This window comes from Chelonia mydas, chromosome 4 (assembly GCF_015237465.2).
Source record: "Chelonia mydas isolate rCheMyd1 chromosome 4, rCheMyd1.pri.v2, whole genome shotgun sequence".
NCBI classification, from domain to species: Eukaryota; Metazoa; Chordata; order Testudines; family Cheloniidae; genus Chelonia; species Chelonia mydas.
Genome location: NC_057852.1, coordinates 100363089 through 100507267, shown reverse-complemented (window position 1 = coordinate 100507267; position 144179 = coordinate 100363089). Strand labels below are relative to the sequence as shown.

At 40.1% G+C, this 144179-nt stretch overlaps 1 long non-coding RNA gene across 1 annotated transcript; it reads left to right on the top strand.

Annotated features, from left to right (window-relative positions):
- The first annotated feature begins 41364 nt into the window (after window positions 1–41364).
- Window positions 41365–87884, top strand: LOC122465542. Its single transcript, XR_006290469.1, has 3 exons — window positions 41365–41432; window positions 43862–43917; window positions 87842–87884. It is a non-coding gene; the product is annotated as an uncharacterized LOC122465542 (long non-coding RNA).
- The last annotated feature ends 56295 nt before the right edge of the window (window positions 87885–144179 follow it).

Genomic DNA, 144179 nt, shown 5'->3' with positions numbered 1-144179 from the left:
TGTTAATGTGATGTGTTATGACACACAAAGTTAGTTTATTTTTTTATAAATATAAATTCCCTTATTTGGTGTGATTGATATTTCTTCAAGACAATTGTTGAGGTATGCAAAAATTTTATGATGCAGCCACGAATACCTTGTTGAATAAATAGGTCAAATTCTGCTCTCATTGGAGCAGTTCTATTGACTTCAAAGGGGTTGAACTGGTGTACCAGAACAGAATTTGGTCATGTGTCCACTGAGTGCAGTAGAATCATGCCACATTGTGCTCTAAGTCTGATGCACTCCTGGAAGACTTGTACATGGCTGATTACATATACCACTATTTTTTAGCCTGGTTTCGTTTATTATTATTTTTGTAGTTAACTCTTTACTTATATAAACTTTTCCCAAGGAAAATATATATAAATCAGATATTTTGGATGTTTTAAACTACTGGTTAAGAAAAACAACATATTTTGCAGGAGTGACCTTCCAAGTGATATATTAAATCTTTACATTTGTCAATATCTGTACAAGGTTTACTTTGATGTCAACCTGCTATGCCATGTTTCCTAATGCAATATATGAAAACGCCACTGAATTTATTTTCAATTGTTTTATATGCACATGGTTTTACTCACAGATCTGATGATTACATTGCTTTCTAAAAACCCCAGTTTCTGAAGTATTTTGTTAAATAAATTAGAAAATAAACAAGAAAATGTAATAAAAAGAAAACTTACTTGTCATAGCTGAGATTTTCCAGGCTGTGTAAGCAATGATCCTCACACTGACAGATCATTTCAGAAGACTTCATCCAATACAGAAAATCAATAATTGTGGAACAACCCTTCAGGGGGGAAAAAAAGAAAAGAAAAGCTTTTTTTTTTAAACGTAAAATTTAGTTTACAAAACTTTACTAGGTATATGTAATAAAATAATTTCTATTACTATAATTTTATCTTTTTACTGAGCCAGATCCTTTCTCACTAATGGAAGTAAACTCTTACGTCTGCAATGGGATTGTATGTTATGGAAGGGAGAATCTGGTTTGCTGTGCTCATTTTATTCTACTGTAAGAAATATCTACTCTATAGTCACACTTAATTATTTGTGTGATAGTGTGAATAAATATGAAATGTAGCTCTAGTGTCTCTCTGCTGCTTGATCATGCTGTTATTACACATCAAAATAAATTATGGTTTATTCTACATTTGTATAGTAAACTGCTTCTGGCAGATGATAATTAGGTATAACTGCTAAGTAAATATTTAAAAGAGTTTCCAGTGGAGATTATGGATTGTCATTACTCGGTTATAGGGTATGATACACATTAATGTACAGCTAATATTAGAATTATGCCAATATGACAGTTCCATTAGCGTCAGTATTACAATTTTTACATACATTAAAGAAAAATATTTTTACTTATTTTTTTTTTTACTTTTGTTTTAATTAAAGAGAAGGGCTACCACCCAAATAACTATGCTAACTACTCAAAACTGTTCATGTTTTTAAGAATAGTGAGCCTCAATTTTGTGATGTCATTATGGACTTTAACATCCAAGAAAAGTAGTAGTAATCCTGAGAACAAGATCAAAAGCTTCAGTGTTTCTGGCACTGTAATTTCATTATACAACTGTCACTTTGAGCAAAGGCAATTCCAGGAATCACATGACAAATGATGCTCTCTCTCTAGGATATAAGGGGCATGAAGAACAAATTATCAATGCTCGGCTCTGACTGAGAACCTTTATTTGGCAATTCCAGAGTCTTTGAGAGCCTGATTCTTCCACCTTTGCTTATACTATATGTTACCACTCAACAGGAGCAAGTATGGCAGAACTGGTCCCTAAAAGGGCACCCGCCCCCTTTTTTAGTTTGTAAACTATGGAATTTAACAGTGATGGACTGAGTGCCTCCTGTGAGGCAGTACTGATTCCATCAGGAGGAAATTATGGTGGCGAAAAAGCAGTGACAGCTGGAGGCAAATTCAGCTGTAGGAAAAGCAACAGGACTGTGGTCATTAGGGTTCCTATATTTCCTAGGTTCATCATGGGAAAGGAAAATAATAATCCTGGAGCTGTATTCATGGCCATACTACAGCCATTTGGGGTCGCTCTGCTAGCACAAAGCAGCCAAATTCCCCATACATGCATAAGGTGGAGAATTTCCTCACTGATCTCATGAATAGATGTTGGGACTCAGCACTTTGGATGATCTGGCAACTGTTTAAATATGGACACGGGGGCCTAACCTGAACCTCCAGTTTTCAAAACGCTCCTTGTAATAAATTGTTGCTGGCCAAAAGATGCAGTTGCTGTCATAATGATATTCAAGTTATGAGCAGTTGAAATAATTTCAGAAACAAAAACTTCATTTCACATAGCAGTTATAGTTCTTAAGTGATAACAAAGCACTTGTTATATTCACATCCCCCAAGCAATTAAAGGCAAGGAAATTAATCTTACATTGTTGACATGACATGACATAAATATAACACTCTAAAAAGCAATTCCTTAAGTACTCTGCTGAATTGGGGCCCAACTGTGCTCCTGTTGAAGTCAATGGCAAAGAACTCTTAGACCAAGACAAGAAAAGAAAAACAAATTAATGTTTTCCTGATTAAAACTTATTATCTATAGCTCATATATATCTGGTGCTTGAGGCTTTAGGGAGATTATATGGAAGATATGAAAAGATAGTACTGGGCCTTTTTTTTTAACGTTAAGTGCCCCTTCCCCCTGCAAAAAACAAAACAAAAACAAACAACATACAATTCAACTGTTTATTTTAGGCTAATGTATTTTTTTAAAAAAAACAACGTGTGAATCAAACACAGTCTGACCAGTTTTCTTCAAACTTTACAGAAACAATCACCCATACCTTCAGGGTAAATCTGTCAGTTTTGAGGCCATTTCCCGCCCCCCCCCCCCAAATACATAGTTTTAGAGAGCTAAAAATAAGGCTTTATAATGGAATCTAGTTTCCACCGCCTCTCCATGATGATCGTATGTATCCAGGGTAAAGTAGGAAAGGAGAGGAATTTTTTACACACACTCACACACACACACACACACCTTTTAAGAAAAAAATCAGCACAACTAATGTTTTCTCTCTAGCCAAAACCACAGTTTGCCAAGAACTCACATGACTCAGCATTACAATAAACCGACTGCCTTGAAATCCATATGGTTATTAATAAAGTTCATGCTTTATTTTCTTACACATTTTAACTTTTGGGTGTAACTTATATCATTTTGTGTTAAACGTTTTATGAGGAACAACAACTTTTGGCCCAGAATGGTCACAGTCAGTTATGTTTGATTTTAAACAAAACAAAACAAAATAAACAAAGATCAGAAACAGCAAAATGTTTGTTTCAATCATTTTAAAACTTTTAATTATGTTTTGGCCTTTTTGAACCAGAACGAGAACTCCACTAATGGTCATACTGTGTGCAATTTCAGTGCCTCGTTTTGTCAGGGAATGGAAGAGGAGGGTTGGAGAGTGGGAAGAAGTAGGACATTGACACTGACTTAAAAATATGGCCAGTATGATTGATGAGAGGGGAGGGGTCAAGGAGGAGTGATGGAGGGATGTGGAGGGGATAGTAGTAATAGGAGAAAGGAGCCTCCCATTGCTCCAGATAGTGTCTCTATTTCAGTAATTGGGAGTACTTTTCAGTGATGGCAGGTAGCCACATTTGTCTGCCTCACTTTCACTGTAAAAGGGGCTTCCATTCCCAGCATACTCGGGGCGGGGGGGGGGGGGGGGGAGGGGGAAGCACATCAGGTCCCAGCTGAGGGCACCCATAGGCACTGAGGTATCCCAAGGGACATCTTCCATAGCCACCAGCTCCATATCCACCTATCACCAAGTGGAGCCCACAACACTTCACCTGGGAGACCCATCATTGCTCAGTGGTACCAGGCATAACTGCTCAAATAGTGTGACAGTGAGTAAGCCCTTAAGGTGCTCTCCTATGTGCGGTGCTAGAGAAGAGACTGTGTGTGGTTGCAGCCTGAAAAAGTACAGTTGTGGTGACCAAGGAATGCCATCATGCCTCATTACTGGAGGAGTGGGAATAGCTCCTTCAGAGGAGGGGTGAGGCTAAGGACAATGTAGGAAGTGCAATTCCAACATAAACTCTGTATTGCTCTAAAGAGCCTCATGTTAAAGATCAAAACACAGACAAACAAAGGGTATAGAAGCACAAGAGATGTCAAAGTAGATCACAGTTATCCCTTCTGACCTTAGAATCTCTTAATGTTCCGGGTGGTAACTGGTCACATTAGGCAATATGTTATCGACATATAAAGTCTTGTTGAAAGTATATTTAGTTTCAGGACCTATTTAGTTTCCCCTTTCATGGAGTTGCAGTTATCTTAATAAAAAATAAATACTTATCACCATGGCACCTCTATATTACAGATAAATGTAATCAAAATTCCTTGAACCACAGCTGTCTGCAGTGAAAGAGTTGTACGTCTTTCACACATTGCAAAATTAATCAGATACTATGGCAACTGATCAGTGGCTTGCATCTTGTATGAACCTATGGTATGCTGCAGTGCTGAGTGGTAATCATGCCAACAAAAGCTTTTCTTGAACAGCAATAATAGAAACACTTCTAAATTGTCAAAGGAATATTTCTGAATGCCCTGTCAAGAATTTAAGATGCTAGAAGTTCACTGTGGTGACAATGGCTTTATTGATTAGTTTCTGGATTACTGCACCAGTTTATGTTTTGTGAATGATAATCTAGTGGTTAATTATGATATGGTAATGATAGAAATGCAACCCACATGCAGTGTGTGGTCCATATAAACAAATGTAGGCCCCCAAAGCTTAGACACCTGCTTAACTGTACACACTGCAAAAGCTTAGACACCTGCTTAACTGTACACACTGCAAGTAACCCTACTGACTTCAGTGGGATTACTCACAGAGTGCAAATAGTTGCCTACTCTGCAGGATTGGGGCCCTGGTATGTTACTTCTTACCACAAAAAACAAGATTAAAACATCCCTTCAGTTAGAGAAGAAAGTATAATGTGTTAATAGCTGTCTTTTATTAGAAAGAAAAGGAAACACTCACAAAATCGAAAGGACACAAACCAAGAAGAAGAATAAAGATAAGACTGTTGTTGCTTGACCTCAGAAATGTGACCTGCTCTGGAAGTGTACTTTATATTCTGTATAGCAATTGAAACTTGTCAATGAGTTTAAACATAACAAATAATAATAAGCTATACTTTCATTCAAAAGATTATTTGCATTGAGCTTTGTTTGAATGGTAATGAATAAGATGACCCAACCAATGAGGACAGCTGTTCAAACTATTGGTTTATTATTTGTTAAGAATTTACTCTTTTTTATTGATTTATTTGTTTTGAATTGTTCATTTTTTGATTATTTTCATTCTATGGTTTATTTCCAAACTGTATGCTTATGCTTGATTCATTGTGTGATGAGTTAGTTAAGCCACATGGTGTTGCTTCTGCTCTCTGAACGACTGACTGAAATGTTTTAAACAAAAGCAATACATAATACACTTTACATACAATGCACATCTTTAGATATTATCACAAATTCTTGCCCAAAAGCTCATAAATAATATTGAACTAAACTTGGTGCCTGCTTTGAAATATATTTATAAATCGGTGTGTGTGTGTGTGTGTTTTAATTCTACAATCACATGGTTCCAGAGAACTATGTGTATGGCATTGCATTTTGCTGCTGTGCTTTTAGAAGTCTTTCAACCTTTCCAGGCCTTCAAAATAGCCAAGACTCATTTAGCTGAATTCTCATCTCATAAAATATGACACAACAGAATTCAAAATTTGTCTTACTGAGTTAAGTAAAAGACTAGACGAGAGATTCAGTAAACAGAAACTGATAAAGAAGTCTATGTCGAGTACAATTCCTCATTTCATCCTGAAGATAGAGCAGAAGAGACAGGGTTACAATTGTGGTGATAATTATCTCGATCAAACAGCAATCTATTTCCACTTCTAATAAGGCAACCCAAGATTCATAACCCAAGATTATTAAAAAAAATAATCACTGATTTCACGAGGACAGGTGAGTCAGATCTCCTTTCTTAATAAGCAGACAGACAATCATTACAATGGGATCCTGCAGACAGCATGGAACTCTAGCCAGTGAACAAAATGGACAAGTAGTGCCATGGAATTATCTACTTAAAGAGACAGCAACATCATGAGATTCCCCCAATAACTTAGAATGTAGTCTCTTTGGGATCAGGACCCCAAAGTGTACATATTTATTTTAGTGTACATAGCATTTAGCACAATGGAGTCCTGGTCTTTGACCCAGGCTCATAGGCACTATGGAAATATACTACAAATAATAATGCTGAGACTATTGTTTAAGTCAATACTTGAGGTAACACAGCCAGATACTAAATCACCAGTGTCATTTTCTGGAGAACTTAGGTATATGTACTTTTTATTAATTATTATTAATAAAGAGATTTTCCTTACAAGTTAACTCATTCTGATTAGCTTGGCAAATACGATAAGATCACACATTATTTTATGTTATTGCATTTGTGTGAGGACAATTTGATATGCTTGTTTCTTGAGAAAAAAAACATTTTTTAAATCTTACTTGCTATTTTTCCCCCTCAGAGAAAGTATTTTTAAGCAAACTGGTTTAACTCTTCTTTCACTCAAATAGAACTACATTTTTATGAGCTCTCATTTAAAGTATTTCCTATCTAACAAGAGTCTTTGGATACATTCAAGCTCTTGGATGTGTATTTGCTGCTAAAGGCATTCTTTATTAGAAGTGTTCACAACTTTGGAATGGAACAATCTCATGCCATTGGAGGGTTGTCCTTATGGCTCTTGTGACTGAAAGCTATTATCCTCCTTTGCAACCATGCAAGGAAGATACAGCCCTTTGGTTAAGATTGCTGAAAGGTGGTCAGGATTGCTCTGAAAAAAAAATAAGTTAGCAGAAACAAGGATTATTTTTTGGACAACTTATTTTTGGACTCAGTACAACTACAGATTAATATACAGTGCACAATAGCACAATATAGATCTACTCTCTGGTAAACTTTAGGAAACAGTCACCATGTAAATAATCACAACTGAGAAGCATACCAATCAACTATTGCTCCCAGGTTTATGGAAATTACTGACAAAAATTACAATTTTACATTACAAACTGTCCTGATAGCTTACACAGTAATGTTTGAGTTTATCATTTTAGTCAGGGACTAATGTGGAGAGAAATGCTTATTTTGTTGTTGAACCAACATGAGCATCAGGATATGAAATGGGGAGGGAATACAGGAAAGGAAGGAGCTACCAATTCTATGTTTGCAGTAAAGATCTGACAGCTTTTCTGTGTGTAGTATCTCTTTGGCTGAAAAGTGGGTCTAATTTTTTCCCTGGTTAATGGAATGCATCAAGTTCAGACACAGAAACTTTCATAACAGTGGATGGCATGGTGGATTAGATGCAGAATGATTCTTTGCTGTATGGAGGAATTTCAGTTCATGATCTTGCTAACTTGTTCCCAAGGCTGGGAGTACTATGAAAGGGGTACGCTCAGAGCCAATAGAAGGGGAGTGTGACAGGTTGGATCACAGAAACCCCCTGGGAGCTGCCACCTGATGTGCCAAGACTACTTCTGCTCCTGCTTTCCTGCCCTGTCAGCTTAGAACTTCAGTGCCCTGCCTGGTTTGAGCAAGACCCGCTAGCTTGCTGCAAACCCAGACCCAGGTCTGAACCACATCCCCTAACAGCTGTAGGCTTGACTGAAAGCAGCTTACAGAAGTGTGCCTGCCTTTAACAGTCAGATGCCCAACTCCCAATGGGGTCCAAACCCTAAATAAATCTGTTTTACCCTGTATAAAGCTTATACAGGGTAAACTCATAAATTGTTCACCCCCATAACACTGATAGAGAGATATGCACAGCTTCCCCCCTCCGTAGTAATACATACTCTGGGTTAATTAATAAGTAAAAAAGTTATTTTATTAAATACAGAAAGTAGGATTTAAGTGGTTCCAAGTAGTAACAGCCTGAACAAAGTGAATTACCAAGCAAAATAAAATAAAACACCCAAGTCTACGTCTAATAAAACTGAATACAGACAAATCCAGTAAGCTTCCTTTTACAGACTAATCTCGTTCTAGTCCAGGTCCAGCAATCACTCACACCCCCTGTAGTTACTGTCCTTTGTTCCAGTTTCTTTCCTGGGGGTGGAAAGGCTCTCCCTTTAGCCAGCTAAAGACAAAATGGAGGGGTCTCCCACGGACTTAAATAGACTTTCTTTTGTGGGTGAAGACCCCCTCCTCTCTCCTATGCAAATTCCAGTTCCAAGGTGGAGTTCTGAAGTCACCTGGGCAAGTCACATGTACATGCATGACTCTCAGTTTCTTACCAGGTAGCAGCCATGGGTCACATGCTACCTTGAACGTCCTCAAGTAGACTTCTTATGTGGATTGGAGCATTCCAAGATCCATTGTACTTTAAGTGCTTCTTGATTTGCACATTCCTTTCTCAAGAAGCTGGCCAAATGCTTTACAAAGGTTACTTAAAAATCAAGCCAGTACACAGCCAATACTCATAACTTCAAATACAAAAATGACACATGCATACAAATAGGATTAATAGATTCAGTAGATCATAACCTCTACAGAAATATGTTACATGGCATATGTAGCATAAAACATATTATAGTTATGTCATATATACATTTATAAGCATATCTCCATAAAGCCTTATGGGGACACTGTCACAGGGAGGTAGCAGCTTGAAAGATACATGAGTAGCACTGACAGAAAGATTCTAGAGACAATCATGTCCCAGCCCCTCCTTCTCACAATGAGGGAAAGTTTGGTACAATATGAAAGAAAATGAGGGGAAAAGTGAAGGATCCCTGAACACACCTTTATTTCCCAATACAGCAAAACTCTAAAGCACAAGCTTAGTTTAATTATGTGAGTAGTCTATTGCACCATAAGTGCTTTTCTGGATCCGGGCTTACCTGAACAAGTCCAAACCTTACATTCAAAAAAAAAAAAAAAGTTTTGTTTAAGTGTTTGGCTGAGACTACGCATAGCACTTATAAAACTAGTTTATCTACCTCTAATGAAAACTTTTCACTATGCATCTTGGTTTTGAAGGGAAGAGTAGTTCATTGCCTTAATTTGTTAATGGAGTGAGACTCAGAGAGCTAACTAAATAGTGTTTTGATAAAGGAAGGTAGCATTTTCTCAAGATAGAAAAGGGATATTTCATTTGTTTCTAACCCCTATCTCAAGCATCCATTGCAGCATTTGAACTTTCTACAAAATGCGTCTTTCTTGGGTGACTATCAGCTCTGTACTACTACTTGATTTCATTTCAAAGTGTGCCTCCTCTGGGTTGTTACAGAATGCATCTCCATGTCTCCTTAGTATCTACTGACAAACTGTGCTGAATACTTCTGTCTCTCCATTAACGTATCTTTCTTGAGTGAGCTGAATCTTCTGAAACACATAATGTGAAAATGCTTTGAAAATGCAGATAATGAGTAACATTAGCCTTGATGTGGACAGACCATAATATCATGTGCAAGCAGCTTGCTGTCACACCATCACGCAGCAGTATAATTTGGCCATCTCCATATCAACCAACAAAAACACATCCAGGTTTTAAATGCCTTTTGAACTCCTCTTGCACTAGAGCAGAAGGCAAGTATTGAGAAAACTGCTAATTGCAGATAACATGCTGTAGTAAGTGTTGACAAATGCTGACTTTTTAATTGACAATCTCAGTATGGCAAAACAGCTCTATAGCACACATATAAATTAAAATTATAAGCACCTCAAGGAAGTGATCTACTGGAAAAGTTTATCTACTGTACAGCACTGTGTACACTAGGGGACAGATTTTAAAGAAAGCTCAACATCCAGAAGTTCCCATTATGACACTTATGGCCACATTTTCCAAACAGCCCAATACCAATGTTTTGAGTTCTTTTGAAAATCTGGCCTCACATTTTGGTGCCACAGTGGAAGCAGAGCTCTTTTGGGAAATCTGACAGTAAGGGAGCAACATAAACAATACAAGGCCCAGTTGCCTCCTTCCTACAGTCCAACCTGCAGGAGAGGTGAAAGGCAACTCAATACCAGCACTATATCCAGGGAGACGCTCAGTTCCAGCAATGAGCAATGAACAGTGAGGGTTTCCCTAGACAGAGATAATTCATGGGACATCTCTTAAGAGAGGTTCCCACATCAGATGGAAGATGGCTGACGAAGGGCAGCAACTCAGAAGTGTAACAGTTCCAACACATTGTATTCTGCCCCAAACTGTACGGGGAGGCAGGGGAACACTGTCCACTCCCTGGCTTACCTTCTCCCTTTAGGGGGATTCACTGACCACTGAAGACCCCTCTGTGGAATCTGTAGCAAGGGGGATGCTGGTGGTGGCAGAGCCCCCTTTCTGGATAGGGGTGGAAGATCTACACGCCACAGGTCCCCTGTATGCAGATGTCAGGGAATCATTTGAACACATAGTAACAATGACTCTGTCTCCTCTGCTGATTTACTCAAGTACTTTCCCAGCAGCTGAGTCAATATCTTTGGAAAGGAGAAACTTCTTTCCTGAATAATATCTGGGACAGAGTTTAAATGCTCCCCACCACCAAGCACTGGGCAAGATTCTCATCTCAGACTTTAAGGCCAGAGGGGACCATCATGATCAGTCTAGTCTGAGCTCCCGCACATTGATGCACACCTTGCCTCTCAGAGTGTGGCCACAGACCAGGCCTATGACTACATCTCCTCACTCTTGGGGGTAAGCAGGGGGAAGATCATCTATAATCAGATGCAGTCAGCCTCTTACTTTATTTTAATTAATACACGAGATAGGGAGGAGTTTGCTTCAACTGACACCTTCTTTGTTGCCTTTCCCACTACCACTCTCTTCAACCACCTCAGCTTGTAACTCGCCCTTATTTTATAACCTCCTGAATGCTTAATTGGTGAAAGTTATACAGCTTAGTACAACAGGCACTAAGGCCCACATCCTCAGTAGGAATTAGGCCCAAATGCATTTGAGGATCTGGGCCTAAGTTTCCACTTCCTCAGGGCCAGTTACTACTTACTGAGGCATCAGATCCTCAACAGAATTTAGGCACATAACTCCCATTGGGAGTTACTACTTTGCAGTACTATGCTTCCATTGGGAATTGATACATTTGAGGATCTGGGCCTAAGATACCACTTACTCCTATTTTCTGACCACATCCAAATGACCATATTCAGATGCAGTTAGATGGATTTATGCTGGTGTAACAGAGCAGAATTTGGCCCAACATTGATAATTTCATCACTGTATACTTTGGCCCAGATATCTGCAGAGGAATTGTATTCTCTTACTCCAACTTGTCAGGCTGAGCTCAAAATCAAAATTCCCAACCAATTTACATAAACAAAACTTTTATTTATACTGAGGTTAAATACCCAAATGAATAAAAGTTATCTACATAACTGAGTAAACTTCAGTTGTATACAGATAACTGAAAAAATCACTCTATAAACACTTAAGATTGAAAATATGGGCCTCAGGTGTTTTATTATTACTATTACTACATTATTGTCAGCATTATCTTTAAGTACTATGTCTGCTGGGTCTTTCTAGAAATATTATGATGATTTAGTATGCCACATTAGGCCAAAAATACACCTGTAATGATCTGTCAGGATTATAATTGGTTGCAACAGACTGTAATAACTCTCCTATTTCTGTAGGCAAATTTTCTCTCTATCAAATATTTCTTTTTATTATATCTGATATAATGTCATAACAACAAAGGTTGCTAAAAAACTGTTCTCTTTAGTTTCTGGGAGTAAAGCAAATGGCATAGAAAGCTGATATAAAGAAAATATATTTGATGAGATTTCATAAATTTGAGTTAAGACAAAGTAATCATACTTAGCACACTAAGCCTTCAACAGTATTAACAGCTGCTGTAGGCTAGGATTAGGATATGGTTAATTACAAGTAAAACTCTGCAAAATCTCTTCATGGGTTTTTTTTTGGGGGGGGGAGGGGGGAAGTATTCTGGACTTATTGGAAAACATACCCCACAAAAATTTCATCCCATTTTCAAGTAACTTCCATTTTTAGACCTAAAAATTATGAAATAGTCAAAGGATTCCCACTCCCCTCCCCACCCCCCACCCCAACACATACACATTATAATTTGATCCTTAGCTAATGTGAAGATAATCTCCAAAAACTGATCTTTGCCTTGGCAGACATTTGTTGTTTTCTCCCTTTGCTGAACTGCTGTTGTAGTCTAACCATCAGAGGAGTGAAGTTCTGGAACAGCCTTGTAAGAGGAGCAGTAGGGGCAAAAGACATATCTGGCTTCAAGACTAAGCTTGATAAGTTTATGGAGGAGATGGTATGATGGGATAGCCTAATTTTGGCAATTAATTGATCTTTGACTATTAGCAGTAAATATGCCTAATGGCCTGTGATGGGGTGTTAGATGGGATGGAATCTGAGTTACTACATAGAATTCCTTCCTGGGTATCTGGCTGGTGAATCTTTCCCATATGCTCAGGGTTCAGCTGATCGCCATATTTGGGGTCGGGAAGGAATTTTCCTCCAGGGCAGATTGGAAGAGGCCCTGGGGGTTTTTCGCCTTCTCTGTAGCATAGGGCACGGGTCACTTGCTGGAGGATTCTCTGCTCCTTGAAGTCTTGAAAGCACGATTTGAGGACTTCAATACCTCAGACATAGGTGAGAGGTTTATCGCAGGAGTGGGTGGGTGAGATTCTGTGGCCTGCATTGTGCAGGAGGTCAGACTAGATGATCATAATGGTGCCTTCTGACCTTAATATCTATGAATCTATGAATCTATAGGAATGCCATGGTGAATGTCGCTGTGCCTACTACCATGCACTTTGTTTTGGTTCAGGCCTCTAGGCACTACTGTAATAGATAACAGACAACAACAACAGATAGAAAGGGAGAAAACAGTCAATGTCTTCCAAGGCAATTTCCCCCACCCCTTTTTTGATACAAGTGCTTTCTTTTCCACAGATCAAAAAGGTTGTTTAATTTTCACTTGAAGAATGGACTGATGTATTTCATCAACTGAAAGTTCCCCCCACTTTTCTACCTAGTCATGAAACATAAAAATAGCCACACTACACTACTTTTTCTACCTCTGTGGAACTTTCTGCACAACTCTGTTCTGAAGACCTTAGATGCAGAAAAGATTTTCATAAGTCAGTAAGTAAATATTCCAAATATTATACTTAAAATTGACCTAAATTCCTTCTCTAATTAATATACACCCTCTGCAAGTTACTTTGAGTTCATCATAGCACTTGCTTTTCTTTGGAAACTCATTTCCATTTTTTTTAATTGGAAAAAGAATAACCTTGGTATTTTCAGACCAAAAAAACCCAACACTTTAAAAAACAGATCTGACTGAACTAGCCCGATAAAAGCCTGTGCATTTTGCCCTGGGACAGACCTAAGATTGCAAACAGTGGATAGCTCAGAGCTGGAAGAGGATTGATATGTTATAAATTTGATGAGTTTAGCCATACTGAGATGAATTGAGAGGATACAATGAAAGCAACTCCTTGGCAAGTAGTCTGGAGGCAAAAAAGAAGGGCTGCGGGGATGGACAGGAGCAATGTAGACTAAATGATCCCCAAAGTCTGAAAATGTTTGTCTGTAAGAGAAGCCCAAAGCTGCATGGGTCAGAATAACATCACCAGGAACAACTGATGAGTTATTAAGGGGCTTGGAGAGAGGAGAGCAAGATTTTATAAGAAGAGTTTATAATAGACCCACAAACGTATAACCTTACTGAAATAACTATAGGGGGAAAAAAACAGAATTTTGACTGATGGATTTTCTTTGTTCCTTATGTTTTAATTCTTACTCTACAGTATATCAGCTGTGAACAATAGGAGGTCTACTTACATATTTTTACCTCTTTCTTTGTCGCAGACAAAAAGTATATGACAGCAGATCAGGTGCTCTGCTGTACCTTTAAGAGCTTTCCCACCAGAAAAAAAGAGAGTAGCAATGAAGTAATTCATCTCTTGTTCTTTTTGTTCCAGTAAATTAATCAACTAAATCACTTGTCAATTAACTGGCTCACTACAGGAACTCAAAACAGACCAATTAGATGCCTAGAACCTATTTTCTTGTAGGTTTATTGTAACAGAACGCTGCACTTAAAATGAGAAATTATGGTTTAATCAGACTAACGTCAGTTGACTTTATAATGCGGAACAAATCCCTGGAAACACAAAGCTTCTGTCAGAGAAAAATCATCTGTATGTGAGATGCTTTTTAATGTATTAAATAGTTTCTACTTAAATCACTTTCCCGCACCCCCATCCCTCCTCACTTTTTTATTATTTAATTTTCAGGATGCTGTATTCTACAAACCAAGTGCTGAAATTCCCCTCTCTCATCCACACTTTGTATACCTCATCCATATGGTGCATCTCTGTTGTGCATATTCTGTAACTCAGTCCTTTATTAAAATTCCAAATGACATTAATGAACATTATATATGAGTTGCATCCTCAATCAAAAAGGTGAATCAAGTATAGTTGTATTGACTTCCATGAAGTTACACCATCTGAGGATTTGGGCCTATTAGTCTGTACAACATGTGCAGAATATTCAATACATGGGTTCAATTCAGCTGAGTGATCTGTACCTCAGAGGACAAAAGAGAATTTTACCAAAAGAAAAAAAGCTGGTCATGCCCTCTTTCATAAACTGTAAATACACTAATACCTACAAATTACAATTATTGCTATACACTATTTATCATAATATCTGAGCACCTCACACATTAATGGAATTTTCTCTATGACATCCCAGTTAAATAGCACAAGTAGTATCTCTCCTTTATAGGCAAGCAAAATGGCATAGATAGGTTATGTGGACATAGCAAAGGTCAGAATCTCTAGCTCGTTTAGGGCCACAGTGTTCTAAAAGGGACATAATTAGGCTACAGATGTCCTGTACCATAGTCCCCTGCGAGAGGGGAACTTCCTGCTGGCGCATCTGTACCACAGCTGGGCTCTTGCCTCTGTCTCCATCGCTCTCCTAGAGCAGAGGTGTATCAAGGGCTGGAAGTGAGTGTGTCAGAACTACTACCTCTTAGCTGCTTTAAGCTGTGTCAGGGTTTGGACTGGCTTGAAGAATCAGGGATCCAGAACTAACTCCTGGAAATGTGTCACTGTCTCCCCGCTATCCCTTACTGATAATCTAGCTCTCACCCTGTAGCAGAGCTGGGAGTAGAATGCAAATCTCCAGAGTACCAGCCTTGCATTTTAACCACAAGGCTATCTTTCCTTTCCCTGCTAGATGTTAACATCTAGAATTAGAAAATGGTCGATCCAGGTACTCAGCCAACTTGCACACTATAGTTATAGAATTAGCTTTTTCTGTAATATGCCTTTGGTTAATGTTCAACATACATCAAAACAGAGTAATAATCTCCACTTCAGATTAAGACCCCCTATCCTGTATCAGTCTTCATGAGAGTTTTTATTAAGTGAAGTAATCCAAATTGGTTCAGACTGTGTCCAAATTCATTTTGACATTTGATCTGTTGCTGTATTTTTGTGTTTTCACACAGCTGTTTAAATGTAAATCATGTATAGCCCCTGAATATCATGAACAGTTTGGAGAACTGCCTGTCTTTTTATACTGTATGTTGAGTATTCTGCAATTTAAAAATATAGTGAGATAATTGGTATTTTCATTAAAATATATGTATTTTTCTCTCCTCCTGGTATTTTAGGGTCATAATTTTATATACCTTAAACCAGAACTAGCAGATTTTAATATAAGAGAAGTAGGAGACATGAGTAAAGCAATCAATCAATGGTTTCCTAATTTGGAAAGTGCTTATTTAGGGCCAAATTTTGAGTTGGCTTCTATAAATATACCTATAATGTTTGCTGGCTCCTCCTTTATGCAGATAAAATGTGTACTGGTTTATGCAAATATAACACCTGCCATCTTGATCATCCCTGAGGACTAAACTGGGGACTACCAAAGCATGAGCCCCTACAGCTTTAGTTAAAAGACTAAGAGTAAAACCCTGACCCCACTGAAATCAATATGAATTATTACCATAAATCCCCTAGCTGGCAGATATAGAGACTGGTATCCTTTATGGATCTGGATCATTGCAGAATGAATGTGCGTGTGCGCACACACACACACACACACACACACACAGTGGGATAGAAAAAACACCAATTCAAAACAAACTCATTTAGCATAGGCAGAAGAGGTGCATCCACAAATTCTGCATACAAACGTGTGAAGGACTAGCAAAAATGTGGGCCTGAGTGAGTAATCTAGGTGCCCATTTTAAGTGAGACAACCTCAAGTTGAGTCATCAGGGGAATTTTAGGAACAGGAATTATTTATGCTATCGATTGTGAACAACTCACTTTTTTTCCTGTTTGAAATATTTTTATTTTGCTATGAAAGTTCAGTGGGGAGTAAAGAGAGCAGCATTTTGTCCTTTCAGAAGATCACCCTTTCTATATAAGGAGCCCAAAGTGCTTTTAAAAAGGTAGGCATTAATCGCCCCATTTTAAGATGGGGAATTGAGGCACAGAGCTGTTAACAGGTTTGTCCAGCATAATATACTGAGGCCACAATAATTGGGACTAGAATCCCAGTTGACTGATTCCAAGTCTCCTCAAATAACATATTTCCCATTGCCTATCCACATAACGGAATAGGGTGTGCATACTAACAGTCTTTGCAGTGCAACAAACAAAACAGTATTTTGTAATCGAGAGAACAGAACACTTCTGATCCTTTAATTTCAGAAACAGGGAGAAGGAGCTCATCAAAACCCATTTTATGGTTTGATAGATAATATGAAATCTTATTAACTTCACCAGTGCACTAATCCCATTCAGAAAGGGTGAAATTAGGTATATGTTTCCAGATTTAAAAAACAAAAACTTTATTAAAATGAAGTTAAGGTTGAGAGTACCTTTCAGTAATTTAAGGGCTCAATATTGCAGTTGGCAAATAAAGTAAAAATATAAAAAAACCCTGCACCACACATCTAGAAATTGAGCAAGTCACTACACTACCACTGCCCAAAGAGAGGGCACCCTCCCTGAGCTCCCAGTGCACCACAGGATAGAACAATCTAAGGTATTTCCCTCAGCAAAGCCCAGCCTAATCTGCAGAGGGGAATGACTACCTGCCCCTCTGCAAGCCCCTAGTTTTGAAGCGATGTGAGCCCCTATCAGTGCCTACAATGGGGGAATGCCTCAGAATTCTTCTTTTGTTACTTGAAAATCTACAGATGTCTCTGCAGGAAGATGACCACAGAATTCCCTCTCTCCAGGCACAGAAATTTGGGGGATTAAATTTGATGATACAGCTTAACCATACTGAAGCAGTAAACAGATGCTGCTAGTAGCTCAGCTGGACATTGTGTGTAGGGTCATGTTAGAAAATGAATTTTAGATTCAGGTATTAAACATCTGACTCACAAACTTCACTATTTGTTACCACAAACCATAGCTAATTATTTTGATGTTTGTGTGTAGAAATAACTATGATATTAAGGCACAAATCTGTTGAGATTATTCTTTTTAATGTGTTACATTTTAAAAGCAGAAATCAATCACATGCCCACCCTTCAACTTGCAGTCATTTGCAGCAATAAGTTGAACATCCATGGCTATCGGAAATGACTGTGTGAAGGCTACTAGTTTCCTACTTTGAGAAAAACTAGACTAAAACTCTACCATTAGATAAAGATGATTATTTTTCCTACCATAAGCCACTAAGCCCTACAGAGCTTTCAAAACCTGAAGTATTTTACACTTTGTGGGTTTAAAAAAAATACTGATAACGTCTTCTGATACAAAAGAAAATCTTGTATTTGTGTATGGCAATTTTAACTCATATCTCTTTATTTTTAAGGAAAAGCATTTTGTTTGTATGTACATAAAAAAGGCAAAAGCCACCAATATGTTTGAAGGGTTATCCCTTATAATTTGCTTAATTCCTCTTCTACTATCCCTGTATCCCAAATGAATTTAGTTTGTTAAGTTTGGCAATTGAACCAGTAAGAATAAACGAGGAAAATGATTGGAATTGATTGATGCAAGTGCCTTTAACAATGCAGAGTTTTGTAATCTGTCAGTCAGTCAGAATGAAGTGTTTAACTTATGTTATGGGGTCATTCTAGGAAAAGTTAACACCACATATTTGTACTTTACTGTCAGTCATGGCATATATTCTGATAGAATTGGGAGGGTTAATGCATAAAATTAAACTATGCTCATAGTGAAAAGCCAACTGGCATTTTGATATTTACCAAGAGAAGACCAGGAACTAGATTGTGATTGCCTTTCTTGTGCTTGTATTCCTATTGTCGTCAGTTGGACTACTCAGACAGTGCAATCATATTTCTGTCCCTTGTGTATAAAAGTTACTTTACAAGAGTTTTGTCTGCTCCATAGAAATCATAACTATCTAATAGCTGATTCTGTGCCTTACAGCAATATTATGTGATGATGTTAGATACAAGAGGTTTTTGGTGAAACATATTTAAAACTGTACCAATCTTCACAAGTCTTCAGTTTAAGTTACAACGTTATGCATTTTCTCCAAAACAATAAATATTATCGGTCACTGAGTCAAGCCAAGAAATCAAGGTAGTTTAAAGATGTTTTGCTTTGATACAGTAATTTCATTTATATGAACCAATTCCACATTTTGCTTTATTCCTATAGGCCATAGATAACTTCTTTGCCTGATTTGCATAAATCACTGAAATGACTAGTGCTCTACTTTATCATCCTTGATTCACAGAGTAGTACCTTATTCCACAATTGCTCCCATTCAAACCAATAGGTATTATCACAGAGTAACACCTCAATCCAACAAAGACTAACACATAATTAACTTCATGCATTATGAGCATTCCTGTTGATATCAAGGACTTTTTTTTACAAGGGCAGGAGCAAAAGGTACTAGTCAACATGACAAAGGATGACAGAATTGGGCCATGAATAAGCAAGTGAGGTGAGTTATTTCCAGTAGAGATAGGGAAGTATTATTACCATAATTCAAGACACCGGTGAGAACTCATTTGGAATACGGTGTGCAGTTCTGGTCTCCCATGTTTAAGAAAGGTGAATTCAAACTGGAACAGATGCAGAGAAGGGCTACTGGATTGTCAGAAGAACGTAGAACCTACTTTATGAGTGGAGACTTAAGGAACTTGTCTTGTTTAGCCACATCAGAGAGATAAACATGGAGAGGAGTTATTTAAGTTAAAAGCCAATGTTGGCACAAGAACAAGTGAATATAAAATTGCTCATCAACAACTTTAGATTTGAAATTAGACAAAGGTTTCTAATCACGAGAGGAGTGAAATTCTGGAACAACCTTCTGAAGGGAGGGGGGCAAAAAACCTAACTTGTTTTAAGACTGAACTTGAGAAGTTTATTGAGGTGATACGACAAGATTGTCTATAATGGCGTGCCGCCCATCTATGACTGCTGGTAACAAATATTTCCAATGGTTGGAGATGGGGAGTGTTACTACAGTGGATTCTTTCCCATGTATCTGGCTGGTGAGTCTTGCCAACAGTCAGATTGGCAGAGTCCCTAGGTTTTTGTTGTTGTTTTTTTTCTTCCTCTACAGCATGGGGCATGGGTCACTTGCTGGTTTGAACTAAAGAAGATGGGGATTCTGCATAACTTGAAATCTTTAAATCAAGATTTCAGGACTTCAATAACTCTGCCAGAGTTTAGGGGTCTATTACAGGAGTGGGCGGGTTAGGTTCTGTGGCCAGTAATGTGCAGAAGGTAAGATTAGATGATCATGAAGGTCTGTTCTGGCTTTAAAGTCAGACTCCCAGTCAATTAATACTAAATAGCAACATTATTGCTTTTTTCCTCCTGCTATAATTAGTTGTAACAGTGCTTACATTTATAAGCAAAAAGGAACGAATATGTCTTAAAAGTTGTTTCCTAACTGTGCAATAATAAAGTATGTCAAGAAAGAAATAGAAAAAAATGATCAGGTTTTTTTAATTTAAAATGTCTGTTGTTGTAACAATTTTCTCAATGCTACTTTTCCAGTCAGCTAAAGCAGCAACTATTACACTCTGAGAGAGAAAAGAAAAATTGATAAATATCAATAAGCCTTGAAACATTTAAAGACTCACTATATAGAAGCCAATTATGGTATTTTTAAAGTTAATATTTGACCCGCCTGTCGATTTCCCCTGCAAAACATTCACAGAAAAAAAAGTTTGTGGGTTTTTTGTTTTTTTACCTCTTTTTGCCTTCCTTCAGTAGAACACCTGGCCTATAAAACTCAGTGACAGAACCTTCCCCAGGGTGCCATTCTTGTAAGAAAAAAAACAAAAGTAAAAGAAAGATTTATTTATTTTTTTGCCTCAGTGGAGCTTACACAGCTTTATTTCAACACTTTTTGCCATCTGTTTGTTTGGCTCAATTATGGGCACAATTGTGTTTAAAGCAAGTTATAGTGTTTGTCCAACAGAAGTCTGCAGTTAGCACCCTCCTTTCTGTCTAGCAGAAGAGGCCAGAAAGTTTCCACACAAAGATGAAAAAGAAAAAAAGAAAAGTCTCTCTCTTATCTTCTCATCTTACTACAAATAATAAAACTTGTAAAGATTGGATCCAAAGATTATATGTGGATTAGTGGAAAGAAGAGAGACTGATTAATTTCCAGAGAGGAGAAACTGAATTAATTATTATTGAAGCTAATACTTAAGAATAATTATGAAACCTTTTATTTATGCTCTACTGTAGTTTTCCAGGCCTGATGACAGCTGGCCCTGGATTCTATTCTTTGTCTGCTAACTCCACCAACTTCATCCCGTTTCACAGCCAGGAAAAGTTGTTCTTAAAAACAAATAAACTCCTTCTAGGAGAATTTTTGATTAAATCTACATCCTTCTAAAATAGATTTGCATGCCAAATAGTTTAATAAACACGCTTTTTAAATTTCTGCATTATTTTAAGCTACTAGGATTTTAAGAAATATGGTTAAATTAAACACACATATACCTCAGGGCATATCAGTTCAAAGACAATCAGCAACCCAGTAATTTAAACTTTAAATTTAAAAAATCCTGGGAATTTAGAGCTCATGAAAGAGGACCCTGAAAAGGCAACAGTCGATTCCTTTTCAGATAAAAGTGGGTGGAGGGTGGGGGGAGTATAGAGCAAGGAAGAAGTCAAATTTGCAATCAAGAACTAGTCAGAGATAGAAAGGGTCAGGCTGGCTGCTCTGGACACAGATGCTTATCAGAATTTCAGCAGCAGTAGAAGTTTACTCATACTGGCCTGTCCATGTGCCTGAATGCTAACGTAGAGAGTAACCTCCTCTAGGTGTGAGAGGTTCTCTTTTATTCTGTAGCGGTGCTTATCCCAGCATCCGCACTGCGGTATCTGAGCACCTTTTGAGATTGCATTATGTAACCTGTCCTGTATTATTTGTTTCCTCTTTTTCATCCTTTTGGTGAGTGAGGTGAAATGTTTTTTTTTTTTTAAATTAGGGTTTTGTTTTTTAAATACATATATGTTGCTCTGTATTCATGTTAGAGAACGCAAAGTTAAAGAGGTGTGCCTTCACTTGGAGAAGAAGGCGGTAAGTTATGTACTGGTCTTTATTTTCTTTGGAAGTTTGTCCTGTAATCTCAGACTGGCCCTACAGAATGCTCCATCTCCTTCATAGATGAGCTTCATAGACAGGTTTCAGTCTCCATATTTGTTCAATTCATTACTTCTTTACCAAAAGTTTTACCAGAAGCACCAGCTGTAATGGTAGGATATGGGTTGATATGAACGAGACAAAAACAAAAATTCGCAAAGGTAACCTGGAGAAAAGAAGCTTTATATTTCCCCTCTCCATGCCCCCTTTGTTAATTGAATAAGCCAGCCAGTCCTGCTAAATCTGTTCAGTATATCAGGACAGAAATATCAGCAGGGTAACATATATGGCACATATTTAAAATTGTGTAAATATTCATGGGAATCTTTTTGGAAAGCAGTCGACGAAAGATTTTTCCTTTAGTTGGGTTGCAAGGGTGATACAGGAGCAAGACAATATTTCATCTATCTACAGAAAAAACAAGTATTGTTTAGTCAACATCTGAAAATGCAACAGACGTGTAGATTGTTCTCACACTGGTCATAAGACTAAAGAAAAATAAATATGTTTTTAGGGTTAATTCTATTGTCGATATAAACTTACACCTGCAAGTTCAGTAAAGGGAAAACATAATGAAGTAAACTCAGTGTACTAAATTTGGCCTATTCCCTGGAACACACACTGCTGTACAGTGACACCCAAGGCATAGATGAAGATGCCAGTTTGTCTCCATTATGTTAGTGTGTCTGTATATACAAGGAAGTTTAATTTAAAATTGATTCAGAAAAAGGCTAAAAATGTGTCAGCTTGAAAGCTGGATACTGAAACCCATGATAGAAGCACCTAAATTAGGCATCTCTAATTTTCAAACATGAGGTACGTGTATACATGACAGCCCTTAAAATTAGGCCACTTATTTAAGTACCAAAAGATCAGTTGGCATGCCTAACTTTAGGCATTCATGTTTAAAATGTTGATTGAAGTAAATGCTAAAACATCTGCATTATTTGGATATCAATGGTGTATTTTACAGGTGCCAGAGTTACTAGCTTTTCTTATGATAATTGAGAGACCTAGAATTTTGTAAAGTATGCCAGTGGGAGTGGGATGCTCACAGGAAATATAACATTCCAATAAATTGTCTATAATCTAGATGGAGGGATAGTCCAGTGACTAGGATCTAGCCTAGGACTAGGGAAATTTGGGTTCTTTCCCTGCCCCACTACAGACTTCCTGTGTGACCCTGGGCAAGTGACTTAGCATCTTTATTTCTCGGATGTCCCTCTGTAAAATAGGGATAACTAAACTTCTCTACTTCATGTGTTGCTCTGTGGATAATCACATTAAAGATTATGAGGTTCTGGATTCTACAATCTACACTTGTAAAACACCAAGTGAATGGACAGAGTGAAAGAAAGTTTTAGGAGACACTACCAGAACTGTGGTCCACATTTTGTTTTCTGGATCAGTGTGCACAGGACACATCAAATGCCTGATTTATTGATATTGAATATCATCTTTGCCATGCTATTAAGGTTGCTAATATAAAGTATTTTTTATTTATTTTATTCTGCCATTTGGCTTGGCTGATGAATGTTCAAAGTAGAGGTGGTATAATGTTACTTATCAGAATACAGAAGCTTCTTAACAGAGATGCACAAAATGTTAAATACCATGAAATCTGCATTTAATTTATTCAAGCCATATTGTTAACAGCATGCATTCAGAAAAGCAACATACAAAAGACTGCAAATTAGAAAAAGGAGATCGCTGTTAGGGCTGTTCATGTTAGCTCAGGACACTTTCAAATTGCTCTTCACAGATATTACAGTGATATCTATTGGAATTACTTAAAACACAAAACGGAGAAAATATGTTTTTCCAGGGCGTTGGGGAGTCAATTCTAGCACAAGAACATTTTCAATATGTACCATGGTTCCACCACCTGTGTAGAACAAGAATAATGAATATACAGATTTTTGGATGCATAGTACTCTACCCTACATGTCATGATATTCTGCTTATTTAAATCACTGCACATTTAGAAGTTTAGCTTTTGAATGGCTTGGGAGAATTTAAGAGGCAGGCTACTTTCTGGCATTACATAATTGCCCACCAGATTCCCCAATCAGGCTCGGAGCCTGCAGCCAGATCCTAAAGTGTAGATTCTAGATGAACGTGTCCACCCTAGTAGATATGATTGCAGAATCAACAACTTTAATCTCTAAAGGTCAAATTCTACCTCTTGATAAGACAAGGTACATCTTTTTTGACAGAACAATCTCTAAATCTGGGCCCATAGTTTTATACATGCAATCATTAGCGGATGTTTAATGAAATCTGATGCGTATGGCTTCTTATGACATTCTTATAAGAAAATTAGTGAAGTGTGGTCTAAATGAAGTTACTGTAAGGTGGGTGCATAATTGGTTGAAAGACTGTACTCAAAGAATAGTTATCAGTAGTTTGCTGTCAGACATGTCAATGGTTTGCTGGGAGGATGTATCTAGTTGGGTCCTGCAATGGTCTTTCCTGGGTCCAGTACTATTCAACATATTCATTAATGATTTGGATAATGGAGTGGAGAGTATGATTATAAAATTTATGGATGTCACCAGTCTGGGAGGGGTTGTAAGCCATTTGGAAGACAGGATTAGCAAAAAAACTTGCTGATCTTAAACACAAAAAAGAGGCTTACAAGAAGTGGAAGATTGGACAAATGACCAGGGATGAGTATAAAAATATTGCTCGGGCATGTAGGAGTGAAATCAGGAAGGCTAAATCACACCTGGAGTTGCAGCTAGTGAGAGATGTTAAAAGAGTAACAAGAAGGGTTTCTTCAGGTATGTTGGCAACAAAAAGAAAGCCAAGGAAAGTGTGGGCCCCTTACTGAATGAGGGAGGCAACCTAGTGACAGAGGATGTGGAAAAAGCTAATGTACTCAATGCTTTTTTTGCCTCTGTCTTCACGAACAAGGTCAGCTCCCAGACTACTGCACTGGGCAGCACAGCATGGGGAGGAGGTGGCCAGCTCTCTGTGAAGAAAGAAGTGGTTCGGGACTATTTAGAAAAGCTGGACGTGCACAAGTCCAGGGGGCCGGATGCGCTGCATCCGATAGTGCTAAAGGAATTGGCGGATGTGATTGCAGAGCCATTGGCCATTATCTTTGAAATGGCGATCAGGGGAAGTCCCGGAAGACTGGAAAAAGGCTAACGTAGTGCCAATCTTTAAAAAAAGGGAAGAAGGAGGATCCTGGGAACTACAGGCCAGTCAGCCTTACCTCAGTCCCCAGAAAAATCATGGAGCATGTCCTAAAGGAATCAATTCTGAAGCACTTAGACGAGAGGAAAGTGATCAGGAACAGACAGCATGGATTCACCAAGGGCAAGTCACGCCTGACTAATCTAATTGCCTTCTATGACGAGGTAGCTGGCTCTGTGTATGAAGGGAAAGCCGTGGACATGTTGTTCCTTGACTTTAGCAAAGCTTTTGATACGGGCTCCCACAGTATTCTTGCCAGCAAGTTAAAGAAGTATGGGCTGGATGAATGGACTATAAGGTGGATAGAAAACTGACTAGATTGTTGGGCTCAACAGGTAGTGATCAATGGCTCCATGTCTAGTTGGCAGCCGGTATCAAGTGGAGTGCCCCAGGGGTTGGTCCTGGGGCCAGTTTTGTTCAATATCTTCATAAATGATCTGGAGGATGGTGTGGATTGCACCCTCAGCAAGTTTGCGGATGACACTAAACTGGGAGGAGTGGTAGATACGCTGGAGGATAGGGATAGCATACAGAGGGACCTAGACAAATTGGAGGATTGGGCCACCTAAAGAAATCTGATGAGGTTCAACAAGGACAAGTGCAGAGTCCTGCACTTAGGACGGAAGAATCCAATGCACCACTACAGACTAGGGACCGAATGGCTAGGCAGCAGTTCTGCAGAGAAGGACCTAGGGGTGACAGTGGACGAGAAGCTGGATATGAGTCAACAGTGTGCCCTTGTTGCCAAGAAGGCCAATGGCATTTTGGGGTGTATAAGTAGGGACATTGCCAGCAGATCGAGGGATGTGATCGTTCCCCTCTATTCGACATTGGTGAGGCCTCATCTGGAGTACTGTGTCCAGTTTTGGGCCCCACACTACAAGAAGGATGTGGGGATGTGGAAAAATGTTATACCAATAAAATAAAAACCAGCAGGATCTTATTAAAGGGAAAAAGGCAAAATACCACATTTATTGTGAATACAGAAAGAATCATAGTAAGCAGTTAGTTATAGCTATAACATTCCATTCAATCTCGTATTTATTCACACATTCATTCATACAAACACACACACACAGGTTCTGCAAGGTTGTTATCATAGTTACCAGCCTTAGAGTTGCTCATGCCAAGCCATTGGCCAGGTGGCCTGGACATGAGGAGGAAGCAGGGCCTTGTCAGATGCTCATCTGATGCTCCTGGAAGTTGGTTTGCAGAATCAGACCCCCCCAAAGTTCTCACTTTCTAGAGTCCATTTTTATAGGAATTTCTTCCTATGCCAGTCTATGGGAATTGCTTCATCATGCTGTTGCTGATGAATACAGAATCAATCAGCAGATGTCACATTCCTGACGGCTCCATGCTGCTAGATGTTATCTTGTTCTTTGGTTCTCCCATTCTTGAGGCTGTTGGGTGGATTCCAGTCTGCCCTCCGGGGGTCCTCTGGTTATTTCCACTTGATGCCTTCTTCAGCCAATGGACACTGGATTCTTAGGCTGGCACCTGCCTGATCATTCAGTTATTATCCACACCAAGCATCCATCCACATACATCCTCTATCTCTATTTTAATCACAATTGTTAACAAAGTGAGAGGAGTACAACAAAAGGGCGGGGAGCCTCTGGGTGCTGTTTCTGTTGTTACAGAGTATTGCTTTGAGTCTCTCTCTGTGTGAGTGGTTGTTGTTACAAAGAATTGCTTTGAGAACAGACTGTGTCTTCGAATCTACTAACACAATTAGCAGTTTGCAAGTTTCATACATAGAGGGGGAGAAACAGTACCAAAAACCAAGAGACCTCTTAATTAGTAATACCCTGGAATTTAAACTATGGGGAATCAAACTCATTTGTGATTTTAATACAGAACTTCTTTAATATGATCCAACAAAAATTGGAGAGAGTCCAGCGAAGGGCAACAGAAATGATTAGGGTCTGGAACACATGACTTATGAGGAGAGGCTGAGGGAACTGGGATTGTTTAGTCTGCAGAAGAGAAGAATGAGGGGGGATTTGATAGCTGCTTTTAACTACCTGAAAGGTGGATCCAAAGAGGATGGATCTAGACTATTCTCAGTGATAGCAGATAACAGGATAAGGAGTAATGGTCTCAAGTTGCAGTGGGAGAGATTTAGGTTGGATATTAGGAAAAACTTTTTCACTAGGAGGGTGGTGAAACACTGGAATGCGTTACCTAGGGAGGTGGTGGAATCCCCTTCCTTAGAAGTTTTTTAAGGTCAGGCTTGACAAAGCCCTGGCTGGGATGATTTAGTTGGGGATTGGTCCTGCTCTGGGCAGGGGGTTGGACTAGATGACCTCCAGAGGTCCCTTCCAACTCTGATATTCTATGGTTCTATGATTAGAATTCAGAATTATTCTCCTTTTCCCAGCTACACTGGGTCAGGTCACCAGATCAGTCTTTTCTAGGCTTCCTGATCCAATGCTCACTCCATATCCATTCTGTCCTTTCGTATACAATTAACCTGCCATTTACTTGTCTGTCATCTTGTTCTTCACTCATGGAAATCTATTCTCAAATGCCTCCCTATTAGCATTCCCTCCTCCATGCGCAAACCATGTCAGCCTCTTCTCTTGCAGCTGCTCTAATATTGCAGACCTTGGTCTCACTCCTGATAACATCATTCTGCATGTAGTCCAATGATGTCACCTCTCTTACTGCCCTCAAATATCTCATTTCAATAGCTTCAGGTTTTCTCAAGTGTCTCAATGACTGCACATTTCTCTGATCGGTACAGAAGAGCTGGTCATATACAAAACCTGAGAGCTAATTGTCCCACTCTATTCAGCATTGGTGAGGCCTGAGCTGGAATATTGTGTCTAGTTTTGGTTGCCACATTTTTAGAAAGATATGGACAAACAGAAAACCTGACCTATGAGGAATGATGAAAAAAAGATTGGACATGTTTAGCCTTGAGAAATGAAGACTGAAAGGAGACCTACTGATAATCTTCAAATATGTTAAGGGTCGTTATAAAGAGGATGGTGATCAGTTGTTCTGTGTGCCTGCTGAAGGTAGGACAAGAAGTTATAAGCTTAATCTGCAGCAAGGGAGATTTGAGTTAAATATTAGCAAAAAAACTTTCTAAATATAAGAATAGTTAGGTACTACAATAGGTTTCTGTTATAACCATACAGCTAAGGGTAGCCTAGAATTCCTCCTTACCTGTAAGGGGTTAAGAAGCTCAAATAGCCTGGTTGGCACCTGACCAACAGGACCAATGGAGAAAGAAGATACTTTCAAATCTTGGGAGGGGGGAAGATTTTGTTTGTGCTCTTTTTTTTCTTTTTTGGCGGGGCGGGGGGTTCTCTCTTGGGACTGAGAGTGGCCAGACAGAAATCCATCTTCTCCAACCCATCCCAATCCAAGTCTCCAGTATTGCAACCAGTATAGGTAAGCCAGGAAAGGCGGATTAGTTTATCTTTTGTTTTTTCTGTGAATTTTCCCTGTGCTAAGAGGGATGTTTATTCCTGTTTTCTGTAACTTTAAGGTTTTGCTCAGAGGGGAATCCTCGGTGTTTTGTATCTGAATACCCTGTAAAGTATTTTCCATCCTGATTTTACAGAGATGATTTTTACCTTTCTTTTAAGAACCTGATTGATTTTTCCATTGTTCCAAGACCCAGGGGTTTGGGTCTTTGATCATTTTGTAACCAATCGGTTAGGAAATTATTCTCAAGCCTCCCCAGGAAAGGGGGTGTAGGGGCTTGGGAGGAATGCCAAGTGGTCCTTTTCCCTGGTTCTTTTTAAATCACTTGGTGATGGCAGCGTTACTTAAACCCAAGGTACAAGGGAAAATTTGTGCCTGGGGAGTTTTTAACCTAAGCTGGTAGAAATAAGCTTAGGGGGTCTTTCATGCAGGTCTCCATGTCTGTACCCTAGAGTTCAAAGTGGGGAGGGAACCCTGACTGTTTCTAAGGGAGGTTGTAGAATCTCCATCACATGAGTATTTTAAGAACAGGTTAGACAAACAGCTCTCAGGGCTGGTCTAGTTATACTTGGTCCTGGCTCAGCACGGGGCAGGATGGACTCAAGGTCCCTACCAGCCCTATTTTTCTGTGATTCTTGGTAAGTAACCAATTCTTTCCTTAGTTTAGCAGCATTACATTTTTGAGAGCTCTCTTATTTAATTTCATCCATCTATATTGGCAGTTATTTCATTCTACAGATTCTTGAATACATAAAATAAATTGTATTACATGCCTAATGGACTTTTAGAGAAACAGGTGGGTGAGGTAATATCTTTTATTGGACCATCTTCTGTTGGTGAGAGACATGCTTTAAAGCTTGCACAGAGCTCCCCTTCAGCTCTTAAGCTCTTGAGCTTACCTCTCATCAAATACCAACAGAGGTTGGTTAATTAAAAAATAATATTACCACCTTGTCTTTCTAATATCCTGGGACCAACACAGCAACAACAACAATGCAAACAACAGTGGGCTTTTATAAATTCTGGAATCAAGACTATCTAGCTACTCGTAGAGACCCCATCTCTGTAGAACATGAGCAACTCAAAGATTAATGAGTTTTGTACCTCATACTGATGTAGTGTGAGGACAAAGTATTATCATCCCCACTTTACATATGGGGAAATTGAGGCACAGTGAGTTTAAGTGACATGCCTATGCATGCAAGAAGGTTATGCAAGAAGTCTGTGGCAGAGCCAGGAACTGAACTTGTATACACACAGAGTCCAATTACTGTTTGTTCCACTATCCTAATACACAACTTTCAATTTTGTCATCTATTCCTCCCACCCATTCAAAGGTTTTTCATAAATATATGAAGTTTAAAATAGGCATGATGAAGTACTCCCTGCAAACCAAGGCTGCAGCAAACATGAATGAAAGTAAAACAGTTCAGCAGCAATAGCTCAGGCACACCCTTGTGTTCTGGAATTTGTTTCATGGAGAGAAAGTATATTTGAGAAAGCATTGATGCTCTCCTTCTGGAGTTATAAGAAGAAGGGATTTCTCTTTAATATCTCAGCAGGATCTCAGCTAATACAATGCTCCTCTTAATACATTATGGAAGTAGGTAGGGCCACATGTTCTGGGGTCAGACTTGAACCTTTGCTACTCAGTAAGCCATACTCTTATTCCTTTCCGCATATTACTGGTCAAAAGTTAATAGACAAAAATGCAGCAAGAACAATAAGGCAGGTCCTGACAGTTCAAAGCATGTTCTTATTTATATCTGATCACCTGTTCTCTAAATTTAAGGCTCTTATGGAACCACAGTATCCACTACCACATAGAACGTATTTCTCATGAAAGAGTAATATTTCCCACATTTTTCCAGGGCTCTCAGCTTATGATTTATTTGAATCATGAAGAGGGCAAAATGCAAAATATATACTGTAGCATTAGTATTGCTACCTACATGAATCAGATTATTAATAATGGTAATAATATATTTTTGTGTGTATTTATGTAAAGGTTCTCCTTTCATTTTGATTCATTCTCCCTTAGCAAGAAATCATTGGGACTGCAAGAATGAACAGCAATTCACAAGAGTGAAAGGAAAGAGGATTCTCTTAGGCACCATATAAGGATTAGCATAGGAAGGATGTGTTTAAAGAACTGGGCTGAGATTAAATCTATCCGGGTTCTGATTTTTGCTGTCACACAGACTTCCTGTGTGATCCAGGATAATGTACTTAACCTTTCTGTGCCCCAGTTTCCCATTTATAAAACAGGGATGCTTTCATACCTCACAGGGTTGTTGGAAGGATTCATTCCAGTTCTTCAGGCACTTGGATACATGATGAGGGGGCCACATAATTATACTTAATTTTCATCCATAAGATCTTAAAAGCACTTCACAAAGGAAATCAGTATCCCCATTTTACAGAAACTGAGGTACAGCAGAAAGGCAACAAGGTCACCAAGAAGACCAGCAGTAGAAGCCACGTCTTTTGAGTCCCAACCCTGTGTCCTGTCCACTGGGATTCAAATGGCCATAAACTGGCCCTTTTCATAATCATGATTCCTTCTTTCCCAGCCTCACACCCCAACAAAACAGTTATAACTTCTATTCCACTTTTGTGTCAATAGAATTTTTATACTAAATAACATCATGACTATTCCACCTCTCTCTCTCATTATGAATGTATCTGTTACTTCAGCCTTAAAGGTGTAGACTTGATACATTCGTATAAACCAGAACTCGTTAAAAAACAAAAAACACCCACTCAAAAAATCGCTGGAATAGTAAATATCCTGTGCGTGCAGTGACTGTAATAACACACCATGAACAGTTACATTGTTAGTGTGATAGTGCTCACAAGTGTGCTATGTTATTCACCTGAACCATAGCAATATGGCTGTTTGGCTTAACGTTCTTTATTTTGTATCAGGAATTACCACAGTACCAAAAACACCCCATGTTTAAGAAGCTTCCTACCTAGACCTCCTCTTATTACTTCACTGGCACACAGCTCACTACGGTACTTCTGCTGAGTGCATCTGTCTCCCCACGGAAATCTCACTGTCACAGCACAGTTACGTTTGATGCAGCATAAACACACTGCAGAGACAAGGTAGATAAGCTCTCAGTTGCTTTATTAAAGACACATGGGCTTGACCTAACCAAGGAAACATCAGACTCAGCTACAAACTAAAATGACTTTGCTAGATTTATCATGGGGATACATTTGAGTAGATTAAAGGAGGTCATGCAGTTTACTGTAGCTCAAATTATATTGACAGGACACATTCTATAGAGTGCCAAACTGAGCTTTCATGTTAATTTGACTGCACATTATACATTTCACAGAGCTTCCTCCGAGCTTACAAAAGGTGTTAAAATAATAATTCTTCTAAACCAGTTAGCGCTGGGTTATAGGATCAAAGCTTTTATTTTAATAAACAATGACACAAAACCTCTTTTTAAACCCTGAATCAGTCTAGTGCAGTTACTCACCTAAGAAGAGGAGGACAGCAGGCCGAGCTGAGTCCTTGTGAGTGCAGCTTAGCCAACACGAGCAACCCAACTGAAATGAAATTTTAAACCTAACAATTAAAGCTGCAACCAATTAACAACTTTAATTGTGACATAAAATAAGCATTTTAAGTTTGTAAAGAAGGGTGCATCTAGCTATCAAACTTGTATTATTATGCTTGTTAAAGAGACACAGGTCAAAAATAGCCTAATTTTGGATACCAACAGAATTGAATATGAGAGAAAACAGATAATGGAGTGCAAAGTTTTATCCAAAACACAGATCTGCTCCATTCCTCGCCTCTAACTGTACATATAGACTGAATTTTTCTCTGTAGTATGTAAACTTCCAGAATATAGCAATTGCCATACCCAATCAGAACAGTAGTCCATTTTCTCCAGTTTCCAATACCAAACTATACCAGATGCTTCAATGAAAGACATAATAAAGTCTGAATAGACAGCTAGTTACATGGGAATTTTATTCTTAGCCTCAGGCAGTGAGAGGTTGACATATCCCCTGAAGTATGAGGGTTTATATCGCTTACACAAAACAGGATAAAAATGTGTAACTTTGGATGTTTTTATTATACCTACACAGGTTTAATACTCTTTTGCGGACATAGCATTATATAATGGTTTAACTGGTATGAGTTTAGGATAGCTACATTAATCACAACACAATACGGTCTACTGGAGATCTGTATTCCCTGACTTTCCTAGAGCACCCTTAGGATTAGAACACTCTAGAAAAATCCAGATCTGGAAATTTGAGGATTAAATAATTACTGTAAAATTCAGGTTAATAAAACACAAGCATCTGTATGTTTTGGAAAAAAAACGTGACTGTTTATTTCCTCTGTATTTACTTTAATTAGCACAGTTTGCATTTTTTAATTTACTTGTTTCTGCTGCATATTTCTTTGTCATATAGTGTCTGTGCCTTTCGTATGTTGTGTAAATACAGCTGTCCTTTGGGGTGTTCATTTAATTGAGGGCATAGACAAGCTCTCAGCCTAATTTCTTTCATTTCAAGCCACTTTCCAGTAAAAGAACTACATGCTTCAAAAGTTATAAAAATAAACTTTGTGATGTCAGCCACACAGAAACCATGGTGGGCTAGATTGTCCCTTTGTCTTAATTGGTCAAGCAGAGCAATAAGTGGTAATAAGCCCTCTCCCCTCTGTGCTGGTCCAGGTAAATCCTCCACACACCTTGGATCTGAGGCGCAGCATAGTCCGTGCTCTCCTATGATGCCTCCGATGAGCAGAGGGCGAGCTCAAAAAAGTGGAGAGTGAGTGGAGTCTTGGCTCCACCCACTCACTGGCTAGAGTAGCTTACCAGGCACAAAGAGGGAGTAAACTGCACCTCTCACTTACTTCACAAGAGCAGAGAAGGAGCTGTGCCTTTTGCTCAGTGCTCAAGCCAGCATAACTCAATCCTCTCAAAGCCTCTTGGTCACAAGTCGATGTCATATTTATGGGAGATATCAACAACAATGAACAAAAAAAATGTCAACATTAGTTTAGTATCCAGTAACATTACCAAGGCCTATTTTATTACTCATGGAAATCTCTCCCAATACATACCTTATTTTTTAAATGGTAAGGTGCTTCAATGGACATTTTTACCATTTCTTTCAAGGTGACTTACAAAAAAATATTTCTTCCCTCTTTTGTCTTTCTTATGATGCAGAAAAGCAACCTGAACAGATTTTCTTTCTTAAAGATTTTATTCTACTTTAAAAAATCCAAGCCATGTCTACCCAGAAAAATCTTAATATATTTTCCCCCTCTAACTTAAGTCACCTGTAACAAAAGAATTGACATTAAAATGATTGTAAATAAAATAAGTAGCAGCAGCTGGATGCACACGGCTGTGAGTTTTGTGTATGTCCAGTACAATAGCCTGTCAAACACACACACACAAAAACCCTATACCCAGTGACACCTGTATTACAGGTTTGTATTTTTAATATTTTTAAATGCCTTAGTCTAGATTAAAAGAATCATTTAAACAAACAATTTCATGATTATTATGACCAGTAATAGATTCACTTTCAGGCTTTCCTCATTTCCAGTCTCCAACCCTCTGTGCCCTGACTACAATATTTTAGTTTATGTACATAACAAACCTGCCAGAAAGCTTTTGCTGCTGTGAATTAAACCATTTGTTTTGTGTGAGCTTCTGCACTTGGTTTTTCAAAGTGTCAAATAGCGAATATAGCCAGCGATAGCATTTCTCAACTCATTTGCACAGTGATGCTTCTCCTCCATAGTTCTTCTCTAAAGTGGCTCCAAGCAGGCTGAGAGTATGGTTAGCCATCTGTCTTCTCACTTTTTGACTCACCCCAAACGGTGCACTCAGGCATATAGCACGTTTGCCTAAATGACATGTAGTTAACCTCAATATTTCATTCCTTCTGCACGTTACCTGGGTGCCAACAAAGGAAGGGGGGGGCACTGAAAACACAGGAGAGACAAGGTATCTGCTCTCATTCATGGTACCCAGCCCCACCCTGACCCCTAGCAGTGAGGAGCTGAAGCCTTGGAAAGGAGCCTGTTCAGCTGTTTTGTTGGGATGATTCATGTGCAGTCTGGTCAGCACTAGAAGCTGTGAAAGTATGGAGCATGCTCACTGAGGTTAGAACTTTGCAGATTTTAGCTAAACAGTAGCACATCTCTACTGAGCACGTGCAAACTGAGGTTTTTCCAAAGGCTTATAACTTGGCCAAATTTAGACAGATTTACACAAGAGCGGCAAAAAGCACATCCCAGTCACAAAGGCCACTGACAAATTTCAAGACCCTGCTCCAAAGCATGGGGATGCTAGTGCTTCTCAAATAAAAGGTCAACAGCAGACTTAAAGTGGCAAAACAATGTATTTTACCAAGTCTTGTTCTCAGAAACAGCTGAACCATTTTGGCTGAAAGTTTCCACAAAAATTCAGCCTGAGGCAGACACCTGGCATTGAAAGTTTAAACCCAAACAGCTGAACTTTGGCTTCTTAAGGGTGCTCGATACTATAATAGTCAATGCTACAAGCTATACTATATGAATATATATACACATATAAAAATTCATTCCGCTATTTTTGACATCTATGGCATGAACACAAAAAATAGGAGGGCGATAAAAGTCTCCAGACATGAGGTTGAGAATATACAGGCCTCTGTAGATGAGTAGAAATATTACAATTTGAAAAGGAAAAGTTCAGTGGAGATTCTAAATTTGTCTCAATTTTTCCAACTACTTCCCACCTACAGCCCAAAGATTCCCAACCCCTTAATCCTAAATATGATACTCCATCTATATGTCCAGTATGGGACAAATCAATACTAACCCCACCTACAATCCACATACCAACTGTTGACTCACTCAATCTATTTTACCACACTGCATGTTGAAAACCACAATTAAAGCTAGAAAACCTGACCTGAATGTAACCTATGCAATTTCATATGCCTAAATCTAGAGAACAACAGCCCTGAGGATGTAAACTTCCTGTCACATCTCTATAGGACAATTTTGGTAAACCTGAGTTTCAATAACCATATTTTTGATAATTTAAGTAACACACACATACAGAGAAAGTTTCGGTCACCTTGAACTGAACACAAATTTAACATTTTAATGTGGGACAACTTCTCGTTTTTTTTTTCCCCTAGCAGCTCTAATCCCAACATTTCCAAGTTTTAACCAACCTGTTACAATCAGACACGAATTATTCCAAGGCCAAACTAAATATAAGCATATTTTAAAAAAGAATATAGTGTTGGCATTTCTATGCTCTGGTTGCCTGTCCGATAAACAAAACAAAAAAGTGTGTGCTGAGATTTTGCTAAATAGCCTTAGATTCTTATTTCTAATGTTTTCCTTTTTAAAATATACAACTGTAAAATATTGTGTTATATGGATCAAAAAAAAAGCCATGATAATATTATCATGATGAAATGATAATTTACATAGGACAGGATCCTATAAAAACTCTCACGTGATCAGTCACACTGAACACTGATGGCACTGCTCATGTTAAAAAGAGTCTTTTGAGTCATTTCCCCAAGTTAGGCAAAACGTTTGGGTTTTGGAAACTTTTTTCGGGTATGTGGAAGGAGATCGTTATAATATTTGTTTCAATTCTAGATATCCACTTCCCTTTTCATTTCTTGGGATACCCTATAGCAATTTCTGTATCGCTCGATACTTCTACTCCAGTTCATCTTCATGGTTTAAACTTGTATATTAAAATTATTCACAGATTCATTATTAAGTGGTACATACAGAGTGTCATTTGTAAGCTTTGACTAGAGGAATCTCTTAAAACTGGAAGCCTCATACATTTTTAATTGTGCAGAAAGTCATTTTGCTAGTATTCTACCCATCAGGTGGATTATATTTTGATTGGACCCTTTTTTCTTTTATTACTGTGCACTGATTCTTTACTCCCTTTCTTCTTCTTTGAACCATGTTAATCTAACATTTCATCAATTTTGGGAAAGAAAAAGGATTTATATGCTGAAATATAAATCATAATACTGGACTAGTAAAAAGGATGTATAAATCAGCTGGATTTGTCAAATGTTGAGTTAGACATTCAAACAATTAACAAGAAAGCAAACAAGAACAAAAGAGATCCCACTATAAATTATGTAAATTAATGTAAATCAGCTAAAGTAAAAAAAGTAATTCTGTAAATATGACAGACAAGTTATTATAAAACAATTATGTTGCTATGTAATCCTTAGTAAAAATGGGGCATTGGATAATTAGAAATGCAAATGTTGAGAAAGTTTAGTTTTTACTCACATTTTTAACCACTAACTGCTGCAATTAAAACTGAGGAATTCATTTAAAGTTTTGTAACTTCAGAACTATAATGTACCTTGAAGCTGCCATCTTTCAGTCTTCTGCAAATACACACTGAATCACAAGTTTGGATTTGTGATTTTTCTTTATAAATACTTTAAAAAGTTGTCTTTATTATAATCAATGTGTTATTGAGGAAAAATGTGAGTTCAAATGTGTTTCTGGGGTTCTCCTTACTTTGTATGAAGATATAAATCTAAGTGAGCAAGAAAGTGTGTGATCTAGTAATATTCACAAAGGACTTCTGTTAGATTTGCATGCATGATTCCAAAGTAGGAATTAACTCATTTTGGTTTAAAATGAAATGCTCATAGCACAGCAGAGCTATTGCAGTTGGCCCAATGTAATCAGCCATCCTTGGAATTTTATGGAAACTGGGAGAAAAATCCCCATTTTTGTAAAGTGTGAGATGTGGAACAGCTTTGCAAAACTAGTCCAATTCCAGTAAAGCACCTTGCACTTCCTTCTTCTATAACTGTATATAATACAAAAAATAAAGTACTCTTTGCCAACTTCAGTTTTCTTTTTCAGATGTGACCTTCAGCAAGTGGGCCTTGCAAATATGTTTTCAAGTTGTTACTACTAGAACAAACTAGTTGTTAAACTAGCTTAGCACCATGTTATTAATTAAAAATCATGCAGACAAGTTCATCTTAATTAGCTAACATTTTTGCAGATGTTAAACCCAGTCTACACTTAGTGGTAAACTGTGTTTAAAACACAGTTAAAACCTATTGAACAACAGATTTCATTAAAAAAAAAATCAAACCACACCAACTTATTTTTCTTGTCTAGACAGGGGATATTTGAGACAAAACAGTAGTTTACTTTAGCACCGCCAGCTGCCACCAAGTTAAAAATAATTTATTTCACTTTTTATAAATTTCTTAAGTGTCCAGTGTAGTATGGATTGGAATTGAGATGTCCCAGTGAGTGCCTAGCCATTGGGGTAGAGTCATTCCCTCCCTGGCTCAATGACTGTTTAAGTATTTCATACAAAGTGAACTAGCTTCAACAGGAGAGACTGAGAGAAACCCACCCTACAGCCCAATGGTCAGGGCACTCACCTGGGAATTAGGAGGGCTGGGTAACCGTCTCTGCTGTAAATCAGGCAGAGTAAAGACCTGAGCCTGCATCTCCCACACCCTCGGTGCATGGTCTGACCAATGGGCTTTTGGGTAGTACTGGTCAGAAAATGGAAATCCCTTCCCATGAAAAAATTCTCATTTTTGAATAGTTTGTCATCCCAAACTAGGACACAGAGCCCAAACGACAACATTTATTTACAGTAGGAGATTTTTTAAAAAAATCCATTTCAGGAGCTGTAACATTGAATTTTTCAGCTACCCATCTGGAAGGCTCATGTCAGTTTAAAGTTTCTGTTGGGAAAAATCAAAATGACATCACCCAGGTTGATTTTCCCCAATGGAATTTTTTTTAAAAGATTTTTTCATCAGAAAAATTCCAGAGCAGCTCTACTCTGCATATAAGAGGGATGGAAAAGGAGGGAACCTTCTCCTGCTCCTCAATTATTCATGAGGAATGGCTGACCTAGTTTAGGTGCTTAACTCTAGGAGACGATTCAGGGCTGTGAATCCCAAGCAGAGATAAGTGCCTCCCTCTGTCTCAGAGTAGGGTATCTAGATCCCTTTGAGGGATGGGAACAAGCACATCCCCTTTCCTTGGCATTTCTTACTGGCTAGTTTAGGCAGCTGCCTACTCAGCTAGCGGGCTTCTTTGAATCCCATTCTTAGGTGCTTAGCTCTCCTCAAGCACTGTATAGGGAACCTGGGCACCTGACTCAGGGCTGTGAATTGACTTTCAATGAGGCACTTTTGAAAATGTGACAAAAGATCTTTTAAAAATTTTACCCTAAGTGGCAAATCATTTTAAAGAATTTATAATTCCATCATTAATAATCTCCAAACATAAAAATCATGCTGATCATATCTTAGCCCAACTCCATAAAATATCCAGATTTATGGAGAAACTAACAGATTATCTTAAAAACAGTTATAACAGAAAATAATTTGTAGAAGAAGCCCAAATGCAATATTGAAGAGCAGAATTTAAGATTAAAAATGTCATTGTAATTCAATAATTGCAAAGTCTACTTTTTTTATGTCTAGAGAGAGTTTTGTTGGCTATGACAAGTATAAATAAAAGAGCTTCAGAAAACACTTTATAATGCTGCTAAATAGAGCTGTCTGGAATATTTGTAGTGAAACTGAAAATGCTCCAACTTTGTCCTTTTAGATTTCACAATGCCAGGAACTGTTACACACACACACACCAACCTGAAGCGGAGCTTGTCATGGTGCCTTGCTGTGTTTTAAACGTGGTTTTGAGAGAGAACAGTCACATAGTTTAGGTCAGGTGTACTTGGTCTGATTTACTGATTATCTGAACCAAGGGAGTAGGCAGAAGTCATTTTGACTCTGTTTAGAGAGAGATTTAGAAAGAAGTTACAGAAAGTGACTCATCAGGAATTCATGGTATCAGTAACTTCTTTTCTAATTCCCAAGTCTACAAGTACAATAGTCTGTAAACAGCTTGTTTTTTTTTTTTTTGCTTGGGAACTGGTCTTGTAGATCCTGTCTCCTGAGAGTAAGCTATACTCCTGTGAGTAAAGTTTGGCAGGATTGGGCCCTTAGAATCTTACTGCAGTATCTATGTACAACCCTGACTTTTGATAAACAGCCTAGCCCAAGATTTGGATTAATTTTGTAGAATGATCATTTCTGGAGTCTGACTTCTCAAGTGCTAGGCCTTCTATCTTTAGTTGTTTCTGTAAGTAGTTTTACAAACATGCTTTCATTGTCTTAAGATTCTTATTTTCACTTTTGATCTTCCTTTTTGGTTCCTCCTAAAATATTTCTGTTTGGGGATAGTGATTCCAGCAGTCTACATCCTTCTTTTAATTTATATGATCAGAGATCCATACAGAAACTAATTAAAGGGGATTGTAATAGTCTGACTCATAGGTACAGCTGCAGTGAGCTGAGTGGGAGGCTGGCTTGGATAATAGTTTGCTAACACTTTAATTTGCTTTTAAAATATAAAGTGAACGTTTCATTTAATATACATATGTTTTTACTCAATTATTTATAGTCCTGAGTTTTTTGCATTTAATCTAAACTGTGTAACGTGATATGTGATTTAGTTCTACACCATTAATGGTAACTACTACTTTGAATCTCATTTGTGAATGCAGCCTGAGATATACCACAACTTAAGAGTTTCCAGAGATAGTATGACCACAGCTGGCATTCAACAGTACTATTTCTCATTCAAATGACTGTCACAAGAATAGATTCATATGATCTTGCAATCATTTTTCCCCTTAGAATATTTTTGAGAGAGTTTGAACTCTCATTTGAGAGCCAGGGAAGGTTCCTATAAAAGCCTCTCTTTATTAAAAATATATTAAAGGAGAGATCAAACCAACCACCACTAGCCAGTCTGAGTACTGTGAAGCACATCACAAATGAAACCCTAAGAAAGCAGAAAAGAAAGCAGCCAGCTCTGTGATCCCAAGGCACTACTCCCCCACTAGGAGACACAGAGGGGTGGAACAAGTCCATGGGGAGGAGTGACTATGAAGAAATGCTAAGGTTCATCAGGGATCATTGGCCCTCCGTGCAGGAACATTCTGCCACTACAGGTCTCCATGGTATTGCTAGTTGTTGCACCCCATTACCCCACTTCAGAGTCTTGGGACAATTGTCAAGAGAAATGAACATACTTGCAATAAATGCAGCTTCTCCCAGTGAAGTGTACGTTGCCCAGGATTGCCCTATCACAAGACAAACAACCTATAATCTTTGAGATTTAGAAGGACAGACTTCCCAGGTGTTTGAGGATGACTTTGGCTTTTTCATCTCTCATCACAAGCTCTGCTGCTCTTGCTCCCTTATTTGTGTCCTCATTTTAGAATAAAAATTCAGCAAACAAACAAAATACACATACAATTCCCACTTACTACACTGACAGAGGTTGCATTTACCTTTTTGTAGCTTGTGGTATAACCTCTTTTTCCTATCAGCATTCTTACTCCCTCTTGTCCCCTCCAGCATGTGTTTTCTTTTCTTTTTTTCTTCCAGTCAGCAACCCCCCTTTTTACCAGTAAGGGCCCAGGTAAATTTCCTGTGCTCTTGCCCTCCCAGCAGACAGGATCCATCTCGCAGAGGAAGGTGTTTTTTCCACTGCTAAAAGAAAGTGGATACCTTTTTACTGGGGATACCCCACTTCCTGGGGGCTTACCTGGTGTATCTTCCTCATCTCAGTGCACTGCAATGGTAGAATCCATTCCTTCTCAAGTACTAACTGAACCACAGAGACTACCAATTATGTAACATGGTTAAATATTCACTAAAGACTATTTTGGGAGCCTCAAATCAATGAAAATGATAACACATAGCACTTCTTTAAGAGATGACTTTTTATGTATAGATACTTGAATCTGACCCAAGTCCTGCAGCCTTACTTCAGACAAAGCTGGTGCTGAAGTCTACATTAGTTGATTGAAATAAATGAAAACTTTGCTTGAGTCAGAATTGCAAGACCAGGTCTCATGTGATTAAGAAGTTAATGATACAGCTTTCACCAGCTGAGCTCTCAGATGAACCTAAAAAGAATTTCCTGCTGGAGTAGGAAAACCAGCAAGTAGGTAACTCATGTGGTTCTGTAATGCTTCTGAACTGTGAATAATAAATTTATCTGTCCAGTTATTCTTATCAACACACTACATTGTTTATACTGTATATCTCTAAATTACTTTTTCACACAGACTTATGTATAGAAAAACAAATGCACCTTGAATTGAATGAATTATGGATGCAAATGTTTTGTTACATTTCATATAGTCTGTGTGTGTTCTTTGGCTCCTGACCCTTTTCAGGGCATTTGGGTAAAATATGCTGGTGATATAAGCATAAAGAAACATGCTGTGTAGCCATTAGAAGAAAAAGGAGGCAGGAAAAAGGACATAGGTACCAGGTCATAATGTGGTTGGTCTTGAGAATTTGCCACAAGGCAACCAAGCATTTTTCCAGAAAGTAAAACAAATGGGAGTGATGACACTTGCAACTTTTCCAGATGAATTCTCGGGAATGTTTGTGTGAATCTGTTTTGTTTGTTTTGACTTAATCTAAATAAATGATTTAATATCAGAAAGTGTAGGAAAGCTGGTTGAAAATTTTGTAATTGTCTGAGATGGGGAGGGGCCCTTTTGCGTTTTACTTGCTCTAAATCTAGGTGACATTCACCTCCTGAAGCCTGTTAAGCTTCTTGGTTTTCAAGAACCAAGGCAGAATTTGGACCAGTTTTAAACCTGAATCTAATACAAAATGCACTCAGAATTAGTCCCGTTTTAGATAAGGAGTCTGTTGCTCTTCCTCCTTGTACACTACTGGGACAATTTCACCATAGCTGTGAGCAGGTTATTGGGGCTGTTCCTTTTACTGGTGAAGTGAATTTAGTTTGCTTTATTGAGAAGAAATCTCTCCACTGCACTTGCTCATTATTTGAAGATGTGATGCAGAATGCCCTGCCGCCTCTGAGGAGGGAGACTTTATCTGTGCCAGCAGAGGAAGAAAAAAACATGCCCCCTCTCTGGAATGTTTCCCCTTCTCTGTGGGCTTCAGGAAGGGAAGGGGGCTGATTGGATGGACTGAAGGTTGCATTGTAAGTTTATTGGCTCATGTGCACCCAAAGGGAGGGCTTATAAGATCCCCAAACCCCAGCCCAGGGAACCATTCTGTACTCTGAGGAAAAGCTCCTCCTTGGGATCAGAGTAGGACTGAGTTTTGGTGCCTTGCTGTGGGCATCATGCTAGTTACCTTCTGGGGGCTGAGAAGGATGTTTTGCCTTCTGCCAGATTGGCCAGAGCAAGTTGTTGTTGTTTTTATCTTCCTCTCAGCATCCCAGGGACCTGCTGGGTAGGTTACATTGTAAAAATTGTGGGTGTAACTTGGTAAGTGCCCAATACAGATAATCTATCAATAGGGGGTTTGGTTACCTGAAAAAATGGAATTGGATTAGGAGAAGGAATTTCTTAAAGAAGGTGGAGAATGTGGTTGGGTCTCTTAATGTCTGGTACAATGAAGAGACAATCCCTTCTTTCTCCATCCCCCATTAATTCTCATATGAGGGAAAGGAAGTGGGGTCCCAGCAATGGTTTTGGGACCAGAGCAATGTGGTATGTGTAGTAATGGTTCTGGCTGGCTGAAGTCCTTTCCCAGATGGTATAGTTTACAAAGGAAGGACTACCTGCTCTCGATGAGTTATTGCTAGATAGTTCCCAGGTGTGCTACTTAATAAACGTGCACCCCAGTTAAACCACATTTCCTCGGGTCTTGTCTGTCTCTGTGCAGTGTCCAGAACAAATCACTCTTCTGTCTTTATTATAAAAACTGGAGCTATTTAGACTCCTGTAATATAAAAAAATTCTAATGTTAATTGTCAGAAGAGAGTGGAGACTAAATACAGTGCAAAATTAAGGGGAAGGGATAAAAGTTTCCTAGAACTTGAGAAAATAAATTCAACTGCTGAAAGCAAAATTCTCCTCTTGGATCCCCATAGATGTACTAAACTTTCATTTCTGCTCTTCTCCAAGATGAATAGATTTCAGGACCAGAAAGGGACATTGTGATCATCTAGTGTGACCTCTTGTATAACACAGGACATGGACCTTCCCCAAAATAATTCTTAGAGCAATCTTTAAGAAAAACATCCAATCTTGATTTAAAAATATTCAATGTTGGAGACTCCATCACCACCCTTGATAAATTTATTCCAATGGTTAATTATGCTCACTGTTCAAAATTTACACCTAGTTTCCCTCTGAATTTGTTCAGCTTCAACTTCCAGCCAGTGGGTTATATTACACCTTTTTCTGCTAGATTGAACAGCCCATAATCAAATAGTTATCTCCTTGTAAATACTTATGGACTGTCACCCCTTAATCTGCTCTTAAGCTAAATAGATTGGGCTCTTTAACTATCACTAGAAGCTATGTTTTCTAATCCTTTAATCATTCTTGTGGTTCTTCTCTGAACCCTCTCAAATTAATTAATATCCTTCTTGAATTGTAGGCACCAGAACGGGACAGAGTCTTCCAGCAGCAGTTGCCCTACTGCCAAATACACAGGTAAAATAACCTCTACTCCTACTCCAGATTCCCCTGTTTATGCATCCCAGGGTCACATTAGTCCTTTTGCCCACAGGGCGGGAGTTTATGTTCAGATGATTATCCACGATAGCCCCCAAATCATTATCACTGCTGCCCATGACAGAGTCCCTTATCGTGCAAGTATGGCCTACATTCTTAAAATGTGTATTGTTTGCCTGCACTCATTTTACCAAGCAATCAATATTGCTCTGTATCACTTCATTACTTACCAGTCGCCCAATTTTTGTGTCATCAGCAAGCTTTATTGGTGATTATTTGATGTTTTCTTCCAGCTCATTAATAAAAATGTTAAATATCATAGGCTTAAATATTCAAGACCCCATTGCAAACAGACTCATTTGCTGATGACTTCCTGTTTACATCTACATTTGAGACCTATCAGTTAGCCAGTTTTTAATCCATTTAATATCTGCCATGTTACTTTTATATTCTACTTTTCTAAACAAAATGTCACATAGGTAACAAGTCAAATTCTGTACAGATTCAAAGTCTATAACAACACTATTACCATTATCAACCATGCTTGTGATCTCATAAAAAGAATCAAGTTAATTTGATAGGATCTATTTTACATAAACCCATGGTGATTGGCATTAATTATATTCTCCTCATCTAATTCTTTATTAATGGAGTCTCTCATCAGCCACTGTAATACCTAAGGGCTGAGGCAGGTTAGGGGCAGTCCCGGGCAGTAGTTACGTGCACATGAGTGGTCAGATAGCTGGCAGGTCAATTGGTATCAGAGGAAGTCCAGGTCAATGGTTGAATTTCTCACAGGTGTCAGTGGTCAGAAGATACAATCCAATGGGTCATATTAGTTACATGGGGAGGCTAAGGAAGTCTAAGCAGCACCCAACAGGCACTGGTCTATTACTCAGATAGCTTCTTCTTCCTGTTGGGGCTTTTATATAATCCAAACCCCCAATAAGAGGGCAGCCTGTCCATTCAATCAGGGCCCAAGGTGCTGTAGGCCTTTAGCACTAAGGCTGTTGGTTAGGGGTGCTGGTTCAGCGGATTGCTATGGAATAGCGGTGAAGGTGGCTATCTAAGGAGCTGGCAGGCCTGGGTTCCATACCAGCATCCTGACAGCTTTTCCATTATGTTGCCTTGGCCAGTGTGAGACTGACAGGCCTATAAATAACCGAATCATCCAATTTACACTTTTAAAAATTGGCACAGCATTAGCTTTCTTCCAGTCTTTTGATTTTCACTGGGGAAATTCCAGCTTACTGAAAATCAGCATTAACAGTCCAGTGAGCTCCTCAGACATCTCTTTTAAGACTCTTGGATGCAAGTTTTCTAGACCTGCTGATGTAAAAATGTCTGACTTTAGTGGCTGCTGTTTAATATCCTCCTGACATAGTAGTGGAATGAAGAGTGTTATCATATGACATCATCTCCTTTTCCTCCCCAAATACAGAACTGAAAAATGTATTGAACATTTTTGCATTATTATTGATAATGTCATTCTACCATTTCCCAAATGCAGATCTCCCATTCATCTATCTGTACTTAGGCAGATTCAACTGTTGCATTCAGTGCCTGTTGATGATAGTGGTAGATCTGTATGTGAAGGAGAATATTAGTTTGTGTGTCTAACTTAAAGAGTCATCTATATCAGTGGTTCTCAAAGCCGGTCCGCCGCTTGTTCAGGGAAAGCCCCTGCCGGGCCAGACTGGTTTGTTTACCTGACGCATCCACAGGTTCTGCCAATCACGGCTCCCACTGGCCGCGGTTCACTGCTCCAGGCCAATGGGGGCAGCAGGAAGGGTGGCCAGCACATCCCTTGGCCCGCGCTGCTTCCAGCAGCTCCTATTGGCCTGGAGCAGCGAACCGCGGCCAGTGGGAGCCGCAATCAGCTGAACGTGAGGATGCAGCAGGTGAACAAACTGGTCAGGCCCGGCAGGGGCTTTCCCTGAACAAGCGGTGGACCGGCTTTGAGAACCATAGGCCTACATGGCCCTGCAGTTCAGATTGCTGGGGTGTGAACTGCAGTCAACACTAGCATGCAGTGCTGTAAATGCCCTGTGTGGATGCTGCTGTTGCAAACTAAAAGACTCCTTGTTCACATTAACTTAGTCCTCTTTAAACAGGACTAAATTAATATGAATTAGGTACTTTTAGTTCACACCTGCAGTGTCCACATGGGGGAGTTACTATGCAGCACACCAGTGCACATTGGAACTTTCATTCTTGTAATCCGAACTATGGGGGCATGTAGACAAATGATTTAGAACTTGATTGCTCTGTGTCAGTGTATTAATCTACAGGGAGTAAGAAAAGTGATAAAAATGCTAAATTTCATACCAATGAAATGACAAAGCCATAACTTGGCAAATGAGTATGTAGTCAGGTTAGAGACAATATTCGCACTATACTAGTATGCATTTTAAACTACCCCAATGTTCGCTGAAGTAATGAGACTGAAATTCAGATTAAAAGTTTTAGTCAATAACGAGAGTTTACCCACCTGCAGAGGTCATCTGAAGCAAAAACTAGATTCTTTAATGCCTGCCTTTCAGCTCAGATTCAGTTCAACTACAGTGTAAGGCCTTAACCCTGCAAGGAGCTCTTTGTGGGCACAGCCATGTAGCTGCATGGAGCTCCAATGGGACTCTGGAGGTGCCAAAGGAATCTTCAAAGGAATTACTCATGATTTATACTGGTGAAATTTGTATCCCAAAAGAAGATCTGAACAGAACTTGAGTTTGCTATTAGACCTACTCTGTTTCATGGTATGCTCAATCCTGTTTCTGCAATTTACAATTGAACCTGTGGGAAAATCTCACAATTTGCTTTAGAATGTTTACAAATATTACTCTGATTCCCCCTCTTCCTCCCTCCCTCTCCCCGCCGAAGTTATAGTCACATTATAACATGGGAGCCATATATTACACCTGCTTCTGTACTCAAATATTGGTAAACTCCACTGGCTTCATTGAGTTACTCTTGATCTATACCAGAAAAAGGCCCACTTACTGTGATTATTACTGATGGAAAGGATAGAGTAGCTTAATTTACAGGGTAGGACAATGATGTACAACCAGCCATTAGGCTTTCTCCTGTGAATACTTTATTTCATCCATTTAGAAAAAAATCAATGCAATTACAAATAGGGACAATTGATTTTTTTAAAAATAAAGCATGCTATCTATAGAAAATAATCCTTGATATTTCTGCAACATAAAACAAAGTACAAGATGAGATCCAATAACTGGGAAAGCTGAGAGGTGGGATGGAAAACTGAATTTCTTTCCTCCCCATAGTTATATTAGTGGGATTTGAATGCCTCTGCAGACTTCCATATAAGAATCTAATTTGTCTTGTAGTAGTTTCCTGGTGACATCTTTTGGAAACTAATGTTGCATAGGGAACACTTAGCCATTTTTAAAAATGCAGATTTTTGGGTAAATATTTTTTCTAAGCAGAGTCAATTTCTGTGTTTTTGTGCAAGCAATAGCTTTGCCAGCTGCAGGATTAGATCGGAAAATAATGTGATGTCCTCAGTTGCTTTTCTTTATCTGTTCTGCTGCTGTGGAGTATTTTGCTGTTCTCACCAAGCTATATATGACATGTTGGTGTCCCTTTGAAGTCCGTGAAATATGTGTGTGAATAGTGTTGCTCAGAGGCATTAGTGTTTTCAGGGCTGGGTGCTTAAAACTGTAACACTTGCAATTCAAAGATTTATACCATTTAAAACTGTATCTACTGCACATATGTTAGAGGCATCTAAGTTACAGCATCTGTGCATGAAATCTGAGTGACAAGGGAGCATTATGAATGCTTGTGTGAATTAGAAGATGGTAGAGTGGACAAAGTTATTAACATGTATCTCGTTTTCAAGCTCTGCATGTCACATGCCACTTAGTAACTGAAATAATTCAGGTTAGGAACTCCCATGTTATTTGTATAGGATTTCACTTCGCTGAGCTCCTGAAAGTTACCCCAGAACTTGGACCCGGGCTGGGAGGCTTGCCCTCAGAGGCAGTGTAGACATGCCCTATGATACAATCATCTCAATGACATATAGTCCATGGGGATTGACAGGAACCTCAGAGGTACAGCAATACAAGAAATACAAATGTCCTATACTGGTATATAGCTGTTTGTAGGACCTGAAATTCACTATACTTCTCAGAAGATGGAATAGAGCATTCTCTACTCTGTTCATTTTAAAAAAAAAAGAAAAGAAAAAAAACTGGTTTAAGTTACTGATTGTTAGCAGGTTTCAGAGTAACAGCCGTGTTAGTCTGTATTCACAAAAAGAAAAGGAGTACTTGTGGCACCTTAGAGACTAACCAATTTATTTGAGCATGAGCTTTCGTGAGCTACAGCTCCGATGAAGTGAGCTGTAGCTCACGAAAGCTCATGCTCAAATAAATTGGTTAGTCTCTAAGGTGCCACAAGTACTCCTTTTCTGATTGTTAGCAAAGTCTTAATTGAGTTACTTGCTTTCCACAGACAAATTATCCAGATTTGAAATCTTCCATTAGTGATAGATTAAGCCTTTTTGTTTGCCCTGCACTGAGAATAAAAATGTTATCCCCTGGTTCATTCCAATTAGTAGTGGAAAGAAAAAAAAACTTGTGATATGGTTCTCAGACAGCAGGTGCCTCAGTCCTTAAGGAGGTGTGGTAAGGGTACCCAATCCCTCCCTCTCTTCTGAGTCCCAGATCTCTGTCCTGTGTAAAGCAACACCAGCAGGACCCTCCCATCTGAGACCTGTTACCTCTACTTCCTACCTCTGTTTCTTCAGTCTGGATATGGGCCCTATAGTCCAAAGAAGTCTGTAGTAGCTTGAATCAAGTAGTGCCCCCTTTGTGGACCTTTTGTGGTATCCTGCTCCAGCCTCAGGGCCCTCTGGGCAGAGTGGACATAAGTTTGGAGGTATCTAAACCCACAATGTCTCTCTAGTTAAATCACACAGTTCTCACTGCTGGCTATTCCTTGATCCAGTGTTTTTTTCCCTGGTGGCTATCCCTACTACCAGGCTCCTAGTGATGGCCCTCTCATGTAGGAAAGGACTAGCTCCTGAACTGAGCCAGGTTGTCTCATTTTATTCCCCCTCAAGGCTTGGCATTGGCTGAAAGTATAGCAGGGTGAGGGTAGCTGGGCCCATAGGCTCTCTTTAACCCTTTTTGTGCTGGCATGAGGTTTATCAGTCTAATCTCACCCCTGTATGTTTTATTGGTGGGATGATGTTTACACCACATCAGTAGGTGGCATAACTCATTCATATCAGAATGTTAACAGGGGCATGTGCATCTTTGTCCCAGAACTCAGCTTATGCTCACCACCATGACATCAGATGTGATAAATGTAGAGCACTTCAACTACATGCTAGAATGCACTGGGCCCGTTTGGTTTTGTTGGTGGAAATAACATACGACAAATAATTTGAAACAAAGTTGGAAACGTTTGGGAAAAATCCTTGCCTAGTCTCTCTTTCTCTGTCTCTGTCTCTGTCTCTCAAAGTAACAGGGTTTTTTCCCTGACCCATGCAGCCACTACATAAACAAGGCACTAGGTTTCTCAACATTGTAGTCTGTTGTACATCCACCCACACTGAGAGTCATGGCAAAGAATCAATGTGAAATTGTGACATGAATATGATCATTAGTGTTTCAACAGGACTGAACTTGACTGAAAATCTGGAATACTGCACTGATGTTGAAGTGTATGTGGTTGTGTATATACCCCATCACTTGAACAGTCAGAGCCCCCATATGTGAATTTATGATCCCCATTAGGGAAGCCCACCCTCACCCTAATTTTGTCTTGCTATGTCTGACTTTTTACCTGACTAACCTTTTCCTATGGTGCTGCCCAGTAGAAAGGCTACATCTTTATGTGGCTGAAATGGTTTCGTTTAGTTGGTTTGCTTATTTGCCCCTAACCATTTTTTCTCTCTTAGGAGACCTATGCGAGGAAGTTTGCTTTCTTTGTTAAGAGGATAACTTAATTATTTAATTCTCTAAAATGGACTCTTTCACATTTCAGTATCAACAAATGGAAATAGGCATATTGTGAAGTCCAGATTTTTAAAAGAAACAGCCTTCATTTTTTCATCCTCTCCCTACAGGCAGTAGTGACCGAATATTGAACAAAATTCATTTTAAATTTAGCTGTTTATGCGTGGTTTTCACTCCATTCTATGTCTTTGAATAATCCTAATCAATTAATGTAAAAATAGAAATGAATTTACAAGTACAGTCCGTTCCCAGTTCACAAAAACATTATGTATGGGAAAACTTAAAGGGCAGAAAAATCAAGGAACAGATGCAGCATTAGCTTTGAAAAAATGAGTTTCCAACATTGCAGTTGAATGCATTCTCAGCAAACTAGAAGTACACAATCTGGCCCAGATTTTGAAATGAGAGCCATATGGTTAGACCCCTGAATGGGCATGATCTGGTCCTATGTGAGCAATTTGATTTTGGTGAATGTGATAAATTCATTTAAAGTTGGAACTGTATAAGAGTGGTAAATAATGAAGAACACGGGTCACTGATACAGAGCGATCTGGATCACTTGGTAAACTGTATCCAAGGAAACAATGTGTTTTTTAAGATGGCTAAATGTAAATGTATACATCTAGGAACAAAGAATGCAGTCCATACTTATAGGAGAGGGTACCCTTTCCTGTGCAGCAGTGACTCTGAAAAAGATTTGGGGGTTGTGGTGGATAATCAGCTGAACATAAGTTCCTGGTGCATTGCTGTAGCCAGAAGACCTAATGTGACCCTGAGATGTATAAACAGGAGAATCTCAAGTAGAACTAGAGAGATTATTTTACCTCTGTATTTGACACTGGTGTGACCACTGCTGGAAGTCTACATCTAGTTCTGGTGCCCACAATTCAAGCAGGATGCTAATAAATTGAAGAGAGTTCAGAGAAGAGCCACAAGAATGATTAAAGGATTAGAAAATATGCTTTCTACTGATCGAGTCAAAGACCTCAGCCTATTTAACTTAACAAAGAGAAGGTGAAGGGGTGACTTGATTTACAGTCTGCAAGTGTCTACATGAGGAACAAATGTTTGATAATAGTCTTCAGTCTAACAGAGAAAAGTGTAACAAGATCCAATGGCTGGAAGCTGAAGCTAAACAAATTCAGTCTGGAAATAAGGTGTAATTTTTTAAGTGAGCATACTTAAATTTGGAACAACTTATCAAGGGTGGCAGAGGATTCTCCATCACTGAATATTTTAAAATCAAGATTGGATTTCTTTTTCTAAAAGATCTGCTCTTGGGATTATTTTGGGAAAGTTCTATAGCCTGTGTTATACTGGAGGTGAGACTAGATGAACATAATGTTCCCTTTTGCCCTTGGAATCTATGAAATTTAAAAAAAAAAAAAAAAATGCAGACTAATATTCACACTGGGATGAGATGATTTTCTATTTAACTTTTTTTTTTCTTGTCTCCTCTCTTCTACAACTCAACTTCCTAATTTGAAGTTTATTTGAAGTGTTGTAGCCATATCTTGTCCCAGGATAAGAGAGAGACAAGATAGGTGAGATAATATCTTTTATTGGGCCAATTTCTGGTGATGGAAGGAACAAGATTCTGAGGAAAAGCTCTGAGTTGCTCCCATAAAATGTGTTATCTCATCTACCCTGCCTCTCTCTTGTAAAATTCTAATAAATTTCAACAACTGTTTAGTACTTCTCTACTTGACATCTTACCAAGTTATTGTTATATGTAGGATATCTCATTAGCATAGTAAATATGATTGGAGATTTTCATTTTGTTCTTCCTATGTACTGCATATTTTTATTTAATTTAAATAAGTTTTATATTTTTGGAAGGCAAAATGTGATGTGAAATTATACAAAAGCTGCATTTTTATGTAACTGATCATTTCTCTCATCAGTCTTTTTTAGTTTAATTGGGTAATTGCTTCTTTTGTTATGTGAATGCTCAACAATTAAAAAAATAGTTTTAGGATGGTGTATGCAGGTGTTCTCACCATGTCTAAAATGATGATGATTTATCTCTGTCTCTTACAGACACATAGTTATTCTCTTTGTTGGCTAAGTAGTAGAGTTGTATAGCGACAAGGAAATTGTATCCTCTTCTGGGGGAAGGGAGTCCTATTTTCCCAAACAAGTTTATCTCCTCGCTTCCTGAAAGGAATTGGAGGTTTTGCTATTACCACTGGTATCTACATTATATAGCACACAATAATGAAGGGCGAAGAGGATTAGACAAAGAAAGAAAATGTGTGTGGAAATAACAAAGCTAAACCAAGAGTTTTTTGTTTTTTCCTTCCTATGTGTTATGGGGTACTGGTTCGCACTCCACTGTTAAAATTTCACTCTGAAAGGGTTTAGAATGGAGCATAAATTCCAGATTACTAGCTGGCCTTTCCATGTGAAATTTCACATTGTGTCAGATTTTATGCCTTTTGAAATTTCTATGTACCTTATCTTTGGATTCTCATAATACATTTTTAAAGGAAGTGTTACAACTTGGCCTCAGCTAAAATTAATCAGTTCTACATTTTATTGTAGATGTCCATTTTCAGCAATATTTTGAGTCTAAACAAACATTAATGGAGAGGTGAATCTTCAGTAAATCTTCTGCAGTGGGTAGCATTTTTTAAATAAATATTTAGTATTAAGGGGAATTGTTAGCTGTTTTTGTTCACAGTCCTATCTGTGGTGCTAAAATAAAGGATACTATATTTGTGTACGTATACGCAAATCCTCATTTTCCTAGATTTGGTCTAGGGAAGAAGAACATGGCCATGGCTTCTCCTCTGCCTGCAGCAGCCTTACTTGCTGCTTTGAATGGTGCAGGGAGCCCTCATAGAGCTTCTCTTCTATAATGTGTCTCTGAGGAGAAAGCCATAGCAGCATTCCATTGAGTTTTAAGAAATTTGGGAACCTAATAGTTTTAGAAGAGGACCAAACCCAAACAGGGTTTCTCACTCCATTGGCCTGGCTCTCAGATGCATAGTGTCACAGTTCAGGGCAACGGCACCAGTATTCCCCCTCTGTGGTACCTTGAGGGTACCACTCTAGGCTCCTGACTCCTCAGCCATCACCTCATTTGGATAGAGACTCACATCTCTTGATGCCCTTTATGAGCAAACACATTTATTCTTAAGGTGAAAGCATTACAGAAAAAACATATTAAAAACAATTAAAGAACTTACAAACACAAGTTCATCAGAGGTCTCCAACTTCAGGCTCTGGTAGGAATCAGTCCTTCAAACCCCATCAAGGTTTTTTTTCCCCTGTGGTTACAAGTTCATAATAGCTTTAGCTCAGAACAAAGACAACCAGCTGGGCAGTTCATCTGTTTCTTTATACAGCTCTGGCCTTTGATGTCCAGTCTCCAGGAATGGGTATTCAGCAGACAAAGGCCTTCTCCTCAGGGAGTAGCTTCAAGAGGCTGTGGTTTGTTTGTTTGTTTTGCATAACTGGAGGGGAGGGGGAATTTGTATTTGCCTCCCCCTAGAGCAGGGATCTCAAACTCAAATCACCACGAGGACCACATGAGGACTAGTGCATTGGCCTGAGGGCCACATAACTGACACCTTTTCATACAAAGATACAAAAGTCTCCCACCCTTCCCCTGTCCCAGCCCCCACTCCACCTCTTCCATGAGGCCCCGCCCCTGTCCGGCTTCTTCCCACCCCTTCCCCAACCCCCTTCCAACCCCTTCCCCAAATCCCCACCCTGGCTATGCCTCTTCTCTGCCTCCGCCCCTGAGTGCACCGCATTCTCACTTCTCCACCATCCCTCCTGGAAAGTCCTAAGTGCCACCAAACAGCTGTTTGGAGGCAGGAAGCACTGGGACGTAGGTGGAGGATCGGGGATGCAGCGTGCTCGGGGAGGCAGAGGTGGGGGGCGGGGGGTGAGGAGAGCTATGGCGGGCAACAGGAAATAACTCCGTGGGCCGCATGTTTGAGACCCCTGCCCTAGAGATTCCCCAGCTTGACTCCCTTTATCCCAAAATTCCATTCTTATCTGGCACATTGTTCAAAACAGTCCTTTGACATTCATAACATTTCCCAGGGTTCACATCACCTCTCCCCCTCCATGAGGTTACATACAATCCCATCCCACAGTAATACACAAATCATTCATCTGTTACAGTGGACCCCAAACATATATAAACTTATGTCAACAAGTTTTTCAAGGGATACTGCAGGAAATGTCTATCTGTCACTTCTTCCCCCTAAAGAAATGAATGTAACTAGAGTTGTCTTCTTGTTGTGTCCTTATACTGCTTCCTGCCACATCCATGCACATGTGATTTACCAATTATTGGACTCCAGCAGGACCCTGAAAGCATTCATGCTCAAGCAACTGCCATTGCAGGAGATGCTTCACATGTTGAGGCTCTCTGACACAGTCACAGGTATTGGAGCAAGTGATGTAGCCGCACTTGATCACATGTCTCCAGACTGGCCAACTCCAGTGCAGAGTCAATTAAGGCAATGCCATATAGTCCAGGGTTGACCAGCGCTACATGGTAGGTGCTTGACTGGTGCACAGGCTACAGGGTCATTTTCTACTCTCATTTGCAATAACTGAACCCTTGTCTGTTTGGGAGATAATGTTAGGAGTTTAATGGTGATAGCCAAAGTGATGACCAGTTGGTCATGGTGCGCTTAACCTTCACATTGAGTAGCATTTGATGGGCAACCTGATCGGCCAAAATGTTGAAATGTCCAACAATCCTTGTATTGTTTGAGTCTACATATGTTTAACCATGCTTTTTTGCTGTTATGGGTCACATCCATGCTTTCTATCAAGTTTTACCAGCGCTTCAGGCATTCTCGAGCAATTTCCAACAGTCAATGTTTGCCAATGGCTATTGTGTCATCTCCAAAGGCCGCGAGGAGATGTCTTGGAATTTTCACCTGTGTCCCTCATACAGCATGGGCAATTGGGGTATTAGGCCAGGAGTATGTTCTCTCTGACAGCCACAAGGTATGTTTATCATAGCAGACAGATCTTTAGTGAAGATATTGAACAAAACCGGCCCCAGGGCTGACCCTTGGGGCACTCCGCTTGATACTGGCTGCCAACTAGACATGGAGCCATTGATCACTACCCGTTAAGCCCGACAATCTAGCCAGCTTTCTATCCACCTTATAGTCCATTCATCCAGCTCATACTTCTTTAACTTGCTGGCAAGAATACCGTGGGAGACAGTATCAAAAGCTTTACTAAAGTCAAGGAATAACACGTCGACTGCTTTCCCCCCATCCACAGAGCCAGTTATCTCATCATAGAAGACAATTAACTTAGTCAGGCATGACTTGCCCTTGTTGAATCCATGCTGACTGTTCCTGATCACTTTCCTCTCCTCAAAGTGTTTCAAAATTGATTTTTGAAAGGGACTGAGGTGAGGCTGACTGGCCTGTAGTTCCCCAGATCCTCCTCCTTCCCTTTTTTTAAAGATGGGCACTACATTAGTCCTTTTCCAGTCGTCCGGGACCTCACCCGATTGCCATGAGTTTTCAAAGATAATGGCCAATGGCTCTGCAATCATATCTGCCAACTCCTTTAGCACCCTTGGATGCAGTGCATCTGGCCCCATGGACTTGTGCTCATCCAGATTTTCTAAATAGTCCTGAACCACTTCTTTCTCCACAGAGGGCTGGTCACCTCCTCCCCATATTGTGCTGCCCTGTACAGTAGTCTGGGAGCTGACCTTGTTCGTGAAGACAAAGGCGAAGAAAGCCTTCTGCCACCCCCCTCTTACATTTCTCAGTCTTTTCAGTCAGGCCTGCTGTCTGAATATTATGAAGCACTCTTCTTACATGGGTCACAGACTCTTCGCAGGTCTGACTGAATATACAAATAGCATCTATATATGCCAGGGCAAATTTTCTGATTCCATTCCGTAACTAATCTAACAGCTGCTGGACAGTAGTCGCGGTCCCTTGAGGTCTAAATGTAGGACCAGGAACATAAAGCTCTGTTGGGTAAATGCTTATGTGAGCCTGACATCTGAGTCTAAAGACACCTGCCAAAAACCTTTAGTGAGGTTAGTATCTCATCCATTCTAGGTATGAGGCACACATCAGACACTGTGGTAGTACTGAGCTTTCCATAATCCACACACAATTTAATGGACCCATCCTTAGGTACCAGTGCAATGGTGAAGGACCATGGACTATTTGACTGTTGGATCAACCCTAATTCCAACATATCAGTGATTTCTTTCCCCAGGTTCTGGGTTGTTTTCCCAGTAATGCTGAAACGTGAACTTTTAATCATTGGTTCCCATCCCTATCCAGTGGACGGCAAGTAAGGTGATAAGCCTGCAGATGGTGATAAGCCTGCAGCACCCTTGTTTGCTGTGGAGGATTAAGTTATCAAAGAGGGCTCTGAAATCTAGGGAGGGGCTGGACCTTGTTTTGCCAGTAGATCTATTAGGACATCCCCTCTCTCCTTCCAGTACCCACACAGAGGTCAGATTATCCATGTTGTAATAGGGTTTCATCATGTTACATGATGCACTCCACACCAGTGGGAGAAATTAGACATCTCCACCACATAGTTTACCTTGTTGAGTTGTCCGATGATTTCAAAGGGCCTTTCTCTGGTAACCCGGAGTTTATGCCTTTGCACCAAAATGAGCGCCATGGCTTGGTCCCCTGTTCCATAGCTTCAAAGCCACCTGGTACGGTCATACCAGACTTTCTGTTCCTCCTGAGTTCCAACTAGATTCCTATATGCAAAACCTATGAGTTCTATGAGGCTTTTTCCTGGAAGGCTAACTCGTACTCCACCACAGACTCCCTGTGAGGAAAGGCCATACCTTCCCATTCCGCCCTCAGGTCCAGCAAGTCCTATGGCCTCCCGCTGAGCAGTTCAAAATGGAGAATCCTGTGGATTCCTAGGGAACTCACAATAGGCATATAGCAAGTAATACAAATATTTATCTCAATCACCAGGATGTTAGTTCACCACAATTTTCAACATCATTTTAAGAGTTCCATTTAATCTCTCAACTAGCTCATTAGTCTGGGGGTGGTAGAAAGATGACAAAGTGTTGAACCCCACATTTCTCCCATCATCCTTCATCCAGGGCAGACATGGATCAGTCCCCTGATCAGTCAAAATCTCTTGGGGGAAACCCTACTCAAGATGTCTGCCTCTATATAGAGGACAGAACTACTGCTTTCAAATCTATTTCTACCAGAAAATATTTTTCCTCATCTGGGAAGATTTGCCAAGGGGCCCCAAAGGTCTCCATAGCAACCCTCTCTCTATGATGGGAAGGGAAATCATGGCTGCCTTGCCCATATCCTGGCTCTTTCCCACCCTTTGGTATGAGTCACAGGACTTAAAATATTTTTATACTGCCTCAAAAGCCCTAGGTCCAGAGAAATTCTGGAGTAAGCACTCTTTGGTGTGCTATGTTCCCAAGTGCCTTGAGAAGGGGATAACATGGCCAAGCTGAGTAGCCTAAGAGGGTATTTTTGTAGTATCACCAATTATATCAATTTTTCCCTAGGCTCTATATTCCCTAAGGGCATCGATTCTTTATAGCACAGCCCCTGATCCCAGAGAAACCTTTCCAGATGCCCTCCTGTTAGGAGGATGTCAAGGGAGTCCACTGTGGCCCTGGGTTTTACTACAGAGTTTACTACAGAGTTTGGAATTCCAAAGCAGGAGCTGAGAGGATCCTATCAGTCTGATCAATGGGAGGCCCAGTTCACCACCTGAGGTCCCTTTATCAGCAGGACTCTGCATGGTTCCCGGCCACACACTCACAGCTGCCTCTCTGCCTGTCTGCTTTCTGCTCAGTATCAGAGCCAAATGCTATAATTTTCTACTTTTGGCTCTAACCAAATAAATGTGCCCAGGACTCTAGCTCATTTCCCAGCGAGATATCTACTGGTATTTGGGAGTGTATTCCAACATTCTTAGGTCCTCCTTGTCACCCATTTCAGATGGATCTGAGCCACCAGGACTTGTATAGGAGGTCCTACTATTGGTGGTTGTTCTATCCTGAATGATCCTCCAGGGGTCAGCAGCTGGGGGCATGCCAGAGTTACTTGTGCTCCATCCCTCAGCCTTTTTCCCCCATCTATCTCCACTGGGACACAGTATTTAGTTGATTCCCCTTTGGGATCTGAGTAGGTCAGGTTTACTGACTGGACCATTAGGGCTGGTTCTGGTTCCACTGATGGAGGAGTATTGCCACCTGGACCTGCTGTAGACTACCATTAGCCCCTGATCTCCCTAGCACCAGGCATTGTATTGCCTTCTGACCAGCCTTGTGACAATAAAAGCATATCAGTTCCCTGGGTTCCTTTCTTTGGGCCCCTGTTAATGTTTGCTTCCCCACAAAGTCAGGGGGGTTCGCCTATTTTTTATTTCCAGGGAGTTCCCCCTTCTCCCTTCTAAAGGAGTCCTGACGGAGAACCAGCTTTGTGCCAATTCCCCTTAATTTTTCACTCAAACCTGGGTGGACTATCTGCATTTTGGTCGGCCCATTTTCTAGCTACAGTCACATCTCTAGGATCTTTGACTGTTAAACATGATTTCAGGATGAGGGGGGGGAAGAGTTTATAGAACTGTTCTAAACCCATTAATTCATAGGCTTCGTCAACCATGAAAACCCCCAACCAGTTCACCATTTTGTTACCTAACCCTTCATTTGAGTTGAAACCCGATCACAGGTCCTGTCCCCTTTTCTTCTGAATTTCCCGAAATCTTCTCCAATCTAGTCCACAAGTCAGTTTAAACTTTTGTAACAAAACTTGTTTACATTGCTCATCATCTCTATGGTCCTCTCTGTCGATAAGGATGAAAATGTCCAAAGCCTTTGTCCCTGGCATTAGTGGAGTGAGCTACAATACCATGTCATCCTGTCCCACTTAGTTCAATTCATACCCCATTTCAAAAGCATTTAAAAACACATCCATGTCATCCCAGTCTCTAACGCGAGGAAGTAATTTGGAGCCCATGCCACTCACTGTGACAGGTACATGGGGTCTGGTTTCACATACCGGACTGTGGTTCTATCAGTGCAGTTTCTCCATCCTGAGCTGATGTTCCACACCTGATCCTGCTGGTGCAGTCTCTCTATTTCGAGCTGATATTGACACTCCTCCTCCTTCACTTTCCTCATGCTGGTGCTGGTTCTTCCGATCCTCAAACAGCTGGGTTTCCATATGCACTCAGACCCAGATCTCCAGACCACAACTGGAGAGGCCTATTCACTGGATTGTTTGTCCTTGACTCATAGTTGTGATTCTTCCTCCTGATTGTCCCTTTTATCCATCCTGTCATTATTTTCCAAATTGAACAGATTGCTAAGGTTGCCTAGCAAAACTTCTTAAGACTGTAAAATTAAGTTTTATGCCATGTTTACTCCCCTCTATTCTGATCTGATCCAGTGCAAGTAAGAGGAGAGTCAGAAGCCACTCTGCCCTCTGGGATCACCGGAGCATAATACACTCTGGCCCCATCCTACCTGGGACTCCCACTACACCAGTGAAAATTGTAGCATACAGCTGGCTCTGTCAGCTCATGCATGCTAAGTTGCTGCCTTTAAGTCAATTTGCACCATCTTATGAGAGGCCAGTGTCTGGACTGTTGCATCAGTTAGCTTTAGAAAAGGCATTAAATAGGGGTCTCAAAGACCCCACTTTCATCCATCACCCCCCTAATAAGAAGCAAGTATTGTGATAGTGACTAGAAATCCCCATTCTTGGATGCTTCCATCATTTACTGGCAAATAATATCTACATCTAAAAAAGAATCAGGAGTCAACTTTAATTCATTCATTCTGCCAAGTACACATATTCACATTATGAAGCAAAGTGAAGTCTGTTCACAATGGTATCCCTTAGTTTAAAAATGCTAATTACCAAAAGTATTGAGAAAGTTCAAGCATAAGAAATTAACATTTCTGACATTAGAGATATCATTACTTTTTTTATGAAGAACATTGTCCTACTTTCCCTTTTAGGTCCCATGTGCCTTAGTACTTCCAAATAATCCAAATTTATTATCAGCATGTCAGTTTATCTCTGCTTTTGTACAGGAGTACAAAAAGCAGACTTCAAAGCCATTTTTGTTCTGTACATGCATATCAAAGAAAACACCTATTTTATTTTGCTTCATCAAAGTCCATTAAGTGCTATTTTAGCATTATGGAAATAACACAATTTGACATTCAGTGAATTTGATATACATCAAGGTGTCTTCATTAATTCTCTCAGCTAGGTTTTACTTTTTGAAATCACATAAAAATCATATGTATATAAATATCAGATATATAATTTGTCTAATGAACCATTGTATTCAAAATGATTAAAAACATAGAATTATGATAGTCTACGAATTTTTAGCAGGTGATAATTCTATTAATTATGGGTTTATGGTAATTTTAACTTACACAGTCACCCTTCAGCATTGTGGTGCTGGTTCTGAATTTTTTCCTTCACTCATTTATGCAAATCTTAAACCACTGCAAAAAGTTCTGACTCTGAAGTATTTTTTAAGCTCTTGTTAAGGTTAATCAAAGTCACTTAAAAGCAAACCCTAAAAGCTTCTTCACTATATAGGACATGAGTCTTTCTTCACAAATACATTTTAGAATAATGACATGGGTTTAGATTCTCAAGTAATGTGTGACCCTGATGCTCATTAGCAGAGGAATAATTTATACTTCTGAAGCTGCCTGTGGTGTTCAGGGCAAAAAGTGTTATGTTTCAATGATAAACTTTTCTGCTTAACTGATCTTTTTAGACAGTAGTACCATGAATTGCTCATTTTTTTATACAATTCTTTTCTTGACGCCAAGAAATAACTCTGCATTATTTTTACATAACCATTGTTGACAAAGCTCCAGACATTTAGGATTTCATGGCTGTTGTCATGCTGTGCAACTTTGCCACTCAGGACTCCATTGCAAGGAAAGAACTCATTTCATATGCTCCAGAGGAGGCTTATGTGATTTGAGCTATAGGAGAACATTCCTAAGTTACCAGTAAAGGATCTCTGACACAGAGTTGAGTAGTTCTGTTGCCCTTCAGTAAAAGGCAACATTAAACTTGCATATTAAGTGGTTTATTATACAATTAGGAAATTTCTTTACAAATTTTTGTAATCACTTTATGAATGAAGATCATAGGTAAGTCCTAGTTTATGAACTGCACAGAAATAATGAAGTTAGCCCAGTACCATGATTTTTCCAACAGCAGGGATGGAGAAATGAGCATATATGTTTCTGCCTCTCCACTAGGCTGCAGCTTCTCAAGGAGGGTTAGTGAGCCGCTTCCACCCTGGATGGGGGTGACGAAGTAGCTGGCGAGTCCTATCTTTGGAACATGAGCAGGTGCATGAGGGGGCCCTGCACCGGCGGGGTATCAGGGTGTGATTTAATGGATCCGAGTCTCAGTTCCCCAGCAGCCAGAGCTGCAGTGTCTCCCTTGGGGCCACCAGGAGCCACTGTGGGTGGACCAGGCTGAGGCTCCTAATTGCTGTGGTCTCAGCTGGACAGGAAACTGCTGGACAGGAAACTGCAGTGGCAGACTGAGCCAGAGTGAGCCTGAGTATGGAGTGAGCCATGCCCCAATCCCTGTGTGAGCAGGGCTGGATGGCCAGTGTCATGTGGTGATAGACCCTCTCCTCTGTTTTCCTAATGGCCTGCCACTTCCGCTTCTCTTTCTGGATGGTACCAGACTGATAATCCCCTCCGCCCGCCAGCAACTGCAATCTCAGGGAGGAAGTAGAAGCAGAGATGCCGACAGTTAGAAAAATTGCAACAGTTCAGCAGGGAAATTAGCAGCCATGCATATCCCATGAAATTAAAACACTTACCTACGACACTGCTATGATTTTTTTTTAAGTTCATGATTTTCCAGGGCCTTTATCATTGGGTGGTGGGGCGGAGGAGTTATGCTATGCATGTAGAAATAAGTTAAGAATACTAAAGTTGCAAAGTGGAGACTTTAGTTAGTCTCAGTTCTGGCATTTCCTATCCATACAACCTGAATTCTGCCCCCTTGTGCATTGTGATGTAGTGTTTAATTATACGGTCACAGTGCAAACCTATGTCAGGTTTGTCTGAATTTATGTATTAAAATATCTTAATGTACCAGTGGCAAGTTCAGATTGGTTGAAATGTAAATATATATGCACTAAAACCACCAGACTAAAAGTCATTTGTGCACTTCCTATTAGACCTTTGGTTTGGATTTTAAAAAGCACTCAATATTGGACTAACTGTGACTCCAGTTAGAGTGAGGAGATTCTTCCATTGACTGCAGTGGGAGCAGAATTAAGCCTTAAAGCCTTAATGTTCTGAAACTCTGACCATCGTTCATTATAGGCAAGGCTGCTTATTATTGAAGCTGCTTCCCACTTTTCATGAAAACACCTTGTGTTCACTTCTTTATAACTTTGCCAAACTTTAACCATTTGGGCTGAAATGTTCCATGTTTGACTCAGCCTGATTTAAAAATAAAATAAAATAAATCATTGAAAACTGGGTAGCCATTTCCAAGGGTGAGGCTAGGGAAAAATGTTTTCCTTGCTGGCAAACTTTTCTTTGAGACGCTCTGGTGCTCCCATGCTTTGGAGCAGAGACTTGAAATTTGGTGGAGGATAGCCTTTTTATGGGGGACCTGCCTTTTGCCATCCATATTAAAATTCACCCACATTTGGCCAAGATATAAGTCTTTGAAAAATCACATTCTACACATGCTAAGTAGAGACTTTTAGATCTGAATAGCTAAATTCCCTGAAAATTCCATCTGTACTGGGCATGCTCCAGCTCAGGGCTGAGCAGGATTTTTTTTCATTCAATTGCAGCATTCGGCTCTTGCAGGCCTTTCTGGGCACTTGAACTGAGAGCAGTGAGCCTATCTCTCATGTGTACTCAATGCAGGGGAAGCAGATTGGGACAAGAAGCCTGCAGGATTGGGAGACTGGGACTAGAGGCTGGAAGATGGGGAAACTGGACATTTGGAACCAGAAGGTCTGGCACTGGAAACCTGCGAGGAGCCTGGGACTGGATAGGCAAGAATCTGGAGACTAGGAGCAGGGGAGGAAAATGGTGCGGGGGAGGTAAGAGGGGAGCAAGGAGGTGAGAAGGAGACTGAAATCAGATGAAGTGCTATGGGGACTGGGTTTGGCTGTGCAAGGAGACTGGAGATGGGATGAGAAGCCTGAGTCATGAAGACTGAGACTGCCGAAGTGAGAAGAATGGAACTAGGATTAGGCACCAAAAGTGGGGAACAGACTGGACTGGGGCAAAAGATCGGCTGGAGGGGACAGGGTAGAAAGTATCACATGGGTGTGGGGCAGAAGAATCTACTAGAGCACGCGCCCCTTCAGAACTTGAAGTGGAAGCCAAAATCTCTGAGTCTTAGGGCTTGTCTTCACTATGGGGGGAAATGCTACTCCAGCTACATAAATAACATAGCTAGAGTCAATGTAGCTTAGATTGACTTATCCCAGTGTCTTCACTGTGCTGCGTCAATGGGAGATACTCTCCAGTAGACTTCCCTTACTCTTCTTGCAGAGCTGGAGTACTGGGGTCAACCAGAGAGCGCTCTGCCATCAATTTAGTGGATCTTCACTAGACTCACTACATTGATCCCTGCTGCATCAAGTGCAGCAGCATTGATCTCCCCATAGTGAAATCAACCCTTACTATTCTTCTGCTCTCAGGAAATATCTGTGAAAGCCACTGGCAAATTATTCCATCGCCCCCTAATGATGGTCCAGATAGAGAATGACAACCAACTTGTCAATTTATTATGTTAGATCAAGTGAAGAGGTCTGTTCAGTGGGTCTAAATGATCCAACTCATGTGAAAATCCATAGGATACCGATGTGGAATTTCTTTTTTTTTTTTTTTTCAGTTTGATGTTTTAAAAACCTAGTCAATTACTTACACACATACATACACACACACTGTTAAAAACAGTATTAAAGGTGCAAAGTTAAGAGTTCAAATGTTAGGAAATGCGACAATCAAGGTTGCCTCTCCACCAGATAGTGATATTTTAACAACATATCTTAAGGCTCCCTCCCTTGCTCTACAGGAATCTATGCACTACTGGTTTGTATATTATCATTACTTTATATGTGGTAAGTTTTACATGAAACACCTGTTTATCTTGCCTCAGTACCAACACTTCTTCAGTCAAACACTGTTTTTTCTGAATAAATCAGAAAACTAGTGAGACGAGCTAAAAGGTGAAGGATTGATTGAATATTTATTCATTTTGAAGAAAAGCACTGCATGTCATCATTTTCAGGGAATGGACCTGATCAAACACTTCTGTGTGGTTTCAGACTAGAACAGGAAGCTACTGTGAGGTGTACAAGTTTCCTAATTACCATTTGCCTAACATTAAATATTCTTTTTTAAATAGTTCTTATATGTATTCCCTTTCAAGAAAAGTATAACTTGAAAAAAGTCTGTAATTAAAGTCACTAAGTCATTAGATAAACCTAGAAATCTGGTAAAACCCTGTAAATGAAAGCCAGTCTCTGTGAAGAAGCCTATAATGGGTTCCATTATTCTTCCATATACCATGGGCTTTTCATATTTGGGCTACATTACCAGACAAACGCTATCAACAACTGGCCACAAGATTGGCTCTAATAACTTTAGCCTTCTTTCTGTTCCATTCAGGTTCTTATACCATGCCCTTCACTATATTAAGTGAGTACCTAGGAGAGTCTATGCGAGATAAACTGAGAAAGAGAGATTAAGTGACTGGCCCAAGGTCACACATGAACTCTGCAGAAGCATCAGATCATTTATCAGGTCATTAACCACAAACCTTCCTTCCTCTTTCTGTGAAGCCAGTAACTTAGGGTTTGTCTACACTTACTTGGGGATTGACATGTGACAATCAATGCATTAGCAGTCGATTTAGCAGTCTAGTGAAGACCCGCTAAACTGACTGCAGATCGCTCTCCCATCGACTCCTGTACTCCACCGGAATAAGAAGTGTGAGGGGAGTCAATGAGAATGTGTCTCCCGTCGACATAGCATAGTGTGAACTCCACGGTAAGTAGATCTAAGTACATTGACCTCAGCTACGTTTTCACGTAGCTGAAGTTGCGTAACTTATTCGATCTCCCCCTGAAGTGTAGACAAGGCTTTAGTTTGGCTTATGCTGCTTTGTTCATTTGGAATAGGTAGAAGGACTACAAGGAATAGTCAAGCCAGACCATAATATCTTTATTTCCTTATGTCTGAAAAACAGGAAGAAAAATATTCCGAAACAAAGTTTCCCTAAATTATGCCTTTGTTTTTATTACTTCATTTATTATTTGTACTATGGCAGTCCCAAAAGTCACCCATTTTGATAATGATTATAAAAAAGAAAACAACACAAGAAGACATGATCCCCTCCCCCCCAAAATTGTCACCTGTTACTCTTTTTCTTTTCCAAGATCACTTATAGGAGAGATCATCTCTCTCCCTACATTCATGCAGTCCCTGCAGTTTAAAATGCTTTTAAATGTGCTGGCATTAAACACAAAACCAAGAAAAACCTCAGAGAAAACATAACACAAAAATAACCACAGAATTTTGCATCATAATGGTCATTTTGATTTTAATAATCTCAGCTTTCCCCCACCTCTGCCACTGGGGAGTTTGCATCGGCCAGCAACCAGAGAGTCAATTTTTCATGGATTTTACCCCTAATGCATACGTGGAATGAGGAGAGTTAAATGTCATGTGACTCAGTTCCCATTTCTTGGCTTCTCTGAAACTTTGACTTTGTATTCGTGGATGTGGTGTAAAGCCTATATATATTTTCCTGGAAGCTTTCTGGTGACCATTTACTATGGCATGTTTTAAAGTATGAATGATTTATACAAAACTCTATGGCCCAGATCCACATCTGGCATACATCTGTTTAGTTCCGTAGAAATAAATGATAACTGAGTTTGTGGGACTGACAACTTTTTCAGATGTTCTAGGCAAGCAGAATGTAATCAGGGCTGGTACTTTATTTCAACCACATACTTTCTACACAGTGGCTGAAATATTTAATTTCAACTCCTATGCACCTAACTTGCATCACATGGAATATGTGATAACTTATCCAAACCCACACATTAATAGTTCGAAATGTGTTACTTTAAGGGCTAGAACCTCAGCTGATGAACATTATGTGCATGGGGTTTAAAATGAAATGTTCTGGCCACCATGCAGGAAGAATTGTGGCTGGGGTAAATTTATCAGCCCTGAATGTCATCAACCACCTTGCCAAAGCAAGTGGCTGTGGGAAAATCCATGCATCCCACAGACTCACTTGCAAGAGGAATATAGATCACTGTTGCAGGTAGAGTGGGTGAGGATGCATATTAGGGAGCTGGGAAGGTGCAGCACAGGACAGAGTACAGATGGAGATGCAAAAGAGATTAGGGTAGTATAATATGATGGACAGATTTTTTTTAAAATGAAAATATAAAATAACCAATAAAGCTTAAAAGTAAAATACAATCTTCTTATATTTCGCCAGCAGGTGAACTGACTCTACTTACAACAATAATTGTAGGTAGCATAGGATGAGAACTGACCCCTGAACTTAAATATAATATGTACCTAACAGATGAGTTCTCACATGACTGGTTTCATGCTTAAAATATAATTTACACATACAGGGGTGGCTCTACCAATTTTGCCGCCCCAAGCAGTCATCGCTGAATTGCCACCGCCGCAACAGCGGTGGAACTGCCGCCCGAAAGCCGCCGTGGTGGGAAGAGCGGCGGAGCTGCTGCCGAATTGCCGTCGCAGGACACGGACTGCCAGCCAATTCTAAATGCCACCCCAAGGACCTGCTTGGAAAGCTGGTGCCTGGAGCCGGCCCTGTACGCATGCATGCACACACAATACAGACACATTTTTTAATCATTACAGTCCAGCATTAGAAACTGTGTTGTTAGTTACATATCATAACACACTATAGTCATAGTGGGGGCAAAAGACCTATCTGGCTTTAAGATTAAACCCGATAAGTTTATGGAGGAGATGATATGATGGGATAACATGATTTTGGCAATTAATTGATCTTTAAATATTCATGGTAAATAGGCCCAATGGCCTGTGATGGGATGTTAGATGGGGTGGGATCTGAGTTACTACAGAGAATTCTTTCCAGGGTATCTGGCTGGTGAATCTTGCTCACATGCTCAGGGTTCAGCTGATCGCCATAATTGGGGACCGGAAGGAATTTTCCTCCAGGGCAGATTGGAAGAGGCCCTGGGTTTTTTTTGCCTTCCTCTGTAGCACGGGGCACGGGTCACTTGCTGGAGGATTCTCTGCTCCTTGAAGTCTTTAAACCACGATTTGAGGACTTCAATAGCTCAGACATAGGTGAGAGGTTTATCGCAGGAGTGGGTGGGTGAGATTCTGTGGCCTGCATCGTGCAGGAGGTCAGACTAGATGATCATAATGGTCCCTTCTGACCTTAATATCTATGAATCTATATAGGTCACTGAGCTAGATTACGATGCTTTCTATTGTATACAGAAATGAGAAAACACTTAATCATGTTTGTTTACCAATGGGACTTGTAAAATTATGTGCTAAAAGAAAGCAATGCCACATATTTTTAATTGTTTGCTTTTGACACCATTCTTGCAAACCTAATTGATAACCCAAGACCCAAACTGACACTAAAAAAAGTGTACATGCAAACTGATTGCATTAGCACATTTGTTTTAAGTCACTGCTTGGGGATGTAGATGTTACAGATTTGGAACTCTTCATACATTTAGGACTAAGGCTCAATTCTGCAGTCTCAATATAGGCAAAACTCTCATTAAAGATAGTGAGTCCGATTTGCTTTAGCCCTGCCCCTTGTGAATTGGGTCCAGTGAGAGTTAACCTGCAGGAACAGGTTCTAGGGGTGCAATATGATTGGTTATTTAAGGTTCCAGGCCAGCCTGCGCAATGTAGTCCCAATTCAAAGCCCATTGAAATCAATTAAAGTTTCCCATTCTGGCTGGTTTCAGAGTAACAGCCGTGTTAGTCTGTATTCGTAAAAAGAAAAGGAGTACTTGTGGCACCTTAGAGACTAACCAGTTTATTTGAGCATGAGCTTTCGTGAGCTACAGCTCACTTCATCGGATGCATAGCATATCGTGGAAACTGCAGAAGACATTATATACACACAGAGACCATGAAACAAAACTTCCTCCCACCCCACTCCCCCGCTGGCAACAGCTTATCTAAAGTGATCCTCAAGTAGAGCCATTTCCAGCACAAATCCAGGTTTTCTCACCCTTCCCCCCCCCCCAACACACACACATACAAACTCACTCTCCTGCTGGCAACAGCCCATCCCCCTTTGAAACCCCTCTTTATAATGCGCATGATAATCAAGGTGGGTCACCTCCAGCACTAATCCAGGTTTTCTCACCCCCCCCCAACACCCCCCCCTTTTCCAACTGAACAGCAAAGTTCCCTAACTGAACAACATTTCCAAGAGTCGGAACATATTAATCATGTTAGTTTTGCTGAGGTTCATATGTAGAGGAAAATGAAAATGCATAAGTTGAGGAAAAGATTTAAAATGAATATATTAAATTTTTATCTCCTTATTTGTCCTCTTGCAATGTTGTGTATCACTGCTCTCTTCTGAATGTAAGGTCAGATTTCCTCAACTGTATGTGTGTATATGTGTGTGACCACATCAGTTTCTGTCTGCAGCCTACAATGAATCCAAATATTACTACGTAAACATGACTGTCTCAAGGGTTGCTACTAGATTGGATTATATTAAAACCACTAGCAGTCCTTAGGGGCCTAACATATCTGCAGCTTCTCTAAAACTGGCAGGTTCATCTCATTCTAAGCCACTTGACATCACTTATGTGAAGCCTCTGAGGTAACTATGACTATAGCAGAAGCTCCTCTGAACTACAGAGAGAAACAAGGGATTTAAGGGGAAAATCCTTGCTTATTCTTTTCACAGGAGAATTTAGCATTAATGTTTTGCCAATTGCTGATAGAGGCAGCAGAACACACCTGCTTTGTGAATAAAATCATTGTATATGTCTTAATCTTCTGTCATAATTACTTATTTTAATTCCATTGCTTTTAATATAATAGAAGGACGTTTATGAAGGGTCAGCAGAGGAAAGGTTAAACTCATCGGTTAAAATATTTAATTTCACTTCTTGGCTCCTTTTTCACTTTTACATGGGATTGGAGGGGCCCACTCGTTCCAATCCATGGCACTGGTTCACGGGTCTTGAAATTCCTGTCCTTTTTTCTTCAAACATTTCTTGAGAGAATCTTTCCATTACAGCCTCAGTACTCCACATCCTTTCTTACTGTCCTCTTCCTCCCATGCTTTCTTTGCTGGGTCATTCTTCTCCAGTTCGTATCATATGTTCAGCCCACTTCAGACATGTGTTCTCCAAACTATCTATCTCTGAGATAGGGGGGAATATGATCTTGGTGATCTATTTGTTTTCCATGAGCACACTAGCTACCCACTGCTTGTTTGCCATTCTCCTTAGTATGTTATTTCCTAATACCTTCTCTCTCCAATAAGATCCACTATTTTCAAACCATAGAGCAGATAGGAATAAACACACACATCATACACTTTTTTCTTTCAGTTCCTTACTTAATTGCTGGTCCCACAGTACTCCTACCACCTTTTCCCACTGCTGCCCTTGCATATTGGGTGGTTCTTTTCAGTTGTCTCCCAGTAGTACTACGTGCACTTCCCAAGTACACAGATTCTTTCTTCTGCTTCAGCTTCTTTCCTGAAACTTCAATAAACAGCTCTTCTTCAACCTTCCCTACTTGCTTAATTTCAGTTTTCTTTTATATTTACCTTCAAACAATGGTCTTCAAACGCAGATGACCACTCTGATACTATATTTATCAATTCCCCTTTGATGTAAGCTAAAAGGGCTAGATTGCCAGCATACATTAGTTTTCTCTGTGTCCACTTGTGTGGTTCTCCTATTAATTAACCCATAATTAGGATGAAGAGAAATGGACTCAATACATGTCTCAATCCCACAGCCATCTCAAAATTCTCACAAATTCCATGTTTTGTATTGTTGCATTGTATTGTTACAATCTTACCACTTGATCCTCTATAGAATGCCTCTATCATCTCTGCTTCCTGAAGATTCCTTCTCATTCATCTGAAAACTCCAAACATCAATTCCTGTGGAACCAAATCATATGCTATTTCAAGACCAATAAACGCTACGCAGCAATCGCCTCCATTTATCATTCTTTCAAACGTCTATCTCACTGCAAATATTCTATAGTACTCCTTCCTTTCTAAAGCCATGTTGCTTCTTTCCTGTGTTATCCTCCACCTTGCACCACAACCTTGCCTCCAGAAGTCTCTCAAGGACTTTGACGATGAGTTAAATGGGTGGTGCCCCAATAGGTGACTGGATCATATGCACCATTCTTATCCTTCCAAAGAGGCACAATCAATCCCATTCTCCAATCATCTGGTATCCTTGTTTGATCCTAGAAAACATGCAGTAATCTGAAGGTACTTTACTCCAATATCTCCAACTGTTTTGATCATATCAACAGTTATCTACTCTTCACCAGATGCTTCACCATTCTTCATCTTATTCAGTGCTTCTTCAACCTCCTCTACAGAGATTGATACCATTTGAGGCTTCCCCATACTTGCTGGCAGTAATGTTGACGACATATATATAACCCTACTCTCTATCATCAACCATGGCCCTATCAATCAGTTTCCTTCTCTTTCTACCCTCAAACACCCTCAGCAATCTCTGGGCTCATGATGAACATAAACCACATATTTTCTTTAAAACCTTTGGTTCTTTCTGTGACTCTTGCTATAAAACTGCTTTGAGCACTCTCCCTCGGAAAACCTTCCTATGGTTATCATGAAAATACCAAGATGAAATACCTTTTATTTGTCAAGAAAATCATAGTGGTATGTGCACTGATGCTGATCCCTCTGCAGCATGGACACACATGAAGATAGCAGCAGAATTCAAAATACATGGAAGTCTGGGTTGTGGCCTCCCCTGTACATTATGCATTGCTCTAGTAGACATGTTCAAATCCTAATTTGGCCTGAAGTTTTAAGGCACCAGGCAGATTCAATGAAAAGCAATAGTACTCCTAAAAGATCAGCTATTGTTTTATATGCATTTAAACTTTTCGGGACCTGCTGTTTGCTTGGCATTTCTGAAAACCAGGCCACTTCTTTAGCCTCTTAAGGAATTTAGACATTCAGCACAATGTGAGCTGGCATTTAGCTCCCTTAATCTCATTTGAAAATCTCAGTTTTGCAATCTAAATTTAGGCACCTACTTTTAAAAAATCTGAGCCCTAACCTCTTAGCTCCTGTCTGGGTTGAGTCTGTGGTGTAGGTGGAATTGTCTAAATTCACCAGGGATTGCTCGTACTTCATGAATGACATTTAAATCTTTTCAGCATTATTCAGGGGAAATTAAGCACTACAATTTGTCATGCATATTTGTGAATTTTCAGCTGATTAAAAGTGGATGGTGAATACCATGGGTTGAGGTGCCCTATTGAATATTTGTATTACTGGAAAACCTCTCATTCGTCACTGACTTTTTAATGGAATATACTGACATGTTCATTTTAATTCAACATACCTAGTATACTATAGTCCAGATGAGAGACTATCCAATTTACATTATTTAAGTGAAAATGATGTTTAATTTTATATCAAGAACAAGTATACACTATATTTTTGTCAAACAGTGGGATGTGAATTGCACCTAATACCTAAAGTTTAGTGCTACTAGAAAAATAATATTAATTTGGAATTTTAATTTTAATTGACTCATAATATGATTATTACTAATAAATTAGGCATGTGCTTATGACCTATTTATGTCAAAGGAAGTTTTGCTGAGACAGGGCCATAATCAGTGAAATAGTTAAGTGCCATGAATGGTTTATATGATCTGTGGAAGTGGCATTATCTTGAATTACATGAGTTAAATACCTATGAACAGTAAAAAGAAATTATCCTTTTTTTACTATGTTAATGACAAATTGTGACCAGATATTTGACACAATTAATACTAACAACAAGGGGGAAGGAACACAAGCCAAAATAGAGAGAGACCAATTTACAGAATATTTAGATAAGTTAGACGTATTAAAGTCAGGAGGTATGATACAGGAGGGCCAGGAAGAAGTGGGAGAGTGGTTGAGGTGAGATATATAAGCCCTAGCTAATTAAGGTGTGGTTCCCTGTAAACTAGGGAGGGTTGCTACAGGTTAATTGGAGCACCTATAGTCAGTTAAGGCCCTGTCAGGAACCTAATAAAACCCCCTGCTTCAGTCAGTCAGGGGTGCAAGGAAGGAGAGAGGACTGGAGTTTAGAGTTGTGTTCAGAGGTGAAAGTAAGCCGGTATGCCCTGGTACGGTGTACCGGTAAGAGCCGGTGCACCGTACCAGGACTGGCTTTCTGAGAGGGCAATTTAAAGTCCTGGGGTAGCGGCGGTGGGGCTGCGGTGGGGATTTAAAGGGCCCCGGAGCTCCAGCTGCTGCTACCCCCACTCCCCCGGGGCCCTTTAAATCCCGGCCCGAGCCCTGCTGCCCAAGCCCCGGGGTAGCGCCAGCGGGGCTCTGGCGGGGATTAAAAGGGTGCCAGCCAGAGGTCCAGCCGCCGCTGCTGCCCCGGGGCCCTTTAAATCCCCGCCTGAGCCCTGCTGCCCGAGCCCTGAGGTAGCGGCAGTGACGGGGCTCTGGCGGGGATTTAAAGGGCCCTGGAGCTCCAGCCCCCGCTACCCTCCCGGGGCCCTTTAAATCCTCGATGGAGCCTGGCCACTGCTACCCCAGGGCTCGGGCAGCAGGGCTCAGGTGGGGATTTAAAGGGTTCGGGGCTCCAGCAGCTGCTACCAGGGCAGAGCTCCAGGCCCTTTAAAGCTCTGCCAGAGCCCAGAGTCCCAGGGTAGCAGTGGCAGCCGGGAGCCCCCAGGGCTCCTCAGTGATTTAAAGGGCCCGGGGCTCCACTGCAGTAGTGGCAGCTGGAGCCCTGTGCCCTTTAAATCGCCCCTGAGCCCCGCGGCTCCCAGCCTCCTCTGCAGATGGTAGCTCGGGGGTGATTTAAAGGGCCCCAGGCTCCCAGCCGCCACTACCGCAGCTGGAGCCCTGGCCCTTTAAATCAAGATTTAAAGGGCCCGGGGATTTTAAGGCCCTGTCTCTTCCAGTTGAGGCCACGCCCCCTGCTCAGGACTCCGGCGTACCGGTAAATCCTCTAACTTACTTTCACCCCTGGGTGTGTTGCTGAGACTTGAAAGACCAGAGAACTGAAGGAAGGGAGACCCTGCCCCAGCAGAGCAAGGAGACTCCCTCCCCCAGCATCAAGGATAGAGGGTAACCCTACCCAAGAGGGTAAGAAACCCGCAGCAGTTGAGAGGGGCTAGGGCTGAGTGAGGAGCAAACCCAGTCCCCTCCCCTGCTTCTATCCTCTACCACCTTCCTGGGCCACTAGCGGGGCTCTTGGCACCCCAAGAGCAGGGCCAAGGAGTGGCATCTTAGCCCCCTGCCAAGAAAAGTGCAGGACCCACCATACCAACATCAGCCATTTTGTCACAGGTAATTGTCCTGCTCTACCCCACGTGAGACCTTGCCACTGCTGAATAATGTTCCCAGTCCTGGGTGTCACAATTTAAGAAAGATGTGGACAAATTGGAGACAGTCTAGAAGATAGCTTTAAAAAATGTTAAAAGTTTAGAAAACCTGACCTATGAGGAAAGATTAATAAATAAATCAGGCCATGTTTAGACTTAAGAAAAGAAGGAAGAAGGATATGATAAGTATTCAAATATGCTCTTAAAAAGAGGACAGTGATCAATTGTTCTCATATCCACTGACTGTAGGACAAGAAGTAAAGAGCTTAATCTGCAGCACCAGATATAGATTAGATATTAAGAACAACTTTCGAACTATAAGGATAATTAAGCTCTTGAATAGGATTCCCAGGACAGTTGCAGACTCCCCATCATTGGAGGTTTTAAGAACAAATGCTGGACAAACAGCTATCAGGGATGATCTAGATATACTTGGTCCTGCTTCAGTGTATGGGGCTAGACTACATGACCTCTCCAGGTCTCTTCCAGCCCCACTACTATGATTTATTAAAGTAAGTTGTATTTAGGATTTCAGGAAAGAAGCGGGATAGTTTTTTACAGCACATCATATTCTAAAAAGATTAGTGTCAGAGGGGTAGCCGTGTTAGTCTGTATCCACAAAAACAACGAGGAGTCTGGTGGCACCTTAAAGACTAACAAATTTATTTGGGCATAAGCTTTCATGGGTAAAAACAAGAAAAATAAGAGAACACCACTGGCCATCACGTACGACCCCCAGCTAAAACCTCTTCAGCACATCATCAATGATCTACAACCTATCCTGAAATATGATCCCTCGCTCTCACAGACCTTGAGATGCAGGCCAGTCCTCGCTTACAGACAGCCCCCCAACCTCAAGCAAATACTCACCAACAACTATACACCACACCACAGAAACACTAACCCAGGAACCAATCCCTGTAACAAACCTCGTTGCCTACTCTGTCCCCATATCTACTCTAGCGACACCATCAGAGGACCCAACCACATCAGCCACACCATCAGGGGCTCATTCACCTGCACATCTACTAAAGTGATGTATGCCATCATGTGCCAGCAATGCCCCTCTGCCAAGTACATTGGCCAAACTGGACAGTCTCTACGTAAAATAATAAATGGACACAAATCAGACATCAGGAATGGTAACATACAAAGGCCAGTAGGACAACACTTCAATCTCCCTGGACATTCAATAACAGATTTAAAAGTAGCCATCCTGCAACAAAAAACTCCAAAAACAGACTTCAAAGAGAAACTGAAGAGCTACAATTCATTTGCAAACTTAACAACATTAATTTGGGCTTGACTAGGGACTGGGAGTGGCTGGCTCACGACAAAAGCAATTTTCACTCTCTTGGTATTGACACCTCCTCATCAATTATTGGGAGCAGACCACGTCCACCCTGACTGAATTGGCCTTGTTAATGCTGGTTCTCTACTTGTAAGGTAACTCCTTTCTCTTTATGTGCCAGTATATTTATGCCTGTATCTGTAATTTTCACTCAATGCATCTTAAGAAGTGGGTTTTTTTACCCATGAAAGCTTATGCACAAATAAATCTGTTAGTCTTTAAGGTGCCACCGGATTCCTTGTTGTTTTTAAAAAAGATTAGAAAGCCTGAGGTCTTGCTGTAGCCAGTGCTCCATGTAGTTGTATGAAGTACAAGTTGAACTGAGATTTATTTCATACAAAGTTTAATACACACACACACACCACACATTTAATGGTTTATACATTTTAATATATTGCCAGTGAATAGCACCTGCTTTGGGATATATTCTCTTCTTGAGGCACAAATGTAATTGCACTAATACTAATGTAAAATACACTTCTGTGATATTTAGAAATAGGATTCCTGTATTTTTTTTATCTAACAAGGAATGTGAGAGGACCCTATTTTATTTCATTTATTTCATTTGCAAGCTCCTTGTGTTAGGGTCTATGACTCTGTTTGGGAATGTAAACATTATTTTGTCATTTTAGTGATTTGTTGTTTTGAAGTGTTGGGGTGGATTTGGTATTGATGACAGTGGAACAGCTAACAACAATGGAATGGGCTGGACATAGCGGGTGAAATTCATCCAGTGTGCAGAAAACAAACACAAGGGCTGTGTACTAGAGCTCGCTGTAACATTTACACCAAAATTAAATTTTGGCAAAATATTGTGTTTCATCAAGATCTGTCTATTTCAATAAAGCTTCCCTGAGGTTGACTGAGTCTCTATCGCTAGGTGATTAGGGTACTGTCCTGGGAAGTAGGAGACTGGGACTCAAGTTCCTGCTCTGCCAGATTTGGAGTGATCTGGGATGAAGAGCCCAGCTTTGAATAGGGCAGAGCAGGGTCTCTAACTTACATCTCTTACATTTTAGTGAAATTGTGCAAAAGTGGAACCATGTGTGGGACATTGTTTTTGTTCTACACTGGAATAAACATATTTCAAAACCACAAATGTTGCCAGAAAGCAATAGTCATCTTCTGACAATAGCTCCATGTATGCCCTTAAAACAGTGCTTAATTGGGACTGACCCTCCACACACAAGTGAATTCAACCTAGTGTAATGAGATTCTGTCCTACTCAATCTGTTTCAACCCTATGTGTGTCTGTCCAGAAAGAAGCCTGCTGATTGTGCCAAACTCTGTGAGGTGGACATGAAGAGTAAAATGAGACAACCACAGTTACTTTCTTTTATGGGTCAAACCAGAAGATTAACATTAGTTTCCACAGTTCAGAAAGTCATGGACATTCTGAACCATCTAAAAACAAGAGAAAAGTAAAATATAAATGCTATGGTCTGACTTAGAATAGGACTCTCATGACCAGCATCAGGCATCAAACCAGCCTCCAACAGCCTCAGGTTTGGGGAGACACTAAGGACTAGATCCACAAAAGCACGTGAGCATCTAACTGCCACTTTGGGGGCTTAAGTTCAATATGTAGGTGAGATTTTCAAAACCATTGCTCAGCTGCCACCTAACCCAGCAGGCACCAATAGGTCCCTTGGCATCTAAGTTTCTGCCATCAGGCATAAGCAAAATTGCTTACATTCTGATGCTGCCAAGCTGCTCAGTTCCCTAGTTCACACCTAAGGTCCAGTGGGTTTCTTAAACTAGACATTCTCCTGTCTATCTCATCTGCATGGCCTGATCCAGGAGGCATGCTCAGAATACCACCTAACCAGCTCAAAATATAGATAGGGATGACCAGATCAAAAATTTGGCTGTTAGTGTGTTTCCATATCCCCCAGAATGCCCAATAGTCCAGTGGTTAGTGCACTCACATGGGAGACTTGTTTTCAAAATCCCATTGTGCCTGATTTGGAGCAGTGACTGAACCCCAAACCTCCTGCCTCCGAGGGGAGTAACCTAGCCACTGAACTATTGGGTCGCCTAGGGTGAGACTCTCTGTCTCTCCTGTTGAAGCTGTTCCACTTTGTATAAATAAGTAAGTACTCATTGTAGAGCAAGTATGACTCTCTATACCTGGTAGTTAGGGCAGTCATCTGGGAGGTGGAAGATCCCAGTGTAGTGTTCAGGGATAACTCTGCGCTTAAGTTGTTTGTAAGAGATCTTCTTTATTCTGTGTCTGCTTTCAACCCACCATGCATAACAACAAGAGCTTCATACCACCCTGCCCAGACTCTGTCTCTCTAGGAAGTGAAGCACTTAAGGCCTATTCCCTAATACCACACCAAATTAAAGTTCCAGCTACTATAAATATTTAATTATTGTTTTACAAAGTGGAACAGCTTCAATAGAAGAGATTAATACTGAACTACCCCAGAATAGCAAATAGCGTGGTGGACAGGTGGGGTTGCCAACTTTCTACTCTCACAAAATCGAACATCCTTGCCCTGCCCTGACCCTTCTCTGAGGCCCAATTCCCACTCACTCCATCCTCCCTCTGTCACTTGCTCTCCCCACCCTCACTCACTTGCTCATTTTCACCGGAGTGGCTCAGGGGGCTGGGGTGCAGAAGAGGCTCTGGCTGGGGCTGTGGGCTCTGGAGTAGGGCCAGAAATGAGGAGTTCACAGTGTGGGAGGGCCTCCAGGCTGTCAGTGAGTTGGGATGTGAGAGGGAGTGAGGGCTCTGGCTGGGGGTGCAGACTCTGGGGTGGGGGGTGGGGCTGGGAATGAGGGGTTTGGGGTGCAGCAGGGGGCACCAGGTGGGGATCTAGGGGTTTGGAGGGTGGGAGGGGGTTCAGGACTGGGGCAGGGGGTTCGGGTCAAGGGTGCAGGCTCTGGGCAGCAGTTACCTCAAGCAGCTCCTGAAAACGGTGGTATGTTCCCCCTCTGGCTCCTACGTGGAGGAGTGGCCCAGCAGCTCTGCACACTGCCCCGTCCACAGGCACCAGTTCCCTGTAGCTCCCATTGGCTGTGGTTCCTGGCCAATGGGAGCTGCAGGGGTGGCACTTGGGGTGGGGACAGCGTGTGGAGCCCCTTGGCTGGCCCTACATGTAGGAGCCAGAGGGGCACGTGCCAGCTGCTTCCCGGGAACTGTGCGGTACAGAGGCTAGCAGGAACTTGCCAGTCCTGCTGCGCGGTGCCACGAACCGGACAGTCAACGGCCCAGTCAGCGGTGCTGACTAGATCCTCCAGGATCCTTTTTCGACCGAGTGTTCCAGTCGAAAACCAGGCACCTGGTCACCCTATCATCAGGCACTCACGTGGCATATGGGAGACTGCTCCAAACCAATCAAATCAAGGACTGGAAAACAGATTTTCCATCTCCCAGGTGAGTGTCCTAACCACTGTGATATTGGCAGAATGAGGGGATGGTGTTTGTGTGTGTGTGTATCCCCGTCCCTTTTTCTTTTCTCTGTAAGAAAGGACTGACCTGGTTTAGGCCCCCAGCTCCAAGAGAGGGTTCATAGCTGTGAACCTAGAGCAGAGTTAGGCATCTAAGGCTATATCTACACTACAGCCTATGTTAGCAAAACTTATGTCACTCAGGGGTGTGAACATTCCACCCTCCTGAGCCACATAAGTTAGACCAACATAAGTGTTTGTGTGCACAGCACTATGTTGGCAGGACGGCTCCTCCCATTGACAAAGAACATCTTCACCAGACACGCTGCAGTGGTACAGCTGTACCGTACAGCTGGGCCACTGCAATGCTGTATGTATAGACATATCCTAATTACTTTTTGTGGGGTGGGACCTAAGTTCTGTCTCTCTTCTCAACATTTCCTACTGACTAGCTTAGGCAGCTCTCTGCTCAGCTTGTTGGGTTCTGAGAATCCTATTCTTAGGCACCCAGCCCCGCCCCCAACCCTTCCATGTAGCTGTCTTCGTCTCCTGTCTGGGGGCGTGTGCACTGCTTGAACACGAGCACGCAATCAGGAACAGCTGCCGGTGAGCCTGGTGCCTGCCCAAATGTGTGCGGCTAATGGTGGTACAGCCACAATGAAGGAGTTGCCAGCATGCGGCGCTGGGCTTCTGGGAGCAGCAGCCCCACATTCTGCTCCTTTTGCTACTGCGGCTCCTGGGAGAGCCCTGTGGTTCCGCGGATACCGATTTATATCCGCAGATATCCGCATCCACGGATATAAAGTTGTATCCACGGAGCGCTCTATCCACTAGGAGGCAGGGCACCCTAAAAATTAAGCATTGCAATGCCTAAAAGCAGTTGGTCCCTGCTCTGGGCTCTGTACCAGGACAGGGATGGATTGTCATCCCTTTCTTAATATTTTTCCATAAAATGTCATGCATTCCTATGCTGCTAAATATATAAATATCCATATTCTCTCACTTGATCAACTGTTACATATTTCTGTAAAGTACATGTGACAGTATAAAATTAGCCCAATAGAACATACCTGATAAATGGATCTGTAATGATGTGTTTTCAAGTACATGGGAAAATCAGTACAGGCAATTTTTAAAGCTGAGTAATAGTAATGTCAGTTTATTTATTACCATTTGACAAATATCTACACATTTTCCTACTGGTGAATCTGGAATATAATTTCATTGTGTCATACTATATTAATAAAGTTATTTTTAATTTCAGGTTTCATCTTTTTAAATAAAAATACTTTTTAATTCTTCAGATTACTGAATATTGTTAGAGAAATGTAATGGATGTGTTACCCAATGAAAAGACTAAATTAAAAATGCCAAGGCTTCCTTTGAATTTACCAAAGAGAGTTTTTTTTTTAAAAGCAGTTCTAATAAATAAAATAAATTGCACATCTAAACAATAAAAGATTTCAGTCTAATAAGAAGTGGATTCTTTTTGCCAAATAGATCAATGTCCTGAAAGATACATTACTCCACCAAATATAAGAGCCAGTCTTTGCTATTTGTAAACAATTACAGCAGTTCAACAGTGAATAATATTCTACACAAATTGTGCTGGATTATGTGCATTCATGAGTTGATTTGATATCAACCATGAATATTTGTTGTTCTTTCTTAGTAATTAATGTAAGTTCAAGGAAGACTGTAAATAGATGAGTCTTAATAGCAGATCAGATTTGTGAAAGAATTGTGGATTTTGTGATAAAAGCATGAAATTTGCTAGAGTCTAAGGGCATAACCTAATAAAAATGTTCAGATATGTGCGGATTGCCAACTCATGCTATCTTGGCTGTGGGAGCCATTTTCAATTCTGAATGCATTTTTTTTCTGCTGATGTTTTTGTGATACTGGTTGTTTATGGTATTAAATCATCCCAGTGGGTTTTAATTTTTGTACATTTATATTCCTATTGTCTTGGGTGTCTTAAAAATAAAGCAATGAATTGTGATGGCTTGAGATGATACAAATATGTTAAAAATTAACATGCTCTGTAGTGTGTCACTAGGGAATATTTATGAAAATATTTATTGTGTAGAAAAAGAACCCAGTAAGTTTACAAGTTTCTGTTCATGAAAAGAAAGTTGCATTTCTCTTTGCTGATATTTCAGATTGATCTATGCATAACAGGATATTGTGGCATTTCAAAAAGATTGAAAAGGCAGCTTATATAAACATGCAGCCTAAAATGAAGAAAGTCTTTCACAGTCTTCAATATATTCAGACATCTCATTCTCCAACCCAATGGCACAGGGAAGTGTAACTCAGTGCTGCCTTGACATACCCGCACCTTGCCTGTTACTCCATTTTGCAGTCACATTTGATGAGTTCACAATAATTACCGGCTTCTGGGAGGGTTCTCCACAGTAGACTGGATCTATCAGTGCCCTCAATAAATCCCCATTCTTTGGGTGAGGGATACTCAGGAGCAGGTATCAAGGCCTGACCCCAGCCGTATCCTGTTTGGTATGCAGCTCACCTACCGCGCTGAACCAGAGCAGGTTTGGTTGGAGGGAGAAATTCCATAGCCATGCCCTTCTGTAAAGAGCTGCTTTCGGTGGGTCGGGGGGGGGGGGCATCAACACTGTCAGTGCCAATTGTCCTGTCATACAGAAGCACGACATAGCACTGCAACAGAGACGTAGTTTCAACATTCTATAGACTGTGATGCAGCAGATAAATCCATGAAAGCAAGGGGTACTTCTTCAAATGCCTTCCAGGTCTTCCATGTGGACTTCTTTCCTCTTCCAGCACAGGGAAATGCTGTGTCACGATCAGCATAGGCATGAAACATCAGTAAAGCCTTTGACTTGCTTGCGCTAAGTGAAAAAGCTATGTCATGACCCGGTATATAACTTAAGTGTTGGCCGTTCCCAAATCTGATCCACAGTTCAGGAAGTTGAAGCTTTTGCACATATGTAATGTCAAGGACTACCATATCTGTGTCAACTGTGCATATGAGAACTTCCTTGACTGAATGCCTCTGGTATCTGCTTCCTTGTGGTTGCCTGAGAAAAGGCTGGTCTTATAATATGCAAAGCTGGAGTGTACATCTTGACCATCTCTGGTGATTACCCCCTTGCCTTCTATTACCAACTTTTCAGTATATTTTTGAAGGAAGCAGAAGAGTTTGTTTTTATTTTCATTGGTGCACATAAACTCTTGCCAGCTTAGTGGTAAAGAAATGTAAGGCTTAGCACTGCTTTTGATTCCCTTTCCTCTCCTGCTTCTGGTCTTGGCCTTGAAACTGTTGGCACTGTGAACATCCCACACTATAGCCATCCTTCTACAACACTTCAGCTATGTCTTGAGGTATGAAAAAAAACGTTTATAGCATAATCATCAGATGTGTTACTAGCAACAGGTTTCAACATGTTCATAGGAGCTACCCCATCAAAAATTATGCCATCAGCTGCTGGAGCTGTATCTTGCAATTAAACACTGTCCTCCAGAATAGCTGTCCAGTCAGATTTCTTGCCAAGATGTAGTTTTCCCATCTGAGACAACAGAGGGGGCGTGCCTGATTCTCATGCTGAAAGAAATCATTCAGGTTTTCGTCGTGTGTTTGGCAAGCTATGTACAGTTTTGATAAGAGGGATCAGTCATTATTTAAAGAGGAGAGCTGCAATTTGGTCTTCGATAGCTCCCTTGCAGGAGGTCTGGTGAACAAGGGGAGTTTATTTCACTTGATAAGCTCTGTTAATGGCTTGGTTTTGTCTTGCAATCTATCTGTTACAAATGTGGTATACTGATACTGCCCGATCTTCTCAAACTCCCTGATGGAAACATTCACATAAGGGTCTGCAATGTCTTTGGTGCCAGTTTAACTAAGTCTACACTCTCTTCTGAGAAAGAGTTGCCCATGTCTTCTATGACCTCAACAAGTGCCTTGACATATCATGCAAAAGAAGCCTGGGCATCTTTCACCTGCACATTATGCTTTGTATTAGACCCTTTTCAGGTGGTTCCTGTCTTTGCTGAAACTTCATATTCTCTTATCAACCTGGTCACCTCTTGTCCCACTTATCATCCAGCACCAAAGTGACTCTGCACTTTGTGTGAAACCAAGATCTCCATCATCTCCTTTGATTATGCCATAATTTTGCTCATGGGCGTGGTCAAGCACAATTGCAGAGGAAACATTCTGTGTCTTCGCAAAAAGAAAAGGAGTACTTGTGGCACCTTAGAGACTAACCAATTTATTTGAGCATAAGCTTTCGTGAGCTCACTTCTGTAGCTCACGAAAGCTTATGCTCAAATAAATTGGTTAGTCTCTAAGGTGCCACAAGTACTCCTTTTCTTTTTGCGAATACAGACTAACACGGCTGTTACTCTGAATTCTGTGTCTTGTGAACATCTCCTTTAGGAATTCTCTAGCTCTGTCTGGATGTACTGTGTGAAGGCATACCATTTTTTGGAGGTGAACAAGTACCATGTGAGTGTAATTAGTACAATCTTATGCAAATAACCAGGATGACAACTTTCCAAGGCATTCAATGTAGAGAGCTAAGTTTTCCTGGTGGATTGACAGAACACAGGTCAGTATAAGAAGCTGCAGACGAAGTGTGGTGTGCCCAAAGTGGAACACTGGGTTTTCTAGTTTTCACTTCTCACACCATTTTATCATATCCCATGAAGACCCACATCTTCCCTGAGATCTCTGGTATACTGTGTGCCTGTATTTTGGAGCAAGGTGTGCAGACTGCTGACAGTTACTCGGTGGGCACGCCTATTAGGTGAAACATGAGACTAGCAAGCAGGATCAGCAAAAGTCAGTTTTGTTAGAGAAGGAACAAGAGAGCCAGCTATGTCTAACATTCTCTAAACTTAGACCAAGAAACACACACACAAAAAACCCCACAACTTAAAAGAAAACAAAGCCGCAACAGTAAAAATAATGCAGGCTGAAGTCCAGCAGCAAAGTAAGAACTATTCAGTTTTTTGCACTGAATGCAGCATGTGTGATTACCTCTCTTGTGGGCAGGTGGAGTATGTGTGCATTCAGTACAAGGAACTCGTGGCCCTCAGGGACTGAGTATGGGCTCTTAAGACAAGAGTGGCTGAACTGGAGGAGCTAAGGAAGACATAGAGTTACATAGATGAGACTTTCTGGGAGACAGAAGAGCGGTCCCACCCCTAGTCTGACAGCCTCTGTACAGCTGAGGAGGTTGACAGTATTGGGGAAGGAGAACATCAACTGGAACGGAGGAAAATTTATTTTACATACATATTTACATTACATATTTGGGACCCTCGTTCCAGATGATGTGGTATCCTCTCACACTGAGGATACCTCTTTGGGAAAGAGAATCGTAGTTATTAGGAAGATATAGGTAATAGTAATGGGGGATTTGATCATTAGAAATATAGATGACTGGGTTTGCGATGACCGGGAGAACAGCATGGTGAATTGCCTGTCATGTGCAAAGGTTGCGGATCACTTATGTACAGTGCTGGGGAGGAGCTGATGGCCATGGTTCATGTAGGTATCGATGACATAAGGAAAGGTAGGAGAGAGGTCCTGGACACCAAATGTAGGTTATTAGGTAAGAGATTGAAGTCCAGGTAATGCTTCATGGTAGCATTTTCTGAAATGCTTCCAATTCCACATGCAGGACCAGTTAGGCAGAACTGCAGAATCTCAATGGGTGGATGAGACGTTGGAGTAAGGAGAAGGGTTTTAGGCTTCTTAGGGACTGGGAAACATTTTGGGAAAGGAGAAGCATATAAGGGAAGGAGAGACTCCGCTTAAACCAAAACAAAACCAGATCACTGGTATGTAAAATTAAAAGGGTCATAGAGGAGTTAAAGTAGCACACTATTGCCTCTGAACTGTCCAACAGATGGAAATGTGGGGTTTATGGTAAAAGTATGAAATTTTCCACAGGCTTAAGTCATGATCTAATATAGATTTTTCAGGTATGGGAACATCACCAACTCATGCCATGTTGGCTGTGGCAGCCATTTTAATAACATAGTCATAATTGGCAAATAACATTTTACAAGCATACCCGGACATACTCAGGATGTATTCTTGGTTTTTCTTGACCTTAAAATTGGCATAAGGACACATTCTATACTATCAGGTATAAATGCCAGGATGCATTTTGTCACAATAATTTATATCATGACTGTGAATGAGAGATAATTTTGCCATTAAATTAATCAATTTTAAGACCAGAAGACAAAATTATGATCTTCTAGTCTGACCTCCTGCTCAGTGTAGGCCACATAGAATTATGCCTTGTAATTCCTGCATCAGTCCCATATATTCATTCATTTCCAGGGAATTAAAACCACTTTGTTTATAATGATTAATTGGCTTTAATTCCAAGGAAAGAACATGTGGAACTAATGGTAATGCTAATTTTGCATTTCAATGCTTTGAAATGACAATGGCATGATAAAGATGAGCCTCATTACTTTCTGCATTTTTATACAAACTGCAGAACACATACAAAACAAGTTTTTGATAGAAGTCTGCAAGAAAACAAGGTTGCTGCATGGGCAGAATATTTGTTTTGGTCCCTCTATGTCACTTAAAAAAATGTCAGTCTCTTTTTGGTGTAATTGTGCTTAATGCAGCTTAGTGCAACTAGAAATCCAGAGTCATTAATTCACTCAAGTTGGGTTGATAGTAAATAACTAAACAATTTTAAATAAAAATGAGCCAGTGGTCTTTCAGCTTGCTGGTTAGGATACAGGTAAATTTGGATTCACAAATTTACACCACGGATACTTTATTTTTGGAGTTGCTGTGAAGTACATTGTCTAAGGGACTCTTTTTTCCTCATTATTGTGCAAAAGGAAAAACAAACCAACAAAACACTACTGCAATGATCAAGGCATTTAAATTGAGATTTTAAAGCTGCCTGCCTATGGGATTTGGATATTAAATTCCCATTAAAATTAATGTGTGTCAAAAGTACTCTATGTATCTTTGAAAACATAGGCCTTAAAGTAATACAACTATTATTAAAAGACATCAGGACAAAGAAATGAATATTTACAAGTTTTGTTTTATGCTTTTAGCTTCTATTTTCTTAATCTATTTTTGACATAGGAAAGGGCCAAGCATAAGCATTAGTAGATGAATTAATTGTCCAGTGGTAGCAAAACATTTAATCCTCTGCAAATGGAATTATAATCCAACTCCAGTTTATTTGGATTGATCAAACAAAGCTTAGATATAGAAAATGAATTAAAATAGGAATCAAAAAGCAGAAAAATACACTAAAATTTGGTGCCACCATAGATCCTTTAATGCAATTATGATATAACAAGGCTCATACCTGATACCATTACTAAAAAAACAATTTTAATATATTATGTTTGCAAATAGTGGATACTGATCCAATGAGCTGGTTGATTGAAATATCTATGTGATGATGGGTTTTGTGGGTTGACTTGGGATGCAACTGAGTCTATGATTACCATGAATTTATCCCACATGGTGAGAAGCTCAGCAAATAGAGGTGGGAACATTCTAGATTTGATTCTGGAATGGACATAAAGATAGAGGGTGTTATTGACCTTTTGTTCCTTGTTTTACTTGGCTTTATTAAAACATTTGTAATAGGCCCATTTTACCAGGTGATCTAGATCACTCTAACAATATCAGAGCCCATCCTCATCATTATTTGCCACTCTGCCAACTGTTGTGACTTTCACAAACTTTATCAGCAGTGCTTTTATATTTACTTTCAGATCAATGATGAAAAAATGTTTAATAGAGTACCAATCCGAGGCTTTTACAAAATGTTCAAATGCTTAACTAGATAGATGTAATAGACTTTTGTAATCTTTATTAATCAAATTTGTAATCTCAAAGATTTGTTTGACAAGCCCTACTTTCCATAAAAACTATTTTGGCTGCCATTATATTCCTATCCTTTAATTCTTTATTGACTGAACCCTATGTCCACTTTTCCTTTGTTTTGTCAGGGATTTGTCAGGATAACCAGTCTGTAACTACTCTGGTCATCCCGCTTGCCTTTTTTGAATATTAGTATAACATTAGAAGTCTTCTGGAAATTCCCTAATCTTCCAAGATGTATTAACTATTACTATCCATGGGTCAGAGATCTCCTCAACCAACTCTTTTTTAGGGCTCTTGGGTGCAAGTTATCTTCTGATTTAACAATCCTTACCCATAGAGGATGCCATTTAACATCTTTCTTAGTTATTAATGGATTGGAAATAAGCTCATCATCTTTGTGCAATATCAATACATCATCCTGCTTTTTTTCAAATACCAAACAGAAATATGTATTGAATATCTCTGTCACTTCTGCATCATTTACAATTTTACCATCTTCATATAGTAATAGGCCTCTAGTATTGTTACAGTTTGTTCCTCATGTACTGTAAAAAACCTTAATCTTATTTTCCTTAATCTTGCCAACAATGGATTTTTCCCTGTGTCTTTATTTCCCCTTATCAGTTTTCCACATTTCATAGCTTCTGATCTTTGTTTTTCATCTATTTTCCATTTGTTATAAATATGTTTTGATTTCTAATTGTTCTCTTCACTTTCCCTCTGAATCAAGATGGGCTTTTAACCAAAGTTTTCCTCTTTTTCAATTGTGGAATTATGTCTTTTTGGATGGCTATAAACTCATCAATTTTCATTAACCTTTTCTGTCTTAATTCTTCCTCCCAATCACTTCAGCTGTAACTTTCCTCAGCTTTGTGGAACTAGCCCTTTTTGAAGCACCAAGTTATGTATATTGCTGTGAGGGACTGTCCTCTGTTTGTCTATAATGAATGTAATCAGGTCATGATCACTTGTACCTACGCAACTATCAACTTCCAATGCAGTGATCAATTCATGTTTAGCCATCGTAATGAAGCCCAGAATAGTTACCTTGTGTTGGGTACAATGCCTTTTGTGTTACAAAATGATCATTAGAATTTCTAAAAAATATAACAGATGTTTTACTACTAGCTGCATCATATGTCTTCCAAATTGAAGTCCCCTGTGATAACACCATTTTTTAATCTTCACGTTATAGATATGTACTTTAAGATTAACTTATCCTGTTTTCTAGATCCCTACCAGTACCCTTTTCTGAGCTTTATAAGTACACTCATCCATATGCATTCAATATCCTGCTGTTCTGAATTATCCAGTGGCATCTGCAGCCCTATCCATGTTACACATGGTGTGTACCATTGTCAGTAGGGAGGGAGATCAGTGCTGGTACAGAAGGAGCAATGTCATAATGGAGGGACCATGGGGGAAAAAACAGAATGATTGTGTTGCAGCTTCCAGGGATGAGGGGGTCTCAGCACTGCTCATTTTGGTCTTTTAGTCCCTCCATTATTGTGGGGTGCGATGTGGCCAAAACTGAGTAGGCACACTGGACCCAGTGCTTCTGCTCCTAACCACTGCCGTGGGGCCAGCTCCCATACCTGGGCTCCCCCATGAGGGCTGCCTGATCTTGCTTCACTTCTAGCAACCCATTTCCCCTGCCAGGGATAAGGAGCGTCACTGCACCTGGGCAGACCAGAAGGCGGGGACTGAACTTGGAATGGACTCAGCAAGCGAGAAGCTAGGGCCACCAGCTTCAGTGGGGATTCCCACAGAGACTGACAGTGCATAACATAGGGAAGTTTTCTGAAAGTGGCCTTGGACATATCAGAAACTCTAAAACAGGTAATGGAGTCTTTAATGTACAGTGCTGCTCCCCCACCTCTTTTATCCACTCTATCTTTCCTTCCTAAACATGTTGTAACCAACTATTTGAATGATCTAATCATGGGAAGCAACCTACCAGCTTTCAATAATGCCAGTTATATTAAATTTATTCTCATCCGTGAGAATTTTAAGTTCTTTTTTCTTATTTTCTAGACTCTTAGCATTTATATAGGATTTTCTCTTCACATTCTTTGTCACCTCTGTTCAATTTGTTCATGACCTACTGACTTTAAGTTTGTACTGCATTTGCCCTGTTAGAAGTCTCTCCTTGCATTGTTAGATTAACGTTCTTCTGGCTGCTCCAGCTAATCTCTAAAAGAGAAGACTAACCCTCCTGTGAGATGCTGGCTGTCTTTGGTGTGCAGTCCCCTCAATGTTACCCAACTGTCCACAAAACCAAAACCTTCAGCTTCACATGAATCATGTAGCCAGTGGTTCACTTCAAGTATTTTTTCTACCTTCTCTCACTTGTGGGACCGGAAGGATCTGTGAGAAGACTAGTTTGACTTTCCTCTTCTTTAGCTCTCTTCTGAGATCTCTGAAGTCATTAATGATCTATGTAGTTCACTATAATGTAAAGACAGAATTGATAGATCAGAGCTGATTTCCACCATCTCTGAGAGATCAGTGTATAAGAAGGGTATTGTGAGCCTTCCTGATAATCTGTGTCCATGACTATTAATATAATGGTTCACAAACATCTTCTCTCCATAAATCATCCTTGCAGATACAGAATGGAATATATGGACAGAGATACTAAAATGTGATATTTGTAACAGATGGAATATATGATATGGAGATCAGTGTGCTGTAAATGGGCTGCAACAGAGTTTTAAAACCTTGATTCCATAGCTGTGAGTCATTTTAGACAGGTCACCGAAAACCTTAGCTCAATGTACGCAGTGACAGTCCAAAGAGCAAAGTGTTAGGGTCTGTAAAGAATGGGACAGAAATACTAAAAAAAGTAGTACCATTACATAGATGAACTGTACAGCCTCACTTGGAACACTTTGTTCAGTTCTTCTCATTTTAACTCAAAAAAGGTACAGCTGAGGTTCAAAAACATGGAATAACATTATGAGTGGCCTGGAGAGACTTTTATGTTAATAGAGGTTTCAAAAGATTGGGACTATTTAATTTAGAGAGAAGACCTTTAAGGGATAAAATGACAAGTATTCAAAACAGTGAATAGTATTTAGTTGGTAAGCAATAAGATTCTGTTTAACCTTTTTGATAATACAAGAACAAGGAGACAATATCCCATGACACTGAAAGGCAACAATTGATTAAAAGTAACTTTTTTTTACAGAACGTATGAATGCATAACTAATTTGTGGTACTCTTTGCCACAAGATATCATGTAAGCCAAGAGTTTAGTGGGAATCTAGAAGATCAGCTATTTTTATGGTGAATAAAAAGTCTTCAATAATACTCAGCACCTCACTAGGTCAACTCCTTGGTTTCTTTTAAATTCCTTCATCCAAAAATTGAGTTCAGGTAACGTGTTGATTCTAGAGTGCATTTTAATTGAATGATATGCAATATAACTTTAACATTTTATTAACATAGATCCATTAACAACAATATAATCTAAAACAATCATGTCTGGAAATTATTTAAAATATGACTGTTAAAGTAGCTTACATCTACTAAAGTAATGGCAATAGCCTTGCCTTAGGACATTCAGAAATAATATAACCAGAGGTATTCAAATTTTGTTATTATGATTACTATTGTATGTCTTCCTCAAATGTGTCTTTGCTAGCAATACATTGGGTCATTAACTTGAACAGTAAGAAAGTATTGTCTCTGCAATATTCACTCAAATTAATTAATGAACAATTTCACATTTAAGTGTCCTTCCATTAATTCTAGTACATTGGAAAGAGCTCTAGATACTGGATATATTTACTGATCAATTTTTCCATAGTGCAGATTGAAAAAAAATGCTCTAGTTTAAACACAGTGCAAGTCCTAACCTTGGGGTGAGTGAGTTTGTTTGGCTGTTTGTGTTTTTCTTTGTCTTTCAGGTTATTTCAGTTCCAGGGTCAATTGGGATTGTGTGTTTGGGGACTGTTTGAGCCTTTGTTCCCTTGATCATCCTTGATCAGCCTCAACTGTGTGATAAACAAGGGGGTAGGGCTGACCTAGGGGGGAAGGCCTTAAAAGCCAGAGGCTAAGCGACCAGGGGGAGCTAGCAAAGAGGGGACCGCAAACAGGGGAGTTTGAGAGATGGAGACATAATAAAATTGCTATGGTTAGGAAGGGCTGCATCTCCAGTGCCAACACTGCTCCTGTCTCTTCCACCTGTGCCTGCATCCAGACAGAGAATCTACCCATGGATGCCTCTACCCAGATCCTGGTGTGGATTTGCAGAGACTGTGGCCTGCATTTCCCATGCACAGAAAGCCAGACTCTGGGGACCATCCAGTGTGAGAGGTGCCTGCTGGAGGAATCTCTCAGGAAGCAGGTGGGAGAGCTACAGAAGGAGGTGGCTAGGCTGAGGAGCATCTGTGCACACGAGGAATTCATTGACAGTATTCATATGGAGACTTACAAGGCTGAGGACGCTATACAGCTAGAGAGGACTGCCATCATGCCACCGGTGGAGGAAAATATGGCTCTGACACAGGGAGGACACTGGCTACTGGTTACTTCTGGCAGTGGGCAGTGCTCCACCCCTACTCACAACCCATCCACCGTGGTAATGGAGAACTGTTATGCTGCCCTGGCAACGAGTGATGAGGAATCACCCCCAAAGGTTGAAGAGGAGAAGACATGTACCCCCAAGGCTGGGATAATCACAGCTATCACTCCCTGGAAGAAACATAGGGTAGTGGTGGTTGGAGACTCTCTTCTGAGGGAGATGGAAGCACCCATCTGTTGCCCTGACATGGCACCCCTGGAGTTATACTGCCTTCTGGGTACTGTTTCCAAGACATTATGGAGGGATTGTCGAGGATCATCTGCCCCTCTGAGTACTACCCCATGCTACTCATCCATGTGGGCACTAATGATACTGCGAGGTATGACCCTCAGCAGATCAGAAGTGACTATAGGGCTCTGGTAATAAGGGTGAAGGAGTTGGGAGCATTCTCTTCAGTCCTTCCAGTCAAGGGTAGGGGCCTCAGCAGAGACAGATGCATCCTGGAGGTGAATGCCTGGCTGCAAGGATGGTGTCACCAGGAGAGCTTCGGCTTCCTTGACCACGTTATGCTGTTCCAGGAAGAAGGACTGCTAAACAGAGATGGGGTCCACCTATCAAGGACGGAGAAGAGCATATTTGGTTACAGACTGACTAACCTAGTGAGGAGGGCTTTAAACTAGGTTCAATGGGGGAATGTCCAAAGCCCACAGGTAAGTCAAAAACATAGAGACCTGGGAGAAGGGTTGGAATCTGGGGGAAACATGGGCTGTTATAGCAGAAATAAGGGAGAGACAGGACAGAACTGAGTGAGGGGGAGAATCAAATCAGTGTCTTAGATATCTGTATACTAATGCAAGAAGTATGGGGAATAAGCAGGAAGAACTCGAAATGCTAGTAAATAAACACAACTATGACTTAGTTGGCATCATGGAGATTTGGTGGGATAATATGGATGACTGGAATATTTGGTATAGAAGGGTATATATTGCTCAGGAAGGACAGGCAGGGGTAAAAAGGAAGGAGGTGTTGCCTTATATATTAAAAATGTATCCACTTGGACTGAGTTTGAGATGGAAATAGGAGACAGACTTGCTGAAAGTCCCTGGGTAAGGATAAAAGGGATAAAAAACAAGGGTGATGTCATGGTAGGGGTCTACTACAGACCACCAAACCAGGAAGAATAGGTGGATAAGGCTTTTTTTAAACTAACAAAATCATCCAAAGCACAGGATTTGGTGGTGATGGAGGACTTCAACTACCCAGACATCTGTTGGGAAAATAACAAAGCAGGGCACAGATTATCCAACAAGTTCTTGGAATGTATTGGAGACAATTTTTTTTATTTCAGAAGGTGGAGACAGCTACTAGGGGAGAGGCTGTTCTAGATTTGATTTTGACAAATAGGGAGGAACTGGTTGAGAATTTGAAAGTGGACGGAAACTTGGGTGAAAGCGATCATGAAATGGTAGAGTTCATGATTCTCAGGAATCATAGGAGGGAGAACAGCACAATAAAGACAATGGACTTCAAGAAGGCAGTCTTTAGCAAACTCATGGAGTTGGTAGGTAAAATCCCATGGGAATCAAATCTAAGGGGAAAAACAATTGAAGACAGTTGGGAGTTTTTCAAAGAGTCATTATTAAGGACACAAGAGCAAACTATCCCACTGAATAGGAAAGATAGGAAGTATGGCAAGAGACCACCCTGGCCAAATCTTATGTGATCTAAAATTCAAAAAAGTGACCTACAAAAAGTGGAAACTAGGTCAAACTACAAAGGATGAATTTAAACAAATAACACGAGTATGTAGGGACAAAATTAGAAAAGCCAAGGCACAAAATGAGATCAAACTAGCTAGGAACTTAAAAGGTAACAAGAAAATGTTCTACAAATAGATTAGAAGCAAGAGAAAGACCAAGGACAGAGTAGGCCCGTTACTCAATGAGAGGGGAAAGACAATAACAGAAAATGTGGAAATGGCAGAGGTGCCTAATTACTACTTTGTTTCGGTTTTCACCAAGAAGGTTGGTGCTGATTGGATGTCTAACATAGTGAATGTCAGTGAAAATGAGGTAGGATCAGAGTCTAAAATAGGGAAAGAACAGGTCAAAAATTGCTTAGACAAGTTAGATTCTTCAGATCACCAGGGCCTGATGAAATGCATCCTAGAATACTCAAGGAACTGAATGAGGAGACATCTGAGCCATTAGCAGTTATCTCTGAAAAGTCATGGAAGATGGAAAAGGGAAATAAAGACAATCTGCTTAACTTCTGTACCCAGAAAGATAATGGAGCAAATAATTAAGAAATCAATTTGCAAACACCTAGAAGATAATGAGGTGATAAGTCAAGAACAGATCATGTCAAACCAACCTGATAGCTTTCTTTGACATGGTAACAAGCCTTCTGTACAGGAGGGAAGTGGTAGATGTGGTATATCTTACTTTAGTAAGGCTTTTGATACTGTCTCGCATGATCTTCTCATAAACAAACTAGGGAAACGCAACCTAGATGGAGCTACTATAAGATGGGTGCATAACTGGTTGGAAAATTGTTCCTAGAGAGTAGTTATCAATGGTTCACAGTCATGCTGGAAGGGCAAAACAAGTGGGGTCCCAGAGGGATCGGTTCTGGGTCTGGTTCTGTTCAATATCTTCATCAATGATTTAAATAATGGCATAGAGAGTACAATTATAAAGTTTGTGGATGATATCAAGCTGGGAGGGGTTGCAACTGCTTTGGAGGATAGGATTAAAATCCAAAATGATCTGGACAAACTGGAGAAATGGTCTGAAGTAAGTAGGATGAAATTCAATAAGGACAAATGTAAAGTCCTCCACTTAGGAAGGAACAATCAGTTGCACACATCCAAAATGGGAAATGACTGCCTAGGAAGGAGTACTGCAGAAAGGGATCTGCAGGTCATAGTAGATCACAAGTTAAATATGAGTCAACCACGTAACACTGTTGCAAAAAAAGCAAACATAATTATGGGATGTATTAGCAGGAGTATTGTAAGTAAGACATGAGAAGTAATTCTTCTGCTCTACTCTGCGCTGATTAGGCCTCAGCTGGTATTGTGTCCAGTTCTGGGCACCACATTTCAGGAAAGATGTGGACAAATTGGATAAAGTCCAGAGAAGAGCAACAAAAATTATTAAAGGTCTAGAAAACATGATCTATGAGGGAACATTGAAAAAATTGGGTTTGTTTAGTCTGGAGAAGAGAAGATTGAGAGGGGACATAACAGTTTTCAGGTACATAAAAGGTTGTTACAAGGAGAAGGGAGAATAATTGTTCTTCTTAACCTCTGAAGATTGGACAAGAAGCAATGGGCTTAAATTGCAGCAAGGGAAGTTTAGATTGGACATTACGAAAAACTTCCCACCTGTCAGGGTGGTTAAGCACTGGAATAAATTGCCTAGGGAGGTTGTGGAATCTCCATCATTGGGGATTTTTAAGAGAGGTTGGACAAACACCTGTAAGAGATGGCCTAGATAATAGTTAGTCCTGCCTTGAGTGCAGGGGACTGGACTAGATGACCTCACGAGTCCCTTCCAATTCTATGATTCTATGATTCTACTGAGCTTGATACAGGAATTACTAGGTGCGATTCCTAGTTTGTGTAATACAAGAGCTGAGACTAGATGATCATAATGGTTCATTCTGGTCTCGGAATTTATGAAGCTATGAACTGTGTGAGATTTTAATAAGAATTAACAAAACTGGGTCCAATGGCCATGGAAAACTTCCATTCTCATAATGAAAATTTGTGTAAAATGGAGCAAAAAATGGTTAAATAAACCGACCAAGGATACATATGGCATAATTAGAAGGTTTATTGAGGAAGCTTAGGATGGGGTGTTTTCAAAACAGTTCTGTGCCTCATCCAACTCACACGATGGGGCTATTACTTAGCTAAAGTCTGATTTAAGATTTGATGATGGTTGATGGCAAGCTGACTAAAGCTCTATCCTGATAGCAGTGAAATGATAATGGTGAGTTGGGAGATTTAGATGAAGAAAATGTCAGAGTTCATATCGGCCTGTTTGACTGAGATTGTCTGTACGGCCTTCATATCCTAATTTCCCAGTTCAGGAGTGGGTTTTGATTCCCAAATGCTTTTAGATTATCATTTTAGAGCTGTCCAGGACATTTTTTTCTGTTTCTGGTTGGGTAGGAGGTTGCAGATTTTCCTCTCAGATGGGGACCTTGCTACTGTTATCTATGCCTTATCACATAGCCAGGTTCTTTGAATATTAACCTGATCCTGAATGAGTAATAATAAGTAATGTACAATGCAGTATGTTAACATTTTATTGTAACTTTACTTAAAAATGTTTTTTAAAAAAGACTAAACTACTTCAGTGTGTTTTCTGGCAGGGTACAATTTACATCCACTCAGATGCTAATACAGAAAATTGTTGTTTAAATCATGTGTTGCATTGTGAACAGTAGTTAATCCCTCCTGTTAGCGAGGGCATGGAGTTGGGCAGTGAGGCTTAGTATATAAGCCAGTTGCCTGGTAAATTTATGTGCAGGTGAAGAGGGGACTTTTGTATGCAGCTAGCGGAGAGAGTGAGAGAGGCTTTCTCTCTCAGTGCAGTTGTACACTCAATTCCACGATGGCGAGAGACGGGTTAGTACTTGACCTGAAAAGTATGTGTCATGTTTTCTTTCCTGATGGAAGGGACTTCCTCTGTATGAAGTGCAAGGGTGTGTGTGTCAGGGTCTGCTGTACTTACCACTTGGCGGCACCTCCTTGGGGCTCATCTGAGGAATTAGCTCTGCCGCCTAGTGTGATGCCCCTTCCTGCGGTTACTCAGCCCATTGTTCCCCTCACTTACTCCTATGCTTATCATGCACCAGTAGCTGCAGAATGTTCTTCCTCATGGTTTAACCCTCTTGTAAAATCACTTTAAAGTTCTCCCTCTTCTGGGGAATCATCAAGGACTGCTTCCAGCCTTCCCCACATGGGTATTCCTAGTGTGTTATTCCAGCAGTGACTTGTAGGGGAACACAGACCTGCCCTCTACACTGCGTTCCAGTCCAGGGACCCTTGGCCCAGCAGCTCTGGGCTTTTACTCTTCCATCCCTTACTTTTCCTTCCCTGGACTGCTTCCTACTCTGACCTTACAGCTTCCTGCTCTTCTCCCTTATCTCCAGGAATATGACTGCAGATTTCCTCCTTGCAGCCTACCAACTTCCTCTCTTTATAGATTTCACCCCACTCCTCCCCATTGTGGACTTCATCAGCAATTAGGCCCTAGCACTCCCTGGGTTTCCTGCAGGTGCAGCCTAATGTTAATTGGCCTAATTTACCCCTTCAGTCCTTGTGTGTAGTGAGCACCCCATCACAAGGTCGCTTTGCTGGGAGAAAATATACTTTGACTGGAAGGACAAGTCCAGACAGCAGGGAGCCTCAAAGAGGCTGAGGTATAGAGCTGGTTGGAAAAAAATTGCTGAAACAGATTTCCAACAAAACCATTTTTTTAAATAAAATTATATCTATTTCGATTAATTAACATGCAAAAACAAATTTTCAGAACGAGATTTCCCAATTTATTTTGTTTCCTTTTTAATATTGTATTATTTTCATTATCTCATGACATGTTGGTAGTAGTACATAATGAGATGTCATGGCATGTTATGCAGTACAGCTACTGACTTTATTTATGACATAATAGATAAAATATTCTTATTAATTTATTTTGTTGGTATATTATTTTAAAAATAATGATGGGAAGCTGCTACTTAATACTAATTGAACATTTTATCTTATTTTCTAGATCAAAGTGCTTCCTGTGTTGTAATGAAACTCTTTGAACAATGACAGAAAATAAGATAAGCACTCAGTGTGATAGTTAGAGGAATAGCTGTTTCTGATATCCATGTGTTAACCTGGAATATTTTTTCCAGGATATTGAAAACGGCTACTGAAATGAAATTTTTCAGAATGATGTTTGTTTTGTTTTGGAATGTCCAGTTCCAAGTTGGACTGAAAACAAATTTTGAAATATTGAAATTTCCTGAAAAATGGCAATTCTGAGATTCAACTGGCTCTGCTGAGGAGTTCTTGTACAACTAAATTTGGGAAGTATCACGACACCAGATTCAAGGAAGTAAGGAACCAGCCACCAAGGATCCAAAAAGAGAGGAAATCAAAGAGGATGCGTGAGTTTGTAATCACCAGAGGGAAGAGGATGAGCTGGAGTCAAAAGAGGGATAGGCAAGCTGTGACTATTAGAGAGAGGAACAGAAGGAATTCCACACAAATATATTGTCAGCCACACGGAAACTGGAAGATATCCAGCTGGTCAAATGGAATTGAGAGGTGTATGGGATTCATCTGTGAATGGCTGCTCAGCACAACCCATAAGAAAATCAAACATATCCATAAAGAGATTTCCTACCACTCAAAGAAAACAGATGACCCTTGTTGGTGGTTCTATATTAAGAAAGGAAAGAATCTGCTGCAAGGAACAGGAAGACAACAGGATGCTGTGCTGTCTTCCCAGACCCAAGACCTGAGATGTGACACTAAGATTGGATAAGCTTTTGACATCAGTGTGCAAGGATCCACTGAGGATCCACATTAACTTTGGACTTGCTTCCCCAATAGATTGGTCTGAAATAACCAGAAGTAAGAGTTAAGGATCTACTTATAGGACTTTTGGTGAAGGCTGAGGGTGATTGGATGGGGTGGGAATGCATATATTTTGTTGCTCTGAATTGTAGGCTGCTTAAATTATTTAATTTTGGTGTGAGTACAGTGATTGTTATTCTATGGTGCATCATAATTCTAAATAATAGTCAGAGCACCTATGGCTGTGGATAGGTGGTGGGTTTGTTTTTGTTTTTTTGCTTTCCTTGTGTTTAAATTGAAATAACATGACAGATACTTTTGGGAAGAGAGGCTTGACAGCTTCTAGACTTTGCATTGAGGAGCGAGAAAGTTTACTTACTGTTGAATTTACTCTGAGCCAAACACATACCTGGTAACATGAGTGAAAACAACAAAGTTACACCAGGGAAGTGTTTGGTGCTGTTACCTTAGGGTCTTCCATTGCTATTTGCAACATGAAGAATAACGGAAGAAAGTAGAAGGGTTTTTGAAAGTCATTGTGCGACTGCAGCCCTCTGTGCTGGAAATTGCTAATAGAAATTTAAGGGGTAGGTGGTTCATACAGTGATAATTATAGATGAGCATAGAACTTTATTAATCATAAATAATTTAAATGTTTGTGTATATATAGCAAACTGTTTTATGAACTATGATCCAAATGATGGAGGACTGTTGAGGCAGCATCTGGTAGAAATCATGCAGAGCAGGAGGACATAGGTTGGACATTTTCCAGTCCTAGGTCAGCCCTGGGTCAGTCCTGGGTCAGCCCCCCCCAAAATTTGTAAGCTGGTGAGCTATCTCATGAGCTCAGGAAGGAATCAGTTCCAGGCTCAAGTCTGTTTCAGGCCTTTGCCTCAGGGCACAGTTTAGTGTTTAAACAGAAAACTCAGAGTAACACCAAAACAAAGCAATTCCTCTGCCCATAATGGGCTGCAGTTCCCAGAGGCTTTTCCCTTCACTCTCTCTCTCAGGAGGACATACCCTTCCCTTGAATCACCTGCTAGGTCATATGACAGGCAGGTAGCATTTAACACATTCCTGGCTGTGTCACATCATTCCCTAGAGCAGCTATATCGGTAACTGTGAAAGGGCTTTCCAGGGTGCTGTTTGGGACCAGCACTGTGGCCTGCATGTTATAGGATTTGCAAAACCTGACTTAATAAGGACATCTACTCGTTCCTGCCTTTCTCCCTTACCAATTATTTGTGAACAAAACAGAATTAATTGGTATAAAATAATTGGCAAAAGGATAGTACAGGAGCTACTGTCAGTCACAGCGTGGATACATCTTCAAATTCAGTGCTTGCAGCATATATGGAACATCTTTTGGAGTATACATACATTGGGCCAGACTTCGCTATCGAAAGAGTCATCTGTTTATCCTTCACTTACAAATGTTCACCTCAGGGCTGAAATTTGACAGGTATTTAACAGCACAAATCAGTGCTGTGCAATAGTACTTGGCATAAAAAATTAAGATGCATACCACATGCAATTAAAATTAGAAGAGAAAGTTTAAATCAGCCTAATTTCTGATTGCTCAGGCTGGAATTTGGCCAGCGCTAACACTCTACTCTTTCCAAAATTGCCCTAAGACCTTTAATGCATACTTTATGTCAAGATGTGTTGTTTTTGTTTCATTTAAAAAATGGTGAAAACAATGGTACAATGTTCCCTAGCAATGCACCAGAAGGAAGATCTACTCTTTTAATGGAACAATTTCTCACTTAGATTGTCCATGGAGATTTAACATTCAAGAACTTACCAGGCCTGACCCTGCTTAGCTTGTAAGATCTGATGAGATAAGTACTCAAGGTAGTATATCTGCAGGCTTATGATCTTTTCAGTCTTTGGTTATTTAAAGACCCACAGAGCATTCTAAGCAACAGACAGAGAGAAACAGCTCTTTGTTTTGTCCCTGTGTTACTGCAGTCCGACATATTTAACCTCTTCCCCTTGCACATAATGGCTGAGGATAGATGTGAGACTGCACTATCCTGATCTCTGAAGCTAATGCATTCAGATGGATTTGCTGCAGTCAAGGAGAAATCATGGCACAATATGTTTACTATGTGATTGAAAGGATAGTATATACGATCCTAGAAGAAAGGTGGTTTAGGCAGCATATTGAATTTATCCATAGAATCTGTAAAAGAATATGAATTCACTTCTGGATACTGGAATATGTTACCTTCTCCTATGTATCCACTTTGTTATCATGATCCAAACCCTCCTCTGGATCTTGATAATGAAGTGGGTACACAGGAGAAGGTAACACTGAGGCACTACAGAGATGGGCTTTAAAAACAAATATATAGTAATAACTTTAGGTTGACAGAAGGCAGGTATAAGTATGACCACTTCATCTATTCTATAGCTGTTACAGAGGTTGATGTATATGACAACTCCAATGCCTTAAAATGTCCCTTATATTTCCTGCAATAGTTTGTTAGTCAAGAACAAACCCTAGAACTCCCAAGAACATCTTTAGGATGTGAGATTAATTACATGTTAAACAAGCTATTTCCAGCCTCTGATATTAAAAAAATAGGACTCCCACTTAAACTGTAATATCAGGAGTATTTGTGAAAGCTGTTTATCACTTGGCGTGTGTATGTTTTTGTGAATGCTGTTTGTGTAATATTATCCCATATAGGAGATTGTAATCACTATGCCACTAGAATGTGCTAGAAATAACTTTCAAAGGCCTGGGTGCTTAAATCAGAGTGGTATTGACCATGTACTTGACATTGTCCATTAATTGGCAATAGGATCTGATTATATCAATTAGTGGTGTTTTTGAATGTTACCTTTAGATGTATTTACAAAAGTTGATTAAAAAGATAGTAGAAGCAAAACTGATTCTGTTTGTTTTTTATGAATTCTCCTTCAGTCTGGTAGAAAAAAATATCTAAACAAAGTGGGAGGCTGCAGGTAGTATTGAAGGTGGCTGTGATTTGTGTTAAAAAGATTTGTACTGTGGTCAAAAGCAAATGGTGAAATCTCACAGGTATAAAAGATAACGAAGCACCGATTTAAAAGGATACTTGTCACATGAGTCATGGAGTTCTGAGCAGGTTTTGTACTCAAACATCAGTGAAGAATAGGCTTTTTCATGCATTTGCTAAAATGTGCAGACTCTTTCCAAGACCGAATAAGTAAGTGTCTTGAGATGAGGAGGCTTGATGCCTATGTGTTGATCAAAAGCAATTTTGTGCGTGATATGCTGCAAAAATTGTTCCAGGACAGATGATTTTGTTTGTTTGTTTGTTCTTTTAAGACAGTCCAGTGGAGTTGTGCCTGCTTAAATCTAGGCTACTGACTATACCAGTATTTTACAGGTAATGCTGTCAAAAAAGGTGAATTCTTCTGTTTGGGGAATAACGTATTCCACTATATTAGGCTCAAAACTCATGGAAAAAATAATGTTTGAATACCCAGTCATGATAGTGTATGGTTAATACCTACAATACAACAAAAGGCATGAAAACAGAAGAATTTATGGACATCTCAAATTGTAACACTGGGGCCAGTAATACATAGGATGGGATTTTTAAAATCAATCCTTGTTGGCCTAACTCTGTTCCCATTAAACTCAAAAGTAACGGGAGCAGAGTTAGATCAACACAGTACTTTTGAAAATCCTACCCATAATCTGCTTTGAGGTCCTTAAATGAAAGCTATGTAGGAGTTAAATTATTATTTAGGCATATACACTGTGCTGACTCATTTACCAAATCTTGCAGCATTCTGCATGTAGCAGGACAAATGGAAACTTGTTTTCTATTACTAGACAGCAAGAAACTGCCTCGTTGGTGCTAAGACTCATGTTTTGCCTCCACATATGCAGTCAAGAGAGAGATTTCCTCTGTCAATAGTTGATAATTCACACTCTCAAGTACCTATGTAAAATTCAGCCCTGATGCAGTCATATGTAACAAAATCTAAACTTTTCTTGATATATAGTGTGAAAAAACAAAGTCACTCATCCTGCTACATATAGTATGCATCCGATGAAGTGAGCTGTAGCTCACGAAAGCTTATGCTCAAATAAATTTAACTGGGACTTGGTCCTGCTTCGAGCAGGGGGTTGGACTAGATGACCTTCTGGGGTCCCTTCCAACCCTGATATTCTATGATTCTATGATTCTATGAAATTGGTTAGTCTCTAAGGTGCCACAAGTACTCCTTTTCTTTTTGCGAATACAGACTAACACGGCTGTTACTCTGAAACCTGTCATATAAAAACTGTTTTAAAAAGAGGTGCATATATCACAAGTGGCTACAAAATTCTGATACAGATTTTGAACAGCCTATAGCAGCGGCATACTTAGATGTGAGTTTTAGATTCAGTCCACTCTAAAGGCAGAGACCATTTTCAAACTTTGGGTCTGCGCTGGGATTTTCATAAGAGTCTAAGGGAGTTAGGAGCTTAACAAACACTGAATTTCAATGCAAGTGGGGCAACCAAATCCCTTAGGCATTTTAAAAATTCCATCCCTATATACTGGTTTGGATTTCAAATGCACCCCAGAGTTTTGCAGTGTTCATATCCCAGTTTATGGGTTGGGTCCAACTCTAAGGTAACTCCATATGCTGGGAGCAGCTCCTATGTGTTTTTGCATTTGCAACAACACAAAAGTCAAAGCAGAAAAACTAGTCTCCCTTTCTGCAGGCCTTCTGTCCACTAGACTTTTGTTGTTGCTGTTGAAACATTACAACTACGCATGTAGCTCAGCTAGTGGTAGTAAGGTGGAAGCAAACGTGTAGATATGCTGTCAGCATTTTAACCACCACATTGCCTAGACCTCCTCTGCACAATGTTAGAAGACTTGTAGGTGAAATCATGGCTACATTAAAATCAATGGGAGGTTTGCCATTGACTTCACTGGGACCAAAATTTCACCCAAGATGTTTGTAAAATGCCAGCACATGAACAGCAACTGACCGATACTAGCACTTTCAGCATTGTTATCATAATGGTGAATGTTAAGGAAAGTGTCTAATGTAGACATAGCTCAATATATATGTGGTTCACAAGATCACCTGGAATGATAATGTTTTCTGAGCCCATGGACTTGCAGGAAACCATCTATATGGACATAGTTTATTTTCTTATCCTTAAAAATTTTAAATGGTTTGTGTGACTAAAAGAATAAAAGAACACCCAGTAATGTTCAGGTGTGTGGGGGAGGGATAGCTCAGTGGTTTGAGTATTGGCCTGCTAAACCCAGGGTTGTGAGTTCAATCCTTGAGGGGGCCATTTGGGATCTGGAGCAAAAATTGGGGATTGGCCCTGCTTTGAGCAGCAGGTTGGACTAGATGACCTCCTGCAGTCCCTTCCAAGAATGAGAAAGAAAGAATAAGTGTCTGAACATGTGGTAGTGACTGTTGTTAATTTTACATTGTTGCTGTTTATCATAATTTTTCACCATCCAGTAGAACCCATACAAGAAACCACTTTTGTTAGGCAACCACATTTAAGAGATTACCCTAAAATATCCTCAAATGTATTAAATGCAATTTTGCTCCCCTTTATTAGAAATTCACTTTTTTAAAGTGACTGATTATTGTTGGTACCCAGAGAAGTCACTTGATATTTGTGATAACATCTTCAGGTCTCATTTTAAACCAAGTTCTGCACATGATGACCTAAAATTTTATAATGTGTCAGCATGTAAGGAATATCAAATGTGCACACTAACACTCACTTTCTCACAGCACTGTAATAAAGCATCAGCAAATGCATATATTTCATGAATCAAATATACCTTTAAGATAAATGTCATGTTGCTAACTTGTCTATCCAATTCAGAGTAATCATTTCAATATATATAATATTTTATTAGAATAAATATAGGAATGATATAAAGAAGCAGAGAGGAAAGCAAAAAGCTAGGGAAATAAGCCACTTGCCCAAATATAGCAGCTTAATATAGTAGCTTTTATTTTATTTCCCGCCTACTAATCAACTAATTAAAAATGATAAGCAAAAGAGAACTGGCTTTTGATTTGGTTAAGTGATATGTGAGCTAGAAATATTCATTTCAAAGCAAAGTATTATATAAACACAGACCTTAATGAGACAAATAGATGGGTTTAGACTTTTTTTTTTTAATTGCATAGGGAAAGACACCTACAGCAAATCAGAGTAGGCATCAAACAGTTAGGATACAATATACTCTATTTCTGCTATAGTTTTTTTTTTTTTCTTAAAGGGGAAAACTGTTGAATACTTCTACTGCCCAAAAATATAGATATGCCCATACAAAATCTTAAGGGTGTGTTGAAACAATTTTTAACAATAAAGGTATTGTTTTTTAACTTAGAGCCCTGACCCTCTTTAGCCAGTGGTCACATCATGCTTACAACTTGGCTCTTTTCGTGCCTCTTTCTCTTACTCACACACGCACATGTGCGTGTGTGCACACACACACTGCCCCTCCATTCTCTCTCTCACTCTCTCTCTCTCTCTCTCTCTCTCTCTCTCTCTCTCAGGACTTGTTTTAAGTATGGCACCTTAAGTGTTTCTGGTATCCTAAGTGAAGGATGTTTTCAAATATTGTTTTTAATGAGGTTTTAGCTAAACTCCATAAAAAGGTTTCACCTAGCTCATAACATTATTATTTCCTGTTAAAATACAGGATTTTCACTACTAGAATCACCACCAGCTGCTTTACCAATATTTTAGACGGATAAACTAGTAAACAACTTGTCACCAAGTCCATCTGTTATATATTGGTGAAATGCATAGATGTGAGATGGTGAGCAAGAGAGAATGTCATTGAAATATGAAAAATAAACAGCAACTGCTAGTATTATTCCCATTGTCCCTTAGAAGTACTGAACTAAACTTTTCCAATGAACTGCAAAACAAGGAAGTGTGTGGCTATTTAAAAACCACAGGGCAATTTTCATACAGGTGTTAACTCCACTATCCTAAACTAATCCCAAGTCAGTTAATTGTTTTCTGCCTCTTTAAATATGTCATATCTTAACTTGATTCAGTTTCCTTCTTTACTTCCTGTCCTAAACTGTTGTGCCATCTGTTGCATTTTATTTCAGAGGTGAGTGTAAGTTAGTAATGAATAAAGTGATCCAAATATTTTACTTAGTTGGTTCACAAAACTGCTGTGAGTCTAAATTAGTTAATGTTTGCAAAACCAGTTGAGATCCTTGTTTGAAAGATGCTGTACTGCAAAAATGCAAATTGTTCATTACTATTTTTAAGTACAAAATAGATAATTGCATGAAAAACAGAAATATGGCAAGAAAACCAAAAGGAGCTTATAATTTTGTTACTTTAAACCTTTAGTAAGATGATTACACGCATGACATGCCTCTTGCTTAGTTGTTCTTTAAAAGTAATTGGAATTTAAGTATGCAGTGAGCTTACTTAGCAGGATTTGTATACACAGCCGCATACTGTAATTTTCATTAAAAATATAATGACAAAAGTCAGATATTAGATGAGTTTTACACTTCTGCATAGAATACATTAGTGACAAATCCCATTGCTCAATCAACATCTGCCTTTTCCCCCTTAATCACAGTCTCCTGATATCATTATCTTCCTCTAAATCTTCAAAGCATCACAGCTTGTGACAGTTGTGAGGGGAAACATTATTTTCCTCAAGCAACCAGGTAGTCTGGATTGCCTTCATAATCAATTAGTTGCCTTTTATCTTTGTGTACCCCTTCTAATACATGAAGCCAAATCAGACTCCTCAATATCAGAGAGATCAGCAGAGAGAAGAAGCTGCAACAGAGTAAACCCATACAGAGAGAACTTGAACCGAATAGGAGTTCCCTGTTGAGTGATAAACCTAGGTATTGAGCAGCAGAATTAGGTCTTGATAAAGTGTGAACATTCAGAATATTAGCTCTGGACAGAGAACTTCAAAAAGGATTTCGTTAACAGCCTTGACACTAAGGCTGTCTACACTACCACTTATGTCGGCAAAACTTATGTCATCCCAGGGTGTGAAAAAAAACCAACCCCTGAGTGACATAAGTTTCACTGGCATAAGTAGTAGCGTGCACAGCGCTTCTCCCACTGACATGGCTACTGCTGCTCAATGGTGATGGTTTAATTATGTCAACGAGAGAGCTCTCTCCCGTCAGCATAGAGCAGCTACACAAGAGATATGACAGCAGCACAGCTGCATTGGTACAGCTGTGCCACTGTAAGCTCTCTGGTGTAGGTATAGCCTAACAGGTTCCAGCAAGGGAAGAAACAAAGCAGTGAGAGGCAAACACTGATATCAAGAATGGGTACTGAAGGCTCAGCAATTCTATGTAGAACATGTGCAATGTTTCTATCTATGAATTAAGGTCATTGTCATTGTATTTACTATTTGTATCACAGTAGAATAGAGGACCCAATCAGAGATCTGAACCCTCTTGTGGTAAATACTTTAGTCTCCTGTTATGAAAAGACTCTACTGCAAATAGGTCACATTCTAAAGGCTCAGTTATGACCCTGGCTGTATGAGCCCCTTTACTCCCCTTCCTGCAACAACAGACCCAGCCTGGGTGGAAAGCAGCTGCCGGAGATATATTGCTCCCCTTCCCACGTAGGTGAACAGACAAATGCAGGGAAGGGGTTGGTGCCTTGTGTGACAAATTTAAGTTACCAATCTGCCTGAGGCATCAGGTGATCAGGCTGAGGCCGCAGGATCTTTAGAGAGGAGATGATGGAACATACCAAGGGTCTAAATTTTAAAGTTTTATTGATAAAATAATAAAATAAATAACAGCAGAGAGTGCTGGGAACACTCCCACATCACTCAAGGGAAGGAAAAAAGTGTTAGTGCCCCAAGTCCTAGCCCACTTTCATACTCACACCCACACTACCTGAGACGGGCAAGGCCTGGGTGTAACATCAGAAGAAGTGGGGGGAGGGGCGGGAAAGGATGGGTGAGAGTGCTGTCCTGGGCCCAGGCTGTCCAGGTCTGCTGTTGATCTCTGGCTTGCTCCATCTCTGAGGAGGGTTTTAAGTCCTGGGCTCCTTTGGGGGTGTTCCATTCCATGGCCTCTGTTCCTGGTGCTCTTTGTGCCAGTCCAAACTGGCTTTCTATGGTCTTCTCTGCTTTCCCAAAACACAATGGCTCCAGGGATGCGAAGCTCTGCTCCTCCCCCTCGTTGGCTCACTGGTGTTTTCCATCTCTGCAGCCCTGGTTCAGTGTACTTTTTCTTTTCTCATGGCTGGCTGTGGCTGGTTGAGATAATATTTTCATCTAGCGCCGTGACCTTGGACTGGGGCCAGCTCTTATAGTTGGACTGAGCTTGCTAGGGCAGTGTTGAGTTAACCCATTCTTTGCTCTCTTTCTCCTTCCCCCTTTGGCCTTTTGCAGCCTGCAAAAGAATCTTCCATCCACATTCACTCACACTTTTGACCCTTCCCAAAATGTCTTGCAATGCTTGCAACAGCGTTAGCAATATACAATGCTGATCTGCCTTCCCCCTTAAGGGAGGAGGCCATTGTGGTGTGACAATTGGATCTGGAACACTCACCCCAATACACTGGCCAGCACTGGTCTGGAAAGAAATGAAGTGTGCTAGCTAAAGGGCTGGCTTGGTGTGAGCAAATTGTATCTGAGTCATAATCTGGTTCTTGCGCTCCACCTCGGTCGGCATAGTTATGTGCTCTCTTTCACTCCGGTTGGCTTTGACTATAACCTTATAGGCCAACGCTAGGCATAAACAGATTAAGCAATTGTCTAGGGTCCCCGAGCAGCTCAAGGGGGGGGGGGACCTCTATTTCCTTTTTTAGTATGTGGTGTGTGTGTGTGTGTACGGCTTGGGGCCCCCAATAAGATAGTACCACCTCTAGTTACAGTCCAGACCTAAGTAAAGGCTGTACATGTGTGAAGTGCACTCTAGTGATTTTTTATTCTGTAGGAAATGTTGGAAGGGCTTGAAGTACATTTGAAGTAATTGAAGTCTCTTATACAATTTGGACTTTGCTGCACTGGTGTAAACTTCTGGTGTAGATAAGGAAATCCACAATTCCCACTCCCTGCATACCTTGTTTCAAGCAGGGATAAGATACCCCAGTGAAATCACAGCTTTCCTTGTCTATCCTTGGAGTTTGGCAATAGAGTAGGTACAGCAGTGGCTAGCCATTGATTGCTGGAATCATGGCAAATTCCTAGACCAGGAAAACCAAATTGTAAATAGGCAAATTGATCAATCATTAGGAAACACAAAGCAGATTTACACCACAGGTGAAATAGAGCTTTGAAAACTGCATGCTAGTACTGCCAGGAAAATACAATCTGAAAGTTACACAATGGAGAGGCAAACTAGTGAAGCATTACAGCTGAATGAGACCGAGGTGTGTGTTGACAGCAAATTAGAGAGAATTTTGAAATATGAGATGATTGCAAAGAAATGTTTTCCTTTACACAAAGATCAACCATATGTTTTTTTCCCCTGAATTACCTTTAATATGTATTAAGAAAACATCCAAACAAGAAAAAGCCCTTGAAAGAATACATGCACTGTCTCTCTTTTACAGAAGCAACATTTTGGAAAAGCTACCTACTGTTACTATCCCCATTTCAGCTGGGTTATTAGCAAAATTAGGAGCCCGAGCATTGATGGCATTTGGCACTGTGTCCATTAGACCAGAAGGGTTAGATGATATGGTGCTGAAAATGGTGTCACAGATAAAACACCGTCTACACCAGAGCTCCTAATGTTGATAACAAAAGTTCAGCTGCACCCGTGTTAGCAACAAGGAGAAAATTTTCAAAAAATTCCCTAGTGAAGGCAAGAGGGGTGTGCATGTGTGTGTGTGTGTGTACAAAATGATAGCTGCCTCTCTAGCAAGGAAAGAGACTACTCTGCATTTTAAAAAATAATAATTAATCATAAAATAACACATGCAAGCTACATATGCACAAAGGTGGGCTCCTTAAAAGCATCACTTCATGGAATAGGTAGATAATAGTTATTCTGTACATGATTCTGCTGTAACTGCACCTGAGATATGTTAAATTTGGGTCACATAATTGATGGCATTTTGTTAGATGTATGCTAATATAAAATACACTTAGCTTTGTTATTAGTTCCAAACAACCTCAGTTTCCTGTGGGATCCTCCAGGGTCATGCTCACCCTCTGATAGAATCAAGTCCTAATTAGAACTGGGTGAAGAATGGATTTTTCAATCCATTGGGGCAAAGAAATTGCTTTGATTGAACAATTTTTTTGTTTCCACAAAATCAAAACCTTTCATTTCAATTTTTACTTCTATTTTTTTAATATTAAAATAAGGACATTTTTAAACAAAACATTTTGGGATTTTGGAAAAAAAATTGGACACAAATATTGAGCAAAACCAACAGCAATTCATAAAACATTTTGCTGTTGCTGAAGCTACATTTTTGTGGCAAAAGCAAAATGTCAAATTTTTTTTGTCCTGTTCTGGTCCTAATATCAACTAATTCCTCTGTACACTAATTAAATTATGTGCAATACATTTCAGAGTTTTGATTTCATGGGACTATTTACTCAGTTGTCTCTTCCCACTCCTTTTGAAATATGTGGGTTTTGTTTTGGGTTTTTTTCCTTATGTTCCTTTATAAAATGGGTTAAAAAACCAAAATTTTCAGTGAAAATGGTTTGGGGTTATTTTGACAAAATTTGAAACTTCTTTCATTTTGACCGGCTCTTGTACCTTCTGGGTCTCTGATGTCTGGAGTGAGGAAAATAAAAATCACAAAGAGGCAAAATAATTCCCTAAATTATACTTCCAGTGAGCCATCAGCAAAATGAATATCCTGCCTTCTGCAATTAAAGCAAAGGGCCTAGTAAAGCAAAGGGCCTAGTTGAGATTATTACTGTTTTGTGTAAATCTGTTTCTATTATCCACTTTCCCCCCTGTTTTATTCTACATCACCCCATAACCACAGTTTATTATAACAGAGGGGCCTGAAGTGGAAACTCAAATATGACCTTCCTCTACCTTTGGAAAAGTGCTAATCTGGATTTGAACTATAGATGTTGTACATATGATGGATTCAAACTAGAACGCTAGATCTGAGTAGTCGTGAACTTTGTGGCTTCTGGACCCAAAGTTTGTATGATTGGCCTCACATCTATTTATTACCTTAATCCAGGCAAGAAGGGTAAAAGGTGATTTTTATAATTGTTATCACTAACTGTTCTTGTTAGTGATCAGCAACAGTCCCTTCATTCAAAGTACTAAAATCGTAGAGCTCAATTCTGATATTCCTTGTTCCAGTTTTATTCCAGAGTTACACCTCTCTTAAACCTGGGAAGTAATATCATAGTCTGGCCCATTCACCTATGTCATATAAGCTAGTTACAAACAGTGATGGAATTATGCCAGAGCCCGTCAAATCTAATTGCTGCTAATTCAAGGAGTCCCAATATGTTTCATGATGGAATGTCACATTAAATCAGTTTGGGTTCTGTAGGTCTTGCAACTGAATTCCAATGTTGAATAGAAAGAGTGCCACTTACCAGGGCCTCATACAGAATACATTACTTATTTCTGGATGAATGTGTGCATAAACATGCAAATGTATGTATATAACCCTTCCATTTTTTAAGAGGTTTTATCTCCATCATTTGTCTTTAATTCTATTTGGGTTCCTACTGTGAATATGAAGTGCTTTACAGGCACTTACAAAAGTCTCTTACAAAAGTTTCCTTAAATTGAGCACTGCATTCTCATATTTCACCATGGAGCTAATTGTTTCTAGATGTGTGCTAGCATCACTCCACAATGTGGTCCAAATGCTCAAATACTAATCTGTTGTCATATTATTCCTTACAAAAGATATTTTGTCATTTCCAGCAAGTGTTAAGTTTCAAAGGCAGTTTAGAATCTCTGCTGGTTGAACTGAATTATAGAATCATAGAACTGGAAGGAACCCCGAAAGGTCATCTAGTGCAGTCCCCTGCACTCAAGGGAGGTCTAAGTATTATTTAGACCATCCCTGACAGGTATTTGTCTAACCTGCTCTTAAAAATCTCCAGTGATGGAGATTCCACAACCTCCTTAGGCAATTTATTCCAGTGCTTAACCACCCTGACAGGTCAGAAGTTTTTCCTAATGTCCAACCTAAACCGCCCTTGCTGAAATTTAAGCCCATTGCTTCTTGTTTTATCCTCAGATGTTAAGAAGAACATTTTTTCTCCATCCTCGTTGTAACAACCTTTTATGTACTTGAAAACTGTTATCATGTCCCCTTTCAGTCTTCTCTTCTCTGGGCAAAAAACCCATTTTTTTCAATCTTCCCTCATAGATCATGGTTTCTAGAACTTTAATCATTTTTGTTGCTCTTCTCTGGACTTTTTCCAGTTTCTCCACATCTTTCTTAAAATATGGCACCCAGAACTGGACACAATACTCCAGTTGAGGCTAATCAGTGCAGAGTAGAGTGCAAGAATTACACTTCGGGGGAGGGACAGCACAGCGGTTTGAGCACTGTCCTGCCAAACCCAGGGTTGTGAGTTCAATCCTTGAGGGGGCCATTTAGGGATGTGGGGCAAAAACTGGGGATTGGTCCTGCTTTCAGCAGGGGGTTGGACTAGATGACTTCCTGAGGTCCCTTCCAACCCTGATATTCTATGATTCTATGAACACTCCTAGTGCATCCCAAAGGTCTTACTACCTGATATATTCATGGTGAGTGTGTATGCTTGTGCTTGCATGCACAGAAGCAGGTTATTATGGCAGAAACAGTCTTCACAACTTACTGATAGAAAAGTGACAAGACCTTCTGTGGAGTAGAGCTTCCACCAATTTTTAGAGGTGCCACCCTGAAAAAAAACATGTGAAAAACAGACCACAAGCTCTATTAGGAAATGAAGTTGAGAAATATAATAAGAAAGATTTGCACTGATTTTTAGTAGTTATTTTTTACCATCCCCATGAATGCTATGTGCTTCACAGAAAACAAGAGTGGCATGTCCTTGCTCCAAAGAGCTAGCAATCTGGATGCCCTTAAGGAACTTATCAAAGACTCGCTCCCCCCAGGAAATCAAGCATACAAATTGTTTCCGGATGAACTGGAATGATTCTAGCAAGTGAACCTGAAACTAGATAACTGTTTAAGAAATAATCACATCTCATTATATTATTATATTTCTCCACTACATTTGCTGCCAGACTTTGCACTCTTTTTCTTGTGGGGTCCTGTAGAGTAGAAACCAAAGGGATGAGTAGGAGGAATTTCTACTTCACTTAGAGCCCTACTTCTCTGAGAGCAAGCAGCAACAGAGAGGAAACTTGAGCACAGAGAGAAGTCACTTCAGGAGGGCATTAGTTTTGGGTGATATGGATCAGGCTCTTGAAGCACCAACGGAATCCCATATAGGAAGAGGCTGTATGGGCATTTTTTTTTTAATTGAACAAAACAAGAAAGGTAACAGTGCTAAACAAAATAATTATTTCAGTTCAGCATGAGTCTGAAAGATCCTGTGTTGTTCAATGATGCAACAGCACCATCCAGACTGGGATCCAGAAAAATACCAAGTACACAGAGAGGCTGAAGATGAACATCTCCTCACCAAAGCCCACTGCAACCTCCTCCTACATGGCAGCATGATGCTGCAGCAGATATTCACTCCTCAGCCACAGTTCTCCTACATTACCAGCAGCTACATGACATCCATGAGTGTACTCTGTGCCAGAGGTCCTCTCCCTTGCTGTCAGCAACTGACCAGGCCCAAACAAGTGCCATAATCCAGAAGATGCTAGCATCAAAGGCAGCATGCAGATACTTCTCTACTACATTTGCTTGCTTCTGTAGTTTATTTTCCTCTTCTCTGTTGCTGTTTCTCTCAACCTCTCCTCCATACACCTGACAGCACAACCAGCTCTCTATGGCCTATGCAGTGGCCTACCAAGAGGTAATGCAATATACAGACCTTCCTGCTTTATACCAGAGTGCATCTGTGCAGAGCTGATCCTTCCCTTTTCTCCTTACCTGACCAGGAATAGTGCCAAAGTAACTAAGAGTATTCCTTGCCTTGAAATGCTGCCAATCTGCAGTTGCTGAAGCTGCTGGTGATAACTGCACATAATCTCGCACTACCATCCGCTTCCCACTTCCAGCCCACAAAGAGCTCTTAGGGTAGCTATATGGGTAGGCTCGGTTTGAATACTCACTAGAATATACCTTTACGTGAGTATTCACAACTGAAGCTGGGGGAAATTTCTGGACCAATTTTTTTTTTTTTTACAGTGAAGAATACTGATTCAGCTCCACCAAAATGTTTAGTGAATTTGTGTTGAATTTGCCAAATTATTTCAGTTAAAAAAACAACAACTCCAAAACCCAAATGACTGCATTTTGACATTTGCAGAACTAAACATTTTGATTTTTGATTCAAAATTACTTTTTGTTTAGAAATTTCCTTCATTTTTTTTAAAAATTAAAACTTTAAAGCTCAAAATCAAAATAAAACTTTTGTTTCAGGTTGAACCTTATGTTTCATTTGAGAAAAAAATATCCCCCCACCCACTTTTGCTGTAAATTTAAAAAAAAAATGTTTCAGGTCAGCCCAAACTATTTTCTCCTGACTTTGGAAGAGCCAGCAAGCTGTAAAATCAGTTATTCAAACTACTCTATTCACAACACACGTGCTTTCCATAAATGTCCATGAGAACAAAACGTAGGTCAGCTAATGTTTATTGATAATGAATAGAAGAGGTTACAAACACTTTTCAAGTGAATCCATGGATTTTATGCACAAGAATATTCCACTTTATTTTTCAGCTCTCTTTTGAATTACTCATAGCCAAATTCACTGTACTACTACTACATGGAGTACCTCGTAGGCTTTGAATATATGGTGCTATAAAACTTTAGTATGATATATAGATTAAAAAGGACAATTCAGTCTTTAATGTGTGAACCAAGTAAAGTAAAAATGAATCTGTGGTGACCATTTAAAATGAAATTCAAGAAAAAGAACAGTTTATTTGCTTCATAAAAACCTGTGAAGCATTCAGACTGAATAACATAAGCAGAATGCAGCTACATAAATCTTCTTAATTTACATCCAGGGCTTCATTATGCATATTTTATAGCACTCTGCAGAACTTTAATTTACAGATTTTTTTGGAACTTTACCAATCCCAATAGAAGTGCTAAACATGCCTGTTGGAACATTTAACCAAAGTAAGTCACTGGAGATTTCCTTAATGAGTTCAGAATTATCAGTTATTTGCATTCCTAGTAGATTTAAAGCAGTAGGGCCTATTAAGAAGATAATGGCAAATGCTGTTTGAATGCTAGTCTTCAGCAAACTATTCACTAAAATGAATAATTCAAAGTACAAATTTCAAAGTAGGCAACTAAATTGAGCCAGCTTTTGTATATCTCATTTAGATAGGTAATTTGACTCAAAATGGCCACTTATTCAACAATGTGCAGTTGAATAGACTAAGGCAAATAACACTAATAAGAACTCAAGACGACATCTTTATTCTTTGTTGACCTTCACCATTGATCTTCCTAACTGTTAAATATTATATATGTTTCTTTAAAAGTAATTCCCATTAAAGTTTCTTTACAGACCCCAGAATATTAGGACCTGCAAGGCTTATTGAGAAAATCTGAAAGTTTTTACAAAGCTACTCATTGAAGTAATTTGGCAGTCAAACTGTGCATTACCCGTTTACATATCATGAATTGGAAATGGTTGGCCTTCTTTCCAGATCTAAAAGCTATAGGGGCCTGTAAGAGGTTAGGGCATGGGAAATGCTGATGTAATAACATAAAGCTGACAGCTGTGGACGGAGCAATATTTATTTCTGTGATAATCTATCGTTCGTTCTAGTTTGCATCCTGGCTGTATAAACTTGTTTACCCATGTGTATATTGGAATAACTAGTTTATCTTTGACCATGCATAATTGCATAACTGATTTCCATTATGAGACAATATAATATAATTGCCATGGTAAAATAGCAGTCACTGTGTAAACTACTGAAATTAGAATAAATTTGACATTATTATTATGGTCCAAGCAGAATTATCCAGAGCCCTGGACCTTGCCAGAAAAACATTGTACTTTCAGACAGAATACATTTTGTATTATCGGGCATATATATAAATCTTTATTGCTAAACCATGCACTCTGGTGTTAGCCTTTGTGCTGTTTTAAAAAAACAAACAAACCAAGCCAAGGGCACAATTTTAAGTAGGACCCAAAATGATGGGAGTGGGGAGGGGGATTTCAGCCTAGGCTCTCCAGAGGTGGCTTTCCACTGTCTTTCTGTCCTTCCCCAGAATTCTGGGAATACCTAGGCCCCAATTTTAATTTCAATCAGACTTAGGAGTGCAGGAACACATGGTAGTTTGGCCCGTCTCTCTTAGGTACTTATATGGCCCCTATCATTGCAGCATCCCAGCACCTCATAATATTTTAATGATCATCATAATAATATATTAATCTTCACAACACCCTTGTGAGGCAGGGAAATATTGTTATCCCCATCTTACAGGTGGAGTAACTGGTACAGAAAGCCAAGTTACTTGTTCAAAGTAACACAGGAAACTTGTAGCAGAACAGGGAATAGAAGCTGGTCTGCAAATTCCTAGGCTAATGCCCTACCACTGGTCCATCCATCTTTCCTCTTTAACATCCTCTGAGACTCTCCCATTCCACCCACAAATGTCTCCTGTCCCAGAAGGTCATGAGCAACTGGCAAAGGGCTTATCAGCCCTATTCTGGCTAATGATTCTTCTAAATAAGTGGAGTTTTCAACTACTTCCTTAAGGTAGTTTTCATTCTCCATTGCACCACTGGAATGGCACAAGTGCAATGTAGGGTATGTCTAGTCTACAAATGAAGGTGTGATTGTAGCATGGGTAGGCATAGCTATGCCAGATTTAATCAAGCTAGCACGGATAACAATAGCAGTGTAGATGTGGCTGCACAGGTTAGCAACCAGAGTACAGGTCCACTAACCACCAGGGAGCAGTCTAGTCTAGTTGCTAGCCTATGCCACCACTCTGTTTCTACTGTTATGCACGCTAGCACAGTTAAAGCTAGCACAAATATGCCTAGCAATGGTCAATCACACTTTCAATTGTAGTGTAGACATGCCCTGAGAGAGGCCCAGTTCCTCAGCCTCTCCTGTAAACAGCATATCTATTCTAATATAAAAAATTCACAAAAAACATTATGCTAAACAACATTGTTTTGTGTACAGCATTCTAGTTTTTGAAGGAATCTGATTAGATAGACTATATAAAGAACCAACGGTGACAATCAAAAGTGAGATGTTGAAAATGACAAAGATATATCAAACTCTAGTTGCCATACAACAGCAGGTTAAGATCAAACTGTATTTTGTGTCAAATAGTGTTGGCAATGTTTAATTTGCCTATTCTGTGAAGCCTTCATTGCAAACAATTGGGGCATTTATGAAATATTTATACATTATTTAGTGACTCTCCTCTAAAACTGCTGATTATTGTTTTTCTTCTTATCTACTTTGTGAGTATGTGATTACATTGCTAAAGTGCCTAACATCTCTAAAGACAAATAGGGGAACATGTTCAGACACTTACAGAATTAGAAGCTTGTAACCTAATGTAGCCTATCTTGAACAACAGGGATCAAAGCTACATCTTCATCTGGTATAAATATGAATAATTTTACTGAAGTCTTTGGAGCTGAGCATCTGGCCCTATATGTATAATTTGTAAGTAGGCCAGGATACCAAAAACAACTGGTACATGTCCATACAGCATAACGACTCTCTGAAGTTACAGGTTTCAGAGTAACAGCCGTGTTAGTCTGTATTCGTAAAAAGAAAAGGAGTACTTGTGGCACCTTAGAGACTAACCAGTTTATTTGAGCATGAGCTTTCGTGAGCTACAGCTCACTTCATCGGATGCATAGCATATCGTGGAAACTGCAGAAGACATTATATACACACAGAGACCATGAAACAAAACTTCCTCCCACCCCACTCCCCCGCTGGCAACAGCTTATCTAAAGTGATCCTCAAGTAGAGCCATTTCCAGCACAAATCCAGGTTTTCTCACCCTCCCCCCCCCCCACACATACAAACTCACTCTCCTGCTGGCAACAGCCCATCCCCCTTTGAAACCCCTCTTTATAATGCGCATGATAATCAAGGTGGGTCACCTCCAGCACTAATCCAGGTTTTCTCACCCCCCCCACACACCCCCCTCCAAAAACCACACACACAAACTCATTCTCCTGCTGGCAACAGCTCATCTTACAATGTGCACAGCAATAATCCAAGTTTAACCAGAACGTCTTGGGGGGGGGGGGGTTTGCTGTGCACATTGTAAGATGAGCTGTTGCCAGCAGGAGAATGAGTTTGTGTGTGTGGTTTTTGGAGGGGGGTGTGTGGGGGGGGGGGTGAGAAAACCTGGATTAGTGCTGGAGGTGACCCACCTTGATTATCATGCGCATTATAAAGAGGGGTTTCAAAGGGGGATGGGCTGTTGCCAGCAGGAGAGTGAGTTTGTATGTGTGTGTGGGGGGGGGGGAAGGGTGAGAAAACCTGGATTTGTGCTGGAAATGGCTCTACTTGATGATCACTTTAGATAAGCTGTTGCCAGCGGGGGAGTGGGGTGGGAGGAAGTTTTGTTTCATGGTCTCTGTGTGTATATAATGTCTTCTGCAGTTTCCACGATATGCTATGCATCCGATGAAGTGAGCTGTAGCTCACGAAAGCTCATGCTCAAATAAACTGGTTAGTCTCTAAGGTGCCACAAGTACTCCTTTTCTTTTTCTGAAGTTACTGTCTTTTATTTTGGAAATTCAGCTTGTGTGTGTGTCTATGTGTGTGTGTTATTTTTAAAGTAAATTTCTAGATGTTATGGTTGTGAAGAAAAACCTCAAAAATGGAAAGGGGTGTAACCAATGAGCCTTCACAGAGCCTAAAACAATAGTTTGAAGAAGTGTGAACTGCCCATTCATCTCAGGAAGCTGTTATCTCACATTCCCTAGTGATGACCAGGACGGGATCTAGGCACCAGCAAAGCAAGCACGTGCTTGGGGTGGCACATTTCCAGGGGCAGCATTCCGGCCAGCCTTTATTCCCCCCCAGCCCAGCTCAGTCAACCAATGAGTCCCTGCATGGGGTGGGGCGTCAGGCTCAGAGCAGGGGTCCTGGCCCAGGGGCGGTCCCTGCCCTGGCCCCCCGCAGCTGGGGGAGTGGGGCGATGTGGCTTCTCCCCCACTGCCCGCCCCGCCACACATGTCACAAGCGGCAGAGGAGCCGGAGATGAGCGGAGCAGATTCCGGGATCGGGGCAGGACCCACGACCAGTAAGGGACCTGCTGCCCTGGGCAGCTCGGCAATGGGAGGGCGCTCCGGTCCACCCCCCTCCCCACGGCTGTCCCACCCCCCAGCTGCTCTGTGGGTTACTGTCCCCTCTGCAGGGGTGGGGCTGAGTCTGAGATCAGGCTGAGGGCCCATGGGCGGGATGTACAGTACCGAGAATCTCACTCCAAACAGTGCTATAGCATTACACATTCTTTTAACATTACCGGTATCAGTGGCTTCTGATGAGCGCAGTTTCTCAAAACTGAAATTACTAAGAAATTATTTGAGGTCCACCATGTCTCAAAATCGTTTGTCAGGACTCATATTAATTTCAATTGAAAGTATCATTGCAAAAAATTTAGATTTCACTGAATTATTAAAAGACTACGCAAGTATAAAATCCAGAACAATTCAGTTCATATAAATTCTTTTAATTTACGAGAAACTGGGCACATCGGAAGACACTAACGTTTTTCATTACAGTGTATAGTTGAAGCCAAATTGTTCATAATTGTGATTTTGTTAAAATTAAATGAATACACAAGTAGGAAATTGTTTTCTTTCACTAACTACAAATTCTGTTTTCATTTTTTTTAAATTTTAAACAGTCAAAAAAACCCAAAGCAAAACAAAAAAACATTGCAAAGTGCAAACGTATAAAAGCCAAAAAAAGGGGGAGTGGAGCGGCCAACATTTTTTTTTTCTTGGGGCTGCAAAAAACCTAGAGCCAGCCCTGGTGATGACAATTTAAATTGTCAACATAGTTAACTATTTCATTCCTCATGTAAACTGGATCACAAATCTGCACAATTTACTGTGAGTGACATCTTATTTCAATGCCAAAAGAGGGAAGTGTTCACAAGATAACACCTCTTTTTTTCCCCCAATCAATAAGAAGCTTTGAGTTGTTCCATGCTCTTTTAGTTAGCCTGCTAAAGGTGGTGGCAGCCTTTCCAATGTGAATATTTAATTCTTCATCCAGTAAGAGGTTGGTGGTCACTGTAGAACCTAAATAGCTGAACTTCTGGACTACTTCTAGCTGGTTTGCATTTAAGGTAATTGAAGGATCTTGTGGAACCTCCTGTCCTAATGCAACCATTTTCTTGATGCTAATGATGAGAGAAAATGCCTGACAGGTACTTGAAAGGCAGTCCATGAGTTCTTGTAACCAAAATGCTAGTGTACCAAGATTGCGTTCTCAGCATTCTCATGTATGGTGGGGAAACATGGACAACTTATGCTCATCAGGAGAAAAGGTTGAACAGTTTCCACCTGCGTTGTTTACGCCACATACTCAACACCAAATGGCAAGATACAGTCACCAATGCAAAGGTTCTTCAAAGGGCAAATTTACCAACTGTGACAGCCCTGCTCAAGCAAAAATGACTGTGCTGGCTGGGCCATCTGAGTAGGTTGGAAGATGAATGCATACCCAAGGACATGCTATACAGGGAACCATCAGAGGGAAAAACAACTACAGGACATCCCAATCTTTGCTATAAAGACATAAACAAATGAGAGATGAAGGAATTTGGCATTGATCCTGACCAATGGGAAATCTTGGCAAGTGATCGTAACAAGTGGTGCCATTTTCTCCATCAGTGTATCGCAGTCCATGACAGAAGGTGGCTGCCACAGCTTGAACAGAAAAGAGTCCATAGGAAACAAGCAGCCCAACCAAGATATATACTTTTGCAATAACTGCTGAAGATCATGCAAATCTCAGATTGGCCTATTCAGTCACATGAGACATTGCAAACCATCTACATAATAGGCTGCAATTCCCACCATCTCTCGCAGACAAAAGGATGCTAACAAGAACAAGACAAGCCCAAGGAGCTTAAAAGAACCGATCGGAATATTAAAACCCCACTGAAGGCAAACAAAAGCTCAGTGAATCCATTAGATCCAAATGCCACATACACTCATATTTTAAACATCTGCACAGGCTGCTGGGAGCAGTGTCTCATTTTGGGGACTCACATGAGGGGAGGTTATGTTGGACTTTGGAAGAGTACCATCACCATTTCTCCAACCCTCCATCCACCTGATCTAGCCAACAAATAGTACCGACATCACCAGAATATTTTCTAATGCTAAAACATTTATTTTAAGTTTTGTAATACGCTGAGCAGTTAGAGGAGAAAGATATTATTAGATTTCAAGAAGCTGTCCAGCCCAATCATCTTCAAGTTATTTGGTCACTGAACTTCAGCAATGTTAATAAATGGTGCCAGAAAAGCTGAAACCCTTATGTACGAAGTCCATAGAATTTTTTTCCTGATTTCTCACCTTTAGCAAGAAGAGGGTCTCATTCAAAGCTAAGCAACATCAAAAGAAAATCCTGAGGGGGACCAACATCAGATACGATGATAGGTTTCAGAGTAGCAGCCGTGTTAGTCTGTATCCGTAAAAAGAAAAGGAGTACTTGTGGCATCTTAGAGACTAACAAATTTGTTAGAGCATAAGCTTTCGTGAGCTACAGCTCACTTAATCGGATGCATCCGATTAAGTGAGCTGTAGCTCACGAAAGCTTATGCTCTAATAAATTTGTTAGTCTCTAAGATATGATGATGTTATCAAATGCCCATCTACTTTCACTATGGATTTAGTAGGGTCCACAAGATTTTGCATAATTCCCTCCAAAGCTTGGCAGACACTTCAAAGACTGAGGCCAGATTTGATCAAAAGTAGTAGAATAGTTATTTCATCATAAACAGCATACTTCCACAAGTTTAAAAATCAGTTTGTTTTCTTATGTATCCATGTACATATGGCAATACTCATTTATGCAATCTGCCAACATCTAACAGCCAGGCTGAACTCTTCTGTTCTCCCCTTTGGAACTGAGCAATAACAACAACTGTATACCACTGTAAGGTGTAGTAGAGTAATAGCTTATCATTAAGCTGGGGAATGTAGCACCACCTACTGATGGAAGTATTATGTATACTAATCAACACAACTTGTAGTGCTAGACAGAGTCTCTTCTCTAGTTCTGCCTCTGATGGATCGTGTTATGGTAACCGCACATCCTTTGGAGCAGTCAGTATTTCTGACATGTGAAGTAGATTATAACCTAAACTTTAAATAACACTAGTTGTTCAATTTGTGCAGGGCTTTTGGTATACTATGAATAGGAAACTTTTTCTCAGAATTGTTGCATTTTTCATATTTAGATTTTGTACTAATTTGCATTTAATTGACCAAATCAGTTGTAAGTTTCCATATAACTGTGTGTGTGTGTGTGAGTGCGTGTGTGTATAGATATATAAAAACCTTTGTATGTATGAATATATTATACATGTTCTTAGAATACCCAATGATATTTACAAGGTAATATTTGATTTAAAATATATTTGAATTTAGAGAAGTTTAGAATATTACTAGGTAATATGGGGGCAGTCCCAGATGGAACTGAAATCATCAGGTATCTGAACATGCCCACAATGGCTTCTTTTAAATCTGTTAATGTATGTGTTGTTGTTGTTTTCTGCTACAATTATACTTTGGAAGATACTTGTTGTTTTTGTAGATATTTTTGTATACCTGACAACCGTAGAGGCTCAGCTGAAGGCGTAAATTCATTCAAAACTAACCAGTATCTGATATGTATAAATACGGACCATATCTTAGAGATGTGGTTTAATAATATCTTTTACAACTTTCCATGAATTTTCTTAGTATGTGCTCCAGGAACATGAGGAGACTTAATGAACCCTGTCAAAGATATGTGAGATCAAAAAAATGCCAATTAAGTTTCTTGCAGAAAACTAATTTAGCAGAAATAGATGCTGATAGAATCAATAAGGTGTGAGTAGGCACAGAGTATCTTTCATTACTGAGCGGCAAAGAGTCCTGTGGCACCTTATAGACTAACAAATGTATTGGAGCATAAGCTTTCATGGGTGAATACCCACTTTGTTGGATGCATGTAGTGGAAATTCCCAGAGGCAGGTATAAATATGCAAGCAAGAATCAGGCTAAGCATAACGAAGTTAGTTCAATCAGGGAGAATGAGACCCTCTTCTATCAGTTGAGGTGTGAACATCAAGGGAGGAGAAACTGCTTTTGTAGTTGGCTAGCCATTCACAGTCTTTGTTTAATCCTGAGCTGATAGTGTCAAATTTGCAAATGAACTGAAGCTCATTACTGAATTCTAAAAGCTGTGGCACATCCATTTTAATTCTTACATATATAACTTTCCATCTTATACAGTCTTGGTCTGATCCTGAAGGAAGTTCTTCTTGAAGGCTATTTCAACTCAAAAACATTAATTCTAGGAAGCATTTGCAATCCAAGTGGAGGTAATTCTGAATTTTTCAGAGACATCACACACATTCTTTATAATAAAAAACAGTCATTCCTGTAATACTGGGAGGCAACTGGAATACTATACTTGAAAGACTTATGGACAAATCCAATTACATGAGACCCAGCTTTCAAAACACAAAAGGCCATCTGTGGGAAAACAGAGAAACTGCCTACCAGCATGGAAGGGGTTAAAGAGAGCATTTGGGCCCAGCTAGCTCTGCCCCATTATACCTCCACCCAGTGCCAGGTCTGGAGAGGAGTGAAAAGGAGGGAGCCTGGCTTAGGTTGAGGCTGACTGGTGAAGAGGCAGGAGCTAGATGCCTCTGTACCTGAGGGGACGAGTCACAAGCCTGCCCACCAAGGCAACAACCAGGGATCAAATGAGTCTTCCTGGCCAAAGGAGATGGAGAAAGAGGCCTTAGGGGCTTCTGGCTTAAGAGGAGCTGTGTTTTGGTCTGGGTTACCAAAACACAGAGACCTTGTGGGGGTTCTGTCCCTGCCAAACTTATGGCTGCCCCACCCAGAGGAACCTGGGACTGCAGCAGAACATTGTCCAAGGTCCATCAGGAGGCACTACTAGAGACAAGCTCCTACAGGAATTTGGACTATAAGGGCCACACCCCAAACTGAAGGGACAAGAATAGCCCAGAAGTGGACATAGACTCCGATCAACTCCAAATACAGATATTATGAATGCTTATCCATCCAAATCAAATTTACATTCACCAATGTCAAATAAAGATATTATGAATGGGGATATAAAGCAGGTTAACTGCTGACCAGAAGACTTAACATGGAACTATATTTCTTCTTTATTACAAGAACATGAGAGTGCCATCCTTGGACCAACAGATATGAATAACAATTTAAGCGATTTTTTTTTAGGCTTTATATAAATCAGACAACCCATTTGATCTGAAAAAAAAAATTATCACTTGTTCTGAAGTTAGGGCATTAAAGGTTTCAGTGACATAGACAAAGTTTCATAGACAAAGATTTCTTAACACAAGATCAAACAAGCTATAAACATATGAATTCTGGCAAGGTCCCTGGGGTGGCTGGCTTTCTGGCAAATTTTTGCAAAACAGTTTGTAATCAGTTATCTTCTACTATTTCAAGGGTCTTCAATGAAACCTTTAAAAAAAGAACCATGTCTTGTTATGTGAGAATTGCTTTAATTAATTTAACATTAAAGAAGAACAAAGATGGTTGTAACTGTAGCAACTTCTATCCCATATCTTTATTGAACACAGATGGCAAAATAATTGCCAAAATGTTAGCGATTTGACTGAATGACATTATCCCATCAATTATACAAGCAGATCCCATTGGTTTCTTTGGCTGATGATAATATGAGAAAAATCACTCATTTGATCCAGCAAGCTCAGATGTCAGATATTTCCTCCATAGTCTTAGCTCTAGATGCAAAGAAGGCCTTTGATAGGGTTGAATGGCCTTATCTGATGCCAGTCCTAAAAATATTTAGATTTGGACCAATAGTCCTGAATTGGTTCAGTATATTCTATAACCGTCCCCTCACTTCAATATCAACTAATGGAATTTTTTCTCTTGCATTTCAACTAGAATGAGAGAGATGGCAGGGCTGTCCCTTCTTTCCCCTGCTTGTCTATGAACAATACTTGCTCTGAATGTAGGGCATTGAGCCACTTGCAACGTATATATGCTAGTTCACATTCACTGAAGGCATAAATATAAATAGGAGAGAATACAAAATCAGTTTATATGCTGATGACGTTTTTGCACTATTGAAGAATCCATCATCATTGATTCCATCATTATTGAGTATAGTTGAAATTTTTTCAGAGATCTCTGGTTTTCATATTAACTGGAATAAATTGCAAGCAGTGGATATATCCAAAAGACCAGATCCTTCTCAGTGTCAGTACTTTCCATTTCAAATATGCTATGTAATTACCGTACTTATTTAGGTGTTAAGGTTTGTCTTAATCTTCTCAAAATTGTTTCTATAAATATATTAAAACAAAATTCCAAGGTTGTAGAGAGATGGCATCTTCTCCTTTTATCCTTACTGAAAAGAACAGAAGAAGCCAAAATATACATTTTCCCAAGAAACTTAAGGCTGGGTTTCTTTAAGGGAAATGTGTTGTTGGCTTCTGGGTAACAAGTAAGGTGTTATAGAAGCTGTTTTGTGCTTCTAAATCTAAGTGTTGGAATATCCACCATCTTTGGGGATTGTCTACCCCATTCTTTGCAGTTCTTTGCAGTAACCTCAGTGAGGCTCCCTTTGGATCCCGATCACAGTGATGTAGTCTGGCTAGGATACACATTACCACAGGTTAATTGGGTTTTTGGATCAGAACCACATGCTTGTCAAAAATTAATTTTGATATTGGAGAGTTTAAAAGTTAAAAATCAGTTACAATGAGTGACCCATGCTTATATGAAGATCTTGATAGAAAAAGCCTGGAAGAATTGTGCTCACCGAGGGGTTTGGCTTTTAGGAGAAAAGCCCCAGAAGAAGAACTGAAAAATCTGTTAATGACCAATAATCACCAGTAGAAGGCAGGGGCATCGCCCTCACCTGATATGGCAGAAGCAATTAGAATGCAGAAGGCAGCAAATGAGCAGCAACTTGAACATGAACAGAAAACGGCTGAAAGAAAGAAGCTGCTGAAAGAGAGAAAGAAGCCGATGCAAGGCACATGGAATGGCTGGCCACTGAGGAGAGGGCTCACAGACTTCAGCTCCAAGTATTGGAAGAGCAGAGAAAGTCACCACCACCTGGAATTCCTCCACAATGGAAAAAAAATGGGAAAAGATCTGCCCCATTTACAAAGATACTGAAGACATAGAGGAATTTTTGTCTACCTTTAAATGCGTATGCAGGAGATCCAGGATGAGCAGCGAATTCCTGTCCTGCTAACCAGATTGATTGGGAAAGCCAGGGAAGTATTTAATGAATTAAGGGAACAAGAAGCCAAAGATTACATGCTGTTTAAAGATGGTGTGTTAAAGCAATTCAAGATCACTCTTGACTCTTACAGGGTTAAGTTTAGAAAGTTTAAAATGGCTAATGATTGTAGTTTTGTGGAATGTGATCATAAGGTAATGGCTTTTGTTAAAAAGTGGGTTGTGGGAGCAAGGGCACATGGGAGTTTTGAAAAATTGCTGGATTTAATCACTTTGGAACAGTTTTTAGACATTGCTCCTGAAAATATTAGAGCAGCTCTCTGTGATAGAGAACCTGATTCAATCCTACTTGCTGCAGAAATTGCAGGTGTGTATACACAAAATTGGGTTTGAGAAGGGTGTAAACACTATGGGAAGAATAATCACTATTGTAACGATGCTGGTTCTGATGGGACCCAACTGAGAATGCCAATTCAGGACAAATTGCTTAAAGCAGGGCAGTTACAGCCCAAGGCTGGGGTTCCTTTGCACACCAAGGCAAACAAAACCAGCCAAACAGAGAAGACTTCAGTTTTGCCCCACTGGCTAACCACAAGTCACACAAGCAATTCCCTTAGACACTCCAGTTTCCCAGTATCACCACCAGTGCCACTCATTATGGGGACAAATGGTTATGAAAACCAATACCCCAGTAAAAGAAAAAAGGTTCTCCTGATCCCAAAGGACCAAGCCCCAGACCCAGGTCAATATATAAATCAGATCTTACCCACAAATCACGCTGTTGCCAATCCTTTAGAATCTAAAATCTAAAGATTTATTCATAAAAGGAAAAAGACATAGATGAGAACAAGAGTTGGTTAAATGGAATCAATTACATACAGTAATGGTAAAGTTCTTGGTTCAGGCTTGTAGCAGTGATGGAATAAACTGCAGGTTCAAATCAAGTCTCTGGAGTACATCCACAGCTGGGATGGGTCATCAGTCCTTTGTTCAAAGCTTCAGTGTAGCAAAGTCCCTCCGGAGGTATGAAGCAGGACTGAAGACCAGATGGAGGAGCTGCAGCAGCTTTTCATATTCTCTTGCCATGTGGTCTCTGCATTCTTTGTCCCAAAGACAAGCTGTCCATCACACGGCATGGAAAAATTTCAGAGTTCTGTCCACAGGCATGTCCCTGCATGCCTTGCTGAGTCACAAGATGTATCTGCCTTTTCTCAATGGGTCAGTTGTATAGCTGATGATCCTTAATGGGCCATCAAGCAGGTTAGGCAGAACTGACACCAACTTGTCTGGGGTGTCACCCAGAAGCACAGCATAATTTTGAAATACAGATAGTATAGAGCCAATACTTATAACTTTAAATACAAAAATGATACATGCATACAGACAGCATAATCATAACCAGTCAACCATAACCTTGTCTTAGACACCTTACTTGACCCCCTTTATACAAGATTTGGTGCCACTACAGGACCCTGGTTGCAAAAATGATCTATACGGTCCCAGATTATGTCAATAACATCACAACTATTCACTCCAGTTTAAGAGGAAGGAAGGGTTTAAAATTAAACCTAACCCCAACTCTGATAAAGAAGCTCATGGAAACCCAGAATATAAAAACTCATACGCTAAGAGAAGACAAGTGGTATGTCATTTGTATAGTACACCTGGACAGAAACAGAGTGTCCAAATGTAAAAAATAACTAGCAAACCCAGTAAATGCTAATCCAGTTATTCTAAGCACACAGGCAAACCAAATAGAGCCCAGCGTTGCTGTCTTGTGTGCAAATGCTGTTTCTGTTGTCTCTGAAGGACTTGATCTTAAAACTCATATTAAAGATAAATATGGGAACAATAATACAGAGTATATTAACAGTGCAGGAGTTAATGGAATAAGGTGTATGGCATGGAGGGACACTGCAGCAGACATTACTTTGGTTAAAGCAAGTCTTGTCAGGGAGGAAGATTATTTGCCAGGTGAAATTGTAACAGTTGTAACATTACCTGAATATTTTGTAAGAGTGCCTTTGGCTAAAATCCACTCTAAGGAAGGGATCTGATGGCGCCATGATTGTGAGAGAAAAAAATACATTTAATAAGAATCATAGAATATCAGGGTTGGAAGGGACCTCAGGAAGTCATCTAGTCTAACTCCCTGCTCAAACCAGGACCAATCCCCAATTTTTGCCCCAGATCCCTAAATGGTCCCCTCAAGGACTGAACTCACAACCCTGGGTTTAGCAGGCCAGTGCTCAAACTGCTGAGCTATCCCTCCCCCACAATAAGGAATGTTTGTAAAGTTTTGTGCAGTCAAGTTAATATCGTAAACCAGCCACAGGAAATAAATGATTCTGAACCTGTGTTGATTAGGGGCAATGACTTGCCTATGGAGCAATTCTCCAAATGTTTGTTTGTTGGAAGTGGCATCTTGCCTGTTAAGAAAGCTGCCCCACTCTCCAAGCAACTGTCTGTGAATGATCATGAGTGCTGGGACAAGGGAAAGGATATCTCACATTGTTGTTCTGTTGAGAATAGCAATGTGTCTGCTAAAGGAGAATGTTTCTCTAGTTCTTCGTCTGTAAAGCAGAGAGAACAAGCCTGTCAGCCTCTGATGGTTGAAAATGTATCAGTTGTCTCAGAGTTGGTTCTGGTTGTAACTAAAGCCCAAGAAGGAAATGTTCCTAAGTTTGTGTCTTATAGGGAGAATGACATTGTAACTAGGTCGCATCCAGTTGATGTCATAGCTAGTTCCCAGGGATCAGGTGATTCTGGTCCTTCTATTTTGCCCGTTGGTAGTGTGTTGCCGGGTAAAGATCTGACAACCTTGTCTAATCAGGTTGATATCATAACCAGGGAACAAGAAAAGCATAAAGGTGATTTGACTACGTTACCCACTGACAGTGTGGAAACTTGTAACAAGGGGGAAATGATCCCTAAGATTGTGTGTGTTGAGCCTGGTAACTTGCATGTTGTCAGCAAGGAGAGCTGCAAAGGGAAAGAGAATGCTTCTAAACTTTTGACTATGGAGTCTAGCAGCTTGTCCAAAAGGAAGTTGTGTGAAAACCTGCCTGATGAACCAGAGGTAGTTCTGGATTTGAGTGAAAATCAGAAGAAGTTTGTTGATTTTGATGTGTCTGTTGTACCAACGTCGATTTTGAACATAACTGAAAGAATCTGTTGCAGTGCATGTTATTGAAGAAGGGAAGTAATTTCTTGGTGAAGTCTTTCAAGTCTGTAAGAAGTCAATAGCTGTGCCTTGCTGATCACTCCTCCCCCTCCCTCCCAGCACCTCCCACCTCCCGCAAACAGCTGTTTTGCAGCATGCAGACTGGCTTCGGGAGAGAGGGCGAGAAGTGGGGATGTGGCACACTCATGGGAGGGGGCAGGAAGAGGTGCGGCTGGGGCTTGGTGGAGTGGGGGTGGCGTGGAGCAGGGGCAGGAAGGGACGGGGACTTGGGCGAAGGGGTGGAGTGGGGGCAGGGCCTAGGCGGAGGAGGGGGTCAAGCACCCCCTGGGTAGAGTGGAAATCAGCGCCTAGGCTTGTAATTCTTACAGGGAAAGATAGTAAGCAGGTACTACTGGACTCCAGAGCATTTGTTTAAGACTCGACTGGCAATGCACAGTGAACGTTGGATAGGCAAATACCCAAAAGAACCTTTTGTGCATCCTCTATACCTGTCAAAAATGCATGTGTTCTGGAATACTGTATTGAGTGCACTCTCAAAAACTTTGTGTCACTATTTTCCCTTCTCCAAATGTGTGTATTTTAGGGGTCGTAGATATATTGGAATTTCCAGTTAACATTAAGAAATGCATTATAGTAACTATTTAAGTGGCTAAAAGAGTTATTCTGAAAAAACAAAATCTGCAATTCCTTCCTCGTACACAGACTGGCTGAATGAGCTCTCTACTATTGCATTAATGGGGAAAAAAATGACTGTCTAATAGAAATATGTGAGAAAAATAGAAGGATGTCTGGTCACACATGAAACTATTGCATACATTTGCAGTTTAGTATATATTAGTCCCTGATACTCATAGACTATGTTCTCACTTATTTAGTTAGTTAGTAACTTTAATAAGTAATGTCCTGCATGACTTTTATGGGTTAAAGGGGTCTTGTTTGCTTTCTTGCTTGCACGTTTATTGTAGGTTTTGCAAATAATGAATGTGGATCTTTTATTATTATTATTTATTATGCTATTTCCACTTTCTGTAGGTATTTTATATGTTTTGTTATATGCTTATATTTGATATAAAATAAAGTTATTAAAAAGAAAATGAAGAAGGGGGATAACTTAATGACAGGGTGGGTGTCACAGCCCTTCTCGAACTCCACCTAGATATTCTCCAGGTTTCAGTATTTGGATCCAAGTGCTGGACGCTGACTGGTTCTAAACCCACTGAAACCGAACAGTATCCAGGGACTGCCTGGCTCTAGCTTCTCAAGCTCACGCCGGGGATGCAGACTCCTTGCCTGGTACCCTTCTTGGAAGAGGGGTCTTGTAATCTAGCTGCCTTAAGGCCCCAGACAAGTGCTGAATCCCCCCAAGTCTCCCTGGTAGCTTAAGCCCACCCTCCCCAGAACTCCACTCTTGTGGGTACTCTGGTTTACAGGTTAACTCCAGAGTTTAACATGTCATTTGAAGCAAAGAAGACAGTCTTTACAAATAACTTCTCTCTCTGACACACACACGCATACACTGCTTACTTTAGTCATAGAGAGAGCATAACAGACTTACAGATCCATGCAATTCTTTTTTTAAAAAAAGCATCCAAACACTGTCCTTCCTATGTCTTCACCAATCTCAGAGACTTTGGGGCTTTGGTCAGTTGTTTCAGGGTCTCAAGACCTTCCCCTCTGTTTTCATTCTCCTCGGGCCCAATCAATGTTACCTTCTTGTTCTGGTCAGTGAGGGAAAGTGACTAAATGCAGATCTTGATATTAAATCTTCCCTATTATGTGACCTTCCTATTCAGCCTCAAAGCCCCTGTCAGGTGATCAAAGTCTTTAATAAGTTGATCCATTGCTTGGTTCCCATCCACCTGAAGTCCAGACTGGAAAAAACTAGTTTCTTGAAGTTTGGCACACCATCTTGAGCATACCTTGAGCAAAGTCACTTAATGTTAATGACCATTGATCATTCCCCTCTGTTTTCATTCTCCTCGGGCCCAATCAATGTTACCTTCTTGTTCTGGTCAGTGAGGGAAAGTGACTAAATGCAGATCTTGATATTAAATCTTCCCTATTATGTGACCTTCCTATTCAGCCTCAAAGCCCCTGTCAGGTGATCAAAGTCTTTAATAAGTTGATCCATTGCTTGGTTCCCATCCACCTGAAGTCCAGACTGGAAAAAACTAGTTTCTTGAAGTTTGGCACACCATCTTGAGCATACCTTGAGCAAAGTCACTTAATGTTAATGACCATTGATCATTCTGCATTGTACACAATCTTGGAATTTCAGTCCAAGACCAAGGAAATGTGACAAAAGGGAAAGCAAAGTAGAGTCTTTCCACACCAAAATGGTGCTCACAAAGCAAAATGGAGTTTGTAGTAGATATGCACTAAATTGTCAAACTGGGGAAAAGGAGAAGGAAGAGTTGAAGATATCAAGGTTTCTAACCTGGAAGATAGGAAATGCAAATGTCAATGTGCATAGAGAAAAGAGCTGGTATGGAGGGATTAGGAGGAAAGATTTGAAAGGAATGAGTGTGCAACAGTACATCCAGCAGTATAAAACCATTCATTTCCCAATACTTTGTTTTCTTTATATATAAAAAGAATTATTTTTTGCTCCCGTTGCTATAGAATGAAATTACCAGTATTTTGTCTTCTACTAGGACAGTTTTTTAACAAATATTTCTGCACTGTTTCATTCCACAGGACATCTTTCAGGTTCATATTGACTTCACAATGCTAGTTCAGCAGTTTAAACTCCTCTACAGAGCAATTACTGATTTTTCTGCTTCCTGAGTATACTTTCGGAAGCTAAGGCATTTCACTGTAATTGAGGGTTTAGGTATCAAGTGTCTTTCTAAAGCATACTCAGATCTTTTGTAATGTGTACCTTTAGGCTTATCTTGTGTTGCCAGGGTACATAACAGGCAATACATTTTACTCCCATTAAAAACAATTATGATGGTTCTTTCTTTTAATCATGTTATTAAAAGTAAAAAATGCCCTTATTCTCTTAATAATAATTCCAGCCCCAAGAGGGCTGTCAAACAACCCCATGTTATCAATAACTCTTGTACTAGTGTTGCTATAGACAGATTTGAACACACACACTTGATCCTGAATTAATTAATCCTGAATTAACCTGAATTAACTTGATCCTGAATGTAGGTGTTTACCAAACTTGGCTTCTTGACAAACCAGGTTTTAAATACTCAATAAGAATCTCATTGCATAAAATTGATACTGTACTTGTGTGTCCTGCTAAAACCACCATAGAACTATACTTTTAAACCCCTGGTACTGCTGGCAGGGTTAGGCAGCTGGCCAAGGGCAATCCAAGAATTTCTGCTTTTGAAGATTTCCTCTGAAAGAAAATCAAAAGCCTCCAACCAAATTACAGGACTTTGGTCTTAGTCCCACAAGACTTTGTCTAAAACATGCCCAACACTTTGTTACAGGAGCTGATGGTAGTCAGCACCACACAGGAGTGAGCCCTTTGTACTAAGTTGAAATTGAAGCCTGTACAGAAGGCCAGCACAAGGCCTATGCACTGCTTAAGCCCTATTCTAAGCTTTGAACTGAGACTTGAGTAACACATGGGCTTCATACAGCCCTCTGAAAAAGAATGTATTTCACCATAAGACTTTCCTGTGGTTTATTATTTTGTTCATGTGCAGTAGGACTGATTTGGTTAATTTAACTTATGTTCCTGTAGTATTGAAAAGCACAGTTAAAGGATGGAATTGTCATGCTGCCTGGTATGGCACACAATTAAGAGTGCCACTCTCAGGTCAGACTGATAAGAAACAGGGTATTTACGTCACACTGGTGGTTTATTCTGTCATATGATTTCCCAAGCCAGTAACAAAAGTATCACTACACTACCTCACAGTGAGACCCTAGCATTCCAGCCCCTGGTTATCAACCAGACAACTGGACTTAGTGATGAAAGGTTATTAAAAACCAAAAATCACCACACATTAGGTTCTTCCAATCCCAAAGAATCCATCATTCACCCCCAGATCAATGTGTACTTTCAGGATCTCAACATGGTACCACCAATCTTTTGTAAACTAACTAAAGATTTATTTAAAAAAGAAAAGAAAAGAGAGTTATTAAATGGTTAAAGGAATCATATACATTACAATTGATTTCAGAATCTGTAGGTCAGGATAAAAGCAATGGCTGTAATTCTGCTAGCTTGCAATATCTCTGGATATTCGCTCTGGATCACACAAAAAGATTGGGGATCATCAGTCCTTTGTTCAAAGCTTCCTCCTTGTTAGAAAATAAAACTCCAGAGAAACAGAGCAGGATTGAAGACACAGAATGATGTCACAATCTGCAATATATGACCTTTTAGACCAGGTGCATGGAAAGTTACTGGCACAAACATGGAGTCTTGGTCATATATACCTTGCCAAGTCATTGACTATGTGCTCTCTGAGGAGTCTTGGTAGGGGTCCAGTGGAAGACTTAATTCTCCTTAATGGGCCATCAACACATGGCTGGCCAGTCTAGCTGTAAATTTGTCTTGTGGGTATTAGTCAGAAACATCACAGGTTTGAGACACAAACATGTAGCAAATATTCATAACTTCAGATACAACGGTGACACATGGGTTTAAACAGGATACAAATACTTAGCAGACTATAACTTTTCCATTGATACCTTACAAGGCATACTTTGTACAAGATTTATCACAATTGTGCAACAGTGTAAACATGGTCACCTTTCTTTTATACAGTATCACAGGAATATTATCCAAGAAAAGCATTTTTAAAAAAATCCTCCTTTGCTTTGTAAAGTAGGAGGAGTGAGTTATTATGGCTCTTTGGTGCTACTATGTAACTGTAAGTTGAGAACCATATCTGCCAGTTGTGCAAAAGCTCCTATAGAGATAGATGCAGACTGCTGGAGCTCTCCACATAAAATAATGGACCTATTCCTGTGGGCCACTGTATTTTCTTCTCTCAAGATAGTACAGACCTCTTCAGCTTACTAACCTTTTGTTTTTAGGGATTCACAGAGTGAACAATTCTTTATAGAGAGTTTTTTTTTTCTGACCATAACTTGTTTATAAGACCTTCTAACAAAATCAATGTTTATAAATGTAAAGGACAAAATTGCTAAGGAAAGTAATTTTATTTTTAATCCTCCTTGGTTTTAGTAGAGTTCAGGGGTCAAACATTCTTCTCTCCGATTAGTGTCCGAAGACCAGTGTTAGGAACAGTTTACTAGCTTGAAAGTATTTTTACTTTCTGATGAAGAGTTTCTGCATCTGGCAGGTTGAGAGCTACTGGACCTCAGTGCTTAATTTGTGCAAGGATTTGCCAGGGCTGAGCCTCAGCACCTCTAGGCTTATCAGTTCATAGCCCCTGCACCTCTGGGCTTGCTGTGTCAGTTATTAAACTAAAAAAATTGCTTGCTCCCCAGGACTTAATTGTTTGAGCCCTGGCACCTCTTTCATTACAAATTAAGCACTTCTGCACATTTATAAATATATGTGTATAAATATATGTGTGTGTGTGTGTGTGCGTGTGTGTGTGTGTGTGTGTGTGTGATTATTCCTCCTGTTTACCAGGATCTGCTGAGGCATTGCATACTGGAATTGAGAGCAAGGAGACTGTCTCTCCAGTGCTTCAGTGCTCTTCTTGCTGACACTGAGGCAGTGAGGAGGGGATGGAGAAAGTTGCCTGACTCAAGGACAAAGGCAGGATGCGAGATGCAAGGGCAGGAGCTTGGTGGGACAGTGGGTAGGAGGAGTCCGGTGGAGAAGAGCGTTAGGGTATGGAGGTTGTATGAGGAGACGGGCAAGAGAAAAGCAGACAAATGATGGGTGGTAGGAGTACAGGAATACAGGGGAAGAGAAGCAGAAGTCCCAGGGATGAAGGAGAATAGGAGCAGGGAGGGGGGAAACATGGGGAATAACAAAGGGAGGTGTCTGGGGCAGAACCCAGTGATAAGAGCAGAAGAGTCTGTACCACTAGATCATATGACCCTAACAGAATCTGGAAATGAACCCTATTGTTCCTGAATCTCAGCATTCTTTTTTTTTGTCTTGCAAGTAGCTATGAAACCCACTGTCAAAGTGTGTCTCCATCCCTGCCAGCAGATGGGCCCCCTAGAAGATAGCAACCTTCTATTGCTACTGTTACTCCATTAGCTCTCGATCCCAGCCATGCTGATGGCCCATTTGGGGGGATATGTCAAAGGACGATTTTTTTAAAATTAGTTTTTTAAAAACTTATTTAAAAAAAATTTCTATGTTAAAAGCACATTGTTTGCAAACTCAAGCACTCTATCTTGAAATCAAATGGAGTAGAGCGTGCCCAATACCCTTTCAAAGATACTCTTCATCTGGCAGAATTGGGCCCATAAAACTTTTTGCAAGCAACTGGGTACCCCTGAATCTGTGGAGTTTCCCATTATTTTCCACATATATGCAGGTATGCTCTTCAGTACACACTGACAGCTAAGAGTAAATATATGCACATCCTCTGAGACAATTGCTTATTAGTATTTATTATTTTTATTTTATCATTTTACAGTTCCTTACATTGTTCAGCTGTTATTTATGGTAATTATATAAACCTACAGTGTTATGAGTGATGAGAGAAGGTTTTTAGTCCCCAATATGATAAATCAGGCTTATTTGGGAAATTACAGTCATAAGTAAGTGGAAGTGTAAATTCTAAGAGCTGAAACGACAAATACCTATTGTTTTTGAATTATAAGATGGTATTTGGAAATTCTATATTGATGGTTAAATAAAATCCCTCAAACATGAAGATATTTTACCATCCCTTACCACTTAAATAATAGAACTGCCAATATTTTAAGCTGAACTGGAGTGTGTGGGGGGGGGAGGAGGGGAGTTCAGGAAAATGTGAGTACATTAGCAAAGATGATGGGAAAATTCCTTTCCATAGAAATTTAAGACTAAGCAGGTGTTTGAGGTGACGCACCTAGATTATAAAAAGAAAAGGAGTACTTGTGGCACCTTAGAGACTAACCAATTTATTTGAGCATAAGCTTTCGTGAGCTACAGCTCACTTCATCGGATGCATAAAGTGGAAAATGCAGTGAGGATGTTTTATACACACAGACCATGAAAAAATGGGTGCTTATCACTCCAAAAGGTTTTCTCTCCCCCCACCCCACTCTCCTGCTGGTAATAGCTTATCTAAAGTGATCACTCTCCTTACAATATGTATGATAATCAAGGTGGGCCATTTCCAGCACAAATCCAGGGTTTAACAAGAACATCTGAGGAACAGTGGTGCGGGGGGGATAAGAAAAAACAAGGGGAAATAGGTTACCTTGCATAATGACTTAGCCACTCCCAGTCTCTATGCAAGCCTAAGTTAATTGTATCCAATTTGCAAATGAATTCCAATTCAGCAGTCTCTCACTGGAGTCTGTTTTTGAAGTTTTTCTGTTGTAATATCGCAACTTTCATGTCTGTAATCGCGTGACCAGAGAGATTGAAGTGTTCTCCGACTGGTTTATGAATGTTATAATTCTTGACATCTGATTTGTGTCCATTTATTCTTTTACGTAGAGACTGTCCAGTTTGACCAATGTACATGGCAGAGGGGCATTGCTTGCACACGATGGCATATATCACATTGGTAGATGTGCAGGTGAACGAGCCTCTGATAGTGTGGCTGATGTTATTAGGCCCTGTGATGGTGTCCCCTGGGCACAGTTGGCAACGGGCTTTGTTGCAAGGGTAGGTTCCTGGGTTAGTGGTTCTGTTGTGTGGTATGTAGTTGCTGGAGAGTATTTGCTTCAGGTTGGGGGGCTGTCTGTAGGCAAGGACTGGCCTGTCTCCCAAGATTTGTAAGAGTGATGGGTCGTCCTTCAGGATAGGTTGTAGATCCTTGATAATGCGTTGGAGAGGTTTTAGTTGGGGGCTGAAGGTGACGGCTAGTGGCGTTCTGTTATTTTATTTGTTAGGCCTGTACTGTAGTAGGTGACTTCTGGGTACTCTTCTGGCTCTGTCAGTCTGTTTCTTCACTTCAGCAGGTGGGTGATAAACACCCATTTTTTCATGGTCTGTGTGTATAAAACATCCTCACTGCATTTTCCACTTTATGCATCCGATGAAGTGAGCTGTAGCTCACGAAAGCTTATGCTCAAATAAATTGGTTAGTCTCTAAGGTGCCACAAGTACTCCTTTTCTTTTTGCGAATACAGACTAACATGGCTGCTACTCTGAAACCTGTCACTTAGATTATGATTGTGATTTTTCATAGGTGAGAGTGAGTGGAGATCTGGTCCTGTGATGTGTTGAAAACTCTGTTAAAATTATAAGTTATCATTTTAAATTCTCAAGGGTTTTCCTAATCCTGCTTGTAGGCTAGGGCAGGCAGCTAGGGAGCTTTGTAGGGAAGCATGTGATCTGAGACTTGTTCTGTCAGTCTGTAGACAAACAGCCTACAGTAAGGTGCGGGTGAGTTGTTCCTCTCTCCTTTAGGGAGCAGCCTCTCAGTTTTTGATTTCTTGTATGTGAGGGTTCTGGATTTTAAGAAATAAAGTAGAGTTATATTGCAACCTTCCAGAATGAGTATGTTAGGTTTTTATCTAATGTGTGTGTGTGTGTGCGCGTGTACTATGAACGTGACAGGCCCATTAGCTGTGGTGGGCAATAAATACCCTGTGCATGATCCAGTAGATTTCTCTCTACTGTATCGTGCACAGGATATTTATTGCCCACCACAACCTAGTGCTCTGTTTATCACTTTATAATGTTGCCTAGTGGTATAAATGAGTTGTAATAATATCACACAACTATACATTATTATCACCCCTTTAAACTGTATGTCATATCCTTTCCCCAATTTGTGGTATATTTTCTGTCTTACAGAATGTCTTCCCTTATTTGATATAGGTTGGATCTTCAGGCCATTTAAAAATGTTTTTTGAAAGTGCAGTGTGACACAACTAAATATTTGTTCCATTCTACATCTTTGTATGTTATTGCATAAAGTAACTGTACCTCAGTTTTCAAGAAGTAGACCCCAAACCTGCCCCTGCTTGATGTCTGGGTCAAAATTGATTTCAGGATTGTAGGATCTGGCCCAAACTATTGATTTGTTACACTAGTATTGAGTTACTATCAAGTTGTTCTATTTGAAATTTCTGAAAAAGTAAAAGGATGAAGTATTTCTGACTGTAAGAAGATACTGACAGTCAACTGCTAGGCATTCAATTACTGAAGGTGATTTATTTTCTAATTGCCCCTGATGTGTTTTAATACTTTAAGCTTGTGGGAGGTTGAAATATTATGGTTGGGGACATTTCAGCACTAGAAGAAGATATAACTTATTTTTGTTGTGGATGAGCATTCATGTTCCTGCTCACGACCGCAGGTGCTGAGCAGCCACATCCTCCACTCAACCCCTTCTCAGAACTTGCTTTGTTTGGGTAGCCTAACTAACAAGATGCATGTATATAACAATAAGAATATCTCCTGAAATTTCCTGAATGATAAAATCCTTGAGGCAGGAACCATTTTTTAATCGTGGTAAAGTGCCATGTACATCTATGCTATCTTCAGGCAAGAGAAGGATGTTAGTGAAATAACATCATCTTTGTCTAAATCAAGAATGTTACATATATTCTATGCAGTGCACCTAATTACACATTAAATATGATCCATGGGGCAGATCTGTTACTCAGGGTTTTCAGAAGCCAACCATCGTAACTTAACTGTTTCATTCCAGGCACTGTCAGGAATAAATCAATGGGAACACAGCACTTCCAACTGATGAAAGATTGATACAAGTAAGTGTGCTATTATCTAAAACTACTATTTATTAGATTTAAGCACACAGACATAAGATATATGTCTTAGAACATCCCTAATAATTACCTAAAATCTGAGATGGTATTGAGTAATTAGCAGGTCAGCGATGGCTGGTCAGTTCCTCACTGGGGATATGGTGTCAAGAGAAGTCTCTCGCGATAGCTTCAGAGAACAGCTCCAAAGTACACTCTATTATCTAGTCTTTTTATAACTGATTTTTACAAAACACATAGCTCATAGTGACCCGTACTGGGTCATCATCTCTCCTAACTTCAATCAACTACTTATCAACAAAACATTCCTAACAGTCTTCAGCATAATAAGATACTATGTCAAAGGCACCCAAATTCAAGGTCTCCACCTATTTATTTTCTTTCAGTTTCATAATTTGTTGACTCTTCCCCCCTCCCCCCTTTCCGATTCTAATTAGCAGAAAATGCAAGCCTACAGCTATTATTTGACCTTGCCTCCAAAAGCCCTGTTTGTCCAAATTAACCTTTAAATATGTGACATTCTATGCACACAATATGGCTACAATTAGCTTGATCAAATTCTGGGATAACACACCCCTTAATTCTGGAGTAATTCCTGGGTAACAGGTCTACAAAATGAGGGCCATTGTAACAGGGTGGCTTGCCCATGGGGCTGGACAGCCTGTGCTAACCCAGCACTGATTACAGGACAAGCCACATTTGGATTGAATCAGGTGCTCCCAGGATAAAAAGAGCAGGAAGTTGAGAGTAAATTGGGAAATTTGGGGAAACTATAGCTATCCCCATATAAATGCTGCAAGGAGTAGTAAGAAGGCTCTTTCATGGCCCTGAGTCAACAGGGACAAGGCACCAGTTGAGAGAACATGTGGAGAAGGGCAAACTTCGCACACGGGATACTAAAGCAGACAGACCTGCAAGGAGGAGAGGCTATGACCTGCTGAAATTGGGATAAAGACTGCGTAAATTTGTGTTTTGTTTTCAAAGACTGTGCTGTGTTGGATTGCTGAGAGAGAGACACTGAACTAGGATTGGGGCCTGGTGGACCACTGTGTACCCAGAAAACTAAATAAATGGGACCCTTTGTGGGGATTTTTGAATTACCTTTGGATTGTGTTGCATTTGTTTAAGGCACTCTTTAAAAGAGACTAGGCGAGGTACTGCAAGGGCACCCCTGCTTATGAGGGGGTGCTTAATAAGTGGCCACATCACTATAGATTTCTACTAGTACCACCCTCAATCAACATGTTTCGCATTAATAACAATGGGAGAATTGCACAAAGTTTGAGGGTAGAAATTGTTCTTGTATTTTAACTAGATTTGTAGGATTATGGTTTAGCTAGGGTAAGGATCGTATGCAGCTACAGCACCCCAAGAAGAACTCTGAGATGGAACTGTGACTTTTGGAGTGGAGAGAAGTTTTACTTATTTGCCAGGAGAAGTTTTACTCCGCTTTGCTCCCATTCACAGCAAGATTAGACTGAGTCAGATCTGGCCCTTAGTAAATGTATTGTTGCATTTAGAATAATTCAATTGGGGAAAAAGTTATGTGGAACACTATCTGAACCATTGTGTGTGTGCACGCGCTTTCACTATTTATGCATGCAATTACTTGCTGTGTGTACACAATTGTAATAAATGTGCAAATTGGATAAACAGTTGGGCATATAAATTATGTGAAAAGCTGCTGCTTGGTGTGTCATCATTAAGCTTCAGAGTTAACTCCCCACTGACATTTCAAACCTCCTTGAGTTCTATGTAACTTATCCAACCTAGCTAGGTTCTTTTACAGCACTCTCAAATGGCATATCATTCAGTATGGAAGATCTTGTTGGCACCATAAGTCCACAAATCTCTGTTTTTATGTCCACAATAGGGTTTATACATTTTTTTCAGAGGGAAGGTTCAAGGACGCAAACTTGAGTCATTTATACACTTTTGCTGATAAACACAAGTAAATATCACAGTTGTGCTCTAGAATAATGGCACATTCCTATGGATCTCTTGTAGACAGTTTAGCCAATTACTTCCATACATGTTGGATCATCTCATAAAGCACTTAGTTACCCCATTGATTTTTGCATTTGCTCTTCTACTATGTTTTCTGAGGCATTTCATATAGATAGAGGTCACATCTTTTTAATGATCTTTGTCATGTTACTTTGTCCAGCACTGCCATCAAATGATGTTTCCTTTCTTCTCAATACTTTCAGGACCAAAGCAAATTAGTTTTACAAGATGATGAAATAGTTTTCTGCTCTTATTTTCAAAGTGAGGTAGTCACTAAAAAGTATTGACAAGTTAATTCAATGGCATGCTTTCCTCCTTGCTCAATTCACAGTGGGGGGAAAAATTGACTTTGCAGCTCAGGGTTAGAGGTCTTCAGCTAGAGCTCTACCACTTCTTACTTTTAGCTTTGATCAAAGAACCTATATTGTGAGTTGGTTCATGTTCTCAATTTAGTTTTTATTAATTAAAAAAGTTTAAAAAGCCTCAGGTAAAGCCCTGATGCTAATATGGGGAAATGATTGTTGGTTTTAATTTGTGTTCCTTTGCACTGCTCTGGGTTTTTCAGTAGCAAGGCAGTAATCAATCTGCATTGTCGGATGCATAATATGCAAAGTGCCAAACTGTCAGTTTTTAATGGATGAATCCAGAACAGAACAGGAAGACCTTGGGGGCAGGCAGGAGGGAGGGGAGAGAAAATTTTAAAACAGTGAATACTTTTAAAACAGAGAATCAATAGCATTGAGTAGGCCACAGTTTTACTTAACTTTAGAGCAGAAATTATTCCAAATCAGACCCAATAATGTGAGCACCTCAAACTTCAGGGGCTGGATAAAATGGCCCCCTGAACTGAGTCCCTGGGTTTGACTGTGCTTTTGCAAAACTGAAACTGGACCAGGGGAGGCTTTGCAAAATCAAATTGTATCCATCCTCATGTGTTCATGATCCCCAGTTTCTGGTTAAAAACTATTATCACTTAGGCTGGAAAAGTAAACTTTTCAGTCCAGTAATGCATGCAGAGTTCCTGCTGACTTAGTAGAATTGTGTGTGCTCAGCATCATTGAAAATCAGTCTCTAATTGACAATAATGTGCTGTGTCCTTGTTTTCGCTACGCAGTTCTACTAATTGCATGGTATATACCTTGATGATTTCTCAGCACCTACCTTACCATATAGTGTGGTACATCATCCACAAACCCCCACTTTGGGCTGACAGATACACTAATGGGAAACCAAGAAAATAAAATTCTAACTCACACAATAGTTCTCTCTCTTGCACACCTTTTATTACAATGAATGGGGTATAAAGAGATTACATCCAGTGCCCCAAATGAAGTCAAAACATGGGGGATGGGATTAGGAGTCCACATCAAACTGTTACACTGTAACATGGAGGGATAACTCTAGTTACAGGGGTTCCGAGATCTGGACTTAAGACAGCAGTGTCACTGTGGGTCCCCTGTACTACACCTGTCTAACTTGATTTGTATGGCACTCCTGCTGCAGCTCACATGAGAAAGAAATCAGTTGAGGGATCTGGGTGGTATTTAAATCAGAAAATATCTTGCAAGGCTATAGATTTTGTTTTTATCATAACCATCAAATTATGTCAATGTATATGATTTTTTCTCTCTGTCCATCATTTTGCTTGTCATAAATATAAAGGGAATAAAATCCCTTTAAATCCCTCCTGGCCAGAGGAAAAACCCTTTCACCTGTAAAGGGTTAAGAAGCTAAGATAACTTCGCTGGCACCTGACCAAAATGACTAATGAGGAGACAAGATACTTTCAAAGCTGGGGGGCGGAGAAACCAAGGTCTTGTCTGTCTGTGTGATGTTTTTGCTAGGACCAGAGCAGGAATGTAGGTCAGAACTCCTGTAAAGAGTCAGTAAGCAATCTAGTTATATATGTGTTAGATTCTGTTTTGTTTAAATGGCTGATAAAATCAGTTGTACTGAATGGAATGTATATTCCTGTTTTTGTATCTTTTTGTAACTTAAGGTTTTGCCTAGAGGGATTCTCTGTGTTTTGAATCTGATTACCCTGTAAGGTATTTACCATCCTGATTTTACAGAGGTGATTCTTTTACTTTTTGTTTAATTAAAATTCTTCTTTTAAGAACATGATTGCTTTTCACTGTTCTTAAGATCCAAGGGTTGGGTCTGTGTTCACCTGTACAAATTGGTGAGGATTTTTATCAAGCCTTCCCCAGGAATGGGGGTTTAGTGCTTGGGTGGATATTTTGGGGGGAAGACGTTTCCAAGTGGGCACTTGCCCTGTTCTTTGTGTAACACTTTGGTGGTGGCAGCTTTTAACCTAAGCTGGTAAGAATAAGCTTAGGGGGTCTTTCATGCAGGTCCCCACATCTGTACCCTAGAGTTCAGAGTGGGGAAGGAACCTTGACACTGCTTTAATATCAATATGCATAAAAGGTGGTATCAGAATAGTTTCATCCTCATTGGTTTGTGGTGGATGAGAGGGATTAGAAATCACCAGAGATGATTCCTCTTGTGAATTATATCAGTTCCTTGCTCACAAGGACCTGTAGAAATAATACAGGATTTGGCCAGATCTGAAATCATAATCATTATGTAAATATAAATTATTGTCACTGCAATATGAGGAGCCAAGTTCTTGTAGGTTACACCTGCACCACCACACTGTTTTTTTTCATGTGGTTTCACAGGTGTAACTGAGATTAGAATTTGTCACATCAGAGGTCTATATTTAACAAACTAAAAACAATGTAATCATTTTAATTTTTTAAAATAATTAAACTGAGTGTTAATGACTAGGTTGAAATACCATGATCACTGGAAACTGTAATATTCTTATTTGCCATAGCTGTGATATCTGTCTGCAAATGCACAAATATGCTGTGCCAATATTTTTTTGTTGTACATGTGTAAGCTTACAGCAACTCTAAAGTTCTATGGAAGGAGCTGTCTGCCACCATCTAATGGTGAACTGGAAGAAGAGACGATGAGCAAGACCTGAAGAAGAGCTCTGTATAAGCTTGAAAGCTTGTCTCTCTCACAGACGGAAGTTGATCCAATAAAAGATGTTACCTCACCCACCTTGTCTCTGTAATATCCTGGGAACAACACAGCTACAACAACACTGCATCAGACCTTATTGGGATATCTTACATATTATCCCAGTATGAACATTTTGGTCATTCTGGTTAAGATTCATTTCAGTTTTGGGTGTAGGATAATAAAATGTTGTTGTTCTTATTGTGTGACAAAAGGGCAACAGAAGTATACTTAATATGCCCTCAGTGAGGAGTGAGCTGAAGAGTGGAGCTGAACACAAGGCAGAGAAAAAGGGGCTCCTACTTTGTCATGCGGAGTGAACCCCTGGGGGCAAGGACTCTACTCCTGTGTCCTATGTGCCATTGAACCTGAGTGAACTCTGATAAAGGCCTGGATCCAGCATCATAGAAGTGGTAACAAAGTGGTCCTATCCAGTATCTCGAGACCTGTAATCCTTATAACTGAGTTAGGAGCCTGGGGATCTGAACTTGGCATCCTGGCTAGAAATGAGAGCATGCTGAAAGACTAGAGATAGAGATAACATGGTGGTGAGAGACAGCATGGAGGCAGCATTCCAGTGACAGAGATTCTGGAGGCAGCATCATGGCAAGAGGTTATAGCAAGGTATCTCTCCACAGTAGCCAGGCAGCTCTTCCCCTTAGGGCTGGAGATGTACCTCCCTGAATGCATGCCTGCACTCTGGGACTTCCTGAACCACTTATAACAAACCATGAGTGGAGTTCTCAGAAGGGGAAGGGGGGTAAGTGTCATGTGACAAGGACACTTGCCAGTTGGATGGTCACACTGTCAGATGGGGAAACTGAGGCAAAAGACTACTGCCAAAGATACTGAGAGAGGGTATTTTACTTGTTATTCATATATTATTCCTGACTTGTGGTGTTCCCAAATAAATGCTGTGATCCTTTCCCCCGTGGTAGAGTTTTCCTTATTTGATATATAGACTGCTTGTGAGAGGGGAAGTATTGTATGTTGAAGGTGCCCAAGGAAGATATTTGTTTTTTTTCCCCAGGTTCCTGGGTAGGGCTCAAGCTAGTAGTGTGTATTAATTTCAGGAGGAATCCCTAGACACTTGCACTCACCCTTTTTTGTGCCAATACCTGGCAGAAGGGGTATGCTTGTAAAACCCCACCTTACTGACCCTGAAAACAAAAAAATGGGTCAAGGGGAGTGAGCTAAGAGACAGAAAGAGATACTCCCCTTCTGTGGATGCCATCCCACCCTACCCCATCCCACTGAAATAAAACACTCCTCTTTCACATCTCCAGAATCACACAAGCACATGGAGAGGAAGATGA